Below are 144,179 nucleotides of genomic sequence, written 5' to 3' on the forward strand. Positions count from 1 at the left end.
CCTTAATAAAAGGCCATTGAAGATGGTGGGAAGACTTCAATGGACTTTGCACCAGGCTCTGAACATGGTAGTCCCTGTGGCTGTCTTGCATTGTAGTCTGCAGGACAGACTTCAAGAAGATTTAGTGAATCCAACTTAGTTTGCTTCCTGGAAGCAAAATTTTTTTGTATGTTTAAAGTACACCAGCTATTTTATTCAAGGTAACTGGATGTATTTGTAAATTTAATCTGAAAAGGAATAAATCTTGGATAATCTTCAAACCCAGAGATTGTCTAAATAAGGAAAGGATTGAAAAGAAAGGAAAACATCAGGAAAGTAATGGATTGAGAGCTTCCTGGAGACAAGAAGCAGGTATAGCCAAATGCTGGAGTTGAGGATTATTTAAAATTCCTTTGACCAGTGTACTTCTTTGTGAAATGGATCAAATACTGTTTCTATTAGATGACAGGGGTTCATTTCCTTTCCTTAGATAAACACTTTAAGGTGCCAGACTCCTCTGTGAGATGATAAATGACTTCCTAGACGTCATCATAAAGGAAGTTGTTCCTTATAACTGTTCTAAATCTGTTACATATCAAATTTCCTGTGCATGGCTGCCACTCTGTAATGCTTTCCAAACCGTATTTCACAAATTCTCGGTGTGTCTTGTAACATCAAGACACTCACTTTGCAGCTCCGTCTTTGGCACTGTTCTCAAAACACAGGAGGTCATGGATTGGATTTGTAAGTTAGCATCACACATCCTGCCTACCTTGAATTACAAAAAATACACAGTTTGGATTGGTGATTTATGAATTTATAATTTCAGACGGGACTGTTCTATTTCGGTTCAGCCTGGTGAAGCTGAGAACAGCTGAAATCTGCTTATTTCAGTGATAGGAAATTCAAGAAGAGGGTTATTGCCTCCTTTGTTTTGGAAAATTTGGATTGTGGTTTATATGTCATACTGGAAATAACGATAGAATCTGGCATTCTGCTTGTACTCATGTACTTTCAGATTGACTGACAGGCCAGTAAATATCATGCCAAGCCTTTTGGGTCTTCATCCATTTCCTTTGCAAATACATTGTTAAAATAAGGCGCTCTCTCTTTTTATGGCACTTGACATTTGAGAAATGTTTATTGCCAAGAGCATTGGTTGCAGTCTCATTAGTCAGCATGTTATCAAATTCATTTCTTCACTGTCACAAAAGAAAGTTTCAGAGTCATAGAAAAGGAGACAGATTTTTGCAAGATCACAGACTTCTTCCTTGTGTGGCAATTGCATAAGCACAAGGCAAAATGCCTGATGTCTCTGTGTTTTTTCATCACCACATATTCTTTATGTTGAGATTTGAGGCATGTGCCTCTGAGAACAGCTATGTTTAATTCAATATTTTTTATTAATTCCAAGTCTTGAGACACAGGAGAGACTCTTAGGTCCTTTGAGCCCTCACTTGGTCTTTCCTGTCACTGAAGCTGTGTATCTGACATTGTTCTTTGATGTTCCTTGAGTTTCAGGTGGGCTCCACCAGTCTTAAATTTCCTTCATCAAAAGTCCTTTAAGAAGAACACATTAATCAAATATTCCCATGTGGCCTTTTCTTTAATCTAGCAAATTATTCCAGTTTTCGTACAGTTCTACTCTTGGTCTGATTCTGTAATACAACCATTAACCAATGCACACTTTTAGAGCAGCTTTCTCGATTGACATGTTTACATGCAATTAATTCAAATCACTAAGAGATAAGCACGTAGTAACCTGAGGCACAGGAGCAACTCCCATCAAAGGCAGAACCACTAATTACATGATCTGTGTAAATGGTGGGAGAATGTTACAGAGGAGCATGGCTGGAACAGAAAGAAATGTGAGTGGGATGGATAAGGGAATGGGAAAAACACACAAGTCCTTGACATGCATGTTTGTATTACTTTCAGTTTAGCTTAAAAGCTGTTTGGGACCTGGTCACTCAACTGCTTTGCCTTACGGAGACAAATTTGAAGTCTTAGAAAATAATAGTTTAAGTCATTCCAGGCTGGTGTTTGTTAAGCAACCTTTCAAACACTAAATACATTAAAGCCCAAGCTGGTTTGGCCAAGAAAAATTGAGCAAAGTAAAATGTGAGTTAGCACCAGAAAATATCAAGCAGTAATGTGATCTCCCCAGGCTATTACAAAGTCATTAAACAGGAGGGCTGAAAACCACCACTCTGGATTAAAATAGTACCATTAAAGCACTTGTTTTTGCACTGTAGAGGTCATATTATTTTAATGTAAAGGATATCTACTTTGGATATATGCAGGTATTCATTGTAGCTATGTTTAGATTCTGCAGCATTTAAAAGTGCACAAAGAAGCTGCTCCTCTAATTCTAGAGCAACTGGCCTCATTTCCAAAGGCGATTAATAGAGAAGTCATAAGAAAAGCCACATTTAAGTCTCTTGTATTGCTGTACCTCGTAGCACTTGGAGTTGAGTTGTGTTTCTTTCTTTTACTTTCTTTAACTTGAGACTGCACTCCCAAATTTTAAATACTAATGAGTATATGAATGCAACCTTTATGCCAATATTATTGTTCTGATGTTGAGCACGGTGCTGGGCATTTTGATAACTGGATGTTTGATCTGAATGGGGTTTGTGTGGTCACAGCTACTGCTTGTAAGATACACACAGAAGTGCCCAGCCCAGCAATGTCAGCATGGAGGTACCAGCCCCTACTTTATCTCTAGCCCAATACAGAAGAAACCAGCTCCAGCACTTTCACATATCTCCCATGTGAAGAAGATACGTTTATTAATATTTTCTGCATACATTACTTCACTGGAGGCAATGCCAAAGAGGAAAAGACAAATGCATTATTCATATTCTAAAGAGTGTTATCAACATTTTCCTCTACTCCTGAACTTGTTTTGAGAAGTAAATTGCAAGGAGATCCTATATAAATGCTAACCTGTCTATTAGAACAGGCTCCTTAGTTGTTTTGGTGACTTCACTTTCCTTAGCAGAAGAAAGATGATTGCCAAAGTTATTCCCAATTCTCATGGAAAATTAGAGGCTTCAAGACAGATTTTTTTTTTTAAAATGGGAATTCAATTCCTTGGAAAAACATCATAGACTTGGTTTGTGTGGACTGCTCGTGACACCAACTTAGCAAAGCTGTCCCTTCAAATCTATAATCTGATTAGTGAGAATGAAATACCCATGGCTCAACATCAGATGCTGTAAGTACATTCAGCATTCATTTATTTTAATCTGTCACCCTTCACTGATGTGATTAGTGTTGTTCTTGAAATCTTGTCCTCCTTTCGCTTTTACAGGTAAAAAACTCATTTTTATTCTATTTCTTCTACTGTACCTTCAATTAATCTTTCAGCATGTCCCTGATCCCACTTCCCACCCTCCAGCTCAGTGGGGCTGCCACTGACTTTGTTCTGGATACTGTAAACATCTTCAACATCAACTCATTGTCCTTATTTTTCTCATCATTTACAAAGCCTAAAAATGTCAGTGTGTCTGAGAGTTGGGATCAGGACCTGATCACAGTATCACAGTATGTTTGGGATTGGAAGGGACCTCAAAAGATCATCTAGTCCAATCCCCCTGCTGGAGCAGGAACGCCTAAGTGAGGTCGCAATAATCATTGATACTAGCCATCATTGATACTAGCCATTTATTTATCCACTTTTACACTGAATATTCAAATTTTAGTATTGTCTCTCTTCTTTTTTTAGTTGTTTTTTTTAATATATATTTAGATCACAAGCCCCCTATGAGAGGCAAACTTTCTGGACTGTGTGGCACAATGGGCTGAGGTAGGGGATTGATTTCTTACCACTGCAGCTCCCCGTACGGGAAAGCCCTGGATGAGTATCAGGTCTTACACCAGAATACGCCCAGGATTCCAAATTATTTACTTCTCTTTACATGCTTAAAACATCTGGTAGCCTCCACCAAAGATTCTTCTAATCACAAACTGTATCCCAGGGCTCTGGGTACAGAAAATGTCTTTCCACAAGAAGCTGTCAAGGAAAACTATCCCTAACGTGACCTCGCTTATGAGACTGGATGTGTTCCAGTGCAGGGGAGACCTTTGAATCTAAAATGTATATAAACAGAAGTATACAAATCCAGCAGCAATACAGATCTTAAAAAACGCCGGGACATTGTCTTTACAAGAATAGTTCAAGAGCAGGACAGTTTATCGTGGCTGTTCTGCCTAATATGGGAAGCAACGAGCGACGGCAGCGCTTGGGAGGAGGCACCACGACTTACTGGAGCCTTGGTTTGTGTGACGGAGCACCCAGATGCTGCCACCCCTGGGGATAATTGAGAAAACGCCTCTTAATGCATCCGAGCTGATAGAGCTTGTTTGCAAATATATTTAATTTGCAGTATGGGAGATACGGTCTCTTATTTATGATAGTCAAAACTCCTCTGGCATCATGAAGAAGAACCACCACGCCTGCTCTGAAAGGCATCTCAATGTCTTCAGAGGGATTAAATATAAACATCTGCTGACATGAATGATGCCATGAGACATCCAACTGGGCTTGTACCTTCTGTTCTTATGTGCCCCAGAAGAGAATCTACCTCAGCCTCAAGTAATACATCTACACAGTAACAAACTTTATTAATTGACAGATCTCGTGTACTATAAAACGTATCAAAGACTTCCCATTTGAAAAATGATGTAGATAAAGGGTGCATACTAGCACTAATTGTACCTTGTAATGTTTGGGAAAACTCAAAACTGACTAAAAGAACAGTCAAGAAAAGCTGAGAAATCACTGCCACAATTGATTTAATGATATGATAAGGAACATATAAAAAACTCTGCTTGCAACTGGAAGACACCTCTCACGGTTTTGATTTGTTGCCAAAAGGAATAAAAGACACAACAACTAAGGAAAGAAAAAAGATATGAATAATGTAATTTATCTTCTTTGCGATCATTTTCCTGAGATAAAACATCTTGTGAAATACATAAGTACCAGGTTGAAAGCTAAAAGAAACTTGTATATTGATTTGAATATTATTACATGGAGAAGAAGGAATAGGACATTATTTTTCCATACATGTTATGGTTATAAATTACATAAATTAAAATTGTTTGATTAAAATCATATAATGAAAAAAAATTTGTTACAAAATTTGAGCACTAGGGACTAAAACCTAAGAACATTAACAAAAATTGATTTACTTATTTCCCCATGGTAGAGATTAATGGCCCCTGGAATTCTAGATGTACTTCTTGCCTGTTCAGCTTCACTGCTCTCAGTGTTCATGATCAGCATTATAAAAAAACAAACCAAACCATCAAACCTCAAACTTTCTGCTTATCAAGATTGAATTGTTCTACCCAAGTTTTGTGGAGGCTTCCCTTTTGATGGAGTATTCTTTGTATTCTGTATGCTCCTTAACTTATTTCCCACAAACAGAGAAGAAATCACAGCACTCCTGGAAATAATTTTACGATATTAATTTTCTACCACATGAACAATCATGTCTAACATGTTCTTATGCATCTTCTTTTGCTTCTTTTCCCACCAGACACCGAGATCTCACAGTAGGCCTTGTCACTATGCCAGGAAAAGCATTTATAGCATTTTAAGCTCATTTTCTAGTTTATTGCCAACGTGTGGGGTTTTTTTTCCTTTATTTTCACTCCGGTTAATGCATTATTGGAACATGATTTTTTTGCATAGCTATTATTGCATGTATGTACATGCACAGCTGCTGTCCTATTCACAAACACGGGCAGAAATCTGGACTCCCACTTGTTGGCCACTTTGGCTTGACTGCTACAGTTGCCTGATGTCTACATCTGCTACTGGAATATTATATAATATAATATCAGGCTATCAGGATGGTAGACCAGCTGTCATCAGGCTTGCTTGACAATACTCCCGAAGATATTTTCCAGGTCTTCTTTCGATAAGAACAGAATTTAGAAGCATGGGTATCGGCAAATCATATTATCCTTTGCTGCAAAATGAATTCAAATTATTTTTTGAAGCCTCTGAGCTAAGCCCAGAAGAAGTGAAGAGCCTGTCAGGTATATTTTTCATGTGTAATAAGGAATAGAAGTGTGCCCAGGACTAGATTTAGTGCTGACTGAAAGGAGCTGGGCTATCAGGTCATGCTGTGCTGTAAGTGTGACAGACACTTGCCAGGGAACTGAGCCCAGACTGTGACATTTCCAGTCCCAGAAGATTTTAAAAGCCTGGGGTCCATACAAAGAAGCTCAGTGTGTGTCCATAGGAGGGAAATTTAAAGGGTTGTTTCTGTGTCATATGTGGAAAAATCTTTAGGGTACTTCTGAGTGCACCTCTGGGTACTTTAAAAGAAACTGAAGATGTGTTTTTCAGAAGCATTCGTTATTTGACTTATTCAAGTCCTTACCTAGAATTTCTATACTAAATGCATTTCTAATGTTTGAATCAAATATTACATAAGTCTGAAAGGGTATTAAATATTAATATTGGGAAAAGGCAGACTGTTCTCTCTTCTTCCTCTCCTAAAGTCCTCATTTGATTTACTGCTTTCTGTAGTCCTGAATGTAAATAGTGTCACAGCAAATAAGTGTTTAGTGTCTGTGAAGTTTATTCTATTGGTCTATTTAGGTTCTTAAGCCTGAGTTATAATGCATATAAATTAGTGGCCAGTGAGTGTTGTTTAATTATCTAGAAGCCTTGTCATTGACAAAGTGACCTGTGCTGGCTTTCTTGCCAGGAAGAATTGAAGTTGTTATGCTAAACTCTGGACAATTTGATGTAAATATTTACCCACTCAATAAAGAGGTGCTAAAACTAATTCAGCCTCAGGATGTTAACTCCTGGAGATCACACAAGTTCCTATAGGAAGCCAACTTCATGTTGTACAGGGAAACTTCAGATCTCGCTATAGTAAATGGACAGTTGCTCTAACAAGGTGATGATAAGGAGAAGTTTGGACTTGACCATAAGCAGGTCTGAGAAAAATTATACACACACCCAGAGGGATCCACCTCTCTGTCTGTGCTCCCAGATGGTGCCCATCATTGTGTGCTGGCTGACAGGGTGTTTTTTTTTTTAGTTCTGAGAGTGAAGGTCAATGCAAAGACATAGATCTTGATGCCTACAGTCAACTAGTGCTGTCTGAGATGCTCTAAAGCCTCCACCTGGAGCTTCAGGAACATCCTGCAAGCCTTCCAGCACATGAATGTATTAGCTAGGGCTGGTGTGGGTCAAATGGGATGAGACACGGGTGTGTGAGCAACTGAATAAAGCCCTTGTCCTCAGTACATCAGAGCAATAAATAACTCCAAGATCTAGAGTTTTGGTGACGGTTTCTTTCAAAATCAAGGTAGCAAATAGCTATTGACTTTTATTTTAGTAGTTTGTTTCCATATTCCTCCTGTGATGGACAAATTTTTGCCAACTGATCTAGTTGAAGGTGTCCCTGCTCATTGCAGGGGGTTAGACTAGATGAACTAGGCAACAGCTGCTGCATTTGGTTTCCATCTGCTACTTGGCCCCTCTGGTCAGTGAACTACACAGAGATGTGGCTTTAAGAGTGGGTTTTCCAAAAATGTTTTCCCACAAAGACAGTGTCAAGAATTCCTGCTTGTGCCAAGAATTCCTGCTCCACTTTGTTGCCATTGTCACCTCCAAGTGCAGGTTGCTCACGGTCCTGAACATCACATGAAGGACAAGAGGACCACAGGGCTTGCCAGGGCTAGAGTTTCTGAAGAGATGTGGTAGGAATAGCAGTACATCTCATGTGATGCTGCCTTCTAGAGTGTTTGGGAAAGCTTTAGTGCACAACCAGGTGTGGGTTGCCCAGACTGAGTGTGGAGGTGCCCTCAGAAAGGCTTCAGAGCCCCACATGGTCAGGACTGACCCTGGCTCAGTTCCCTGGGGACTCTCAGGACATCCCAGGACAGAACAGAGTCAAAGGCTTTCACCTCCATAGCTGCCACTGGGAAAAGCATAAGAGGACAGTGGAGAGGTGACCCTCAACATCATGAGTAGGGACTGCTGGTGGCGTCAACCATTTTGTAGAAGACAAAAAGGGAGCAATGACTGTATCAGCAGTTCTGAGTAGGCAGGTGTGGTGTTGTCTGTGCCACCATCGGTGCTCCCACATGGGATTATGGGCCCACAGCATAATTCTATCCAGAAGGAACCCCAGGAGACCTTCCCTCCAAGCTCCTGCTCCTGTTCAAGCTACAAGGTCTGACCTGGTTCCTCAGGGATTTATCTGGTTGAGTCTTGAAAACCTCTCTGGGCAACATGTTCATCTTCACTTCCACCCATTATCATCCCTGGTAGACAGATTAAAGCCAGCGTGGATACATCTGTCTATTCTGAACTCACGCCTTCCTTTAGAAGCACAGGCTTGTCCTGAATGCTTTCATTTTTGTCCGACAGAGAAACTGGAGAACAGGGAAATTCATTTTGCATCCAATAAATTGCAAAAAGTGTTTCTATATTTGTTGTCTGCTGCAAATCAAGAACCAACATTGTCAAGATTATCAGGGAAGGTGTATTTTCTCTTCACTTTAGGGAATAAAACCATAGAATTAAGGCAGATCTGCTGAGCTTAAATTGTTTCCAACTTTTTCTAAGAGAGGAATATCCCAGTTTGCAATTTCATCTTCCTAAAACAGTGATATTTACAGACAATTATAGCAAGCCCTTTTCTGAGGTTTTTGTTAGAAGCCAGTAGTAATCTAAAAAAGAAATGATCTGACAATGAGTATGTATACACATATTTGTAATGCCAGGAGCTGCTTTGCATATATTTAAAAACACTCAGACAAAGTGCTCACTGATTCTGTATCCCCCAGAACTGCCACTTGCTGATCACACAAAGCAGAATATCTGTTCGAATTAAAGATAAATACAACAATAAGTAAAGGCACAGGGACCAATTATTAGCCTATGTTAAGAAAATATACCAATGCTATTCTTGATTTGTTTTTCACTTGTCCTAAAGTGGAAGACGATGAAAGTACTCAATAGGAATTTGCTCTCAGGGGTTAATTTTGCTCCTTCATTCTTCATGACATAAACCGCACTTTAACGAGACATCAAAATCATAAACTGACATAACGAGAGACAAGTTAATTTATATCTCCGGAGAATCTGGCTCCACATGTCTCATATTAGAGCTGCCATTCTGCGGCTCTCTCCTCTTTCCCTTGCTGTTATCTCCTCGCTGTCTCGTCGGCTGCAGAAGGGAAACCAGTGGCTCCGACCACCCACAGCGCACACTCAGCAGCTGCAAAACGTAGGTGCCAAGAACCAAAAAATGCTTTTTCTCCAGCAGTGGCATCTCTTGTGGCTGGTCCTTTGGTTGGCATCAGGAACAGGGTTTGATGTCGGCCAGGGAAATTCTTTTTAAATGCATCAGGATAACATCCTTGCCATGTTTCCCTCAGTCTGAGTGTTTCCCCTGGGGAATTTGCTACTTGGTTATATGTACTCAAGGAGGATCTTATCAGGGGGGTATGTTTGGGGGGGTATATTCTGTGTTCAAGGCCCTGGTGACTCGGATTGAGCATTCTCAGCACTTTATGGGAAAACAACCATGGCCCACCTTGGCTATTATGGGAGCAGAAGAATGTGAATCAAAAATGAAATTCACATAACATTGTGGGTGGCCTTCTCTGCTATGCAGAATATCTTTGTGTATGCTCTTGTCTGCCATGACTTTGAGAAAAGGGCCCTTCACTTGTATAGCAACAAACTCATAAGTCAGAGTGTTTACGTTCCTAAGTACTATATCATATTTCCTGACTAAGTTAATGAAACAAATTAAGCAAAACTCCACACAGCTTCCCGTATTCACAGAAAACTTTGCAAAATTCTTACAGATCCTGCTGAGCTTTATTTTCTGTTTGCTAAAAATCACTTGCCTACACTTCCCTTTTAAATATCAAGGAATGGAGGGTTAAGTTGTAATGCTCTTTACAACTACATCCCACTTCTTTTCATTTTCCAAAAGTTACAGTTTTCAAAGTGACCTAGTGGATCAGTCAACTTCACGGGGACCTGACATATGTTTAAATTAAGAAAATGATTGATGACAGGGTACTTTGAACACGCGTTTTACTGACTTGGATCATTAAGCAAATGAATAATTAAATTAATTCAAGGAGAATGCTGTAAAAGCATAAATTTATAAATGTTTGCCGTGCTGGATGTTCCCCAAAGAGATATTGTCAGGTCTTAGAAACAATCTATTTATAGTCAGTGAGATGTGTCCAGGAGAGCCCATTCACAGTAAATGGGTCTGCGCTTCTGCTTTATTTTTCTGGTCAGTTTTGAAACACAGGAAAAACAATGAAGTGTCCATATCTGCACCTGAAGAAAAGTGTTTTCACAAAATACAAGTGGATCTTGAATTTCAAACTGGGTTTGCTACCCATTTAATGCAGCTTTAAACTGGTTACACATCCACTTTCTGTGGCAAGGCACCGTGAAAGAGATTTCAGCAAACATATGGAATAATGTTATTCAGGAGATATTTATGCATTTACCTGGTCATCCTTCTACAAAAATTGCTTTCTTCAGGAAGGGGCCTCAGGAAGTTCCTCACCTATAAAGTCCCATTGACTGCAATGGAATGGCTCATAGTAGTAACTGATCCCAGAGTGTACAGGCAGTTCAGAAAATGGCCTTTTACTATCCTACTTCTTTAGTTGTTCCTTTAAGAGTTTCATATTTAGGCAAGTTTTCTACAGTACAGCAAACTTCAAAATTAAATCTGTGCATAAATTAAGGCTACACAATAAGTTGTATCTACACACTGTGAATATCATGCTACGTTATTCTTAAATAAATACTTAAATGAGGTTTTGCATAAATTGAAATGTGAATATTTGGATAGTAAAACAAGGATTTTTCCCCTGTCATCTCAATGATGTTTTATGCCAGTTTTGTGCTGATATTTTTTTTAACATACTCATGACAAAATTCACTTAGTAAAAATGAACTTTGCCGCATTGCTGGTCTTTCTCTAACCTCTCTAATCATTTTCTACCAAAAAATTACAACACTGCTGAAAAATGATTGAAAACACTGACTAATATAGAATGACAGGAAATATCATGTCTCTTAAAAATATTCCTCCAAATTCACCCTGCGTCTAACATAAAAAGAAACAATTGGATTCTAAACTATGCATAGTTTTAAGGGCTCACTCTTAGCATCCATTTTTAGAAATACAGAACAATTCCTCCAGCTTTTTTAAATAGCTGAGACTTAATGTGCCATAAAAACATACTGTAAATATTTCTGTTGCTGCAATGGTGTCTCAGTTACCACAAAGAGTTGCTAGGATATTATCTGTGTGTCAGGAAGTTTGTTGTGCCTTCATAAAGGAAAACCAACAGTCATTTTGATACATTATGCAAATAATATCCTGTTTTCTCAACAAATTCCTTTGGAGCAATCAAAAAAACTCCCAGACTCTGTGCAGTGTTCATCTAGATTCCTGTATTTTGCTGTTAGTCACCGTGCAAGCAATACTTTCATTTTTTGGTGCAGTGATTCCAGTCATAAATAAACCTGTGGTTCGTTGAATTCAGTACTAGAGGTCACATTGCAAACATATATATCGAAAGCATTTTCCAATTTAGAAACAGGAAAAAACATTTAGAGTGTTATGAATAAATCATATTTGTCATCCAAATAATGTTTAGAAAAGAGGCTATTTAAGTGACAGCTCTGTTTAACGGATGGTTATCAAGTGTGATGTATTTCATAGAGATGAGCACATGCAGTAAAGTGCTGAAGTTAATAACTGCAAAAGAGAAACAGTCAAAAAACTTTTGCTGACCCCTATGTAGATGACATCTTAAAAGAACCTGTGATAGAATTTAATATCATTAGAGTAATTATGATAAAAGGAGGAAGTTGTTTTTCCTGTAAGACACATAATTTCCTCTTGAATTGTCTTTGAAGTTCCCAAGGTTTGTTTTTTTAATTAGATCTGCAGCAAACCTCTTCAGTCTTAGCTTAACTCTAGGTGAGCCACAACTGGGCTGCGCTGTGTTCGAGCATTGAAGTCACAACCAGAAAGTGAATTTTCTATAAACAGAACATGAAGTTCCCTGAGTTTATTGCCTTAGAATCCAAGTAGGTCATTATAGAAAGTAAAGCAAACAAACAAAATCTCCCATCAGCCAGCCAGCCAGCCAACCAACCAACCAACCAGCCAGCCAACCAACCAACCAACCAACCAACCACGAACCATTAGTGGTGAAATGTTCACCTGGCAATACTAGCAATATTGAAAGGATTATAATGCCTGTTGACATGTTCACATATATATAAGATAAAAGGTAATATTGGACTTTGCTACTTATTTAGGTGTTATTCCAAACAATCCCTTTAATTCTTCACTCATTTATTTTCATTAATTTGCTCTTTATTTGCAACTGTTTGAGTAAGGACTGAATGAAAGGCCTCCAAATTATGGTTATTTTCCCATGTTTCTGAAGTCAGCTATGTTAGTCTTTGATTAAATATATATGACATAAACCATGGCCCAAACTTTAACCAAATGTCCTTAATTTTTTGTGGAGCTCAGCAAGCCTTTACATTTGTTTGCGTTAATGGTTTGCGTTAATGGTTTTCGGTGTCGGGCAGAAGCGAAGGCTCTAAGTAGCACAAAAGAACATTTAGCACAGTGTTTCTGCCCCAGACGGGTGAGGAAATGTCAATATGACGGGAAGGTCTCATGAGACCCACAGTGTGAATTCCAGGGAAAAGTTATTTAAACAATTATGAAGTGAATGATGGTAAATCTATTTAAGTTTGACTCATTGCTAATGTGGTTTTTGATGACATTTTTTTTTTGTGTAGGATTAGAAGAATGGAAAGGATGAAAGGAAATATTTTTCTGAGATAATTACAATGGAACCTGTGGTAAATCTAGTTTTATCCAGTACTGGATTTAAGTTGGAGCAATAGCACAGTGGGCTCATTATATGTGTTCTTTTTACAAAGGGAATTATAAAGAGGAATTAGACATCTTCATAGGGTTTTAGGGGCATATGTTGTTTTTAATCATGCAGCAGTAAGCTAGGAAAAAAATAATAACCCTATAACCCAAATATATGTCCTAAATGCTTTTCAGTTTAAAGTCAGGTGTAGAAAGTCATTCCCATGCTTTGGTATTATACAACTAATATTGATTGGTGAATCAGAATTATTTGTGTTTTAAAGCCACTGCACAGGATGTTCTCCAGAAATGAAAGGAGAACATTGTAAAAGAGCTGGGATGTGCGGCCCATTCTTGAAAAAACAATTTCTCCTTGGCTTTAATAAAACCCACAGCAGGCTCTGAACAAAACAGCAACAGTCCTGATGGGCTTTTAAAACGTGATCAAACAGGGATGGAGTTTGTGTCAAGCTGGGCTGCAGACGGCATATCCAGCAGGTACAAGAGCATCTTCTCCCCATAACGCGTGTTCCTTATCTTTGGAATCTTTTCTCTGTTCATCTGCTGCTTGACTCCTTCATTGCAATATCAATTCCCCGCTGCTAAAGGGATTGATGCCACCAGCCTGGTGTCCTCCTGGGGGGCTGAGGCCAAGGCCAACTGACCTAGGAGGTGTTAATATAAAGTTAAGGATGAAAAAAACCCAAAAAATGTTAATTAGTATTTAATCAAACACAAATCACTTTAAAAGAATAATTATGCTGGGAACTTGTGAGCACCTGGAAGTGCCAGGATTTGACCTGACAAAGGCAGGAGCACTCAGAGATGTATTTTTGCAGCATTAATTCAATATGATGGTCTTCGATTCAACATAGTAGTTCAGCCTACAGAAAGCTTTGAAAAGGCCTGGTTTTCTGGCTTTTCACCTTTTAAAAGATAAGCATTTCCCTTCAATTTGCATTTTTCTGTCACAATCCATGCTCAAGGAGACATTGTGAAAGATAATTCAGAATACTTACAAATAATCACGATTACATGCTGTTTGACTTGTGATAGTGCTTAGAGACAGCCCCAATTAGAAAATAAGGTTTACAGAAATGCTGGCAACTTAGGGCAAATATTTTATGCTTAAAAGAACACTACAAATACCAGAAAGATAAGCTGGAAATATTCTTTATCAGAACTGTATTTGGTTTACTTATTTCAAGGATGAGTAACATATTACAAGCATGTATTTAGCATTCATATCGCTAGATCTATTTATAAAAAAGCTAAATATTAAGTATTTATTTTAAAGCGTGCATAGGAATGGAGATGGATCTGTGGTATACCCAAAGGTATACAAACCTATTTTTCTTCTATTCACATTGGCTAAAATAGTAGTGGGGTGATAGCAGGGTGAGATAAAATATATGTTCTGCTGTCTCTAAAGAAAAGTATTGTGTCACAGACAGGGAAATCAAGTACAATAACAGACTTTGTATTATAATTCAGATGTAGAAGCAGTGCATATTTGTAAAGGTGTTTGAATAATACATGACAACAGCGTACACTGTTGTTGTAGCGTAGTTCACACAGCAGATAACTTATTTCAGCTGAAAATATACAAAGAACTATGGTTTTCTAAGCCTAAAGGTTTTTAATAAAATAATTTAATTTGAAGAGTTTGAGAACAGAATGTATTTTGAAGGCTTAAAGTGAAGCAATGATATCATGACATTAAATATTATTTTCAGGGAGTCTAAATATTTCATCACTGTTAATTCCCACATAATATCTCCCATATCTTTTAAATAAATGATGTATTTTTTCATCCTGTAAGAAATGAAAAATAGAGAAATAACTTGGTTGGGGTTTTTTTTTCAGTCCTCCTGATCTGTAATTCAGATAAAGTTCTTTTTTCTTCCCTCTCTGTCTTTCTGTATAAATATGTGATGAAAAACAGCTCCTTCTCGGTATTGCCTAATGCATGCCCTGTTCCTTTATTTTGAGGAAAATCTCCCCATCACCTTCAATGAACTAAGATTGATGTAAATATAGGTGCATTTCAGCTGTTTACTGTTGTTCTGCTCTTAATAATTACTATATACCACCCACCAGCCCTGTTTACCAAATATTCTCCTTCTACCAAGATGTCTCATAACATTTATTTTGGTTTGAAACCTTTGAAATCTTGATCCTGCTGAAGGGGAGAGTAAAATCTTCGATTTCCCTAATGGGTTGAACAGATGTCACAGTTTCTGGTGATACAAGTTCCCATTCAAATCAAAAATGAAGCTCAGACACCTGCTGAGATACATATACTTTGCTAGATGTCCATGCACTACAGAATTTAAAATACAAGTAGGCAAGACGCAGAAAGGAAGCAAAACTATTTATTTGACAGATAGGGAATGGAAGCTCAAGGAAAAACCTGTTTAAATTCACATAGAAACCCTGTGATGGGCCTGAGAAGTGAATTCCGTTTTACTGAGTCCTGGTCCAAGGTACCTATTCATCCCCAACTCCTTTTATCTTTAATTAATAATAGTTTTATTGAAATATGGTAATTATAATGCTTGAGTATGATTAGTGTTGCTAAGAAGGTACAACCAAACAGACCGAGAATAGAAAAAAATAAAGGCACAGAGAGATACTAAATGTCATATATTACGTGAATAACAGAATCGAGGTCCTCTGAGTACTACCCTGTTCTCCTTTTTCCTGCAACTTTTGCTGTACTTTAGGATTCCTTTGAGAATAAAGAGATGGAAACTCCCATGGACTAGCACTTTGAGAGAAGCACAAGCATCTTTAGTAGTCTGTGTACAAGAAAGGCCAGGTTTCTTACAGTTTCATTCTAACTGATGGTCATATTGTAGAAATACTTCATAGAAATTCAATTACTTTAATTCAGAACTAATTACACTGTAATGCAACTTTTTCATTTGTGCTGTTTCCTGCGACCTGGGTGTTTTCAAAGCACAGCACATCTTATGTTGATCAAACTTGTGAAAACTACTAAGCAATATTTTAATGCCCCTGATTAAAGGTCTTATAATTGGTCAGCCCAGGCTATAGCTTGCATTGATTTTAGAAATGCTCCTGGACTCCCAAGAGCAACTCCTACATATCAGCTGCTGTGGATATTAATAACATGCAGAGACATCTTTGTCTATAGTGCTGCAGGAGCTCCTCACCTGGTGTGGTAGAGCTCCCTATAGTGAGGGTAAAATTCACCTACATTGGCAGCAAAGCTTCTTCGCAAGTCACTCCAGCTCCTGATGATTCCCAAAGGAGCTGGGGACCACCCTAAATGTCACGATCTTCCAAACAAAGTGCAGAAAACATGTCTTGCATGTTGATCTTTCTCTAATTTGCCTACATAGCTCTGTGTGACTTTAAATACATGTTGGTGAGCACGTGTATATATTATAAAACATATTCCACTGTCCATTCTTCTCCCACTGGGAAGAAGATGTGAGAACAAGCCCATGGCACATGTTAGTCTTGCTGCTTAAACCCTGCTGAAGGACATTCAGATAAAGGAGTAGTGAATGGTTATAAGAGTCTACGGAAAAGACATATTTCCATCCGCGAGATCAGAGCCTATGATGTGATGAATCCCAGTAGTGCCACTGACTCACACTCCCAGGCAGAAGCTCTTCAGAAGGAAAATGAGAAAGAAGAGACCTCAGAGGGAAATGTCAGGGCAGTCATTTTCTCATAGGACTCTTTTTGGCAGCTGGAGATAGTGACTCCATAATAACATGTTGAAGTTTGGAAGGGGGATTCCTCCAGAACGGAAATGTCCTTAGAAGGACCATTTCCTTAACTGAATTCAAGCCTGTGGGAAACTGTTACCCTATGACGAGTTCTTCTAAACTAGATAGGATTTATATTTATTCTTAAATTGTGCTTTATTTTCGGCAGCTCCCCCACTGTGACTTGACATCCCAGAAACAAGACCCTTCTCATTCTCAGAAGCCACAAACACTGCTAACAAAACTTACTCAGAATTGTCTTCATCACTTCTACTTACTTGATAACATTTTCTTTCCATTCAGCTATTCCTTTCTCTACTAATTCTGGAACAGCTGTTGTGTATATGAAAATTTAAGACCATCTTGCTGGAGAGTTATAATTCAAATCAAGGGAAGTAAAGAAAAGAGTTTTATCCCTAACTTGACTATATTTCTATTTCATGAGGTTTGGATTTTGCATAGTGAGACTTAGAGACAGGTGCTGAATAAATTCTGTCTTGGAAGACAGCCCCAATTTTGAGGTTTAATTCTGAGTGGATGTTGTGGGTTTTGGGGTGTCTAGAAGATTTAATTCACTCTATTAAATTCCCACTGTAATTTTTCTCAGCTCCATGACTGCAACAGCTCATATTGCATTGGGCTGACTGGTTTAGTTTTTTTGCTTCCTCTGCAGACCTTGCAATCTCAGTCTGAGATCTAAGAATGAGACTGGATTCATTCCTAATTGCACACTCTCACAAGAAACAACAGATCTGCCAGTTTGCCCAGTGCCTACCGTGCTATTTCTTAATCTCATTAACTCCTGGAACTCTATTAATGTGAAGTGTACTCATATAATAGACCATTCTGCTGATTATGTGCAATGTACGGACAGCTTCTAGATCGATATTTGACTTTTACTGGTTGTTCAGATTTGGCAGTAATGATGAATGGTAAAATCTGCTGCTAATAGCTGAAGTGTGATTCCACACACGCACAGCAAGGGGCTCACACTTTCCCAGATGTTCAAAGCAGAAGCACAATCTAATATTTTGTTCTATACTTGCCCTATAAGTCTTCCAGTTTTCACACAAGGGTGAGAATTCGGTGACTTCTGGTGTTCCATTTCCCACGAGACTTGGTTGCGTTTGTCAGCTCTTAGAAAAGCTGCTGAAAATTCAAGAGTCTTTTAACTGATGAAGTGAAATTCTCTCCCAAGCAAGAGACACACTGGGTCAGGTGCTGGTTTAAACCTCCTTTGAGGACTAAGCAGCAACAAGAGAGAGTTATTAATACTTTGCCAGCCCTCTGCCAAGGGAGAGCAAAAGCGCCAGCAAGACGCTCCGTGGATGGTGTGTTCTGATGCCAGAGACTGCCAGGGCCTTGGATTGGCAATTTGGCTTGAATCTTACAATGTAATGGGCACAAATCCTAGAGGAAAATGCTCCCACGCTTCAGATTTTGCACCTGAATTCAAACATTCCCACTGTCCGTGTTAGAAGTCAGCGGGGACGCAATGACGTCCTGTGCTACATGTCGCCACATCAAATAATTACATTTCAGTGACTTTCCATTTCAGAAACAAAGCTAAAATATCTCTCTGGCATGCAACCAAATCACTTTTTAGCACTTGCATTCAGCTCAGAGTCTAGAGTTCACATTTATGCTAATAGACAGGTAATCTGGAGGTTTATGTTATAGATACAATTTTTCATGCCTGTAAGCAGGCAAGAGCTATTAAAGCAAGTGAAAATCACTGAACTCCCTTTGTTACTATAGTTGAACTTGGAAAAAACAATGCTGAGTTTTAGATTTTCACAAAGGTAAAGAGTATCTCTGTTTCACTTTTAAGGTTGTTGCTGTTTTTCATAACAAACTTGAATTACTTGCCTGGTAGTAACACAGGCACTTGCAGAACCAGCTAATGTCAAGTATTAATAACAATCTCTTGCCAGACTTGATCCCATGGCCAAAGCAGCAAAATACCTACAAGTTTCAAGGGAAAAGACGGTCTGCACTTGGTCAGAGCCGTTCCACAATAGATATTCTCTGTATGGTTAATATTTTTTGTGATCCCAGATCATCTTGAAGGGGGAAAAAAGGGAATAAAGCTCAGATGCCAATGCCTTAGTGCTTGGGACTGATGATTGTGTATTTTCTTCTCTCACAGTGCATTTGTACAGGCAGTTTATGCTGTAAAACTCCCAGTTTATGCTGTAAAACTCCAGTAAAAACCAGGGTGGTGGGTTTTTACAGCACCTCAAACACCTTGCTTTGTATGAATCTTGGATGAGCAAAGTCATCTTGGGTAAATTTTCTCTCCTCGATCTTCCACAATCATTTCTTTTATTACACTTAGAACATCTCTGATATGTTCATAAAAACATAGTCCTACTTTTATTTGTAATTTAATGCCTCTAGAAACCAGACTTGGCAGCCAACACATGGGCAAGCATTGACATGTGTCTTGTGAGAGCAACTTCTTCCTCTTGAATAAATGTCATTAATGTGCTGGGAAGTTCTGTGGTGATTCACGTCTGAACGCTGCAGACCGGGACAGAGGTTTTAAATGCTACATCTATGTTTAGGTATAGATTGCACCAGGTAACTAACCTGGAAAATGGCATGCAGAGCAATGTGAGAATTCTGACACAGACTAGACTTCCAGTCACTGAATATTGTGTAATAATCTAAGATAAATAGAAATCTTCATTATGAAGCTTAAAAAAACCTCAGGATGGAATGTACGTTGAGCATAATCCTGTCTAATTTCTATTTCGTCAGCTGTAAAATTCATCTCCTCATTAAAAAAAAAGTCAAATAAACCAAAGTTTATGAAACGTATGTTTGCATTTAAAACTGTTTTGCTGTTCATTCTCAGATGACTCTGGAGACATGGCCTGTGTTATAATACCACTTCCATTAAACATTGGAAGCTCAACTTTTTGCACAAAAATTCACACAAACATTCTGCTCTTAATCTAAACAGAAGGGTTATGAACTGAACCTTCAAACAGAAATGTTCAATATTTGGCTTCTCAGCTCAGTAGCACCAATATGGCATGCCAACTATCATGCACTGTAATTAATAATTGTTGTAAAAAATGGTCTTTAAGGCAGAATATCCACTGCATATAGCTTGTCTGCTTTTTTAACCAAATAAGGTAATAGGGCATTTCACTGTTTATAATAGCAACATGAAATACGATGTTTCAAACTGTTAAAGAAAACACATTTAAACTTTTCCTGCCCATTTCCAAGTTTCTTCAACTTCTAAAAAGAAAATTAAACCAAACCAAATCTGGCTACGATTTTCTAGCAGATTTATAGAACCCTCCATTTTTCACTTTTCAAAACACTTTAACAAAGCTTCGGAGATGAACAACATATCACCCAAGTTCTGGCATTTGCGCAAGGATTGTACACACAGTTCAAAAAGAGTAAACATGCAAAAATCAATTCCAGAGAATGACAGAAAGCGGAACTAATTAAAGACGCCCAAGCAAAAGGGATCATTTTCTAAGACAAACACATCAGTGTTTATCACATAAATAAAGCTGGTGCTGTAGTGAATCTGATGGTATTTATAAATATAAATCTGGCACAATAACATCTTGGTAATCATAAAATGAATGCTAATAAAATATATATAGAAACTTAAGCCCTACACTAGATGACTCTCAAACGACCGCTTTAGCCTCTTATCGAAACTTAAACATTATCTCGTCTCCCATCATCCTAAAGTTTTTTTAACGATCAAACATTTGTTGCTGTTCCCACTTACCACTGTAACTTTATTGACTTCACCAGAGTTGCTTTTAATTACACCAGCGAGATTCAGACCATATAGTCCTCATTAAACATTTCTTTTCTTACGTTTTTGTTGCCCTGCAAGTCCAGTAGCTATTTCACAGATGCCAGGTCAGGTTTTTTGCATCAGCTGAGTGTTTGATATTCAACAAGAGCAAATCTACATGACCTTAGAATGCTGAAACTATCACCAGCACCCCCCTTTTTCACAGCCAGATTCTTTCAAGGCAAGGCACACGTGTTTATTAGTACTTTGCTTTGTTTCTAGCATGGTGTGCCACTGAAATAAAGCCACATGAAGGCAGCAACTATCAGCTACACAGAGGGTAGAAAAGGGTGAGGAGGGGTGAATGTATGAGTTTTATGAGCTCTGTGTGCTTCTGGATTCAGGTTAATTGTCTTTTTCTGATTCCCTGGTGTATTTCGTTATCTAGTACATCTGAGATTTCTGACTGCTTTTGAGTTTTACACATATCAAATGCATTTAGGAAACATGGGTTCCTTTTAAGCTACAGCTCCAGAGCTCATGAATGAAATTCAGCTGTGCAGAGCAAAGTTCCTTCTGTCATCAATACAAATTCAATATGCAAAACAAAGGGGAAACCTGCAGCAAACCTACACAGCACAGGTAACAAAGAGAGCTGTGCCTGGAAAGATTTACATTTGAGTGTGAGGTTTTGGGTTTGGAAGGGTTAAGGTGCTTTGCTTTGGTAGCATTGTCTCTAGCACGCCAAGAGTGTCTTTTTATTTTTTAAATTGTCTTGAGTGGAAATTTAAATGCAACAGCAAGAAAACCAGGTTGTATCCATCATTTGACTTTATTTCTGCTTGGCTGGTTAGTAAGAGAATTTCCTGCCTGCAGGAAAGTTCCGTGCTTTGGAAAGAACACTTTATTTCAGGTTGATTGAAACATTATATGTTGTAGCTGACACGGCAAATGAAATAAAATTCAGGAAGTTTGCATTGCTGCCTGAAATGAAGTTTTATCGGACCTGACATCCATGATGTTAGAAGTTCAGTATTCACAATGAGGCATTTTCTAGCTTTTCTGTGATTGATTCCAGTTCAGGCTCTAGTGTCACATTTGGCACCACAGTTATTTAAGATGTTACAAGGAGCCCTTCACTCTTTCCCCTTTTCAGAGCTGCCTGCTGCTCTGGACCATCACCAGCATGGGTGCTGTCATGTTGTGAAATGGCTTGAGGAACTGATTCAACTGAAAACAAAACAAAACGTTCTTTTTCCCTTCCCCATTTGACTAAGTTGTGTGAGTAGTTTCTCCTATTCTTGCAGACACACAGTGCAAAGGAGTAAGGGCAGCAATAAAAGGCCCAGCAAGGATTAAGCCAGTGCTGCCACCAAAATGTATTCCTGTGGAACCATAATCACCGTATAATTTCATTATCATGTATGGACTACCACGCTTCCCTAAACCAATGCATCCAAATCCCCAAATACTTGTTTCATCTGTTTGAGGGAGATATATTAAGTACCATGCGTGGATGAGAAACAGATGTTTTGTGTGAATGTTAAAAATTCCAGGACAGTTTTTACAATGATAAAGATTGCTCTGGTGTCCTTGGCCACCTTCCCTGGTGGTGTCACTTGTCTGTTGTTTGGATCCACTGCAGAGATGGATGCTGCAGTCATGTTTAGTGTAAGGCATTTATCAAAGGCACCCCAGAAGTCTAGGGCACATGTGTAAAATACCTGTAGAGAAAAGAAAGAAAGAGCATAGATGAAAGGAAGGTTAAAAGGATCAAATACACTTATCTAAGGGAAAAAGAGGAGGTAAACATGAAGGCAACTGTAGAATAATGATTCGTGAGAAGTGAGCAAAACATGAGGATGTCAGGGAATGTTGATTTCTGAAGCCCTGAACAAAAGCCTGAGGTGATGATGTTCTGTTGGCAATTGTGGAACAGGAACAGTTCTGCTGGAAGTGATGCTGTGCAGTTCAGCACAAGAAAAGCTCGAGCTCTTGCAAGTACAGGAATTACCACTGTTACCAGCACACACACACAAAAATGTCTGTATCATAAACAGTTGGAGACATGTGGCATAATGCAAGAAAAACCACAAGTATTTTGGGAACTAAGTAAAAATAAAGGGGGGAAAAGTTGTCTTAGGCAGCAGTCGGACACTCCTAAATCAACCTGCTCTTCTCAACTCCGTTCCACCAACCATTTAGGTGACTGAGGAAAAAGCCCCTCTCATACACCTACAAACTTCATAAAGCCAGAGACTTTTCTGGTTTCAAGGGCTGGGAAGTGCAGCTGAAAGCCACTGTTGCTGAGGTTGGAAAAGCCAGGCTTTAGTCTCAGGTTTGCAGGAGGGATGGTCTTTTTTTTCGTAGTAACTGTGCCTGTTGTCAGTGATGTACAAGGTAAACATTTAGACATGAGAACTAAAGCACAGACAAGTTAGCTGACTCATATTCACAAGCAAGGTAGTTAATGGTGTGAAAAGGATTCACATCTCTTGACTCCCTCTTCTGTGTTTTATCCACAAAACCGTTGTTAAGTCACAGGATACTTCTGAGTTTATGGTGAATTTAAAGAATACATTACGTCTTCAACACATATAAATTTACAAAGGCAAAAGTGTTTTCTCAGTCTGGAAACAATTAGTTAATTAGCAGTTCTACCTACATGAAATAGGTTAGAAATAAGAAACAATATTTTAATGGCTACAAGCAATTGTATTTTCATGTCTACAAACTGGAGGGTATCTAAGCAAAGAAATTTAACAGCTGTGATTACAAAGCAGTCAAGTTTATATTTGAATGCAATTAATGCAGAGGGATTTCTAATCCAGCAGAGACCTGCTGCTGCTCTCCCCAACCTTCCCAGAGACCTTCTGCCTTTTTTTCTACACAACTGCCTCTATCTTTGTTCTGGGACAGACAAACTGAGAGTAGAGGTGGCCCTTCTGCAGGTTTCATGATGTGAAATCCACTAATAAATCCTTCTTAAATGTGGCAGACAGACGAACACAAGAGCAAACGGGCCATTCATAACCTACGTGAACACAGAGGATGGGAAAGGCAATTCTGTGCAGGTCCAAACAGGGCAAATTATCAGGAAAATCTTAACAGTGAGATCTGTGTCATTGTAGAATCATTTTCCCAAGCAGAATAATAGAAGCTTGAAACTTTCATACTTGGATCATCATCATATGAATGGTATAATAATCCTGTGTATGGCATGACTACATGGCTAAGCCATTTTAACTCTATATGGGCTCGTGCAGGGCTCAGCTGTGATTTTAAATGAGTGAATGTAGTTCAGCACTTGCAAAAAATACATTTCCTCCTTGTGATAGTTATCTGCTGACTTAGGGTCCTACCCAAACGAGCTCTCAGTTAGGGGAGTCTGGTTTGCGACCTCAGGTTCACCTGGAAAGTGTTAATTCCTTTGAAAACTAGTTCTACCAGTGTTTGTTTAGGCTGGGAAGAGGGAAAGGCTGGATGGATAATTACCTTGAGAATTAGAAGAACATAAAAAATCCAGGAAAAAGGAGCGCGAACCTCAGAAAGCAGGAAAAACCCGGGGAGGAAACCCAAAGAGCCTGAAATCAAAGACGAGAAAAATAGCCAAGTTAGAAAGAGAAGTATTCTGTCAAAACCATTCACTGAAGTCCCCAGAGTGACTCGTTTTCATTCATTGCACGAGAACACTGTGTTCCTTTGAATTCGGTTATCTTTTATGAGCAGCAGCGGGAAAATGAATAACAACAGGTCTTTCACATACGTAACCTTACAACCTGACCCGGGATCTTGCAAGGGGGGTAGAGAAGCACAGCAGAAAGTCAGCAGATAGGAAGGTGAGCAGTTGGAGCTCAATATATAATAAAACATTGTCCTTCCACCACAGCTCTGCTCTCGGGATTTACAGGGTGCTGGTTCCCATGCTCACCCTCTGCACGGGGGCAAATCCCACTTGTTCGTATGTGCAGATGCCCATATTGCAATAGATGGGATTGTGCTGCATGAAGAACTTTTAGATCTTAATTTATATTTCAAGACTTCCTTTTTAGTCCGCTTCACTAGGGAAGTGCAAAGAAATCGAAAAGGGACTGGAAATTTGAGTAACACAAACATCGGTTAATGGTCCTTTAGCTCAACTTTGCATTTTGGGGGGTCTTTACTTAAAAGCTGGGTTGCTCTTTACAAAGGCAATGAAACAGAATTCCACCTTCCAAGAGAACCATCTGTGGTCAGAAATAATTCAAATTCTAGCTAGTAAAAGAAATGAGGCAGCATAATATGCACATGCCAGGGATTACTTTCCCAGTCATTTCAGATGAAGGAATGATAAAGCATTGCATTGTTTCCCTTCCTTTTCAAAATCCATCTCAGTTGAGAAGACTATCAAGACTTGGAACAGATTTGTTTCTGATTTGCTGTATGTGAACAGTTTCTTGCTCCACTAGCTTGTTGGTGCCCCCTTGTGTTTAGAAGAATATGATAAAGATCAATTGCGCCTATGACTGTTTTAAGACACCAGGTTCACGGAGAAGAACTTAAATAACCACATTTGAGAAAGGTATGAAAATTAGGGCAGAGGAAACAAATATTTTAAAAAGCTTTTTGAAGAATTGAAACCAGATTTTTAGCTTGTAATTTTTCAGAATTGTCTTTACATAATACTCCCAAATGTTACTACGACCACTGATAAATTAAAGGTATTTACAAGTTTATAGTAAGTGTATTTTTAAAAGTATTTAAACAAATATTCAAAGAGAATATTGAGATTTATTCTCTTAATTCTGTTCAGGTTTATTGTTCCCATGCATATTATCAATAATCGAATATTATCGTAGATATCCGAGGACTTGTTTTCAGGTACCATTATTTCAGGTGTATGTGTTGTTGTGTGCAGTTTATAGAAGTGCAAAGGGAGCTGGAGCAGAATTAGTCCCTGGAAATTCTCTTACTGTGTCACCGATTCCCATTCAGACCTTGTGCTTGTCTTCAAGTGTATGTGTTGGCACCTTCCCATATAAACTCAACCTGCTGTTAAGATAAAAGAACTGTGTATATGTACCTAGGTTTTAATTTCTTATTGGAATAACTGATAAAATAGGTCAAATTTTAAAAGTTACACATATGGTACCAACGACCAGATCTCCCCCTTACTCTTGCACAGCAAGACAGAATAGGGAAAAAATCTCATGCTTTTCAGTCCCAGAATGAACACAGAAGGATTTGGGTCAGTGAACATGTTGCCAAACACATATTTTACTGTGGTCCTGCTTAATGGCAGAAAATTGAATCCATCACTTCTGTTGTGACTTAGGAGCACAGGATGAAGCGTGTCAGTTGAAAAAGAACTACCAGACTATGGCATCAAGTGTGAGAAGAGCGAGGACCAGACGTGGGTTGGGTGGGTGGCAACCATCCCAGCACAATGCAAGAATCCAGCAAGGGAACATGCAAGAGCTGATTTTGTGAAGAATCACCAGAAATTTGTGTGAAAGGATCTATTTCCCACTTCGATCAAACTAAACAATACACACAAACCTTCTCAAAACCCCTCAAATTCAGTTTTCATCTGTGGCCAGCAAGAGGCTGCTGTGAATTGCATTCTCCATCTGGTACCTCTTGGATCGCAGTCCTGCCAAAAGTAGCAGTGAAACACCCTTTCTTCTGTTCTTGCAGAGGTGTCTCTTTGACAGCCCCAAGGTGAGCTACAAAAAACTCTCAAATGACAGATTGACACCCAAGTGGTGCAATTAAACAGATTTATTAAGATTAGGTGGAGAAGGTGACATTGAAGCTGAATAAATGGTCTGGATGTCACACCTACCCTGGCATGCGGCAACATCTAATTGGAGAAGTTCTACCTTGGTTTAGTCACAGTGAATAAGATGCCATGAGTTTACATTTTGAGGTTTTGTACAAATATTTTGATCCCTTCTTGTCCAGCCCTCTCCTCTTGTCACTCAGCCTGGCCCACCATTTTTTGGCCTTTCCATACCTTGGTTTTGTCATCCCTTCCTGCTTTGCTTGACTTCCCACCCTGATTTGCACTGGTGATGCTTTCAAGAAAGCAGAGACCTGGGATACGAGAACACACTGGTCCCAGCATCAGCCATTTGCTTTTAAAACATCAGCATTATTTTAGTGCGTTCGTGTACAATACCAACAGACATGGTTTGTTGCTCTTAATTACCCGGCTGAATATAGACAAGCTAGCTGTATTTACAGATATATTGCTGGCAGGTATGCGGTGTTCAATCTGACCAGGAAACAATCACGGCTGCATTATTTTATTTGTATAGATTCAAAGCACAATGTAGAAATGTCTATATTCTTTCTTGCACCCATTCGATATCCAAAAATATGAGCATGAGGCAGTTCTCCAGGATCAATTGAAATTCATATCAGCAATATAGACAACCAGGTCTGAGCACCAAGACCAGCACTTATCGATTGCAGGTGATGCTCTGTCTTCCTAAGATCCTGCAAACCCTGTCCCAGATGGATGATTGCACATTAAATCATTCTTTTTCAATATCTTCTGTATTTCTTTCTTTCTTTCAATACCTGTCCTGCAGAAACTCAGAGGTTTGAGGCTGGAAAAGTGAAGACAACCGGTTCTTTAACCAGCCCATCATCCTCAGAGTTTCTCATGCAGGTCCTTGGATACTGGTGCTTTGGAAAATACTGGTGAATCGCTCTGAACTTGCTCCTGACTCACAGCCCTGGGCCGGATTCTCAGCTCATTGTTCCCTTGTTTCCAGGAGTCTTTACATAGATCCTGACTGAATTCATGATTCACGTGTTTAAACCACAAACACCTTGGAGATAAACTGTGGATATTAAAATAGGTAATGTAACCAGTTTAAAACAAATAAAAACGAAAACCATACGACAAAAAAAACTAGCAAATACCTGTTACCAGCACTTGTAACTGAGTATATGAAAGCAGAGAATTTAAACCTATAATTCAGTGACAGTCATATGTCTAATTTCACTGCTAACACCCAATGTCCATGGAAAGACCTTGTAATATTCCTGTGTTACCTTGGAAATTATTGCTGGATGTAGACCATTGAGACTTGCACTATCATAATTAAACTCAAAAAAAGAAGATGATGATTGTGTATAATATAACCCAAATACTAGTGCAACAGGTTATCTGATGTTATACTACAATCTGGTGCAGTTATAACTTCAGGTCTTCACTTATTTATGCAAGTCCTAACTTACTACGTTCAAACCTCTTTACTACTATCGAATCTCTGAGCTTTGCAGAACTTAATCTCTGGTGAATATCAAATCTTGAGCTGTTTTAGTGGCATATCTGCCTATAACTACTGAGGATATGAGAGTATTTGGGTCCTGGCATGTGAAAACCATTGCTGCTCATGGCAGAACTCCCATTCCTGTTGATGCAGTGTTTAAAAACTTGTCTCTTAGTGGGCTGCTGGTCCATGAAAGATGCTATTTCTGCTGTCTCTCTGCCCTGTAGCTGTCTTGTAGATGACTGTAGCATATGGGTAACAGCCTTCCAGTAACCAAACCACTTAAAGGGTATTAGTGGGAGTCATTGCTAGTTTGTGTCTTACAATAAAAGGCTTTGCTGCTTCCTTTATAAATGGTGCAACAGTCGCAGGTTCAAAAAAGAAGTTACAGTGAACACCTGGACTAAATGTCTGTGCAGAGAGATGGCGGCTTCTATAATGCAAAGGGTGGCAAGTTGAATCACAGGTAAATACTTCGTCCTTTTTTCCTCTGTATGATTCAAATGGTGGTAAAGCTATAAGAGTCACTTCTAGTAAGCAATTTTCTTTTTTTAAACTTCATTGCTTAAGACCCAAGCTGCAGAGGCAGGTCAGAGCGTGCACATGGAAACACTGTGGGCTGATTTTTGCTTTGGACCATATGAAATTAAAAAGAAAAGCAAAGATGCATGAAAACTGTTCTTATTTTTCTGATCCTGGTTACCTGAAACTTCAGTTCAATAAAATAATTAACAGCTGCCACTGTTAGCCACATAGATCAAAGAGAAGGGAACATACGCTTTCACGTCTATGTCTGTGGACTAGCAGACTTGCCCTATAGCAAGAAGAGATTGAGATTAGGAAAAGCTTCTTTATAAGTGCAAGGATAACTGTAAGCACAGGACCAGACTAGTACAGGAGTTAAACTGATGATGGAGATCTCATAAGAATAAGTCAGGAAAACAGATCAGCAGTAGCCTGGGTCAAATTGAATCTGATAGATCTGTCTGTGATAGAGAAGGATACAGGATCCAAAGACAGAGGGTTAAAAAAACCCTGAAGTGGGCTCAGTTTCAGTCCCCCACCCCTCTGGCCAGTGCAGCTGGGCTGTCATAATTTCCTTCCATGAGAAGCAAGGGGAGAATCAGAGACCAACTGTGACTCACATGGTCTGAGTCAAACCTTCTCTCTTGGCTTTTCCTGTCGAGAGTTTACAGCATCTTCTAATTTAATTTCAAAGTCCTGGCTGGGCTGTTGGGTGGTGTTACTTCCAACTGTAAATCGCCGAGGGAAGAAGTGGGAGGTGCCTCTAACTTTTGTAAAATGACACTTGGAAACTTCAGCAGCATTAATGGGAACCCCCTGTGCATTTACATAGTGGCTGATCATAACTAGAGAAAGCATTTCATGGGCACATGAGAAAGGGAATAGTCTTCACACAAGCAGAAGTAGGGGGGGGGTTGTCTGCTGATTTTTTCTGCTCTTATGCAAAACTTCATTTTTCACTTCTCTTACGTTGTCTAAACTTGTGGAAAATAAGTCATCCTAAATATTTATTCTTAATTTAGGGAACGTGTGGTGACCCCCAGTCTGCTTCTGCCATTGGCACAGGCAAAGACCTGCAAAGTAGTGGATGTTTTTCACCATAGACATTGTTTGATTCGGTCCCTAAACTGCCTGCAGCTTTGAGTATATATTTGGCATACTAGACATTACTATTTACAAACAGTAACATTTTTCTAACTCAACTTTGGCAAAATGTTAAATCATAAAGAAAAAAAAAGACTGTTCAGAGAAGTAATATTGAATATAAGTATGAAGAGAAGCACTTTCAAGATTGGAGCACTGATAAAATGATGTTTTTAGCATTATCTGCTTAATAATTCCAACCCAGAGCGAGGCTTGACCTGAATGTACATAACAAACAAAATATTCTGTGCTTTAGCATTTATGTAGAGCTCCTGTAACTAAGTTTATGCAGCCAAAAGTCTTGCCATACATCTGAGGTCCATCTAGCCCAGGACCCAGTGTCTGTCAGGGCTAAGCAGCAAGAAAAAGAGATAAGAAGCAGAACATCCTTCCCCACAAATGCCTTTCCAACAACCAGAGGCTTAAGAGCTTACTGAGCTGAAAATTATAGCCAGACTACTTTGTGCAGTAGACACCATTGGACCCATTTTTCATAAATGTTTCCCAAGCTTTTTTAAAATAAAGCTGCGCTTCTGGCTTCACTTGTATTGCGTGAAAACGCAATGATGCTCTGTATCTATAGTTCTGTTATATTTACTATTATATATTAATCTATGTAATAATCTTGTGGTTTCAGCGTATATGTAGAAAAAATATCTCTCCCTGGTTATATTAATCCTGCCACCTGCTAATTTCTCTGGCTATGCCTTATTTTTTATATTGTGACATATTCTCTGATTATCTTTCCCGCGCTGCCTGTGATTTTAGGGCTCTGTGGAACCCAATTCTCCACCTCGTACACAACATATCCATTAACTTATTTATGCTGGTGTGTCAGTGACAGGCCAGGGGGCAGGGGGACCGCCACTGTCACAGCCACGGCCAGGCTTTGTTTCACCATCATGTGATTGCGTTCATGCCATTTCGGGTGCCTGCCAGGGATACGGGCTCTTATCTCCGGATGCCCCAGCTGAAAGTGTTTCCCTGGCTTCACTGCACGCCCCTCAAAAGTGTAACAGAGTTCACAAAAGTAGTTCAGAGGCAACCACAAGGCAGAGAGGTGGTCGGTGGGTTTGTTTTGCCATTTGGGATGGTAGGGTTGGGTTTATCCACAGAGCATGAGCACCCTGAACACCCTGAGCCTCCGCTCGGCTCCAAATCACAGGAGCTGAGGACTGCATTATTATTGTTATAAAGGTACACAATCCATTTTGCAGGAGCAGACTGTAAATATTTCCAGCAAGTGCACTTACTATAGGCGTGGATGCCAAGCAGCACTGTCTCCTTCCTAACTGTTAAGAAAGCATTTTTGTTTTATTGCACAGACAGTAGGTTCTCCATCCCTTTACCATTCTTCTCACAAGTATGTGTTGAGATGGCACACTGGGTTTATCACACTCTAAGCAAGAAAAGTGTAGCTGGAGTCTCTGTTTCCTATCAGCTCAACTGCCTATTTTAGCTCATGGAGCTCTTGAAAAGACAAACCATTTTTCTCCTACTCTCGTGTGCAGTTTGGAGTCCGAGCGGTCCCGCTGCTCTGTTCTGTCCCTTCAGGTGCAGGAGTGGTCCAGCCCTTGTAAGTATAGTTGCAAAGTCTGTATGCCCACACAGGGAGGAGCCCAGGGAATAGCAACAGGTAAATGAAATCATATTTGGAAGCAGCACAGAGTGATGGAGATTGGGCAGACTGTCCAAACGCATGATTTTCCCGTTATCTTTGTAGCAGGTTCCAACAATGGGTTTCACCAAAGCAGACAAGGGATCTGCTGGAGCTCATTTAAGGGAGTGAGAAGGATATCGTCGTGCCTCAGTACTACCAGGTGGAGCACAGCCTGAGTAGCACACTGAGATTTTTCCATTTCCACTCAAATCCAGACCACGTCAACCCAGGACCTTTTACAATAATACTAAGCAATTAATGTATTTTAAATTTCAGGATACTTTAAAAATAAGTGATTGCCCATTACCACTTAAACACCTGGAATGAGGCAGTGACGTTGGCTTTATTTTTATTTTTTCCACGTGTGGCACTGGAATACAAGTTTGGTTTCTTAAACCCTGCTTGTCAGACTAAAACTTCCTAAAGCTTGTCACAAAATCATGTCATTGATCAGCTGGCCTGCCTCTGGCTAGGCTCTCAGTACAGAATCACCAGCAGAAAAGGTGGCCCTTTGATGCTGAGTGTGTCTGGGCTGGGTTCCTGCTCCAGCTGCGCTCAGCAGTTGCTCACGGAGCTTGTGGTCATTACGAGATAGGACATAAGAATGCGTCATTATTTCCAGACTTCTTTGTGTTTCACATTTGTAAAACAAATATATATCTGTTGGTCTCGTGCCAATGTTTGGTTCCGTTGCAAGCCTCCGTCCAAAATAAATTAATTCTAGGCAAAGGAAAAAGACCACGCTCCCAAGTGCCTTTGATCGCTGGTTAAGCAGGCTGGTAAGTGAGGCTTCAGTTCAACACGATCTACTTGCCTGCTCTTCTGCTAATATAAACTAATGTGCATTTCCAAAATAGTCAAAACGTACTGTCTTTAAAAAGCACAAAAGATAAAAAGGAACAAAAAGATACATAATGTGGCCTAAAAGCATCCCAACTCAGTTTCAAAGCCTCTGTGGGCTTATATTGAAGCCCATATGTGTAAATTCCCCTTTTTGTATCTTTACCTCAATGTGTTTTCTATCCCTTGTGTCCAACCTCCAACTAATCCATGAAAGATGCTTTTACAATTTCAAAAATACAATCCCACAGAGGCAGCTGAGCCATAACCTGCTGTCTTTTCAGTAACATAAGAGAGTTGGGAGTGGAATTAGGACCGTGATCTAAGCAAGAGCTGGGTTTGCTTGCTGTCATGCAGTGGGGAGCCATGTGCCCCCTGCTGCCCCTCAGGACTAGAAGGGTCTGGGTACAGCTTAGCGATTAGGGGCTGCGTGCTGAGCCTGCGGAGCCTGTTTCCTTCAGGCAGAGCCCTTGCACACTCCTGTCTTTACATTTCTGAGGGTTAAGTGCTTGTCTGTGATTAAAAAAAAAAGAGATAGCAGTCAGAGAACGGTGCCGATAAATCTGTGTCAGTTTTGCCAGAGTGGGTTTCTGCAGCTCTGGATCAGGCAGCAGGTTTGGAGAAGCCCAGGGAATCCCTGTGGGGTACTGAAGAGGGGTTTAAGTCCAGGGAGATGAATAAGCCTGGAATCATACTCTGCTCCTGTACAAATATTGTAACCATCCAGATGGAGGTGTAAAATGCAAGTCGCAGCTATTTTACACCTCTTTTCTTTAGAAAAGTTATAAAAGGTAACTTGGTGGTATTCCGAGAGGGCACAAGTTTGTTGGTGTGTACTGTGATATTCAAAGCATCACTCCTGGGCCAGACCTGGGGAGGGGCAGCAGCCCGGGGCAGGCACAGCCTCCTTGGGAAATTAGAGAATCATTTTGATTGGAAGAGACCCTTAAGATAATAGAGTCCAAACATAACCTAAATCTAGCACTAAACCATGTCCCTAAGAGCCTCATCTAAATGGGGCCCTGGCTGCTGCTGTGTCAGTGTGGGTGGCGGTAAACGCTGTCCCAGGTGGGGCAGTGGGAAAAACAGGGTGGGGGCTGAGCTGGGGGAAGGCCCAGCCAGTGCCTGGATGAGGGGAGAGTTGTCACTGCAGCCACAACTGGTGGCTTCACTTTGAGAGCAGACCAAGATGTGGTGTGTGTTTGATTTTTTTGTTTGTTTGTTGGGGGGGGGGGGGGGGGGGGAATGGTGATGTTCGTTTTTTGGTTGGTTGGTTGGTTTTGTTATTATTGTTATTATTATTATTATTATTATTATTATTATTATTATTATTTTTATTTTGTTGTTGTTTTATTTTTGTTAAACCAAAAGGTGTGGGATCTTTTACACCCATTAATTAAACAAACAAACAAAAAAAAGAAAACAAAAAAGGAGCGAGGAAATGGTTAAACCCGCTTCATTTCGGGGACTGCCGGAGCGCGCAGGGGGCTCAGCCCCAGCGAACCTCGCTGCCGCTTTCCCCGCCCGCGGGCGCGCAGGGCGCGCTGACCTTTAAGCGGGCGCGCTGCCCCCGCCCGGCAGCTGCCGCCGTCGCTCCGGTGCCCGTCGCTCCAGTGCCCGCCGCCCCGCGCCCAAGGTCAGCGCTGCCGCCGCCACCGCAGGTAGGCGCGGAGCTGCGCGCAGCGTGCGCGGGGGCGGAGGGGGCGCGCTCGGAGCTGCCGGGCGGGCGGGGAGTGAGCGGGAGCGGCGTCACGGGGAGGGCCGGCTCCCCCCGCAGGGCCGCGCTCCCGGCGGGCCGGGCCGCCGCCCGCCGCCCTTATTTAAAGTCTGGCCGGGGGGCGGCGGGGCGCTGCGCGGTGCCGCTCGCTGGGTGAACGCGCCCTCCCCGAAAAAAAGCCGAGGGAGGTGGAGTGGGGGGGGGGGTGGGAGGAGGAGGAAGAGGAGGAGGGATCCTGGCAAGTTCAGTTTGGTACCAAGTGGCTGCGGGGCGCGGGCAGGCGATGGATACGGATGAGATCCACCTGCGCAGGCTGCCGGGACCGCGTAAGTTGTGCCGCGGCGGGGGAAGGTGCGGGGATGGGGAGCGCTCCGGGGTGCGCTCCGGTCCGGCTGGGAAAGGGGCTCTGGGGACGGCCGCTCGCCTCGGCCCCCAGTGCCTCGATAAGGGGGTTATTATTAGCATTTCATCGCCTGTTTTTAAAAATCCAGGAGTAATCTCCGCAAAGTACCAGTGAAATGAAATAGCTGGCTCCCGTCTCCCTCCTCCCTTCCGTCCTCCTCTTCTCCCCCCTCAATGCAAACCACGTTAAAGTCCTTTTTACCTACGTTAATGTAGTAATTAAAAGCTCGTTTAACCCCGGGAAGCCAATCTAATTATGAAAAATTGCTGGAGTACAAAGTCTACGGGATAAATCCTTGAGTTGATGATTGCTGTTAATTCACACTGTGCCATGGAAAAAGAGGGGAGGAAAAAAAAAAGTATTACAAAATGAAATGGGTCTGTCTCAGATTGTCAGTAATGTTTTTACAGAACTGGCTAAATCATGTATCTCTGTATCATTAACTAATGTGTGCCGCAAAATAAATTATATATATTGGAAGGGGAAAATACATTCCTTGGCTGAGAAGTTACAGAATGTTTAGAGCCAAAGAGCAGATCGTTTAAATGGTAGGGGGTGGGAATTTCCTTGGCTTCCCTCTAGAAATAAATCACGGCTCAGTGTCTGTGTGCATGCATGTGCACCCACATATGCATATATATAAAATCTTCACGCACACACACTGTGTATATAAAACCTTCACGCACACACATTGGAACACAAATTTTACAAGCACTATTTACTAAACGCATTTTTGTACCAGTTTAGAGACAATAAAACTAGAACTGAGATGCTAACCAGGAACATGCTGGAACCCATCTGATTATCCAGCTAAATTGTATACAAATGAAGTAAATTTAGCATGGCACCATTTATAAATTCCACGCTTTACAATCAAAATTCCAAATCTAACTGTTTGCAGCTAAGAATAGCACGGGGAGCCCTTTTCTTTACTCCCTCTTTTTGGATTCCCACGAAACCCGTTATCCTGGAGTCCACTCATTAAATGGCCAAATATTCCACTGGAGTTCAGCCCATTTTGGAAAGAAATGCTGTATGCTCATCAAACTGTAGGCTAGCCAGAGTGCTCAGAATGAAAAGAAAACTATTTCTTTAAATTCTGACACAAACCAGCTGGGCTTTATATCTAAATTACGGGGAATGGGGTCTCTCTGTGCCACTGATTGTCCCACGTTAACTTATTTATTACAATAAGAAGGAGCTCAAACTTTTCAAAGCTGGAATGGAAGGCAAGTAAAGTATGAGAAGCTCAGGTGTTATCGCGGTACATGAACAGATATCAGTAAGAGGACTAAATGATAAAATGACACTGACCATTACTCATGGGGCAGGTGGCAATTTATCATGAGGTAATCACAGGGATAGGGTGAGAATCCTGAGAAATTGCTGGAGTGGCTTCTTTATCTTTGAGAAACTTTACATCATATTTTACAGTGACATTCTCTGTTTAATTTACTGAATCAGCCATTAGCAGCACAAACGCTGTGTACCAGCTTCATTAATGAGTTCAAGGAGCAGTTTTGTTCTCGGAAGTGGATGTTTGTATTTCTATTGATAACCTATCCAAAAGAGCTTGTTTGTAAAAGCTGTTGATAAGATGAAAACTCATGTCTAATTACCTAGTGGATCAATGCATTACAGTACAAATCCTATTCAGTTCTCTGGTAACTTGCATTATTGCTGGAGAGACATGGGGAGACCCATCCTTGATGCTTTCACATGGTCTTTATACTCAAAAAAACCCTGTGTAGACAGCTAAAGAAACTTGCTTGTTACAAGGAGTTTGGGAAAATTGGGGTCTGTGGGAGGATGATAGGCAGAAAAATGAAGGAGAGTCCGTGCTCTCCTTAGTACTGTCACTTACCTACACCCAAAGTACTGTTTTACTTTTCTCCAGCAAGGAGTTGGTCAAAGTGACCTCAGTGCATTATATTTGGCTCTTGTGGTGGCATGAAAGGACAGGTGTCCTCGGGTACATCTGTGCCCTGACGACCCAGATGTGGCAGCTGATGCCTGCCAGCTTATTTTATGCTGATTCCTTCCTCATGTTCTGGGGTAACGAGGTCATCTAGTGAGGATGGGGAGAAGGTCAGAACTGGGGTGGGCTCTGGAAGAAGGTCCTAGTATGTTGAAAGGACTGAGGTGATACCCTGGCACTTCAAAGAAAGGATTTGAGACACTGGAACAAGTGCTCAGGACTCAGGACAGGATTAGGAGCCAAGTCTTCACCTCCTAGATTTCAGCAATCAAAAATACCCTGAGCAAACATCTGATCCCTTTGAAAACCGTGAGGGTTTTTTGTCACCAACTTTAATGTCATCAGACTATTACCCCAGAAAATAAATGTTTTCCCCTTTTTCTCTGGAAGATGCTGTGCAATCCGGAGCTGAGACTTACAGCACAGCTCCATAGGTTTCTCATATGTATCACCCTGCTTCCCATGGTAGCACTGCAGCTATTTCCATTAACAGTGAAAATGATGAAGCATATTAAGCTAATAATTAATCAGAGATGACAAGAGGCTAATAACTGTATTGATTTAATTAGGACTTCTTTCCCAGCTCTGCAACTTGCAGTCGTGCACATCATTAACTTAATATTTTAATTTCTAGTAATAACTTATTAATTTCTGGGGATGAGCACATACGCAGCCGCAGGTCTGACTTTGTGCTGGACTGCAGGCTTGTACCTCTGTCCACCAAGTAGCTGCGGGAAGCTGTTCTCTATGAGACCAAGAGCAAGCAGGGCAGTTTGTCTGTCCCTGAGAGCTCTTATAGAGTGTTGAGATGGTGGGAAATGGGACATTGTGGAGCCAGATGTGGCGGGTGCGCCGGTTCGGTGCATGTAGCTCCGTGGCTGCGCGCTGCGGTCATATGGGTGCGACATGAAATATGGGGTGAAAGTAGCGTGCCAAAACAGAAGGCAGGAGAGTAACCCTGGGAAGCAGCAGTATTTATTGCCATCAGGGAGGGAAAAAAATGTCCCTGTTGGCTTTAATTACACCCTTTGGGTTCTGGCGATTTTGAGAAAAGGAAATGCTTGGGGACGTGCTGTGGTTGGAAAATGAGGCTTGCTTTAATTTAGGATCACTTTGGGGAAAAGGAAGAAAGGAAGAGACTGTAGTGGGCATGACAAACTTGAGGACTTTACTGTGTGAAAGGCTGATGAAGGCTGAGTTTGCTCATCTCCCTCCCATTTTAGCGGGGATACGTAGCACTCCCTGGGGTGTGCTTGGCATCTGGCACAACTGAGTCTTCAGCATCCACCCTCCGATACCCAGAGACTTCTCTAGGAGGCAAAGGAGGGAGAAGCTGCTCTCGCTGAGAGCACAGCACTGAATACATGGCTGCATTTCACTGTACAGCAAATTTGTGCCTTCTCGGGAGGGGGATTCCGTTAACCTCTGCACAGAGCTCAGCATCCTGCTCTGGATTATCGAGGTGCTTGTAAATCTTTGCACTGTACCGTCAAAAGGCTGAATCCTCTGCTATATCTTAATTTGCTGCAGAGGGCGATCAGCAGAGGAAGGAGATGTGTGCAAGCCAAAGCCTTGAGCATCTTTCAGAGGAGGGTCTGTCTGAGGTCCTTGGTGTTGTCCTTCAGCAAGACGATGAGGAGTTTGACATACTTAAGTTATCATATAAAACATTCATTTCATATAGAGTTGCTGGGTCACCGTATAGGTGAACCGTTAGGCTGATGAGCTCCGTGAACAGGAACCAGTATTTCTTGCAAGCGTTTTCAGGGATTCTGAAACAAGTACTTCTGTGCACATCCTCATATACAAGGCAAGTTAGCGATAGCGGCATGAAATAGTTCTGCTTGCTTTCAGAGATGCAAAAGCAGTTTAACTGGGGACAGCGTGTGCCAGGATGGGAATATTCACCTTCCTGACCTTACTCGTGTTCGCTGCCAAACTTGAGATGATGGCAGGACTCGCGGTTCTGTTGTAGGTACAAACCCCAAGAGGGTTTTTGACAAATGACAAATTTTCAGGAGTTGGCAGCCCCTGTGCCTTGCTGGGACCCTATCACGGTGTTATTTTCCGTGGTGCCAAGTCATCTTGTGCCAGCTAGTAGATCTACGTAATGTAATGGAGTAATGTGAGTAACAATGCACAACTTTTTTCCGGTACTTTGAAGAGCAAAAAGGTAGCGGTGTCTGTCTCCATTGTCATTGCAGGGTAATTTATGGTAAATAAAGGCTTTTTAGAAACAACCGCAATGTCTCCTTGCTCAGGAGGCTGTGAACTTGCAGGAAGCGAAGCTCCTCGTGCCGGGCTGCATTAGTCACCGCCGCCGCTTCATAGACGAGCCCACGTGCCCTCGAGGGACAGAGATTTTTATTTATTTGGTTTAGCCTTTGATTTGTATCCCTCTATTTCTGAAAGCCGTACTACATCCTGGTGGGAGGGCCAGCCCTTCTCCCTGCCCCCTAACCTCCCCGCATCCTTCAGCCTTTCTCTGCAGACAGCTGACCCGCGTCCTTGCCGACATCCTCGCTTCTCCTTTCTTCTCTCTCTTTGTGCCGCGCTCCGTGTTCCGTCGTTTCAGCTTCTTTAGCTCTTTCCAGTGCCTTGTCCCTGCGGCTGGCCCACATGCCAGTGTTTTCTCTTCTCTCTTCTTCAAACCCCCACAGTTCACATCTTTGAACCTCCTGCTGGCAGTCTGTCCTTCCAGCCCTTACGGAAACTATTTCCAGATTTGAACTGATAAAAAGACAGTAGTAACGCTAGATCCAGTCCCATTCCTCTTTAGTATCCTTGTCTGCTTACCTTATCTGCATATCTGGATTTATTCTTGGCAGCTCTGTATCTGTGCTAGGACCTGGATGTACATTCTTATTCCTCTGAGTGGTGTGTTAATAATATAATCACTGAATAATAATATAATAATATAATCACTGAAATGTCCTTTCAGGCTGCAGCTCTGAAAAACAGCCTCTTTTTTAAAAAAGAACAAACTGACATACCTATGACCTTTTGCACATGACTGTAAGTGCTCCAAGAGAGTTTTAAAACCTGGAGTCTGTTATTAAAAGGCTAAGTGGTTTGCAGGCATTAACCGCTCTTTTTACATCTTATAAATTATTTAACTTACATCATGACATCAGTGATTACAAGTTATGTGTTGCTGGCTCCCACTCCTGCTGTCTTACCTCTCCCCCTATTTGTATCCTGTGTAGGGAGAAACTTGATGAGTGTGTACTAAAATGAGAAAAAGCTTTGTTTTCTAAACACATTGCAAATATTTGTTGTCTCTTGTACATCGTCATTGACGTCAGCTGATGTCCTGCTTGCAGAACAAATTTGGAATACGCAATAGGGGTCTGTGTGTTGATAAGTAAGGTTGACAAAGAAAAATTTTGTCCAGAGAGGGAGAAACAAATTCCACAGCACTCAGTAAAAAGGGCAAATGTGGCAAATAAGTTGCATTCAAGTGCAGATTCAGGACACATATTAAAGAACTTAATAGGAAGAATGAACAGGTACCGACTTCAGTGACATCGTAGAGGTAAAAATAATGAACACAGAGCCCTCTGAATGCATTTTGAAACTCTTCTATTTACCATGATGTTGCGGGCATTTTGCAGTTGTCCTTAAGAAAAAGAACAAGAGCCAAAATGGAAGTTTCAGGCTAAGCATCACTCAAAGTTTTAGGTTTTTTACTGCTTTGAAATAAAGAAAAAGGCAGAAATGTGTCCAGTGCAGCGTTAACAGTCAACGAAAACCCTATTCTGTATTTATATCTGATCATTTGTACTATAGCATCTTGGCTGACGACATGTACCACAAGATGTGTCACTGAACGTGCTTTGCGATTCTTCCCGGATTTTGGCAGGCAAAGATTCAAAATATGGTGTGACTTTATGCTTGCGGTATGATTGCCCAGAAGAAATCGACTGCAGACTGCGAAAGATGGAAGCTTTTATGCAAATACCATTAAATTCATCTCGACGTCTTGCGGCACTGTTGTCCTGACAAGGTTTTCTCCTGATGAATGCTCGCTATTTTGGCAAGAGGAGGAAAAAGAAGGGGTGTGTGGGCGTACTGCATGTACCGCTTTGTTTTTGGGAGCTGAGCGTCCAGCTCTGTGTTAAATTACCTGGTTTTTGGTTAGTATTGACATGGTATATTTATATAGAGAACCTGATCTGGACCTTGAGACCTTTTCACTTGCGTGTAACCTGGTATGGACACTTGATGGAAGGTGTGTAATGGTCTGGGATGTACCGGCTGGTGCCGCGGTGTCTCCAAAGGGAGGTATCAGCTGTAGGACCACCGAAAGGGTAAGACCAAGCAGACCATGCCAAAGCAGCTGTGGTATGTGTGGTGAAAACACCCTTTCCAAGACTCACTAGTGGAAAGTACTACATTAGCGTCTGTGTCCTGTGCTCCTGGCACGGGATATAAGGCTGGCCTAAAGAATGAAAATGGTTCTCTGTGTGTAGCCTGAAAGTTGGTATGTGGTCAGCAAACCTCATCCAGATGCTTGTATCTTGCTGCGTACTTTCAAATGTTCTTTTTCTTGATGAATGGCAAGAGCGGGTTTCTAAAAATAAATTAATGGTTTTCCCTTTTTACTTCCTGTGACTTAATACACTTTATTTATCTATATAGCTACTAGTCATTGTCATTCTTCGGCTCACAAGAGTATAAACAGAAATGAGGCTGAGTCACGGAGTACGGGTGTGGAGCTGGGGTTTTTCCAGGTTTTTAGGCAGGTATTGGAGTTGCAGCCCAGGGATGGTGGAAGGAAAGTAAAGGGCTGGACTGGGGTTGTGCCTAAGGGGTTTCGCACATGAAATAGGCAGCACAGAGGAGAAAAGCTCCCTGCTGTCACTTTTTGCACCTTCTTCCAAGGTGGTAAGACCTTGCAGCTCTGTGCAAAGGGTTAAAAATAAATAAAGAGTGCATTTTTAAGGTGAGTTTATCACTAAAATAGTAAAACCCGAGTGAGATTCCAGGTAATGATTCCTCTTGCACTACCCCAACGTTGATTAGAGCAATATCTAAACCAACAGTTAGTTTAATTTAATCAGCTCAAGCAACATACTTGCAACAAATTTAGTCTCCTAAGTTACCCTGTTTCCCCAAAAATAAGACCTACCCCAAAAATGAGCCCTAGCATGATTTTTCAGGATTTTTTAGGGTACTCAAAATATAAGCCTTAGCTACAGTTCATTTAAAAAGTTAATTTAAATAGTGTATAGGCATCTGTACATGCAAAAAAGTAAGCATCTTTTGGAGCAAAAATCGTATAAGACCCTGTCTTATTTTTGGCGAAACAGGGTATGTAGTCAATTCGCCATGCTACTACTAGTGTGCCCCAAATCAATCATCAGCTTGAATTAGACAGATCTGAAAATAAATTAGTGTTATTGGGGTTTTTAGGAAATTACCTTCTTTTTGTGGTGATTGTCTACTCAAACGTAAGGCTGCTTTGTACAATGGTAGCAGAATGTGCTATAATCTTGTTTATTCATTAGAAATGTGAAGTATCTGACCTGAAACACGCTAGGCATCGTTCTCATTCCCAGAACATGTTTTGGGAGTACCTCTCCTTGTTGCTAAGCAGCACATCTGTATGTTATAATGTATGTGAAATAGGAAGGACGCCTTATGAGGTGTATTGGGCAGTATGGATTTGTGCTGCCTGGAACTCTGTGTGCACACATAGGTGTGTATTCAGGTCTGGCTAACAGGACAGACTTTGTGTCCCGTGGGAGAAGCGGACTTGCTAACAAACAGAATAAAGCAGAGTGAAGGGCAACATATTCCAGGTTTTTTTATCAGCGTGCCTGATTGTATAGACAGTGTTAATTGAGTAATCCTTACCTTCCATTTCATATGATTAAATGCGTTCAGTTCAGCTCTACTAAAAGTCTGTGCACAATATTGGGATGTATCATTTGACCTCCTGTGTAGTAGAAGATAACATAAGTTTTCCCCACGTATACGCTATCCACATATCTTTTCTGATTTTGCCAATACATACATTTTTCACATTTTTGTGTGCACCATGTCTGTTTTGCTTCTTATGGAAAGCTTTGCTTCCTCGCCTTTTTTCTCTTCTCAAACATGCTTGTTTAGCTTCATCCTCAGCTATTCCTGCTGTCAGATTGCCTGATGAAAGCAGCTGCTTCTCTGAGAACTGCCGTATAGGGTATTGCAAATATTGTCTGTGCTTCGCTCCTAACTGTAGAATTAATTAAAAAGAACCAAAGCTTCAAACCACAATAACCTTCCCCCCTAGATCCATGTTTGTGGTTCCTTTGAGTTAAATGAAAGTGTTCTATAAGTGGACAGGGATAGCATTTAGTCCAGAATAGGGTGTTGCTTGGTCACAGGTTTTGGGGGACATGGGTGTTGACACAGTGCTAGTGGGGTTGTGCTTGCAGGCTCCATCAGTTTGTCCAGGAACAGTCTTCTGGGGTTTAGTGTTGATATCGACAGGGACATAGATTTAAAATGCTACTTCATCTTCACAATCGCTGTCAATAATCCATTTGCCAGACAGCGGAGACCAGCTATAAAGCAGGAGAGGACAGCCTAAGGTATGCTGTGAGGACATACTTCGGGCAACAGAGACAACTGTTTCTGTGCTGCAGATTTGTAGTTCAAATTCAGTCACTTTGTAGGAACATTTTACTCCCTGTGCCCTGAGATGTTAAGTGATGTTTGGGCTCTCGGAATAGAAGCAGATTCTGTTTCTGAGCGGTTGTACTCGGGGACATGCAGGAGATTCTCCTTTAGCACCCCTGGTAGGAGTCCAGGTTGAGAGGCTGAACACCGAATTCATGTCTCAGCCCTTTTATATGTGCCTGAGAAGTAAAAAGTATTTCTTTATGCACTGATCTTAAAGGACTTCATAAACTTCAGCGAGACACTGGGAGAGCACATCAACTCCATTTACATCACATTCATTTGCTGTCGCAGAACTTCTGTTATATGGCAGCAGTGAATACATTGTATTTATGGGTTTGATCTGCAACAGAAAACAATTGAAACGGATTCAGCTGAGAGAAGATAATACTTGTCCAGGACACAACTGTGTGTGTTATGTAGGTGAGAGTGGAAGAAACAGAAGAGAATGTATCCGCCACAAATTAAACAGGGTAAAATTGTTCTAGGTGCTCCTTGGTTCAGAATTGGAGTTTAGACTATTGGGCTCTGCTGTTTACTTTGCAGGGGACTGCAGAGTGTCACCACACTGGAAAATTTGGCCTAAATGAAATACCTTATTTTTTAGAATTGCAGCTGATCATTTTCCTTGGAGAATGAACCTGGTCTCTCAGACGGGCTAAAAGTAATGACAGGTTATTGATGGCAAGAGAAATGGTGCTCGCTGCTGCCATTCTTACACTGCTGCGATGGCTTGTCTTTCGTGCATTGCAATAAAGTATTTTTAATTAATCTTAATCATCTAAGTCCATCTGGCAATATAACTGAATAGTTGGAGAATAGAAACCAAAGACCGTATGCTAATTATCGATGGAAGAGCAGAGACGGTCTTGGTTTAGATTTCTAACGTTACATACCAGAGGCATAGAAATTAAATCACGCTGCACATATTTCACCAAACATGACCAATATTTCACAATACAGTCTTAATCCTTTATTCATACATCTATTTAAGGGGTTTTAAGAACTATTTAGTTGAAGTGGAGGACCTTTGCATTTCAGGTAGCTTCTCATGAGCTCTGCTGTGGAATTCAGCGGCAATTTTGCCATCTGTCTTCATTTTGGAAGCAAAGCACATGTCTAATGGTACTTGAGGAGTTCAGCATCTCACCAGTCGTTGCATTAAATCTTTACAGTAAAATCCAGTCAAAGCATTTCCTGGGAGGCTGCAATTGATTTCTAGTCCAGCAATTACTCTGTATTGACTGACACGAGCGCATTGTCCATCAATAGCAGGAGTTGCCTGCAGAGACTCACTTGTGGGAAAGCTTTCATGTTCTGCAGGTCGCAAATAAAATCAAGGACTCTAGCAAACATAGTTCAAGCTTAATGTGAACAACCTGATGCTTAAAAAGAAAAAATTAAACCTCATGTACTGCATGAAAGGTGTATATGTGCTGTTGGTTAATAATGTAAGTAGGAAAATAAAGATTTCTCACAACCAGGTTACTACAGGGGAATGTCCGTCCTCTGTAGTTTGGTGTTGCTGTCAGAACAAAACAAGGAGCTAATTTCAGCTTTTACCCTTTTTCCAAGTTTGATACCATTGCTCTTTCTGTTTCTTTGCATTGCGTCCTTTTTGCAGCTGCTTTCATTTTTCACTCTATTTTTAAGATTCAAAAAGGAGGCGAGAAGGGGATATTACAGAAACAGAGACCGAGCTGGGTAGGGAAAGTGCTTCAGCTCTCCACAGGCAGGAAATTTGAGCTTCTCTGGAACCTGAATGAGTCCTGGAGCAGTCTTGTTATTTTTATATATATTTATTTCCCTGTTTGGCTGCCCTGTCTGCTTTTCCCACGTTATCATCAAAGTGGCCCCAGAAGGGACAGTTGTGAAACAAGAAACTGTCTGTGAGCAGAGGAACAAAACCAGAGCTTTTGTTAAGCTACAGATGCCTCCGTTTTAGCAAAAACAAACAACTTTAATTGCCGTTAAGCATCTGCTCTCCTCTAAATGTCTTTTACTATTGGGGAAGGGGGGGGAAATGGGGAAACTGAAGAAGAGGTGGCAGTGGCAGCCTCATCCCTTTGAAATTTGGGTTTAGCTGGTGTATCCATGGTGGGTTCTTTCTCTTCCTACTCCCTGCCCTGGTCTGGATGCAGGATGGTTTGCAGCAGTGAAACTAAAGGAAAAAATAGTTTCTTCCCCTGGTTCACATGAACTGCTTTGAACTGGAACAGATGTGGATGTACAGAACTATCTACTTATGGCAACTGTTCCATTTATAACCGCAGATTTTCTATTCAGGTCGCTTTTATCATTTTAACTTATTTTCTGTTTCCATGTCCTTTTCCACAATAAAATATTCTGAACTAAATGGGTTTTTCAGCTCAGATCCAAAATGTTTGCAAGGACTATTCCTTGCATGAGCTTACAATGGCAGCGTTATTGTTCAGGAACTTTTTGCTGATAATGATGTCCAGTAGAGGCAAGGTCAGGTTTGGGTTTGCATTATTTTTAAGATGGGGTTCAGCATATCGGTTTATTACCAAATTAGGGCAGAATCCGGAGTCTGATGTAATGGTGATAAAACCTCACAAAAGGCGTTCGTAATATCTAACTTCCAAATGCCATTTCTATGAATTTTCTGCTTTGTTTAACTGTATTCAACTTTGGTGTACAAGATAAGTTTGTGTGCAACCCAGACCAAAATTGCTTCAGTGAGTACAGATAAGAGATTCAAAATTCAACCACAAAAATTCACATGACGGTGTTGTTTTTGCTTTGTGTTTTTCATGAGCTCTTACTTCAGAGTAAAGTTCAATCACTGTGTGGTTTAAGTGCTCAATAATTAATTGCACAAATGTTCTGCTAGGTAAGAAGGTGATCCCTGCAGTTCCCGTTGACTGACACCCAAGGATGTGTCCTGAGATGGAGAAAACATGCACATAGTAGTGGTGTTTCATTAAAACTCATCAGTTCTGGCTTCTCCAGTTCTGTGCTCACTGGAGCAAACCATGTGTCCTTTATTACAAAATTAGGAATTCATTTTTTTAGAGTTACTTCAGTTTCTCTGTTCTCTAATTTTATATGGAAACACTCAGTTGTTTGTATATTGGAGACCGCACGTGTTGAGTTCTTTGTTTTAGTTCATTGCTTTCAGCCTTGACACAGAAACCAAAAATTTCATCGAAGTTGTGGAGACAGATAGGGTTTTAATCTAAACCATATTAAAATAGAAACCCTCCATGACTATGGAGTTTCTTAGGGTTCAGCCATGAACTACCTCGTGCACTTTCTTTGAGAAAGCCAGAGATTTTTCTTCATAATCTGAAGGTGCATTTCTCTTCTGGTTGACTCAATACCCACTCTCAAACTGGATGATGGAGTCCTGTGAAGCAGTGTTGGGTTGGTGTTGGGATGCTCCAAGGAACAGTCTAGCAAGATAGCCTGGTTCCCCAGGCTATGGATTTGGTCACAGCATTGGGTAAGAAATGCTTTGCTCTTGTTACCTTCACGTTGCTCAAGTTGCATTAAGTTAAATGAAAACAGGAGTACATATTTGCAGTATGGAAAAGAGAGTTTCAAAGATTCCTCAACAATAAATAGATGAAGAAACAAAAGGGAATTTTGTGCTTAATTTGCTTTTACGGAGGTTAGATGGATAAGATCTCTCCACCTGTCAGGCTGATGTGGTGTAGACAAGTTTCTGACAGACAATTTGCACTCACTTAAACTCTGGTGTAATTGCGCCCCCGGGGTGAACCTTCCAATGTGGAGTGTTTTTCCTTCCCGTTATCCATAGGCTTTCTATTTCAATAGCTGTAGCTTGCTTTATTTGCTTTGGTTTATTTTTGTTTAAAGTTTCTTCGAAGAAAAAAATACCAACATTCAACTGCAAATATTTTTCTTTAAATCTCTTTGAATGTTTGTGATTATACTGGATGTTGCCACCACATGGAAAACCCTTTCGCATCACCCCCACGACAAAGCTTTTCTCCTGAACCCTCTTAGCGTCCTTGCGCTACCTTCTGCAGCTTTAATAAGAATTAGAAATTCGTGGGAATGTACCCGCTCTGTAACCACATCAAAGCTGTGGTTGAAGTCCAGTTTTCAAACAAGCCCCAAAGTTGGCCGAATGTGGTTTTTCGGTTTTGATTTGATATGTTATATACAGACCCTACTGGCAACATTCAGCGGGGGCTGGAGGGCAGACCAGCTTCCCAAAAGCTAATCGCCATCTGAGCTGAGGCAACATCTCATTTATTCATTCCTGTAACTTGTCCACATGAGTTGTTTTATCCTCTCTTTCACCGAAGCACCACGTAATTTGTCTGGTTTTAATATTGACCAGTAGTAATTTCTTAATGTGAAGAATATGCAGTGAAGGAAAATCTGTTTACAGTCCTTTGATAGATCACTTCCATCTTTGTTCGCATTTGCCAGTTTTATTGACTTCATTTTTAAAGAAAAATAATTACACGGAGTCTGGTTTTAGTCGAGGACTTTTCTGTTTTATGTGAAGCACGGACAGAGACCTGTCGCATCAGGAGAGTAAAATTAGGTGGGAAAAAATGTTCTTTCCCTTCAACAAATAAATCAAGTGCTTCCACGGTACAAGAATATGCAGCAATGTAACATGTCTGGGTACTAAGGATAAGCAGACACATCAACAGAGGGAAATCTCCAACAAATTTTAGGTATGTCACTTGGACATGGGATGTATCTTAGTAGACATTCTGTCACTTTTATTCCCTAATAACTTTTGACAAGAGACAGATAATACCGCAAAGTTTATTTTAAGGTAGATTGTTTAGTTTTGCGTCTGTTCTTTCTTCCTTCCTTTTTTTTTTCTGGATACATTCTTGTACCAACAACAAAAAAAAAATAGCACCCCAGCTATTTGTGGAGTTTGGGGATTTGGGGTAAGGAGCTTGGTTATATTTGGGAAGGAAGCGCTGGATGCTGTGGGGTGTCAGTTCCTCAGCTGGGGGAGTTGTGCCCCCCATTCCCATCCCTCTGCCACGTGCTGTATCCCTGGAGCTGGGAGGGAGTTTGGGGGCTACCAGGTCTCTGTCTGCAGGAACGAGACCAGAGAATCATATATAGAATCATAGAGTCATTTTGGTTGGAAGAGACCCTCGATATCATCGAGTCCAACCATAACCTAGCTCTGGCACTAACCCATGTCCCTAAGAACCTAGTCTATATGTCTTCTAAACACCTCCCCCTAACTGTCCCCAAGGTTTATCTGGAAGAATACAGCTTTTTTCCTTGTTTTCTTTTCCTTTCTGGATGCATGTTGTTCTTTGGTCAGGTGAACACTTGGGAGTATTTTGAGTCCTCCTGTGTGGGTGGAGGTTGGTCCCAGCCCTCAGGTCCCTGCAAGCCCCAGGCTTTCCCTGGCATGACCGAGCAGGCTCCCAAGCCATGTGCTTGCCCAAAGGCACATCAGATGTCTAAAAACACAAGATTATCTGAACAGTATTTGTGACCAAAAGGATATTTAAACATTGAGGGCTCCAAAAGGGAAAGGGTTTGTTTGTCAACAGGTGCCTGAGCATGCTTGGTGCACGCAGCTGGTGCTTTGCTGTCTCTTTGCTCTCACGGCACCGAATGCACCCTGAGAGGTGCTTAGCACCCCAGAAGGTGCGGGTTGCCCTTGTGTCCCACTGCTTCCCATGGTTTGGAGGAGCAGGGATGCAGAGACAGAGCTTGGCAGCCGTGTGCTGCCTTCTGGGGCTGGAGGATTGAGGACCAGAAGAAATGTCAGAATCCTCTTGGGACCAATGTGGGAGCAGAAGGGCCGTCCAGAGAGGCTGCACCTGGGAGGAAGGGGATATATCTTTTAGTTTTTATTTTTCTAGCTTCCCATCGTACACAGACTGATTTGTTAGACATCTGTGGGATGATCGATAGATAAGGCATTGAAATATTTACTCACCAAGTTTAAAGGGCACAGAAATTCGCTGTGAGAAACCAGCTGGAGTTCCCTGAGCCCCAATCTGCCTCCAGACATGTCCCACAGCCTCCTCCAAGAAGGGGGCAAGAAGTATCAACCCAAACAGAGCGAGGATAATTTGCCCCTGAAGAATTTTCTTTCAGGTTCAAGACATTTGAGTTGCAGGCTGCTTAAGTGTTGTTTGAAAGGCTGTTTTTGTAAAACACCTATCAAAGCCCTTCTTGAATCCAATAAGCTCTGCATCGTTTGGTGTTTGGAGTTTGTTGGAGTTTGCCAAAGTTTGCATGAACAATTGTTACACTTGGTGTTTTCTGTGTTTTGGTGATGTTTTACCAAGTGGGAGAGTGCAGCACAGGATCAAGGAGCTCTTTGTTAAAAAAGAGGAAAAGATCTGTCTTGCCTCACTGAATTTGTACAGTAAAATTATGAACTGGGACCATGAGGTTGTAACTGCAGCATTTCTGAGCCGCCGCACCAATAGTGTTTTGCTTTCCATCGGCTGTGGTTTTAGAAGCAGGGATCTTACAGCAATACCAGCTTTAGCTCATGAGATTTCGCTACTTTCTCACCATTCCCTTGCTTGAACACTCAATCAATCATTTATGAGTGTGCTACATGCAGCCTTCACCTTTCCTTGGACTTGGTTGCATTACTTCTTTCCAGCCCAACTTATGCAATAATCATACAGCTTAAAATGACGATCCTGTTCTTCCTTACTCGACATATGTAAAACTTAAAGCCAAAACAAAAGTCCAAATAAAAGTGAACAGATGGGTGTGTGCATGGATGTCTAAAACCTGCTACTACACTAAACCTTTCTGAGAGCACTGAAGAGAAGCTTATCCTTCAAACTTTATGAAGGAATAACTTGTAGACTGTTAACTTTTATTTTTCTAGGGGGTGGGGGCAACCATCAAGTAAAAATCTGTCTGGAGTAAGTGAAACTGATAGTCTCTAAAGTATGTGTTACACTTTGGAAATGTCTGCGAGAGGCTGTCGCTGAGAACGGGCCAAAAAGGGAGCCTGAAAGAAAAATTAGAAGGGGCATGGAATGTTATTAAAGCTATAATTATAAACACAAGAGGCACTCTGATATTATTGCTTTTCTTTAAAATTGCTGTGCGAGTGGGAATTGCTGTCTGGGAGTTGACAGCACGGGATGCAGGAACCCTTTGTTAGGGGAGGAGAGAAGATGCATGGTGTCTCACCAGATTTGTGTTCAAATAATGAATTTGGACCGTAAGAGTTATGAACTGTAGGATTTCTAAGCCCTAATAGGAGTGTTTTCCCACTCGCTGTAACTCAGCTCCAGTAGGCAGGTAATTGATTGAAAGAAATAACTTGTTGCCCCTTCCCTGGAAAATGTTTGACTCCTGACCAGTTCTGAAATGCAAAACCCCTGGTCTGCTCCCAGCGTCACGTAGTGTGTGAACATGGTCCATCATCCAGCATGTAGATGCAAATGTTTTGGAAAGGGCTTTAGAAAAGTATTTCCACCCTTGTTTTCCTTGGTACCAGCTGCTATTGCACCCTGAAAATAAAATGAGAGCTGATTCCTTTGCCTCTTAAGGAAAGGGCATGTTAAAGCGATGTTCATAGTGGTGTGTTCAGATTTCATACCGTGCTTGTTTGGGTGCTTTCAGAGATGTTCTATGGGATGGTGGGCACCAAAGCTTCACCAAGGTCAAGGGATGGGCTGCAGCAGTAAATGAGTGATGTTGGTGCCGGGCAGGACCCACCGTGCAGGTCACCACCGTGGTCTGTGTCCTGGCACCTGGGGCGAGAAGGTGCCCATGTCGGTGGCCACGCTGCCAGCTCCGGGCACGGGCAGGAGCAGCGGTGGCTTTGCAACGCTTACTCCATGTAATTAAACACTTGGGCAGCACCAGTGTGCAGCAACTGTTTTGAAAATAACACGATGGAAACGTGTCAGGACGCTTTGGTGGCAGTAAGCCCGTGCATACTTGCAACTGAGAGCGCCCTGTGTCCCCTTTGATGCCCCACTCCGTGCCTTCGTTTCAAATGACTTTAAGGTTGGCTGTGTTAATGAGAGCTGCTGGTTAATTTGCTTAACTTTGAAAAGCTGTAGTGCACGGAGCATGTATGTGATTTAGGGCCCAGGAGTAGCCCCATTCAATAGACTGGATCTGCTCATGTGTTATGCTTGTCCTTGGAGCCGTTAGTCGCTGTTCAGCAATGTAATTAAAACCACTCTTGGTGATGGGGGGGCAAGACGGGCTCTTCTCCACGCTCTGAAGTGTTTAAATTTAATGGTGAATTTAATAAGCAGTCCAACAGGCACTGGCACAGGTTTTTCCTGAAGGGCAATCCTGCCAGCATGTGCCGTTTTATAGTCTATATAGGGAGTGTCTTAAAAATTTAACTTCATGTTAATTCTTTGCGGAGCTCGTGGATGTGTTCCAGTTGTGCTCTCAGTGCCCCCAGCTGAGACTTTCGCAGGAGTTTTGGACTTAAGAATATACAAAATGTAGATGGGAAATGCAGGGAGAAGTTATTTTCTATTGTTAATACCATCTTCAGAATTTGCATGGGATGTTGAAGATTATTATATGATTTTTTTTTTTGGCGACACCTGAAGGCATCGAAGTCACGTCATGATAGTGAGAAATGCCCCTTTCTGGCTTGGCTGCAAAGTGAAAATGAAATGTATCACATGGATGTTATTTGTTATATAAATGGAGGGATTGATTGATGGCTGTTGCTTTTGGATGTTGTTTTTCTCCCTGTGATGGCTTTTGTGTTCACTTCTTCCGTTCTCTTGTGGTCTTAAAAAATCCTAAGATGTCTTTTTAGTTTTGTCTCATGTGACTTTCCAGTGAAGGGTGTTATAGAAGAATATTTTAGTGTTAGGTGGGAGTATAAGAGAAATGATATGTTTAGAGAAGCATGAATGGCTCCAAATTTCTGTCTTCTTGATTTGTGTTGTTATTCCTCATCCTTGTCACTACTGGAACACCAATGCTTTTGGAAATACCTTTTCAATTTTGTCCTTCAAGTCAGTCCATAATGAACCAGACCCATCTAGCCTGAGAGATCTTCACTTGGCATCCGCAAGACGAATGGCCTGCTTAAACATGCACAGGTTTGTGTTTTCCTTGGGCAGGATGGATGTGCTTTGCCCTTAGTTGTACTTAACTTATTTTGAGTTTCTTTATAAAGAAAACCTTGTAGCCAAGTGGTCAGGGCAGGAGGCAGCAGTCTGACTCGGGCTGTACCCGTGACTCAAATTGCACTGACTCAACAGGCACCTTGGCCAATCCAGGCTGCAAACTGAATTATTAAGAATGACTTCAGTAAAATTTTGCATTTGGATTTAGCTCACATGAAGAAGTGATTTTAAAACTGTTTGCACAGGGGAGTTTTAACTGGAGAAGGTTGATTTTATTTTAATTTTTTTTTAAGTTTTTTTCTTTAAATCTATGTTTGCGTTCTCCTCCACCATGTATTTATTTTAAAATCTAGTTGTGCATCAACACATTCTCAATCTGAAATGTAGATCTTGGACTGAGATGGTTCAAATGTTTGAACTGGATCCAGTTTTAAAGTACCACAGTTATCTAAGAAGTACATCAAAGTTTCCTTCAGTGTTCATTTCTCATTATTATCTGTTCTGGAGCACTGATTGTTTTTCAGTATAATGAGTGTATGTGTTACCATAAGTTCTCTTTCTGATCTTATATCTGATGTTTACAGACAAGAATCTCATCCAGTATCTATGAAACTAAGTTTTACTACCTCAAAAAGAAACTTTTACCCTGATCCCACAATTCTAGATATTCAATCTGTGTACTATAAAGTTGTAAAAAAGTACTGGTTTGATTTTTCTTTGAATATGGGCACATATGGTTTGGATTTCTATCAAATTCCTCAGGGCACCCAAATGAGTTAATGGTATCTCCGTTCCCCTATGGCAGGTTTAGGTTGGCTGTGACAGAACAGTCGATCATAGATCTAAAATAAATCCTGTTGATGCCAAACTGCCCCACCAAAAATTCCTTGAAACCTGAACCAATCAAGTGAGTGTATTTACCCTTCAGCATTTGATGTTGATTTTGCATGTGGTACTAGCAGCTTTAAATCTTACCGTTGTTAAACCAAACTTGTTGCTGCTTTCTGCTTGGAAAAGGATGTGCTCCCATGGCTTGGGATGAGAAACAGACAAGTGCAAAAGAGTCCATCTGGGCAGGAACAATTAGCTGGTTAAACAGCAGTTCCTCAGAAAAGGGTCTAGGAGTCATAAACTAAGCATAAATCCGCAATATGTTTTGTTCTAGGGAGCATGTTGGCACCTGCAATGGATCATGTGGTAATAGATCATGTACTAATTCTGTTCAGGGCTAGAAAAGCACGACCTGGAGTACTTTACCCAGTTTCCAGTGTTGTTTTGCAAGTGTGTATCATACAGCCTAAAGCCAAGAGGAGGGCAACAAAAATGAAAAGAAATCCAAGAAAATACATCTTAGAAGAAAGCAGTGGAAGAGAGACATTTGGCCAACATGGTTTGCAAACTTCCATTTGGGTTTCTAGGTAGAATTGTTGTTTGGGGGCTATATTGATTATCCTTTTCCTTTCTGAGGTGCCCTGTGTTAAGGCTGAAAATCGCTTGTAACTCAGAGGGAAAAGTCCACGTTACAGGAGGGGAAGGGGAATAGTGGGAAACCCTGGGTGCGTGCGTGGCCTCTGTGCCAGCTGCTTTCAGGAACTCCTGGGTCATCATGTCCAAATCTTTGCTATTTTGGGCAACCACATCACAGAATCCCATTCATAAATTTCTCAAGCACCGTTATAAAAATAGTTTATTTATTTATTTATTTATTTATTTATTTTCATCTTTTGCTCCGGTACGAACCTCATGCCTCCAATGTGGAGCCTCCCCTCTAATGATCATCTTTGAGCATATTAAACATTGATGTAGTCACATGTGCGCATTTTTTGTTCTTCGTTGACCTTTGGTGTCTTGACCACCTGACTCAGAGGGTGGGATAATGGGTAATGAAGGAGCAGTTTTCTAACTTAAAACGCCCAAGTTCTTTTGTTATTGTCTTCTAGAGAGATAAGCTACTTTCTCTCCATCACTGCCACCATCCCCTTGGTCATTTTGCATGTTTAAATCTGAGTTTGTTTCTGAAATAGGGAGTGATGAATCCGGCAGGCAACGTCCCAGAGAAACGCTGCTGTTGCTGTTTCGTCTTTACTGGAAGTACTTTGCTTGATATATCCTAAATTGTCATTTGCCTTTTTCTGAGCTACACCCCTTAGAGAGATGGCTGTACTGTGATAAGTGAAACATAAGGAAGGAGTCCTGAAGTGTCAGCTAGACAGAGCTAGCATGTGATACCCCTGGAGAAGATTAGGAACAGCCTGTGTTTGAGAAGAAACCACGTTCCCCTGTGCTCAGAGCCCTGATGGGCTCATAAAGGAATTACAGTCATAGGAAAGATATTTTTGTGGGTGTTCCTTGAAATCGAGAAGTCTCATTGCTTTTGGGCACAGGGTGGACAGGCAGTGTGTGTACAGTTTGATCAGAAGGTGTTATCTGTGAGTTGGTGTGACACTATTTTCTGCTATTCCCCTCTGAGATCACCTCTGCTACCAGCAGAGACTAGAAGTTCTCAACAGAAAACGCGTCCCAAGAACAAGATGCAGGTGCCCAGTGAAGTGTTGCATTAACAGGTTCTTACACCATCATGGGGGCGCTCAGGCAATCCAGCAACTTGAAGTTGTTACCTACAGTAAAACAAACATCTGATTGATCTGCAAGAAAAAAAGAGATTCACGAAGTTGTCCCTTAACTGACATGGAAGAGAGGAGCTGATGAGATTTTCTAGGGGTTGAACAAGAAAAATCTCAGCTGTTTTTTGAAGGGGAGGGTCCTGAGGCAGTAGTATAAAGACTCAGAAGATTCCCGGCCAACCACCCTTCAGCTCTTTCAGTAGAGAGAATTTCACATCCTCGTTGTGTACAACTAATGCAGTTTCGGAGGGGTGCTTTGTGAAGGAGTTTAGGCAAGAGATCAGCTTTAGAAAACTGAAGAAATGTTTGGTTGGGTGTGGCTTACCATATTGTAAGAATATTTCACGCATTCTGAAAGGTTCAAGGAATTTATTATCATCAGGAGGACCTGAGCAGAAACAGTCTTGTCTTTGGTACCTACAAAGTAAGGAGAAGGCAGAACTGTCAGTAAATGGTAAAACCAGTAAGTGTCCTTCCACAAACCAGAAGAGACTCCAGCTCAAGGGCAGGACAGACCTCATGCCAGCAGTGGGGATCTTGATGTGTTTTTGGACTGCGGGAGCTTGGGGTCCCAGCTTAACCTGCCAGCCATGAGCTCTGTGACCCACGAGGATGCGACCAGCGTCCCTCGTTGGGTTCCTGATGATGAAGCAACAAGGCTCCATTCAGAAGGGCAGAGTTTTAAAAGGTCGTTGCTGGGTGGAAGTTTTTATCTGCTGAACTGAATCAACATTTTGCAATTTATAAGTCTTACAACCATGTGGTGTGCCCCGGTGATCTGGTTGGATTAATGAAAGATAAATGGGTGTCTGCACAAGAGCATCCCCTTTTTGCCCCCCCCCCCCCTTTTTTTTTCATAACACATAGGTTTCCTAAGGCATAGCATAAGTTTCCTAAGGCATAGTAGCAGCACAACCATTCACTTTGGTGCGGGTGCTACTTAGCGTTTCCATATTTAAACAGTACTCCAGAATGTTTATTGAAGTGGGTAAGTGATACGCCATCCAAACCTCTGAGAATCGCACCATAAATTTCCCAAATAAATAGGCATAAGGAGAGAAGCCAAACAGGATACAAGCACTAAAATGCCTCGAGATGCGTCCTTTTCTGTCAAACCAGCAAGCAACTGTTTTACTATGAAATATGGCATTTCAGTAACAGTTTTTCCTACAACTGGCTGATTTTTGGTGCTTGGCTTCTTAAATCTTGTTTAAAAGGTCACAGGCTGAGTCCCTTCTAAGAGCCTGAGGGTTGATGAGCAAGCTGAAAGATTAGCAGGGAATGTAGTTGATATTTTCTTGTCCAGGGAGATCCCCACAGAGCGCTGCAGGAATTGTTACACTGGCTGGAGTAGGTACGATAAGGCATTTTTTAGTTTTGCCGGAACATCACGTTCAGGGGTGACAGAGCTGGTCTGTAGATATTTTCTCCTGTGAGAACTGATGCTCCAAAAGCTTTGACCTTGGTCAAGTTGTACCTATGCTTTTACTTGCTCTGAATTTGAGTAGCATTAGAGCATCCAGCCTTCCCCAAAGTACAATTATGTGATGTACTATTGCAGGACATTAATCAAGAAGACTTTTTGAAGTTATCTTGAAGCATCTTGTTGGACTGCTTTGTCTGGAGATGTGCCATGGTGGCATTCACTGTCCTTCCTCTGGTCACAAGGGCTTTGTGGCCAAGAACCAGCCCGCAGGTGGGCAAGGAAGGCATAAGGAATACGAACTGTTGATCTGAGTTATAAATGCTTCATGAAGGAGTATAGGAATACAGAATCATAGAATCATTGAATCTTTTTGGTTGGGAAAGATGCTCAAGATCAACAAGTCCAACCATTAGCCGAACACTGTCACTAAACCATGTCCCCAAGAGTGTCATCTACATGGTTTAGATAGAGACAAAAGTTATCAGGAAAGAAATCGTAGTTTCATATAAAGAAAAATCATCCTCGTTAAAATTAGGTAAAGCAAATAAAAAGATTCAGAAACATAACATGTTTGTAATGTTGCAGTATTTCTTCATGTAAGTGTGCAGTTATTGATAGGGGTGCAGTTATTATCCACTGTTTGGGGACACAAATATCCTTTATGTATGTATTAGTGGTATACAAAATACTTATACTCCATCCTGCTCTCTTCATGGCTGCTGGAGGAGCTGTGTAGACAGAAGCTGTTCCCCGGGGAGAAGATCTGGCACACTGCACACACACAAACACACAGAGTAGATGGCTTCTTACAGGCTATGAAGCCCGGGAAATCAACTGCATGCACATTTTATCCCAAGCATACCTGCTCCTGTATTGCCAAAAAACAAATTTACATCACTTGGAAGGCCATTTTCTTTTTCTCAAGGTTTTATCATGTGAAACAGGACCACACACAGGCATTGGCTCGGGGGCTGGCTATGGGTGATGCTCTGGTGAGGTCCTGTACATCTTCACCTAGCAGCTGGTGAAATGAAGGGGCCCTTGGTCTGGCCTTGGGCTGGAGAGTGACAGTGTGAACATCAAAATGTGCACCCCCTAGGAAGTTTATTTCAACCGCTGCGACTCGTTCAAATATTTTAAATATCGTATGCTTCTCAAATTAATGCTTTGTGCAACAGCTGATCCAGGGTTACGACACCTGTTCTGCCGTAACCACTGTTGCTCTATCACATCACTTCACAGAATATCTCCAACACATAGACATAAAAAAATAGCAACAGCTATGGGTTCCAGACATCCCAAAGGTTAGAAAAGCAGACAGTTCAAGGACGTTACTCACGAGCTATCTCCATTAGATTTGAAATCAGTCCCAATTGCACCACCTTCATTTATATTTACCTACTTGCCCCCTATTCCTTTAAATACCAGTAATTACATAGTTACTGTGGTCGGGAAGAATAACTTTTTTTTCTTTTAATCAGCAATAAATTAATTGCAGGTTTACAAGTAATCACTTCAAGATAATATGTGAAAAGCTTGAATACTTCTTTTTTTAAATGAAAAAGATAGAGACTATTCCTAAGATAGAAACCTGGCTGGCAACAATGTATCATTATGTGTTTTGTAAACTAGTTGAACTAACTAACCAACATAGAGTATGTGTTATTAAAAAGCAATCAAGTTTGCAAATAGCAGTGTACCATATATTTTCACAAAGTTTGTGGAATAACAGATGTACTAAAGGACATTATCTAAAGGAATCCCTTTTCTAAATATTTTGGTAAGCCAAGATTGTTTTTAATGCAGAGTATTGTTTTTCTAAATGTTTCAATGCTTGAAGATAAGCAATATATTGAAGTTGAATTCCATTTTTGTAGGATTCCATTCCATTGTTTAGGATTTTTTTTCACTGACTTGATAAACATTTACTAGAGAAATGAGCAGAACATTTTCCTTTTTATTTTTAATTTTAAAAAAGACAGCAAGTGCAATATTATTCTGCTAACCCAAATGGAAAAAAAACCTACAATAAAACATAGTTTTTAGCTTAGAATCTTAATCACAGTCTAGAGGAAAATAAAGTCCTCTCTTAAATTGCAGAATGAAACCTTGGCCCTCTATAAATAACGCAGTGACAACATCTTCTGTGTCTTTCTCAGGAAATATGAAAACAAATAATGTTTTCTCTCTTTTTCTCTGTCTGCATCGATGTTCTTGCTTTTGGCAGGAGTTGCCGGTTCCTTTCTTACCCAGCATATCTCCATCACCAAACACATGGGCGTGATGCATTTTTATCCGCTTCATGGTTACATTTTGCTCAAGTCTCCTCACTCTGATGGTTAAAATACCTTTTGTCCATTAATTATGTGGGTGACTCCTTGTTCTCTGATGAGGAGCAGTAAGTTTTCTGTGCAATGTAAACATTGCTTGAACGTTATGTCAGAACTGTAGATATAATTAAAAAAAGATAGAACATTTCTTGGTGGAGCCTTATATTGTGCAGTCCAGGAGCAACCGATGGACCATAATGGAATGGACACAATGCAGGAATTAAAAGAATATTTGGCTACGAAAGAGTTGTACTGTTTGAAACTATATAACTTTTAGATTTTTGGTTTGGTGAATCATAAGTTTATGGTGCTCTGAGTTGTTTTCCCAAAGGAGGAGTATTTGTGCCTTTGGATAATCCTGGCTTTGTAGTCAGTCTCTCCCCTGTTACAAAACCTACCGGGCAGCCGTTTACACTTAGGGTGGGTCTTGTCTGCTCGTTCGATATAAAGATGTACTAGATAGTAAAGACTGTCAAAAGGTCTTTAAGGAAGAGACTTGGTGAGCCTGGGCTTGGCGCTGCTGTCGTCATAACCTTCCCTACCGAGGGCAAAACTGCAAAGAATGCAAATCTCTGCTCAAACATTTCAAGTGTGCCTTTCATCTGGGGTGCTCGAAATGCTGGATCAAAGCATTGGCCCGGTCCTTCCTCTTGCCGGCACTGGTTTCGCTGATGGATTGGTTTTCTGCTCCAAGAATTTTGCCACCCAAGATGGGACCACCAGGAATCCCACAGAGGAGTATCTTATTTTCCTGTAGGATGTGTTTCTGCATCCTCTGGCACAGGGCAGGCTCGCTGGCCGGGACGTGGCACCTTCCCAGAGCATCAGCTTCTTTGTGGCACTCAGATCTCAACTCTTTCTTAAAAACAAGTAGGACCATCTGGTTGCATAGTCACTTCTTAGGTCTTCTCCCTCTGGTATCCCTCAGTTTAGTTCGTGAAGACTGGGGAACACAGGAAATGGTGTTCTCATGGATAGACAAGAGTTATTAGAGCTTTTCACCCCCATCAATTTGTGTTCACTTGCTCAGGGAAATATTGTTCCAATTGCCAGTGCAACTTAGCAGTTAATTGTCGTGCAGCAATGTTGCTCTGCATCCAAGTTAAAACTGCAGGGGTAGGAAGAAAACTTGCTAGAACCAAGTTTTTGCTCAGTGCAGGGTTTGGTTTTATTTTGTAGAATCACAGAATCATTTTGGTTGGAAGAGACCCTCGAGATCGTGCAGTCCAACCATTAACCTAACACTGTCACTAACCCATGTCCCTAAGAACCTCATCTCCTTGTCTTTTAAACCCCTCCAGGGATGGTGACTTGACCACTTCCCTTGGGCAGCCAGTTCCAATGCCCAACAACCCTTTCCAGGAAGAAATTTTTCATAATGTACAACCTAAACCTCCATGGTGCAACTTGAGGCCATTTCCTCTTGTCCTGTTGCGTGTTACTTGGGAGAAGAGACCATCACCCTCTGTGCTCCAACCTCCTTTCAGGAGACAAGAAGGTCTCCCCTCAGCTCCTGTTCTCCAGGCTGAACCCCACAGGTCCCTCAGCCGCTCCCATCGCACTTGTTCTCCAGAACCCTTACCAGCTCCATTCCCTTCTCTGAACCCGCTCCACCACCTCAAGACCTTTCTTGGCGTGATGGACCTAAAACTCCACAAAGTATTTCCGGTGCAGCCTCGAATAGCACAGAACTGGAGGCTGCACTGGGACCTCGGATGAGTATCACCTACCACCATCTCGCTATCAAATCGGCTCCACCTGCTTTGGCACACCCAGATAACATATATAAGGTGGCACTCTGCCATACGGAACCCAACCCCACCCAGAATGACTGGCTCTTTCAGCGCGGACATAAAGAGCTGCGGTTACTGAACGTGGTGACTGTAGTCAAAACATGTTTATCAGGTTAGCAAAACCTTCTGAGACATCCCTGCCTAAGCCTATGCGGTCTCAGTGGCCTCATGAATTTGATGTGTGGAAATTTAAACACGAGTGCAAATGTTACAAGATTAGGACTTTAAATGGGAAAACTCTTAGATCAAGAGCACCTTTGCCAGTCACTTTATTCTGTGGCCCCAGCTGCAGGTTGCAGTCTATGACAGGTATTTTAACGCTAAAACTCATAATCTTTGGATCCTCATTTTCGTATGGTTGGTATAAGGAGCTGTTTGTAAAAGCCTGATAAAGGAACATATACTTAATATTTTAAACATATTTGGAGGTCTTTCAAAGCTGCTGTGCAAGTTTAGATATACATTGGCCGAATACACACCAATATTCTACCCCAGTCTCTTTTTTCCTTTCATTTTTCTGTTCTCATCGGTAAAAACTGCCTTTCCTTGGAACACACAAACAAATATAATTGCTATTGCAACCCTCCAAAACGTAACTAACAGGATTTCTTGAGCACAGGTTCAGTGTGTCTTCCATATCCAGTCCATCCTCTTGCTCCCATCATACATATAATTTAGGATATGGCGTTGCAGAATATGCTCAAGAAAGTCATCAGTATGTGTTTTGGAAGTCAGCAGTAACTCATGAGAAAAAGGATTATGGCCTTTTGTCCTGATGCATTTCAGTGGATCACACCAGTGTTTCTGCTCTCATTCAAATATAAAATGCAAAAAAAAATATTGCGAGAATAATTCTGTGCACGTATCAAAGTAACTAGGAGCAGAATTTTGCTCATTTTGTCTATTTTGCTCTGAAGTGCTGTCAAAGTACAGAAATCATTTATAAAACTGGAGTTGCAGTTTGCAAAGAATAGTCTGCATTGGACTTCATGACTTTAATGCTTTCTGTGGAATAGCAACAGGAGGAAATCTGAGATATTCTTCCAGTGTCTGGAATACGGGCACTTGATTTAAGTATTTTAGAAACATACCTGAAAACAGACTTAATTAAGTGTTAAATAGCTGTTGGTAGTTGGGGCACAAAAGTGCAGTTTATCTTGAGTGGGGAAGGCTTTGTCTGTTTTTTATAAAATATGGGATTTTCCAGGGCCTAAATAAATGGGCAGTATGAGTCTTGTTGTGGTGCAATTTATATTTGCTGGTCCTTTCTGTGCTGTTGAAAGTGCAATTTCAACCTAAACGTTCATTTTACTATCATTATGGTTTTTTTGGTAATTTGCTCTTGGTTTTTAGATTCCACATCTCACAAGGGTTGTGTCAGATCAGATGTGTTCAAGCCTAGGGCTACCTACTGCAAACAGGGTAAATCAATCTTTAAAAACAAAAATAGAAGGGCAGAAATAGAAATGATGTCATAGTTGTCTGTCCTTCTAACCTTCTTTTAACATGTTGCTGATAATAATAGATCAATAACTTTAAAGCTGTAGACAGCCTTCCAGGAAAGCTGCAGCCCTACTCCAGAGACCCACCATTGTTAAGTCAGTACTGAGAAATATAACTAAGCAATTCCATGTTTCAAATAATCCTGCCGGGAGCTGAATTTTTTCCAGCTATGTGACAGGAGTTGGTTTTCAGGCTCGTAAATACTGGACATAAAGTCTCTGAATGGGCCATTCAGCCTAACACTAAGTGCTAACAAAGTTGTCAGTGCCCGCTATATTAAGGTTCTCCGCTTTAAAAGTATTTCTACTCTGTCTAGATAGCTGTCCTTGGAATCCAATTTTTATTTCACTGCTCTTTTTTGTGTGGTTTTTTTTTTAATGGATTGGATCACAATCTCCTGTGTGGTTCATTAAGGTAATACCCTGTACAGTCCTAGGCTAGAGCCAAGTTTTAAAATAAATGCAAAAGCAAAGATGGGCGAGTTCCAGGGTGTCCTGCTTGGTGCTACAGGAGATTAAAGGGGCAGAGAGTCGTCTCTGAGGGTGGGTGGACAGAAGATGTTGACATCTCCGAAAGCATTAATCTTGCCCAGGGGTAGATCCATTAATCTTGCCCAGGGGTAGATCCATTAATCTCGCCCAGGGGTAGATCCATTAATCTTGCCCAGGGGTAGGTCCGTTGCCTTTTACAACCACCCTTTGCCCGTTCAAAAGCATTAGCGCAACCTCCTGCATTTACAGCAGTGCGGCTAAAGGCAACATCTGGCTGTTTGCAACTGGAGAGGTGAGGGCAAATTTAAATCCAGCGGTCACAGATGTGGATCTAATCAGTGTTTAACTTCTGGACATGGAGCGGAACAAAAGTTCAGGACATGTCCGAGCGCTCCTTGGAGAGTAACTGCGGTTCCTGACCCGGCTCTTGGGCTCAGGCCAGCGCCTCGTAAACAGGTGTCAGTGTCCCAAAAAAAGAAGTCCCCACGTTGCCAGCGGTGGGTATCCTCGCTGACGTGCCCGCGGGAGAGCTCCACGGGCCAGGAGGAATGACCCATAGGTCAGTGATGAGACATGCTGATGGGGTGGCATCTGAGGCTTCCTTGACATTTGCCTTGCCTTATTTTTCCCGAGGATGAAGCAGGGATTTGGGGCTCCAAATCTGACAAGCTTTTCGTATATCAGGGAGTGAAAAAAAGAAAGAAAAGGCCAAAAAAAAAAGCAGCAGCGATAGATGAGTCACTTGTGAGAACTCTTTTTTTGCTGGTTTGGGGTTTTTTGTCTTCTTAGCCTGAGGATTAACCTGTAGCTTTGAATTTGGAAGATACAGAAAGTAAAGAAATGGGTAAGAATGTGCTGAGGGAGGATTCTGCTGCTAGGGGGCAATATATAGTAAGCAAAAACACACTAAGGCATTTTCTCTTAGTATCTACCAAGTTTTTTTTAAAAAAAGAACGCAAAGTCAAAAAAACCTGATGTATTGTATTGGCTAGCATCTCTTCTGCAGAAAGAGTATAGTATAAATGAAACATGCAACCTATATTTATATGTGTGTGCGTTGGATGTTTTTACGTATATATCTGTATTTGTGTGTGACTTTCTCAATGTTTCCTCCTAGTCATTACCAGCTCTGGGACCTGTGCACAGACCTTTTACTTGATAATTCATATGAAATAAATGTTTTCAGTTTAAGGACTCTAAATCCCATCCGCTACTATTTCAGAAGCTTTTGTGAAGAACTAGTGTCATGGCTCCTTTAAAACTATTTGCTCAGACAACTTATGCTGCACGATTCTTAATTTTTCATCCTAAATTCTATTACAATTTATATAATGCAAAAAGATAACAATGCAGACATTGGAAAGTCTTAAATCACATGGTCTTGTAACGATCCCTCTGCATCTTTGAAAACAACTAGGATAGCTCACTTGAATGTCTTTATGGCTTGTTTGTTCTGGCCACTTTCTTAAACATACTCCCTAAAAAAGAGAACAAGGGGAGATAAGAGGAGCCAGTTGTTGATTTCAGGTTAAGCAGTGAAATGTTTGTTTATTTATTCATATATACTTATGCTGACTTGGTGATGCTCATTTTAGAATTAGTGCAGGATGTTTCTTTAGGAACTGCATTGTGTGAAAGTAATTTTCCGTTTATTTTAAAGAGAAAATAATTTTTGCCTGAAAATATTCAGTGTTTATACATGATTATGACTATAATAAGTTAGTTGATCAAGTCTGAAAGTAATAGCAGAGAAAATACACCCATTTCTAGAGCACGTTTTCTCTTCTGGTTCACCTGGTTGCCGAAGTCCAATAAGAAGCATTGTCTAAATGAGTTAAGGTGCCAAATTCCTGTGATGGAAAATCTATTGTTGATTAATTTGTGTTAATTTTTGCAAGAGAGCTGGAGGACTTCTACAACTGCAACCAAAGGCTGAACAAAGGAGCAGATGTTTGCAAGTTTGAGGGCGTTTTAAATTAATTTATCAGCGTACAGAGAAATAATTTCAGACTGGCCAGGATATCTCTAACTTTACTGCGGTTTGCAAGGTCATGGTAGCATCTCTGTGCTCTGAATTGCAGCTGGTGGCTCAGTGTAGATCCAGAACATCCCAAGATCTCTGGGAAAGCTCCCCCAGAGAGCACAAAGGTAGATTGAGAGTTGCTGCAAACATCTGTTTCTATGTCTTCATTTTCTTGCTCTCCCATGTTATCTTGCTCCTAACAAAAAAAAATAAAGGACAGGTGTTAAAAAATATATATGGCCACATACTCTACGTAACTGTTCCTAAACACAAGTGCTGTCTAACTGCTTGTTCTTCTATACCACCTATGAAAAAATAAAATTATTATTAACAGCAAATATGAGAATTACCTGGGAGTGCCTGTGCTAAGGAAGGTGGGAGTTCTGTATGTGTCTGATGTTCACTAAACCATTTCTCAAGCCTGGTCTGTGGTTGGGATTGAAATCAGTATCAAACACTTTTCAGCATTCTACAGTGTTGCAGAATGTGTGTGTTTTGAGACAAGGAATGTGTTAAAGGATTTCATGATATATTGTATACTTGGCAAGGTGTTCTGTGATTCATAGCAAATACTGGGAAATGACAAAGCAATACATAATAAAGTATAGAAGTATTGAGTTGGGTCGAGGAATATTAGGAACCTTTTCTGTCTCAAAATCCATGAGTTCCTGACCAACATCAGCTGTGGATATGGAAGAGAAAGGGCTGATAGGTTATATGAAATACTTTGTGCACCTCTTTGAGGCTTTCTTGTAGTGTTTTCTGATTAGTAAATAGAAGAGAGTGGGTTAACTAATGTCAGAAGGCAGCAAAGCTGCCAACTTTCACAATGCTCTCCTCTTTCAGCTCTTAAGGAAGACGTTAAGATGTAACTCTAGCTGAGTTAGCACATTAAGGTGCTTTGTGCTGTTCATATTATGTCTGTCTTAAATAAATATCATAAATAGTTCTGAACATGAATTTATTTTGAGGTTAAATTATTGTCCTTGTTTAATATGATGAGTGCAAAACAGAGATTCATGTTTTTAAGTCTTTATAATACTCTGTTCCATATCAAAAGATATTTTGTGTTCCACAACAGAATGCTTTGACCTTTGCCAAATCAGCATAAGTGAACTAGTGCATTTGTAATTACCAAAGTGGTTTGGATGGCTTTACTTAGTATTAAATCCTGACATCATTTTTAAGTACAGAAATCAAACTTGTTGCAATTAAGATTGTATCAATAAAGTTCTCGCGTTTCATCTCTTTTCCAGTAGCCATAATAAACCAAAATGGTGTGATTCATTGCCTACCTTCAGTATTTGTTCTTTCCGATATTGCCAGGCTACCGATGTGTAAACAAATGTAAATATATGCTTGCGGATGGGTGATTGTTTGGACTTGCACAATAGGACTGAATCACTTGAGCAGGTCTCCTTGCTCTGTGCTGTGGACTTAACAAACGCTGCTCGGAAATGCAGCCCCAGAGCACAGGGAGCTCCTTTGGACTCAGTGAAGCTTGTGATTTTCTGCTCTAAACATACTCCTGATTGGAATTTTTAACCTAGCACTGTTCAGTTCACAGCTCCATTATGAGATATACAAAATATTCAGAGTCAGCAAAAGGTGCTTCTCTTCTAATATCCTCTGTTACCTGCTGAAGTAACTGGGCTTTATTTAGTAAAAGGAAAAAGGACAGGGGACTCCTACAGAATTTAAGCTATTGTTTTTAGAAAGTTATTTTGGGCATTCTTCCAAATAAAAACACAGGTTGCTATGCTTACAAAGTTCTAAAACTTGCTTTATTATTATGTATTTTACAGCTATAGAATAAGATATTGAATACATAGGATTCTGTAGCTGATTGCATGTGTATCTCTTCCCATGTGTTCAGGGATTGTGTATTTAAATGCATGTGTATGTTGGGGAAAAGAGAACGTACCCGCGTAGCAAACATGCTTGTTGCTTCCACAAGAGAGCTCATTTTCGGCTGCATCTGTATATTACCCCATAAAAAGCTTCTTTAACTTATTACAAATCATTATTCAAGTGATTTACTGGGTTTGAGGATGCTGTCCCAAGGCTGCAAGTGTGGCGTCTTTTCTGAGAAGACTGACTATTTTAAAGAAAAGCCCAAACCTGCAGCACAGATGTGCAGAGTTTTGGGTGTACATGCTGCGGGCATCAAATATGTAAGGAGAATTGCCGCCCAGATTTTATGCAAAGGTGATGGTGTTAATGAGCGCTGCAGTTCCTAGGAAAGCAGGCAGCTTTAGACAGATTTCCCAGATACAGAGGCTGAAATTGGGATGCACAAATTTATGGTGTTGATGAGTTCCAGAGAAGCATGACTATTAATTTCAGAGAAGTGTGGCTTTCATAAGAATAATGTTATCTTAATCTGATAAGCCTGAGAAATGTGACAAAGCCTTGGCCTCACCTTCCTCCTCTGCTGCTGCGGGTTGTTGTCCAAGCTCACTCACCCATGTCGCCGTGAAGAACCTGGACTTCAGGTTTGTGCGGTGCCCTCCCAGCATTAAAGTTGGGTCAAGTTGCTTGGCGGCGTGTGCAGTCAAGCTCCCACCACTTCCAGGCCTTGATGAAGATCTGCAGCTTTGTTGGGCCCTTTCTCCATCGTGTGACCCCTGTCATTAAAGAACGAAGTTGTTCTGTGTTGGGTTTTTTGTGGTATTTTTTGTTTGTTTTCTTGTTCGGGGTTTTTTTTTATGTCTAGTGATAATTTCCCTGGTTGCAGCTTGTGTCTGTAGCCTCCCATCCTTTTGCTGTGCACCTGTGAGAAGAATATCTAGCTCTATGTCTGTACCGACTCAGTAGGTAGTTGAAGGCAGGAATGGGACCCCATCATTTGCCTTCTTGTCTTTGGGCTGCATAAGCATGGATCTCAGCTTCTCCTCATGCACTCAAGCCCCCTGACCGTCTTCATGGCCAAACTTGCTCCAGTTTGGCAACGTCCTCCTTGTGCTGGGCAGCCAAAACTGGTCGCAGCACTCTAGCTGTGCTCTGGAAAGTGTAAATAGAGGAGAAAATCACTTCCCCAGACCTGCTGTCTTTGCTTTCTTACTAACAGAGTCCAGTACGCAGCTATCCTTCACCACTCAAGATGATCATGCACTTTGAACCTGCCCACCAGGACTCTCAGGTCCTTTCCTGCAGAGCTACCTTCTATCTGGTCCATGCCCAGTTTGTTCTTGTGCTTGAGACTGCTCTGTCCAAGCACAGGACTTTGTATCTTTCAAGTTTTCCAGCCAGTTGAGACCCCTCAAAGTGGCAGCCTTACCCTCCAGCTTATCAACCGTGCTCCTCAGTTTCACAGCATCTGCCGACTTGTTGGGGAATGAGGTTTTTCTCTGTCTCTTCCTTCCACATCATCCCTGAAGTTCAACCAAATTCCAATGGGTAGTTTTCGTGAAGAGGAGTAACCTGCTCTCAGGCTAAGACATAGCTAATTAAAATGTGATATCTGTCCTCACCCCATCATAAGCTTGGTGGCAGCTCTGGGTAGGAGGGAAGTATTTTTCCTAATGGGCTCATTCCATTCAAGTTGTGCTGCTGTCTGCTCCAGAAGCAGTGTTGAACTAGTTGCAGCAACAGGCTGTTGTAATATAGCTGCTATTAGAGCGTGTTCCTCTGGATGTTTTTGTTGTTTGTCTTTTTTTGGGAGTTAATTTCATATCCTTTCGAGATTAAACTCTAAAATCCTTGCTTTATTCTTTAGACGAGCAAATTGTGTGCCTGTTTGGATTAAAAAAACCAAAACAAAACATAATGCTGGAATATTTTACTTCAATGTTAAAATGAATCAAATCTTGGAAAACTTTGCCTTCTATTGCTTGCAGAAATTCACACATGCAAACACTAGTTTGCATTTTATCAGTTATCTGGTTGCTGTTTGTAGTGAAATGTTTACGTTAAATCCTTTAGCCCATCTGTTTACTCAATAAGTGGAAACAGTGCGGGTGTCTGACAGGCTGAGAGAGAGAAAACCTCAGATTTTCAAGACTTAAATAAGAACAAAGAGGCTGCAGGAGAGCGGGAAAGGGCTGGGAGCTCTGCCCAAGGGCTCCTTGGCAGAAGGTGGCAGGAACAGGACAGGTTGCAGCTGGGGGTGGCTCTGGGAGGAGCAAGCGTTGGTATTCAAAGCCTCTTGGTGAAATTGTTCCTTTTGTTTTCAGACACAGACAGTGAGTTTCATGGGGTGGATTTTCTGCCAGAAGATCTCAACGAGGCGCCAGAGGAGACAGGAATGAGGGTGAACAAGAAATACTCCTGTCTACCTGCTGAGGAGAAGGGGATCCACATTATCAACATCCGAGCTATTGAGGATATAGGATACGACCAGCACGAGAGTACGGTGAGTAGAGGACTTGCCAGATGTATCATAACCCCTGAGCTTATTTCTCATTCCTTCCATTCCCAGGATGCTCTAAAATCCTCTCCCTCTTTTTTTGGAAGTGCTGAGGACACAGTCACAGGACATGCAAATTTAGTGGGGTTTGTTCTTTGATGGGAAGAAGGGAATCAAGGTATCCTTGTTTAACCTGTAGCCTGAAAAGGGGTTGGCTATTCTCAATCTGGCAATAAGGCTGTGGCAACCTTTAAATCTCTTTGCCCATATAGATGCCCCAAAATACCTGAAATTTCTTGCAAAAGCTATTGTTAACATAGGTAACGTTCAACTAATAGTCTGTAGCACACAACAGATGTTAGATTTCCAGTGTCATTAATTGTGCCTTGCTTAAATTCTTTAAAACTGATTTTAAAAGAAGTTAGTAACATGAATACCTAACAGAATTCAGAGTTGGTTATATCATAAACACATAAAAATGAGTTTATTTGTATGAAAGAATTGGGGTGGAGTGGGCTATATAACACATCTCACTGGGGAAAGATATAAAGCAACACTTCATACATTGTGCTTGTGCTTAATTAGGAGGAATAATTCTGTCAGAGTGTAAACATCCCTCCTGCTGTGATAAAACTGAAACGTCTTTTCTGTGTCTCATTTGCAACTGATGGGACATGAGTCTTCCATGGTCTAAGTCAGCACAACTCCCTCTGTATTTCAATGTAGCAGCACTGTAAGAAAGGATGTGGCCTGTGGGTGCTTTCAGCAGTTATACCACATCCTTGAAAGATAACCAAGGCTGGTCTTGCATCAGGAAGGGAATCTGAGAGGAGCAGCAGCCTACAGGAGCAGGCTGTCCTCATGGGTCAAAGCCCAGCTACAACTGAGCCTTGCTGCTGCTGCTAAAAGGCAACAAGAAAAGCTTGCCGTAAAGAAAAGCAATGATGTTCTGAATTCAGAGGTGCATGCCATTAAACATGAAGCAATCAGAAGGTAACAGTTATTAATGGTCTTATATGTTGTAGTTATGCTTAAGAACTAAATAGGAATATCTAGATGGGGCACGAACATGAGCAGCCTGTGCCCTGGAGAATGTGTTATTGTCATGGCTGAATAAGACAGACGCGGAGCAGGGAATAAGACAAGGAGTCAGCTCCACGGTGCCGGCAAATGGCTGTATTATTTTATTATATACTTATGTATTTGAAGCAAAAGTTTTAGGTGAAATAGAAAAGAGAGACAGGATCCTGAAGGAAAAGGAGAGACAAAGAGATAGCAAAGGTATGGAGCAAAACCGTGAGGCACTGAGGAGGTGGGGACCTGCAGCCACGCTGTGCATTATTGCTACACGCTCATCTCATTACACGTGTCTAGTTATTTCTCCAGTGTGCTTTCCCCTCCCTCCACACCCAGGAAAATGGGGTTTGCTGCTTGGATTTGTTGTCCGAGTAAAAAATCTCCGCAAGGCAAAAAGGGAGGAACAGACTGTCTCTTAAAGGCATTGATTTATAGCTATGGGAGCTGGGACCTGCCCTCTCCAAAGCAATGTTCAGAGAAGTATGCAAATTTCTGCAACACTGCGTGGATTTCAATGGAATTTGGCTATATTGGCTGTGATATACTGCACAGTAAGCTCAGAGGTTGCTCTTTTCATCTGGGCTTTAAAAATCGGACTGTCTTAGAAACAGGTGTTTGCAAATAACTTGGAAGGTGTACGCATCCCAAATGAGTTTTCACCGATACTATTTGCAACCGATGGCCAATTGATATTATTTGGAGCAGGAGTCCTTACGCCTACTTGAAGGCTTAAAATTCATCTGTAAAATTAAAAGCCAGAAAGCGTCCTTGGTCCCTACAAAGCCACTCCTGTGATATTGTTTGTAAAAACAAATCCAAGTCACTAGTAAATTTTTTTTAATGGTCTGTGCATCTCCAAGAGTAAAATTGTGAATTATGCATGAGAAGTGCTATTGAAAGTAGAAATTAATAGTTGTTATTACTTTCTCTGTTTCTGTGGTTGCCCTGTGGAGTTTGCAGATAAATGCTTGGAAATGGAATTGTGTTTTAAGTCTTAGCATTTCTTGCATCTTGCAACACTTACGCAGCGTTAATTCAAGATGGGAATAAAGCCTTTGCCACCATCAGATTGCAAAGTGATACTGGTTTTATAAGTGGAGGCGGGGGGAAAACAGTGATGAACTCAGTAAGCAACAAACCCACTTCCCTGGCAATGGTCCATGTGCATTTTTGGCCGCGCGTCCCAACCAGCTGGCTCCCTTCAGTCTGTATCTCAGATGATCTCTTTCTCAAATGATACGAACTCGCAAGGATAGATAAGTGAGAAATGTTTGCACATGGTATTAATCTATTTGTCAGAATTGAAAGGCAGATGTCTTGGGTGGAAAAGGACAGATGATCTTAGTGGTGATTAACCCCCAAAGGAGAAAACCAAATCCACAAAGTAGCCGACTTATGAACTAGTGTGCTGGTAATTAGATTAAATCCCAGTCATTTTATCTATTTATTTCTGACCAGTGAAATCCCAGCTGGCTCTCAGTAAAATTGCAAGTGTTAACTTGCAAAATTGTTCTGAGTAAACAGTATGGGGGGGTTTGTCCTGTATGTTTGCTGTTTGAAGATAGGTCATTGTGTGCTCCAGGCAAGAAGGAGTCCTTGACACAAGGATATGGTCTATCTCTTGTCCGTGTTGGCACGTTTACTCATTATTCTTCTCCTCTCTCCTTCTCTCCATGCCCCAATTCCCTGCTCCCAGTTATTAAATTCCCTATCCAAAAATCCAGATGCTGACTGCAAATATGGACTCTACTTCAGAGATGGCAAGAGGAAAGTAGACTACATCCTGGTTTATCATTACAAGAGGTCCTCGGCGGGGAGGACACTGGCCAGGAGAGTTCATCACAATGATTCAAGCACCCGGAACACCAAGCAGGACCAGCCGCTTCCTGGGAAGGGAGTGCAACTGGAAATGGGGGAAGGCGAACCTCACGTGGATTGCCATGAAGACGACAAGAGGTTTCGCAGGGAGGAGTACGAAGGGAACCTCGTGGAGGCTGGTCTGGAACTGGAACACGATGAGGATGTAAGGAGCCATTTCAAACAGTTAAAGAGGAGGAGAATAACTGGTGGTTGAATCCTGGGAGATGCTAAGCCAGTCCTGTGAACCTGGCTCTGATCGAAGTTACACAAGCTCAGTTCTTTCAGAATTTGATTTCAGTTCTGGCAGCGTCATCCTCACCCACCGTTTTCATTTGCCTCACAGGGATGACCTGCGGTGTTATTAATGCCCTGATGAGCTGAAGTTTCTTACTTTCCTTGGCCAGGACTCGTGGCACATCCACTATTGCAACACAGCTTGTTGGTGTGTTGTGTATCTAGAAGTGAGGCTTAAATTGCGCTCAACACTAATCCCAGTTTGGTGGGTTTATGGTATGCTGTAGTTTGGATCCACTGGTAATTCCAGTTCTGATGAGAAATACCTGATACAGGCAGTGACATTTCACACCTCAGGATAGACTTCAGGAGAATTAAATTTGTTCAAGGGGTTCTGGTACATGCTCTAGCTTGAACACGTGGGTCTGTATTACAGTCAGCTCTTTCCATTCTTAGATGTGAACAGTACAGCTTGTAACGCCTTCCACCCGTACCCTGAAAACAGTATATTCTATTAAAAGATCATTAGACTATATAAAAAATGATGTGTGTGAAGTACTGCCAGTGTGTGATTAGTAGAAATAGCCACAGCCATATTAATTTCAAAGAAAGCGATTACAATTAACTGATCCAACCAATATGCCTGCAATTCCCGTGAGAGAAAACATTTATGCTGGTTTTATTTACAGGATCTAAAAGTTGAGATTAAACATCTAGACCTGTGATCAGAGTGTCTTTAAAAAAATAAAAATCTGCCATCCATCATTCACAAATTATAGGCATGTATATAACAGTGTGTGTGTGTATATATATATCTATATAAAGAATATATTTTGCATGGTATAATGCAAAAAACCCTTTCAGTTCTCTGTCACCCAGGTGAAAATAGGAATTGCTTTCTATGCAACTTGCAAGTTGTTATAGTAAATGGGAAGCCTCCCTGTGCCAAGGCATAGATATTGAAATCCTTTGCAGAATACAGGTCCCCACCTGTGACATGTAACACGATTTCAGATGATGCAGAAGAGCTCAGGACACCATAAAAGAGAGAGAGAGAACCCTGTCCTTTCGGTACAAGATACCAAACCAAATCAGTGGTGTATAGAGATGAAAGCAAGATGCATGGATTTATTAATATGTCATCTTCCATATCCAGCACATCAGCGTAGGGGGAAAAACCTGCCATTTTTTGTTGAATTCTTTCTATCAGTTTTCCTTATTAAAATGCATAATGTCTTAATGCAAATTTTCACCTGTGTATCTGAGGCTGCTTCTTTCTTACTACAGTTCTGGTCCTTAGTGATCCCGAGCAGCTCTTAAGAGGCAGCCAGGACTCTCTCAGCTTCATTAATTACAACACACTGAGGAAATCACACCATTTGGCTGGATGCCTATGATTCAAATTTAACTGGCTTAGTCTGTATTTGTGTCCACAGTCATCAGCTTTTATTTCCCAAACAATTTTTATCTGTTTAACCTTGCGGTAATTGTTCTGGAAGACAATAGTAGTTTTGAGTCACGTTTTATAGCAGCTCAGCACAGAGAGGTGTTCAGTGATTGTCCTGTTGTTAGAAACTGGCTATCTCAAACAAATGGGATTTATCGTGTTGGCGTTAATAGATTGTTCCTTAAATATGTACAAAACACAAGAGGAAAAATATCTAATTCGCCCTCATCAGTAACCTTTTCTCTTGCTTTTTTTTTTTAAAGACTAAAATCCATGGGGTTGGATTTGTGAAAATACACGCACCGTGGAATGTATTGTGCCGAGAGGCAGAATTTCTTAAGCTCAAGATGCCCACAAAAAAGGTGAGTCCTGATTTTCTTTCTTTTTCCCTCTGGAAGGTATATTTTAAACGTACACTTATCTCTGAGTACCTTGCAAATGTAGGCTTTTGTTCCCACAAGCATTTTAAAAACGGTTGACTAATCTGTACACAAAATGAGTCACAAACTCGCTTGGGACAGCAGAAAGAATAACTGGAAGGAAGAATGGAGATGGGGAATTCCCATCCGCCACTTCTATCTGTACACCATGCGAATGATTTCATATACTGCCTTATCCTCTCAGTGTGTTTTAAAAGAGGTGTTTCAACTGATGAGGAAACTGATGTGTGTTTTGGAGGGTTTTCTCACCCAAAAAGCTACATTGCTAAAAATGAATGTTAGAGTAACAGTTTGTAGCCTCACTGCGTTTAGTGACTATTCATATACAGCGTTAGTCATGTTTGCAGGAGTTGGGACTACTCTAGCACAAAATAAATGACCTTTCAGAATATTGGAAATATCATTAAAGAAAAGACAGTATATTTTCATCATGAGCTTAATTCTAAATCATCCATGATAGATAGCTACCTGTTCAGTGAGCACAGCCTAGAGATGGATTAATATTTAAACACGGACTAAGTGCACATCCCTGACTGCAGAGGAAAGTCTATAATGGAGCAAGAGCCAGTCTGAAAGCCCAGCATCATTTATTACACCATTAAAAACACACTTTTGGTTTGGATTTCGTATTAATCTCCATTATTGTCTCACTTATCACCAATTTTAATCAGACGCAGAATTAGACCCCCAAAGCCTTACTTCCATCCGAGCATCTACCTGCAGTGGTAGCCCTGCCCTGGATCTGTGTGTAGTTTTTGTGGCTCAGAGAAGGAAGCCTCTAACCCGCTTTTGTGACCTGCTAACACAATTCCTGCATTCAGTGCTACAGAACTGCAATAAATGATTCAAGATATTTTGGCTTCTTTATACAGAACAGGGAAAAACCCTGAAACCTGCACAATATTCCCAGGAAATCCCCCTGAGAGAGGAGAGAGTGTGTGTGTTGTTTTTCCACAGGGGCTCCGTAGCTCCTTCATTTCTTTGTCCCATTGCACCAAGAAAATAGTAAATGCCAGAGGAGTGGGTGTCTCAGGAGCCAGAGTTGAGTTTATCTCCACTGAACCCCCCACCCTAATTATTTGGAATCAAATACAGATCATATTTTGGCTCAGAGGAAATGCAATAGGCTTCCTCTGCTTGCCTTGGTTTGATTTTTCCCATCCATCCATGTGTTTCTGACTATTTCCAAGGTAAGCTATACTCCTCAATAGTTTATTCCGATGTATTTAATTAATTGATGATTTACTCCTTACAGTTCACTCTCTCTTATGGATAACCAAAAAGCAATAAGCTTTTACTGGTTTCATTTTTCTCTTTGCCCACTTAGATGTATCAGATCAATCAGACCCATGGCCTTCTGAAAAAGATTAATACAGTAATTCAAAAAATAACAGAGCCCATCCAGCCAAAAGTAGCAGAACACAAACCTCAGACGATGAAGCGCCTGTCCTACCCCTTCTCCAGAGAAAAACAGCACCTGTAAGTGAAAAATTTCTATAAGTGTTCGTATCAACAGGTTCCAGCCTTCCTGAGAGCAGCTAAGGCACCAAGAGGTGAAAGGGAAAATGAATGCAAACACCTTGTTAGGGATTACTGTAAAGAATATTTCAATTTTGCAGTAAATCTAGTTTTTTTAATTAATTTTTTTTGGCTCTCTTGAGGAATGAGGGTTAGTAGAACCCCTCTGTGAAATCGCTGTGTATTTTAGCAGCTGTTGTGGCATATAATACACATCTATATAATTATACACATAAACTATTAGACCACCAAACAAAATTTATGATGTGGTTTACAATAGTCTCTTTTTTATTCCATGTAAAATAAAATACTCGGTCAAATTTGTAGCCAACGATACGAGTTGATCGATTTCAGAATTATTTGATTCATCTGGTTTGGGCAGCTCACACATGTTCTGCCAACCAGGCCTTAACTTTGGCAATGCTGTGAAGTCGGTGGCAGCTTTGCCATCGATTTCTTATCTGTAAGAATAGCTTTAAATGTGGGTGTAGGAAAAAAAACCCATAAGGTGAGGCCCGGCCAAAGTTTTGCCTGCCCTGGATTGCTTTGCTGCTGCTCCTCCTTGGCCAGCATCCCAGAGGAGCAGCTTTGAAGGCTGTTTATGTACGTGCCAGCTGGAACCAATAACAGTCCTGGGGCAGGATTTCTTCACTGTACGTACAGATTTCTTTCAGTTTTTTAATGAAGGGGTGCAGAACACTGATAGAGTTGTGTATTAGATTCGCAAACATGTTGACTGGGCCAGTTGATGGATGTGACATTTGACATGTTCTTGCCTGAAACGACTTTCTGTGTTTATTGCATGGAGGATGTTCCTACAGCAAAGGAGGCTGGTGGCTCAGAAAAAGCCCAAAAGATGCTCCTTAGCTTAGGTTTGGAAGTGCCTTACACTCTTTGCAGTGATGGCTTTTTTTGGTGAGACCACCTATGTCTTTGCTGAATAAGGGGGACAAGAGTGACCATACAGCGCTTAAGGTACAGACAAAACTATAAAGATTATTAGGAGAAATTCAAGGATAGTGGTGATCAGTAATTCAACTTAAATCAGCACCAACGGTCTTTTTTTTTGTGCAGAAAAAAAACTCCTACAAATATATAAACCCAGTGAAACATATAAGCAGCTTCTTTAAAATATGAGAGTTGGGATGGACTTTCTTTATAATGAGGTTTCTACAAGCTATTCTTTAATGTTAGCTATGAGAGAGCCCCTGGAGGAATGAAAATATTGAAGGGGTCAACAAGAGCAGGAAATTACTGGTGCCTTTTTTTTTCTAACCTAATGGGCTTCCTTCTAATCTTTTAACAGATTTGATTTGTCTGACAGAGATTCCTTCTTTGACAGCAAAACGAGAAGCACTATAGTAAGTACTGTAAATAAATAATGTATGGTGGATAGTGCCTTAGTCACGGTGTTAATAGCCCTTTTACCAGCTTTAGTACAAAGCCTGTTGCAAGTTTGACTTAATCAAATTCCAGGCATGGCCCCTGACATCAGTTTTGAAGTTATAAATAAAGCATTTCCACCTTTAGCTCATAGTGTTTGATGCTAACAGGTTGTTCCCTTTTTGAAAATAATTTGGATCTTCTTTCCAGTTCACAGTTAATCTGGGACACAGTTTATTAGTGGACATATCACCAGAAAGGAATAGATATACATTCTACCACTAGTTCTGCCGCCAGCTGCCTGCACCCCTGTGCCTCATTTATGTTTTCATAACTATGACATTGTTATAACAATTTTTATAAAATGCTGTAGAATCTCCCAAAACAAATTTCAATGAAAGAGCCAAGTATTTACAGAGAATAATTATAGGGGCTTGGGGGGCAATTCTCTAGAATGGCATTAAAAGTGTCGAGCTTTATGGGGTTTATTTAACATTATTTATGATCTGTATTTAACATTAAAGTTTACTTGAAGCAAATGCATCAAGGAGAGAAAATTGCATCTTGCTCTGGTTGTTTTGCATCTATTCACCTGTTACATTAGTGAGTGTGATGTACGTGTACGCAACACTGGGATGGCTGAGCCGTTCCTGCCTCCGTGCTAGAGGGACTTTTCCTCTCGTAATTAAACTTCTGCAGTTCCTTTACAGAAATAAAGCCTAATACTAGGAATATGATATCACAAAATATATTTGAATACTTCTTTGTGACTCACAGAAAATAAAACAGAGTGAGGGAGAAGTTGTAGCCTCGTTTGTAGCCACTGAGGGGGAATTGAGAGGAGAAGCTCACTTGGTATCCCAGGCAGTTGGAAGGGACTGTGCCAAGCAGCACTTGCTACAGCATTTTTCAAAGTATAATGTGGACTTGCCCCACTCCACTGCTGCTCATTGGTGCGTTGGAATGTGACTGTGAGCAGGCTTTTATCTTATATTTAACATTTGGATGCTAAGTGGCTTCAAAAAGAGGTTGTATCGCAATTATAGCTCGCTTTTATTGCTACGACGATAAGAGGTGTAAGATATTTAACTTCCCTTTCCTGCTTGGAAATTCCAGTCTGGGGACTCCCTGATGTAGCTCCCCTGTATTGTGAAGTGCACTGATTTGGTGTGAGCGCAGGTTTATCAGGTTTGGGTGAGTTTGACCAGGGAAGGCAGATGCAGCAGCACAAAAATGGAAAAGAAAAAGACAAACATTGAATTGGTTTATTTGCGATAAAACATTTCATTTGAGATTGGAAAAAATAATATCAGATTTTGTTTGTAGATTTTCCCTTATGTGTCTAAAAAAGCCCAACTTGTAAGTAAAGGAAACCTAAGGGAGCAAATTGACTTAAAATTTATGACAACAAGCTGTCTGAGGAATGTAGCAAGACTAAAATGACACCGTAGGACAAGAGGGTGAGCAAGACGAACTGAAAATGGACTGAAACTAAAGGAACTCATAGCAGAGGCTGGAAGGAATGAGAGAGTTGCGTGATTGTTTCTTTTTAAACCACTCAAGCAACACTGGGCATATAACAGTAATGCTGGAAGCATGTTGCTTTGTTTGAAATCCCTATAAATCACCTGGTAATAAAAGACATAGAATGTTTCCCAGCATCATTTTATCCTGCGTGCATTTCTCTTTGTATTCTTGTTTCTTAAAGTTCTCTCCTGCGTTTCTCCTATGCCTTTTTAAACCACAGCACAAATATTGACCCTTCTACTTAGTGCAAAGTGAACAGGAATCTGGTCACTCCCTCTGAGTCTTTGACGAATAGAAACTAAGCCAAAGACCTTTGAAAAAAAAATATGTTACATAACTGGAAATCACTATATGACAGCCCTTGAAATCCCTGGACTTACAAGATGACAGGTAGATGGGTTTTTGCTTGAGATTTTGCTTTGCTGTCCAAGAACATCGCTGCACCGGAGCAGCGCAGGGCAAGAGCTTGACCGCTTGGGCTGAGATGTGCAAAGGTTATTTGACACTAAATGCAATGCATCGTAAAAATAAATACATCTGTTCTGCCACCGAGGTCAGGCAAGCTCAGAAATTTTAAGGTCAGCTTGTGTTAGTCCATTTTTTAAATAAATGGCTGTGTGCACATTATGAAGCCCTGCTGAAGTCCTTGGGTTGAAGCCAACTTGATCTGGCAGAGGCAAGGGAAGAGCTGGTCCAGGTACAAGAGGGTTTTCTGATCTCCAATCAATGTCTAACAGGAGCGAAAATGGCGTTTCTGTTATGTGAATGGTTAAATGTAACTCTCCTTCCCCTGGTTATCTTGGTAGCTGGCTATTTGGTTAAGCATTTCTCTCTTGTATAGATAACTCAGTGTGGAAGCCTTCAAGACCTGCTCTCCTAAATACCATGACTTCTATTAAAGAATGCTGACTTCATCAGCATCTTGGTTTTGCCAATATTTGAGCTGTACACGAAAAGAAGATTGTGCTTTTCAGTGGCAGTATCTGAAATAACCCTTTCTTTTATTTTCCTTCTATAGGTTTATGAAATATTGAAAAGAACGACATGTACCAAAGCAAAATATAGCATGGGTAAGGAACTTTATTCAGCTTTAAGATCAATGTAGTTTTCAGATATTGAAAATAATTGCAAGTTGTAAGTGGCTGCAGAGTTTAGGTTTTCCCCTGCTCTCTAAATTGATGTATGTGGATATAATTGTTTTATTTGGAAATTTAATTTAATTAATGTAGCTGTTTGGAGGTTTTTTTCATATGTGAATTTATAGATTTGACTCTGAATTAAATGGGAAGCGAGCGTATACCCCCTGCAGATGATTGCTAGGTTCTTTGGAGGCCTAAATGGTGATATAAACCAGTGGATAACACTGCATTGGTTTAGTTTTACACACAGTGAAGTGGATGAAGGTATTGCTGTGAATTTAATAACTACAGTGAAAGCCTGTGGATTGGCCCATTCCTTTTAAGCAGGAACCTCATCTTTTTATCATGGGCTGGCTTTTCAGTGACTTGAATGAAATGAACTTAATTGGTGACTGCCCGAGACGCTGTCCTAAGTGGAACTGAGATTAAGCTGGTGGAATGGCCGAGGACTACGCCGTGCACTGAAAACTGGCCCATCTCTTAGCCCTCAAAATGGTTTTTGCAAGTCAGTTGATATGAAATTTGTATGGCCATAGGCCGTCGTTTAGGATTTCAGCCTTAGGGCTTGTTGCTCAATGAGCTAAATTCATAATACACATAAATGTGAACTGCAAATCAGGTCACCTTAAAGATTTGTTGGCAGCTTTTCTTGTTCAGCTGTTATATATTTTATACATATCATGAGATATAGATATACGGGGTGTTTAAAAAAGATGGACCCAATTTGAAATCACTGCTGCTCTGCAACCAATGAATTTGACTATCACAGAATCACAGAATGTTAGGGATTGGACTATTGTCTTAATGTTGTCCATACAGGAGGTGGAAGAAGCATTTATTAAAAGATTACCGAAACTTGATAACTCATTAAACAGTTTGTAAATTTTGGTGTAATTGTAACATGTTTCCATCGTAAAGTATGCTGCTTTGAAATTGGGTCCATCATTTGGAAACAACCTGTATGTGCACCAAAGTTAACAAATAGTTAATGGTAAACCAAATTATATAAGGCGGAAGGCTAAATTCCCTCATATCCAAGTTTCTTAACAGACAACCAATAGAAACAAATTTAGATGAGAAAATTGCATGAACATGGGAGACAACGTTTGATAACTGTTGGATCTGTTATAGCATTTATGTGCTTACAAGCAGTTAAATAAAACAATGGGAACTTGAATTACAGGTAGTTCTGTTCAATGTTGACCCATCAGCTGCTTAGAAATACATCAAATAATAGAAGAATAATTATGCCAGAAATTATTTCCATGCTTTGACTTTTCTGTTGAAGTAACAACATACAATGTACACTTGTTGAGTCCTTATATACACTAAATTTTGGTGTTCAGCCAGTATTAACAGAAGCACTCTTTCCCTGTAGCATGGGAAATTCAAATTACTCTGTGACTTTCAGGACCTTTTTCAAGTCTGGTGCTGGATCATGTTCATTGGAAATTACGTATTTGCACTCTTGAAAGGGGAAGGTCATACAGCTCAGTTTGAATTCTTGCCTTGGAGTTGGTTATTCACCTGATTTTTTTTTTTTTCCTTTTTTTTTTTGGTACAGAAATGCGAAACACATTAGAAATCAGTTGAATAGGGCAGAGACTAAAGGAAAGTGTTGGGATTCCTGGATCATTTTTATTCCAGAATGTGGCACAGTCACGCATTATATTAATACCTAATAAAAATGTCATTAGGACAGCCCATCCATGGGTGTGCTCAGCATAATTCAATTGAGTCCTTTGTGTTCCAGCGCCAAAACGCTGGGTTACAACCCAGCAAAGGTTGCAAACACATTTGAGCAAACACAGATAATGCTGCAACATTTCTGCCCAGCAGGAAAAAGGCAGCCGCCCGGTGAACACTGCTGTCTTTGTTATTTATTTTGCAAATTTGTGAAAATGTGATCCTGTCTTCATTGTTAAATACCACGTAGAAGTGTACTGTGTAGCTCTTTGGTTGGTCGCGCAGCCCTAGAGAAATAATTTATCTACTCACTAGTTATTTCTGCCAGAAGTATGGAAACATTTGCAGAAAATTCATAGCACTGTATAATAAGGCTTTGAAAATTAATGATACTGCAGGATAGTGAGCACTCCTGAAGTAGTTCCTCCAGCAGGTGATTAGTATCTAGAAAATGTTAATGAACTTGAAAAATTCTCATTTCAAGAACAATCAAAAAATGTCGTGGTGAACCTACAATGAGCTATTTGCTGGTTCATATTCGCTGTTCCTTCAAATCCAGTCCCCCTCGTTTGTTAGCAATGAACTGATGGGCAACACGGAGCACGCTGTAGCACATTATTTTTCTTTTATTTTTCTGAGTCCTTTTAAATTCTCCATAATGCCAGTGGCCAGATGGTTTTTATTGTTCTTATTATTGGCATTAATCGGCTCAGTCCTGCACAAAGACAAGTACTTGAGTTAGCTCTGATCCAGCACACAAGACAGGTTCCTTGAATCCCCATATCTTCACGAATAACATGAATAACACAACACAACACCTTCCAACATGGGTAGTAGTCCATAATTGGAAGTAGTTTTATTAATGCCAGCAGCTGCAGCAAGAACATTAGTGAAGTGAATGTGCTACAGTCCTCAAAGGTCTGGGTCAAGCCAAGTGATTTTGGGGAATTCAAAGAGCCCTTTGCCATTGTGCTCCTCCAAACTTACACATTAACTACTCCCAACCCACCTGTAATCTGGCCCCAAATTATGGAGTGATACCACACTGGGGAAGGCAGGATTCCTCCAAGTCCTTTATGCCACATACCTGATATAGATGAAGCACTAATTGCTTTCAGCCTCATGCATGTCACTAATAAACGGATGTGTAAACAGGGAAAGGAGAGGGAAGAAAGAAGGAAACTGCCCTTTTAAATAAAAGACGAAAATGTGGTAAATATGGTAAGTATTACGCCAAGGTCTTCGCAAAGGCTTTCCCTACAATTTCTCTAACCAATCTGAAATCTGAATTCAAAACCTTGTGTGGATGATGCGTGTGTATGTGTGTTCCCGTATGCCATCAATTCCAGCCATATTCTTCTTGTGATCGAGCCTTCTGCTGCACACTTTCAAATCTGCGGGCTTGCCCTTAAATCAAACTGACTTTTCAGAAAATGTGATTTATTTTAATGGCTAATTTCAAGTTATTGGCTTCTAATTCTTGATTCTCAAATATATATGACTTCCTCTTGCTCTCTGCAGTTTTCTATTTCATAAAAGGAATCACATTTAATAACCTATATGATTAAAAATGAAACTACATGGAAAGGAATGAGATGGCAGAAAAATCTTTATCTGACCAAATGACTGTTATTTTGAGGGAAATCTCCAGGAAGAATGATAAACTGAGACTGCCTGATCTCAAAATTGTAAATAACTATTACGTCTTTATTTTTCAAGGGATCACCAGTCTGCTTGCCAATGGAGTTTACACTGCTGCGTATCCTTTGCATGATGTAAGTGATCTCAGAATATATTTTACATGTCTACTATCTGACACCAAGAAATCCTTAATGTGTTATGTATCAATGGCATCACCCCAAACACGAGTGTTTCGGGTCCTGACTTTCTGCTGACTTGTATCGCAACTGCAGTAAATTCTGCAGGTTGTTTCCATCACTCTGCTTGCTTTTAATAAATCCCCCACCTCTGCTCTTATTTGTGATGATGATAACTGATGTTTTGAGGTAACATTAGAAGAATTGTTTTGGTGGCTTAGCAAATGAAATGCTTCTGTTATTTTCTGACCTTCTGCTCCCGAGGTCCCTGGCATCAGTGCTAGGAAACATATTTATTCTGGGGTGCCAAGTGGCTGGTTCCTTCATCCACATCTCCCTGGTGTTCCCCGTGCAAACACAGAGATGTCAGTGACCATGTGGCCGTGGGATCAGTCACCACTGGAGGAAACACCATATGGAAGTACTTGAAATGACATATTCCATGGGCCTCGATGTAACTGCAGATCATCTTACTGATGAAATCTGCTTTTGAGCAGTTTGGTAAGAGGTCAGGGTGCAGTCAGCTCTAGCGTTCATAGAGAGGATGAGAGAGAGGTGGGGAATTTTGGTGGCACTCATACCCAACCTGGCTGTCCCCATCCTGCCAGAGCAGAGCGGGAGGTGCACAGCAGTTGGATGCTGATGACATTTTTACTCAGATGTTCATGGCATGACTAGAAATGACAAACACCCTTAGTCTGACCCTTACAGACAGATCTGACAGATGTCAAGGGGACGTGGCGGTCGTGCTGCTCATGATGAGTGTGCAAGGGCCATCGAGCCTGGTGCCGGTTTTCCGGCGTGGGATGTGAAGATGAAGGGTGTCTTAACAGTTTTCTGCTCCCCTCACTCGTGCTGGTTTTACACGGGACCACGAGTATTTTATCTTGATGTAACTGAGACCAGAACAGCCTCTTTATCTGCCTGATGTTTATCATAAATGTCAGGCACTCCTAAACGACAGCAATATCGCTTAGATATCCAGAAGGGTTAAATAAACTTCTTTGAATGTATTTGTCTCACATCTTTAGACAGCTACTGATAGTCTTGCATATAAGTTCTTTATTGTCTTAGTTTACTCCTTTATCGTATTTAAAAATAGCTCCAAATTCAAACCTCAAATCTAATCAGCCCTGAGTGTTTGGAGAGTCTGGATAGGGATCAGCTCTCTCAGCTGGTCTCTTCTCTTTCAAGTGGACTGAGCTGAACCCCAAATACCATGGCAATACCGCATCCTTTCCCTTGACATTTTTAGGCCACCTTTATCACTTATTCATTCCTTTTTCCCCAGTGACAGACATTATTACTCTTCCTTAATGTGCCTGATGACAGAAGACAAAGTGTGCGATGACAAATGACCTCCTAAAATACAGCATTATTTTACAGATTGCTTTTTCTGGTTTTGATGCATTAAGTGAGTGGGATACATGGGTATGCAAGATGCATAGCAGCTCTGGGCACAACTCACTGAATGACGCAGATTTTCTTTCTTTTTTTTTTTTTAAAGGGTGACTATGAAGGTGAAAATGTTGAACCTAATGACAGAAAAGTAAGTTGATATAAAGGGTGTTTAACATATTCACAAGAGTCCACTGTTGAGCTCTGGACGTTTGCTAAGATTTCACAGAAAATACCACAAAAAGGCACTAAATGCCAAGCAGTAGAAGTACAGAAGTACTTTCCAGTGTTGAAATTTGCCCCGATATGGAATGCAGTATGGATATGTATAAATTACCAAGCTTGATAATGATTTATTTCTTGCCATGCTGGTAAGAGTATTGACAGTATTCACATATTAAGTCCTGCCAAAGTTCAGATGATGTGTTTTCAGGCCAGCTTATTTATATTCTGGTATCCATATCTGAAGCAAATTCTGCTTCACTGGAGTGTGAGGATCACAACTGGGTGGAGGGGAGGAGGGAGGCGGTAGAAAACATACATTGGGAAAGGTAAAAATTGAATATTTATAGAAATGAGACATTCTCAGTGAAGCTGTAATGGGTGCTGTTCAGGCAGAGACTGCCCTGTGAATGTATTACTGATGCATTCCATCAATTCTTGCGTAAGTATGTGGTTTAAACTGAAAGACATATGTTTAATGTAGTAAAATGAGTAGGAATTATTCTAAGGAAATGCTCTCATAAGAAAAAGCAAATTTTTCACCCTTTGCAGAAACGTTGATTTCTCAGATTCAACGTGCTGTTACTACATCCTTCCGATCATGCTTCTATGGAGAAGATAAGCCTTTTTTCCATGTATCAGACAAAAACTGAAGTAGAGAGGGTGCAACCACTTCATTCAAAAGGAGCTATTAAATTGGGGTGCCATATGTGTTGGGTTTTCAGACTGAAAACTTTTTGCCTTTCCGGAGAAGTGCTGTGGACCAGCGTGGACTCAGGTCGTAGGAAAAGCCAGATCTAAAGCCCTCCAAGTTGGTCACATCAAAATGAGTACCCAAAATTAAAGGCATGCTGGGTCTTAAGGTGCAAATAGCTCATGAAAAGACAGCAAATGTTATTCCCCCTCTATTGATTTGTGTTAAAAATACCACATACCTGTCATTTCATTATTAAGCAACACATTGCTCAACCAAAAGCAGGGTGAAAGTCCATGTTTTCTCAAAGCATCTGGATTATCATCTGTTACTAACTTTTCAAACCTCACAAATTCACCCATGTGTTTGGAAATGTTTACCTTGGCTTTTGACTTCCAGTTCCTTCAAATAATCTTTTGGTGTGTTTTGGCACATCCCTTCTGGTTCCTTGAAGCTTTCTTTAATCTAAACCAGTGCTAGGCCAGGCTTGTGCCTTTTTTTAACAACAAAATTAAAGATTTGAGGCATGGAAATGAAGTAAATATTGAGGGCTAGTGCTCTGGTCTCCTCTAATCATGTCTTTGAAGCTGTGCTTTGAATATCAGGCTGATAAATGTCAGGATAAATGAGGTAATTCATTTGTACTTTAACCACAAATTTGGTTTGAAGTGCTGTACAAAACTGAAACATGGCACTGGTGCAAAATCTTTTTAGCTCAGTATTTTCTTGATGTGCCTGACCAGCTTAGATCCCAGAAAAGGGATCTGATTTCCAGCACAAATAATGAAAGGAAGAGTCTTATTTAGTGTACATGGATCATTAATTGTCAATTAATTAATGAAATTAATTAAACAGTCATTAATTGTTTCCCAGGCATAGGCAGCTGGCCTTGAACGTTTGGAAAACGTGGTTGAAAGAAACCTGAAACAGAATAAAATAAAATTTGCAAGAATGTTGGGCTTTAATAAAGCTTTGCTTTTAGGTTTCAGTTTCAGCTCTTACTATTGTAAGGAAACTAATAAAGATTAACTATTTTGGGTTGCAAAGGGGAAAATCCACAGCCCACTTATATTTTTGATGTCGTATTTCTAGAAAAGCAAAAAAGTTGTATATTTTTAATTACCCGAACCGTTTATGTGAGAAGTACAGCAGTTCAGCATGGAAAGTTTGTGTTAATGCTTTGGCAAGAGAACTGCAGAATGGCTCTAGAAAGGCTGTTCTCTGCATGAATTCTGTGTGATAAAATGTGGGAATAGGCAGGGGCCAGTCTGCCCGTCCTTGCTTTGCTGCATTTCGCTGGAGAAATGTAGGAGGCTGACACATGTCAAGTTTCTCATGATAAAATAACCTACTGATTTCAGCAATAACATCCTGTTTGGTCTGTTCTTCCATGAACAAGATGAATAATGTTGCCCTCCCTGTAATGATAACTGGTTTAAGGTCTTTGCTCCCCATTGCAGTTTCTTCTATAGCTGAGCTGGTTGTGCAGCCCCCACCCACCCATGGTGGTTTGTGAAACCGAGCTCTGAATTTTTCTGCCTTTTTTTTTTCCTTTTTTACCCAATATTCAGTTAAAAATAATATCTCAGCAGTGATCAGTTCATGCTTTTACATTTGAGAAAGCAATACAAGAGGAAAAGGGAAAAAGATGAGGTTGTTGCCAGATGAATTAATGAAAACAAAAGTGACCATCAAAGCATCTCCATGAAATATCAGTAGTCGGTCCAGGAACATCCTGCTACCAAGGTCACGTCACTGGGTCAAAGCGAGGAGAGAAGCAGAAAAGGGAGACACAACTTCACAAGCAGATGTGAAGCTTCTCTTCCCCTTGTCCCATAGAGGAGGTGGTGGCTGGGTGGCCAGTGACCCCACTTCATCTTCTCCAGTATTTTTTGTACATACACTGTTTTCTTGTTCACTCTGTTACCTAATCTGAATTAAGAAAAAAAATAAAAAAATCAGATCTGAGAAGTGCTATTTATGTATTTTATGAAGTAAAGGATAAGTTGAAGGTCCTGGAGGAACTTACTTTTGTGAGGGATTCAATTTCATAAATCACTAATGGGGATAATTTCTTTCCTTGGCCCATATCCTCACCAAAAGGAGGAGTGGAAATCATTGTGTTCTTGTAGTTAAAAGCTGAAAAGCTCTTAAAATGCAGCCTTGGAGGCACCTTTGCACGAATCCTGAATATTAGTACAGTGAAAACAAACTAGTTTATTCTAGTTTTTGCGTTCTTGTAACTCAAAGCATATTTGTCTTTTACATCCATTCTTCTAGATATTTCCTACAGATCGTAAAAGCAGGATCTCTCCCCATCCGTGCTATAGTTTATCCATTGGTCCTGTTGCTGAAGAGCATTTTAACGTTCTAGAATTTATCACTGTATCGTAGCATGCCAAACCAGCAAATTTCTTTTAAATACTGAACGCAGACTGTGTGTATTAGCAGATGACATGTTGAAACCACAAAGTGGTGAGACCAGATCTGCCGCACGAGCTCTGCAGTTTGCTGGGACCAAAGGAGAAAACGCTTCAGCTTTCGCCTTCCCTTTCTGTTTTACAGCTCCTGTGCGAGGAGTGGGCGAGCTATGGGGTCTTCTACAAATACCAACCCATCGACCTGGTGAGGTGAGAGCTCAGCCCTTCACGTCGTGTTTCCATGGGGCAGCACTGGAGCTGTGCACAAGGATGCTCATGGACTCCGGAGAATGAGAAGTTCACTGGAGGAAAAGGAGTTTTCCATGTGTTTAGAAACACGGCGATGTGTCCCACCTAGTGTGATAGCTTGCAGGAACATATTTTTAATGATTTTTGTTTGCTTGTGGCAAGAGCTGTGACTCTTTGGAAAAAACGTGGTCCTTTTTAAAGAGGATTAGCTCACGAGAGATCCAAAGATACAAATTTAGGCAGCAAAAACACCGGGGAAAAAAGTGACTAGTTGGACTGATTCACTTTCATGGTGCCTCTATCTCTGGATTAACTCCAAGCATCATGAGAGAGTCCTCTGAGAAGAAAAAAATTCCCACAGGTCACCAGATCTTACTTTCTGCATGCTTAATCCAGCTGTGATTCGTAATTTTAGCCATGTTATATTTTAAGAAATAGGAAACATTTCTCTCTCTCACTTCTTTTTTTTAATGTATTTCAGAAAATACTTTGGAGAGAAGATTGGACTATATTTTGCCTGGCTGGGAGTTTATACACAAATGCTCATTCCAGCTTCAATAGTAGGGATTATCGTTTTCCTATATGGCTGCGCCACTGTGGATGAGAACATACCAAGGTAAAATATATCAATAAATAGATTCTATTATTGGAGGCTACTAGAACCTCAAAGTAAAATTTACCTTTCTCTACAAATGTTTTGTCACTAGTATCTAGGGTGAGCACAGCTGGGTCTGTGTCTCCCAGTTTTTAGGGCCTGTCCTGTGCCAACCAAAGGGTTGGGTTTTTGTTTCCTAACTCAGGTCATTATGTTGAAACAAAGCAACAAAATCCTGCTTATGATAGGTTTTAGTGCTTCCCAATGCTGAGGAGGTCATTGTGTGACATAAGGATGAATCAAGAATATATGTGGCTAAAATAAGCAACTGCGGTCAAATTAACCAAATCTTGATGTCCTACTATTTTCAATTTTTTAATGAGTTTCATATTATAATATTTTGAAGCCCTATGATTTTGCGTTATTTACCCTGCATGCATCACCATCATCTGTAGATGAAAATTACATCGTTTGTACAAGCATAAGCACTGAGTAACAAAGCAGATAATGGATATCAAAAAACAGATATCTTCTTTTTGTTCATTAAGATTGCTTTGTACTGCTTCCAACAGCTGAAGAAAGTCAAAGGGAGGGTCACTGTTGTTATTTCGCAGATGGAGTGCAGAGAAAATAAATTGAACTCCAGTCTCTTGATGCTCAGCGCTTCCCTTGTATCTTATCTATTGCTGTAGTTAGTATTTCAAAACAAGAATGATGGTTTTTTACCACCCTCAGCAATGAGGGTAGTATCTGATGGTTCTTCAGACCAGAAACAGATGCTGAGCAGAGGAGAAAAGATCATTGAAGCATGGAAGATGGAGCTGTACTGACCGTGCTTTCTCCATATCTTGTTGCTTCCTTGCAGTATGGAAATGTGTGACGAGAGAAACAACATCACCATGTGTCCCTTATGTGACAGAACGTGCAGCTACTGGAAGATGAGCTCGGCTTGTGCGACTGCTCGCGCAAGTCATCTCTTTGATAACCCTGCAACTGTCTTCTTCTCAGTCTTCATGGCTCTCTGGGGTAAGAAGATGTATGCCTTCATGTTAAGTTTTTAATTATTTAAAATACAACAGGAAGAAACAGAAGAGATAAAGCAGTGTATTTATACTCAGGAAGTTAATTATATAAAGAACATCTTCTTTTCTTTCCCATGAAACTGCCACCCCAAAATTTATATTCTGGACTGAAGGCTAAAATTCAAAAAGTTCCTCAAGATGAATATCGAATGAAATTGTTAAGCATTTGTCATAAAACTGCTGCGTGGTATGTCCAAATTTCATTAACGGGATTGCACAGCTTGCCAAAAAAAAAATCATCTATTTGCAGAGCCAGCTTCCACTTTAGAACATTACAGAAGAAATGTATTAATGTACTCTGGGGTTGAGGGGAGGGCTCCGCAGGGAAGTGTAATGGCCTTTGGCGTCTCAGGACAAACCGAGATTGATTCTTGAGTGTGCTCCGAGATGCAATTAAGTTTATCGGCAAGCACACATCATGCATGTAGACCACGAAGAGGGAGCTGAGGCATTATAGGTATTTTTTTCTGATGCTGACTGCTCCTGTACTTTCTTGGCATGTCTGGAGAAGTTGGTCACAAATATTAACTCTCCCATGACACCTTTGTGGCAGTGTCTGCAGGAATGGTTCTAGAGGGGTTTTCTCCTCCATGTTAGGATAGGGACCTCCTTGCTCAGGCACCCCAGCACCAGGTGTGGGGTCCCTATTGTCCTCCTTGCTCAGGCACCCCAGCACCAGGCGTGGGGTCCCTATTGTCCTCACTGCAGGCCAAGAAGGCCTCATCAGGATAAACTGATGGGGTCCAAAGTGTTTGTGACTTGGAGTCTGATACAGAACAGGGAAATGTGCATTATTCCCCCCAACTTTGACGTTTGATAGCCACATACTCCCAGCATCAGTGACCAAAGCACAAGATGATGTTTGCCTCTCCTGTGCACCTTATTGTGAGTTAGCAAACAACCTGTTTTGGATTTTATTTAATCCTAAAAACCTAGTGCAAGTTTTTATTCTACTATGTAGGGAAGCATTTTTACATTATAATTCATCTGAACTGACTTTAGTTCAAATCAACATCATTTAATTCAGAGCAATGCCTTTTCGACTGAGGTCTCCGTTTGAGGCGACTGTTTTAGGTGAAGTGCTAAGAGCTTGTTATCAAGCACCATAAGGAAAAGGATGAGAATGGTCCTGCCAAGGGAATTTGGGAACACTGGGAAGTCAGGAGTGCTGCAGGTTCAAATGGGAAATTTGGGAAGTGTGGGGAGGTTGAACTCGACCGGCTTCATAGCAGAGCACAGGGATCGCTGTCTTACAGCTCATCTTGCTGTGTAGGATAGAGAAATGTGATATACCCCCAAGCGGAATGTAGTGTCAGAGACTTTAAATAGTCCGATTCTCTCACATGGCAAGTCAAGTATCAGTTTCAGTCTCCCTTATTTACCATTATTCTGAACCTCACGTGGATCGCAGCACATAATGCTCTGTAGTCCGAAAAGTAACGCTGTTTGCCCCGTGTTCCTTAGCAAACAACTCTGGGTCCCTCCATCCATTTTTTACATTTTGGGGCAAAATAAGGTAGATTGGCAAAAGCCAGTTTCTGCACTCTCACAAAATCAGGCTTAATATCTGAGATAGTTTTGGAGTGGGACGTGAAATTCCTCAAGTTCTTTGGGGTCAACAGAAATTTTTTTTGGTGGTACAAATAAATGTTGTTTCAAAATGGTCTTCTTGAATTGAGAAAATCAGAACTTTTTTTACCTAGTTTTGAATTCACATTTTGCAAATTTCATTTCTAAAGGATTTGTCTGGTTTTTGTTTTTTGGTTTGTTTTTTTTTAATGAAATGAGCACTGTAGTTTGTAAGGAATCTGTTATCAACAAAAATTGTCTCTCTCCAAATGTAAGCACACATACAGCCTCCAGTGCCATTTGTGAGCACCTCTGTGTGTGATGTGAAGTTTTCTTTGGTGACCCAGGGCATCCTTAGCATAGCAAGAAAATTAGCCCAAGTTGAGGGGTATTATTGTGAGCAATCATTTGGCCAAGCTTTCTCTGAATGGGGATGGGATGGTAACACCCTGGAAACTCCACTCACTTGAGCATTAAAAGAGCTATAGCACCAAACTGAGCTCCAGATAGAAGTTCAGCATTGAACATGGACTGTGGCCCAGTGCTGTTTGGTATCAAATAGCATTATAAATGTCAGAGAATCCAGGTAAGATCATCTGGATGGTAACCTTTTGGAATTTTTAAGCTCTGCTTATGCTTATGGGCGCAGATGTAATATGGAAACGCAGGTATGCTCAGCAAAGTGTTGGTGCGTCACCGCCTGGCCAAGGGCTTTTGCAATGAGCTGGCTGTGTTTCAGACAGCCTGTTCGTTTTGCGCTGTTGTCAGTGCCACGGAAGGATTTCTAGTAGCGCTAAGAAACAACATCTCATTCATTTTCCGTATGTCTCGCTGTACGTGGGAGCTGCCGAGTCCAGTGCAAGAGCTGTGGCAGTGGGGAGAGGGGAGGCGATTCCAGGACCATGACACAGACCCTCTTAAGATACAGCTACAGATTTACAGGAAGCCTATGGCTTGTAAAGGGGGTCAGCTATGAGTTTTGCACATGAGATTTTCATTTGGAAGGTGAATGAATGTCGCGACCGCCGCCTGATTCCAGTCATGAGGGTGCCCTTTCCCCCCCCATTCAACTTTCTTACCCTCTCCCTGCCTCCGTTTTTTCTGGATACGGATGTTTCTGAGCACATCTGTTAATACTCACGATGGGGAAACTCCCCTGGGAACACCATTTCTTGGTAGACTTGCCTCTTTCATAATCACTTATTTATTATACAGCACTGGTGTATTCCCAGCATCTAAATATGTCCTCTGAGAACTTGCTCGGTCTCAGAGACAGACTGATACAGACTTAGATCATTTGTTAAGACTCAAGAATTGCAGTCATGAGGTTTCCTTTCTATAAGTCTTCTCCATCAAAAAGAAAACACTAGTGTTTCTAATGAGAAAAGCCCTTAAAGGTTTTGTCTTTAACAGCCTGGTCCCCTGCAGCTTTCACACTGGCAAGAGTATTTGGGTTTGGGTGTGACAATCATAGCTAACCATACTGTTACAACCACTGGATGGATGTAATTATAACAATATAAAAATGCTTTATCTTGATATATTTGAGGGAATAATTATCCCACCAGTACAAGGCTAGTTAAATCAGTCATATTTTATGTAGATAAAACACAGGTTTGTTTGGAATTATATGCAAATGAAGATGAACAATATCATTAGTCACCTGTAAAAATATTTAAATAAATCTGGGCATCTGACTTTCTGAAACCCGTTAAAAATTGTAGGCATCTTTCTACATGAAGCTGTGGATATAGCAAACACCCTTTCTTTTAGCTTCCCTAGATAACAAGGTTGACTCCCAGCATATCAGCATTTCCCAGATAGACGTTACTGTTGAAAAAAAGAGTAACAAAAATGAAGTTAACCTGGCTCGGTATATGACAGGACATTGCACTTGCTGAGACCTTTTGGAGACGAGAACCTGCAGGCGATGCAGAGTGTGGCCAATGTGCCTCCTAAGACAAATCCCAGAGGCTGATGCGATTCTTTTGGAAAAATGTCAAAATAATTGTTAAACTGTTGTTTCAGCTGCCACTTTTATGGAACACTGGAAGAGAAAACAGATGCGTCTCAACTACAGGTGGGACCTGACTGGGTTTGAAGAGGAGGAGGTTTGTCCCTTCAGTTCTGACTCTTTGATTTCCACTGTGGCATTACCGATAGACGTTGCCTCATGGGGAACTGCTCTTGGGGTGGTTCCATCATTTAGAAGAAAGGAAAATCTCTGTACATGAACTATTAGAGGGTTTTATAGCAAGGGTATGACTAGTCTGTCTTGTTGCCATAGAAATGTAATTGTATAGCCACCAAATTGAATTTTTTTAATGTGTGTAGTCAGGTCACACCTAGCAGCGTAGGCATGGAATATACAGCTCAGAGCTTACTCCTGGGCTGATGTCAGGGTGCTAACAACCGAGGTCTTAATTCATCTCCCACTGCTGTAAATCAGAAATGAATGTATTGAAGCTGATAAAAGTTACAGCATTATGAAAAAGCAGTGAAAAATGCCTATTAACTTTTAACAATGCAGGATCAAGCCCTGACTTGGAAAATGCAAAGAAAATATTGCCAGACATGTGGGCTTAGGGCATTGGGAGGGACACAAATGTGGAGGTGTATTTTTTTATTATTTGCTAAAAAAAACCACCAAATATCACTAGCCAGATTTATACTAAATGTGCTGAACAGCGTGAAGGGGAAAAGGGCCAAATCTGTATGAAATGAAGGTCTTAAAAATCGATGGAATTTTAGAAGGAGAGAAAATCCTCAGCCAGCTGAGAAGCTATATCCTTTGTTGTTGTTGTTTTTAATTTTATTTATTTACAAAAAAGAAAACCACCTTCCTAGATCATAATGCAGTCCTGGTACTGAATCCCGAGGCGATGGGGTGTGCAGGTCCCTTTCATTTTCCCATCCTATGTCACGAGTCGTGATATGAAAACCCCGCTGCGGGATCTGAGCTGGGACCCGTGGGTTGTACAGGCGTTCACCGCTTTGTTTGCCGGCCAGCTGGCTTTATTCTTTCCTGTTGTTATTATTAAAAGAAGCACGACCACCCTCGTGGTATCTCTAGATGTTCTAAATAGATACACAACAAATATTGCTCACGTGAAAGCAAAACCTCACCAGCCCTGGGTTTAACGCTGTTCCCCTCGCCCCCAGAAACTTTCTGTTTGAATTATCTCCTCTTAATACGTTTTAGCTCCTCAGTAATATATTTAGACCAGCAGCCTATCTCCCTTGTGCTTTGCCAGATCGTACCTATTCTACTGGGAGAGAATATAGGGATTTATTTCCTGGATACTATACCGCTCTTTTATTTTTGGTAACTCGTTGTTAGCACACATGAAAGTAGAAAGGATTAACTGTATCTTTCCGACGTCTGTCCCCTTCATGTGTGAGTTCAGATCTCTAAGACAGCAGCTGTTAATAAAGTATATTTTATTCTTTGTTTTGTATTGTCGATTCTAGATAGATGGGTTTAGCAAAGAATTTAAGCCCCTCCTATTTCTAATTTGACACTTAAGCTAGTATCATGTTAAAGAGTCAGGTTTCAGGTGATACACTAAAACCCAAAGTCTCTCATCTTCTGGTGTTTTTAGGGACGCCTGCTTCATACAATAATTACAGTAATGTTAATAAATGTTGAAGAACATAAGAAGTCTGATTTTTCCCTGGTGATGTGTAGCCATCCACTGTACCTATGTTTATTTCAAGTAATTTTTAAAATATTAATCCAATGTGATCTGCAACAGTTCAATAATCAAATTTTTTTTGTTGTTTTCTTGTTTTTCGTGGTTTTTTTTCTGGTTTCCTGAAGGAGGCAGTCAAGGTTTGGAAATTTTTGGTCTTTTTTCAGTTGCTCCTACCTTTTTCATTACATGCCTACTGATGAATGCCATCTTTTGATCTCCACCTCTTCTTTTTCGAGCATCAGATTTTCTTTAGATCTCCCACTGATTGCTTTGCCTTTACACCCTCCCCTTCTCCACTTGGTCAGACTTTTTTCAGCTCCATTCTGTTTCCCATCCGATGCATAATCGTGAATTCTGAATCTCTTGTGAACATATAATTATTGTGAATTCTGAATCCGTGAATCTTTTGGCTGTCTCTTACTTCTGAGTGTTTCCTACACCCTCTCCTTCAATGCACATGAGTGATCAGTGGATGCTGTCCAAGAAAGGATTAGGGGAAAAAACCCCAAAGGACAATTTTCTGGGATTCCAAGGCCAATTATTTTGCATCCTGACAGCAGATAAATGTTTCCCTTCTGAGCTGAGGATCACTGAAATGACAGTTAATGACATGCAAAATCTAATATTAATCAAAAGAAGAAGCAATTAAGATTGATGGTATGAACCACGCTGTTTGCAGGTTATGTGTTAAATTTAATCTACATCTGCTGCTGTAGAACTGCAAATGATACAGGATTTAATACATTTAAAAATTACAATCGACTATCAATTGACATAAATGACATACCAAGTGAATTAGAATTCGGTTAGAAAACTTGGAAATGATCAGGAAATCGGTCCCTGCAAACAGTTCATATGTAGCTGATACAGAAAATAAGTAATTTTGGTTTTAATTAAATATGACTTATTTCACAGGATCATCCAAGGGCAGAATATGAAGCTAAAGTTTTAAAAAAATCACTGCGAAAAGAACACAAACATAAAGAGGTACGGTAAAAATATCCATTTCTTTCACTTATGAAAAGCTTTTTAAAAGGAGGTTGTTATAGCAGGCACTGACCCAAGAATAAGAAATAGGTAAAAAATAGTCACTGCACATTGTGTTTAAATTCCAGATGTCTTCAGTCCTAGAGTACATGGGACACTCAGTGTATGTCAATGCACCAGGCCTGGTTAAGTCTAGAAATGTCTTTAATTTTAATAATCAGATATAGGAGCGTGGCTTAGGGAAGCTATTTGAGCCTGACTGAAGGGGCTCTCCTGTTGGGCTAATGAGTCAAGTTTGCAAAAACTGTAACAAAACATCTTATTCTGTGCTGGTATAAGTACCTAAAACCTCTCAGGAGAGGTTCCCTGTCTCGCTAGGCATTTTTTGTAAACAAAAATATTACTAGAGCATTAATGAAGAGTACTAATGCCAATTTCCTTGCCAAATTCCAGCTTTGGCAATAACTTTCTGCCTTTTAAAAACATAACTTCCTCTTCTGTATCTGTTGCCAGTGGCACAGGAGTGTGGAACCATGCCCTAAATTGGAATTTTAGGAAAAATCTACAGGAATACAACTGCAATAACCACGTTAACATTAAATACGCTTTAAGAAACAGCATACATATAGATTGGACAGGGGTTAAACTGAATGTGTCTGATTTTGTCACCTGCTTATACTTGATTAAAGTTTGGCCCCTCTTAAAAGATGCTACAAAGCTGATGGTGGTATATTCCCATTAATCTATAGGATGCAGCATGTAATAGGTTCAGTGTCACATGCAGTTCCTTACAGCACTGCTTTAAAATCCCTTGCAGAAGAAAAGGAATTTGGGTTGCTGCTCTTTCATTGGAACACAAACTTTATCATATTCTCCTAAAAACCTGCAACTCTTCGTACTTTTGGGTGTACTGGGAATTCAGATCTTAAATGCTGAAGACTGTAGGGACAATTAATGAATGGTGGCCTGCAAATATTGGAGTATGAGAGTTGAGCAATTAAGAGAGGGGTTTTTGTGTTCGTTTTGTTTTGTTTTTCTAACAGGCTATTTATAACTTTTTGGGGTTGTGTTCAGTTTGGATGTTACTAATTTGGGAAACGTGAGAAAAGGAGTTTTTTCTGAAAGACCCGGTAATTATCTTTCCTTGGGATCTAGAGTGTTAAAGTTCAAATTCAACAGTTGTAAGACAACTTGGAAATCTTAAAGAAAAAACATCTAAAGCTAAAATTGCTCATATTTTTTTTCAAGAGAAGTCTAATTAAAACAATTTTTTTAAGGGAAAAACTTTTTTGACATTCTTTGACATAAAGAAGAACGGCACAATCCTAAATTAATAAAGGAAAATCCTTTGCAGCATCACTTGATCTACCCCAGGATTTGGGGAAAGAGTTTGTCTTTTGTTGTTGTTGTGTTTTATTAACCAAAAGCTGAAACACAAAGCCTTAAGCAAACTAATAGAGCATTCACTTGTGGCTCAACTGCTATGTACACCGAGTCCGTGGAGAGGATATAGATTAATTTAGCAGTGCTTTGTAATTCTTTATTGCCCGATCCTTTTTTTGTTTCCTTTGACTGCCATCAGAAGCATCGATATTTTCCAGAAGAGACAGCAAACAAATGGAGACAAAGAGTTAAGACAGTCATGGCTGGGGTGAAATTGGTTCTTTTTATTCAAACTTATGAAGAAACTCAAATTATGAGTAATTATGGAAGACACAAATCAATTTGGTTTTGGCTGTTGAACCTTTGTTTAATATTCACATTCAGTTCTGGGTTTCTTCCCCCTTCTCCCCTTGTTTCTTCAGCACTTTTGGGGACACTTTCTATGCATTGGGAATGGCACTGCATGGCTAATCTTAGATTTACCATCCCAGCCTGACGTTACGTTCTGCAGTGGAGCATGGGCCATGTGTTGAAAGAGTTGCTTGCACTTCCCTGAGACAACGTGCATGGAATAAAAATAGAATTTGAGTAATATTTTGATGTTGGTTATAATGCGTGCGTCATCTTCCGCAATGTTCTTTTTGTTGTTTATTTTCTGGTGTTTAGAAACAATTCCTGGCATCAAAGTTTAAGACTCTAGATGAGCGACTGTGTTCTAAATGACATTGTCATGGCCAAATTCAGGCAGTGGCTGATTGGATTTAAGGTATCCTATAAAGAATTATTATACGTGCACATCTCAACTCCTGTTGGTGTGGTCCATTGAATACCACATGGATAGTCAGGTATTATAGTCAAAAATCACTCATACTGAAGGAATTCTGAGTCTTTTCACACAGATCTTCCCTGTCAACTGTGCATTGGAGTTACTCAGTAGTATATTTAATCTATATTTCAGTGCACAGTTGTGCAACTGCCAAGCTGCAAATGTTAATTGGAGAAAGAGAGGAGAAGGAGAATTTTTCTAGGGAAAGCAAAAGAAAACATTGAACAGCAAGAGAGCTCTTCCTTCATGGTTTATGACAGGCTATTTGCGTGTTTTCTTCAAAAAGTATACAGAAAAACCTGGTTTATTTATACTTGCAGTGCAGGCGCTTGACCAATTTGAACCTCAATACGGAGTAAACAATTTGCCTGTGTGGAATTGTAACTGTAAACACTGTGTCTTTGCATCTTCTAACTGGTTGTGTATTATTTGCTAGCCTTCTTTTTCCCTCCCCCTCTCTTTTTTTTTGTCACATGCAAAAATACACACTTCGTCTTTATTACATTTACCCTTTTTCTCCCCAAATTTTAGACAGATAAAGAAAAGCTGACATGGAAGGATCGTTTTCCAGCTTATTTAACCAATTTCGTTGGCATTATCTTCATGGTAAGCATCACCCAGCAAAACTTGAAATTTATGTTACCAAGTCATTGTATAAAACAAAAGTGTTGGAAATGTTAGTGAAAGCATGACAGGTTTTATCAGATTGATGCGGTTTATAATGGCTTTTTCCCAGTGAAAAAATTCAAGCGTTTTATTGTTTTATAATGTAAAATCTTCTAAAAAGCTTAAATTTCTACTTTGCTGTCATTTTCCAGTAAAGAAATGAGAATAACTAAATAGGGTAGGGGCAAAATGAGGGCACAGAAATTGAAATTATAACCACCATTGATGGAAAAATACTTACAAAGTAGAGAGAGTCCTCTAAAAAAATAGTCAGGAAGAACAGCTTCATTTTTATACCAAACTTTTTTGAAAGAAATGATGTGGCCAATTGTAATCCTGATTACAAGGATTTTTAATAAACCAGTCAAATTTGGGGCTGTACCATATAACAGGAGGATTGCAAACAGACCACGTAATTTAGAGCAAAAAGTAACATAGTGATGAGAACAGCCTTTTTCCATTTGCTGATAAAGCATCAGCCTTTAAAACAAATTTCAAAGGAAATAATAATAATAATTCAAGACATGGAACTGATTGGCAGATGGATAAAAAGGCTTAAGCCCTTTCCAAATGTAGAATACATCAGACTAACTCAGTTCAGTTTTTGTGGGGGGGGATAAGGATTATGATTTTGGTTTGGTATTTAATACTTGTGGTTTTGGAGAACGGAAATGCAGTAAATCTAATCTTCTCGGCTGAAGAATTGGTACCTTATAAGAATCACATTTTAAAATTATTCCTCTATTTAAGCAATGAAAAGTTGAATAAAATTTTGTGTGCCTTTATGTTGCCTTCAAGTGCGTGGATTTAATCAGATTTAATTCCATTTTGGAATTATGACACCATAGTGAGCCTGAGTAGGGTATTTGAAGGCTTGTGTGCACATTTAAGCTGAAATACTCCCCTCTGCTTCAGCCCTGGCTTTCTTTTATAATAAAGTAAATACCATGTATATATGCTGTTGCTGTTAGGGCTGAAAGGAAGCCCACTGATATTTTTTAAATAAGCAAGTAATTTACATTTAGGTGCCTTTAAAAAAAGCCCTTTGCAGGTGATAGTGGTGTCATTATAACTATTTTTTCACGTGATGATCTAATTACTAGTAAAAGAGGATCTTTTCCCACGGTTCATCAAAGTAATCGGGAGCCTTAATGCAGACTGGGGTTGACTTGGGATGTGGCCCAGAGATCCCGTTTTTAAGGTCATTTCAAAGTCCCCAAGGAAAGTATTTAAGGTTAAATGTTTCCTAAGAGGCTGTGCTGTTCTTCCTGGCAGGTCGGGCTGACGTTCGCCATCGTGTTCGGAGTCATCATCTACAGGATCTCGACCGCGGCAGCGCTGGCAATCAGTTCGACCCCCTCGGGCCGCTCCAGCGTCAGGGTCACCGTCACGGCCACCGCCGTCATTATCAATTTGGTCGTCATCATCATCCTGGACGAAGTGTACGGCTGCATCGCAAGGTGGTTAACCCAGATCGGTAGGTTTAAATCCTCTTATTTGCTATAGAGCAATTTTAAATGGGAGGAACCAAATGACTGGCTTTGGTGTTCAACTTCAAACTGGAGAGCAAACCCAGGAAGGTCAAACGTGTAGCTAAGGGTCTAACCAGCTACTTAAAAATATCAAAGCACATGTGGATTCAGCTTTATTTTTACAGTTTTTCTTTCAGCAGTGGGTAATACTAATCACTAATCCAGTTGTGGACAACAGGAGTACAATAGAATGTCCTACACCTAATCTTGAACTTCACTCTTCTATATCACAAAATCACAATTTTAATTTTCCGCCATTTTTTATTTGTCATAAAACATGTCAAAAAATACAAAATGGCTGAGTAGAAAAAGAATTTTTTTGAGTCATTTCCAAAAAGCATCAGTGACAAAGGCTCCAGAAATCTTTTCAGATAAGTTCTTGTCCATCTGCAATTGATTGTCATGGAGGTCAGCCAGATATAGAATGAAATTGGAATTATTATTTTAACACATCCGAACAATGGGATGCTCAGCAGAGTGACCAGTGACCTCAGTGTGGTCATATTGATATATATATATCTATATCTATCTTTGTTTAGAGTATAGCTGATGCTTTCCAAAGTGCACATTTATACAAGATCTTAAAATGCTGCAGGTAGGAGAATTCCTTAATGTTTCTTATCCATTCCACATTGGTTCCAGAGGTGCCAAAAACTGACAAGAATTTCGAAGAGCGGCTGATTTTTAAGGCTTTCCTGCTGAAATTTGTCAATGCCTACACACCCATTTTCTACGTCGCTTTCTTCAAAGGCCGGTGAGTGATGCGAAAGGGTTTCAGCTTGTTGCTTGTGAGAGCTGTTGCTGAGCTAAGGCCATAGTTGGATGATAAAGTAAATGGTTTAAAAACTCAGTATTAACCCAAAAACTCTGTGGCCTCATGGGATAGAGCAGGGACCTGACACTTTGCTGTTTCAAATTAATTAAAGCCATTTTTTTAAGATGACTTTGTATGGTCAGATACAATCCCCCATTAGGCTATTTACTGTTGTCTATTAATCACTCTCAATTTTATATCACAGCAAGTATCATTTCTCTTCTTGCAACCAGCATGAAAGCACAAAGCTAAAATAAATACTCTGTGGGGCACATTCTGACTATTGCAACAGAAATGAGGATTATTCTAGAGAATTTCTGCCAAGATGTGCCTGTAATATTGTGGGACACACGACTTGCAGTTTTACTGGGTTGTTTACTCATTATATAGGACTTTTTAAAACCAAACCAAAGATAATTCTTTCCTTTTTCAGGACTAACATTAGGTGGTTCCACTCATGAATGTCTGGTATAAATGACTTTAGGAATTAAATGTTAAAATTATAAAATACATATGAAGTTTATAATTCTACCCATTGTGCCCTAGATTTGTTGGACGTCCAGGAGACTATGTCTACATTTTCCATTCTTTCCGAATGGAAGAGGTAATTGCATTTTTACCCTCTGATCACCACCTGCCACAGAGATGCAGCCGATTCTGACTGATGTTTCCTCTGTCCACCCCAGTGTGCTCCAGGCGGTTGCCTAATGGAATTGTGTATTCAGCTCAGTATTATCATGTTGGGCAAGCAGCTGATTCAGAACAATTTATTTGAGATTGGCATCCCGTGAGTAGCGACTTCTTTCTTTTTTTAATATGTGATTTTTACAATCTGTGCCATACACTGTGTATCTACTGCCCTTTGACGTGTGTGTAGTTCATAGGCTACCTGCAAGATTTATGCACTTAAAACCATGTGTGCTCTATTGCAAATACAACTGCATCCCGCAATGCTGATATATTTGGAAATCATTGAGCAATCTATTGCTTTCCTAGTGGTCAGCAGGAGCTGCAATACTGACTGTGCAATTCAATTATAACCATGTTTCAGTACCTGTATATGCCGATCCCTGATACTTTTAGCATATTGTGGCTCTTGCAAAGTTTTTATGAAAATAGGTATGGAGCTTCTTGTGTCTGTTAATGTCAAATAACTGAAAAATGGAGATGCTAACGGAATCATTTCCATTTCCCCTAGGAAGATGAAGAAATTTATACGATACATGAAATTAAAGCGTCGGCGTTCATTAGACCATGAAGAGCACATGAAAAAAAAGCAGCGTTATGAAGTGGACTATAACCTGGAGCCTTTTGCTGGACTCACCCCTGAATATATGGAAATGAGTGAGTGAGGTGGAAAGAAGGCATTTTAAACCATAAATATTCTGACTAATTGGGATGGAGAGCTGAGATTTTTGAACTGTAGGTTCAGTGGACAGTGGAGATGAGGCATAACTTAGTAATTAAAGTGTATAGTCTTGGACTGTAGCATATTTGAGCCAACCACTGGCTCCTTCAGGGATGAATTGTGCTCTCTGCTGTTCACAAGCCCTCACTTGACTATTATATTTTAGATATTTTCTTTCAAGCCCATGTGACATGTCACTGTCAGGTTTCAAATGCAAATGATTAATTCAGATGTTACAATATCCATTGTGTGTTCTCGCACCAGATTGGTTTTTTTCCTGAAATGCAGACTAGATCTTCTTATAGATACATATGCTTGTAGACCAGGTTGGACTTGACAGATCACATTTTGTTTTGTTTTGTTTTTAAGGAATGTATTATGTTGAGTTATATGGAATTTAGGCACTGGGTATCAGCTCTCCATTGCTGCAGCTGTACAGCTGCATTTCTTTTACTTTCAATATTGGAAAGGCTGAGGACTGTTCTACATAGTATCAGTCATTCCTGAAGGATCCGTCTTTAAAAAAGCAACTCTATTTAGTATTTAGAGGAAAGACTAGGTAAAAATGGTTAATAATGTATACTAATACCAAAAATTAGTGTGTGCAGTAAATGCAGAAGCGAATTAGAATATCTGATGGCCTTGATGTTCAGAGTAGTTGAAACAGATTGACATTTAATGGTACAAACTACAAGGTCATGCTGTCAGTTCCTAAAAATAAGAAAAGGTGCCGTTCCTGAGATCAGCATCTGGAAGTTACAGATGAAAAGGAAGATGAGGCTCTAACAGGAGCATGATGAGTATCACATCGATGTGATGTCCTCACCAAACAAAAGCAAATCTGATCCCTGGTTGTAGGTAACAAGTTATTCACGTTAAAGGCGGAGAATCAGTCCTGTTGTTTTTGAAGCCTCTAAGTTTTATACTTCAGAAGAGAAAGCTTCCAGGGGGATTAGTGAGGGCTAAAATCCTGCTGTGTGGAGCATGGTGAGTTTATGTAGAACTAACACTGTTGCTGCTGTAATCCTCCTTCCGATCGCTCCTGTGCCAGCCTTGCCCATGGCAAAATTGGTTTAGGAGCTTCCCCATCCTTCCAGTGACTTTGCTTTGCCTTTTGCAAGAGGGGCAACTGGCCCTTTGATGCACAAATGGAGCAGCAGTCAGGCAAACCATTCCTGACACAGAAAATGAGATTTAGTCTCCCAGCACATATTAGAATTCTTGATAGAATTTGGGGGGATGGCACTGATGTGATGCTGCATTGTGTTCAATAAATACTGCCCACAGCTATTGAATTTCTTTTTTTTTTTTCTTTTCAGTTATTCAGTTTGGGTTTGTAACTTTGTTTGTTGCATCCTTCCCGCTGGCACCTCTGTTTGCGTTGTTGAACAACATCATTGAAATCCGTCTAGATGCAAAAAAATTTGTTACTGAGCTGAGGAGACCGGTAGCAGTCAGAGCAAAGGATATAGGTAAGTGCGCATTGCTATTGTTATCCTTGTTTGTTTATTCCCGAATTGATGGCAGGATATTATTATGCTGAGTTAGCTTCATTAACAGGAAGACATTTATAGGAAAATTCAAAACATTAGACTGTGGCTTAACTGTGAACTGTCATACCTTATCGAGGCTTTACTTTAAAATAGAAAGATTAGATTAATATTTTATCAAGTAAACAATATCACTTTTCAAACCAAAATGATCAATATAATAGTGAAATATTTCACGTGGTTCTGCACATCAATAGTCCTTCCTAGCAATGCAGTTTTCTTGTGGAAACTGGGCTGGAGAAATACACTTGGGAATGCGAGGAGACTCCAAAGCCTGTGGGTAAATGTGTCACTTCATCCCTACTCAGCATGAATGTCAAAAGGGTGAAGCTTGAAAGCTGCTGGGACTGGACTCTGCGGTTCTACGGTGACAGCAGAGCAGTGGGGGTTTGTAATGAAGAAGCTGCTTCTCCCAGATGTTGGTTACTTATGAGTAAAAAGGTCGTTAAAATAATTGTTTGTATTATAGCACCAGTCAGCAAGAGCGGAGAAGTTTCCAATCCGTTCCCAAGCTCAGTGTTCCTTCTAGTATTGTGCAAGCGGAGTTTTCCTTAGGCTCATCCTTGTGCCCCAGGATCATCCTGGAGTTGAAGGACACATTGTGTTGTGTCACGCTGTTGCCTTTCCCGCGACATTGCTTTTGGGGTGGTTTGTGGCTGGTTCATTTGATGCCGTGGACTAAGGTTGCTGGTAGAGATGTTGATGGGGGAGGTGGTGGTGTTTTTTTAGTTTTTAGACGCTGTTAATTGCAATTTATTGCAATTCAACCCCACTGTCGGTGAGTGAAAGAACCCCACTTCTTTCAAAGACACCCTGAAGGCAGAGACTGTGAGATGGTCACAATGCGGACAAGTTTTTAGGGCAGGTGCCAGCACAATCAGTGAAGGGAGAAGGTCCCAGCTGCCAAGGGCAGTGGGTAACCACTGGCACCAAGCAGAGCTCTGTCTCTGCTTCCATGGGTGCTGTAACATCTTCTCCTGAAGGTCAGTTCAGTGTATGCTGTGCCAGAAGACCAAAGCCATTTGAAGGATGAGTTAGTTGGCAAGCAAAGCATTTGGCTAGGCTGCAGGATTCTTCCAGGCATGTCATCCTGTGTAAAGCCTCCTACATCTTCCTTCCTCTTCATACCCAGACTAGGAGAGGGGCTCCTCAGGGCTGTAACTATACGGATCTGGTAGCAGACCTGGATTTTACCATCAAGACTGAATCTTGCGGTTTGAGTACTTCAAACAAGGAGAAATCACTTTGTGTAGACTTCAGAGAAGCCCTTCCCTGGGGAATGGGATGTGGAGACGTGGAAGGGGCAGAGCTGTGGGACTTGGTGCATCATCCTCAGCCTAAATCCAGAGGGGTTGAACCCAAATCAGTACAGGGTTCATTTGCATTACATTTTATATGCACGGAGTCCGCACTGAGGAAACCCCCATCTATATGGTTTCCAGACACAAATGGAAAAGTCCCATCGAGTGGCTCCACTGGAGCTTTGCTTTCTTGAAACTGAGATGGGATAAATAGTGATGAGAAGGTGTAGAAACAGATTCAGGTAGATCCTTCAAGCTGGTAGGCCAGTGTGTTCTGCACCGTGTGTGTGGAGGTTCCAGCACCTTATCTGTAGCTTATTCTCTTCAAGCATTTGAGAAATTTCAATGAAATTTCATGATGTTGTTCTTTTCTACCTATACCAGCATTCCTCTGTCTCACATTTGCCTTCCTCTTCCTCAAATAAGCTTTTAGTTTAAACAAAACAAAACAAAAAAGGTGCCTAAACATAGCTTTGGAAGACAGAATTGGGTGCTCTTTGCTTACAGGTCATTAAATTAATCTCTTATAATTCATTCTTTTTTATTTAAAATACAAATCTAGTTTAGCACAGTCATAAGTGATCCTAACACTGTTAAATAAAAATGTAATTTATCTAATTTTAATGACTGAAACAGCATTTACATGGTTGTCTCCCTCCTTAGGAATCTGGTATAATATCCTCAGAGGCATTGGAAAGCTTGCTGTCATAATAAATGTAAGTAATTCAGCATAAATAATATTTTAATTCAGTAGGCTGGCTTTCCCATTCTGCTCCATTAGTTTTATTTCAGCATAAATCCCTTAATCAAGTGAAAGTGTATGATTTAGAAATTTTCTGAAATACTAGAGAGTCGGACACAGAGTTTATTTTAAAGTTGTAGTAGTAGCAAGAATATAAAATATTAAGGAGCTATTGCAGTTTTTTATCAGAATGTTTTCATAAAGCGGTTTTGGCCTTCAAACAAATAAGACCATAGCTGCTTATTTTTGCTCTTTTGCAATACTATAACTAAGATGATTGATCTTTTAATTTCAGTGCTAAAACCTATTTAGGGTCTTTTAGTCAACTGGGTATGAATTAGTTCAACTCATCGGAGCACAGTGTCCCTCCATTGAAAATCTGGTCTCTCTGAACTGCATTGCTCTGAAAATCTATGGAAATATTTTTGCTTGCTTCAACAGTGAACATCCCAGCCCTTAGCACACCTGAATAATATATTCATTTCTGTACTTATATTCTACATGAATAGAAATCCACAATGATCATCTTCATTGCACCCCGCCTGGGGAAAGATGAAAAGAAAAAGCTGAAAACATGTTTGCAATGCAAAATATTGGCTGTGCAGGACTCACAGCCACATGTCCATGGACCTTTCATTTTCTCACTATTGTCCAGCCTGGAACCCCCTTTGCTTTGCCCACAGGTGTTTATTGTGCTAAGGCCAAACCATTCTTTTGGTTATTTGCTATGCTGCCTTAATTTGTCTTTACCATTTCTCCTCTTTTCCTTTGGAAATAATTTCTCTGTTTTTTTTCTCTTCCACGTAGTCTCTCTCTTCATCATTACCCAGTGTTATTTTCCCATCTTTGATCTATGTACTGCCCCTCTTTGTCATAAAATAAGTAAAACATGTTGTACTGTGTTTGTTCCACATGTACATGAGCTTTATGCCAGTGAGAATGTTTCATAATAATGATAAATGAGAAAGGCTATAGTTGTGAAGAACGCAGCCGAATTGGCTGTCTTGCATTTTCTGTCTGGTATTTTTAGAAAACCTTTTTAAATAGCAAAATAAAATGCGACTTTTCTGACCATAAAAATAAAACTTGGCTCGGTCTGCTCGTCCTGTTATCTTGATGGAGTTAAAAACCACACACAATTAATGGCCTTCTGCAATGCCATGAGAATGTAAGGAGTCAATTCGCTGTCACTGGGTTGCAGAACAAAAGTACTTGGAAATCCATCAACTGGACCTTATACAATGCACCAGGGACAAGATGTGACCGGGGGACGGGGAAATGGCGCCGCGGTTTCCGTTCCTCTGGCGCTGGGGGCTACGGCTGCTTCATCCTCTGGGAATTTCAAGTCATTGCCCATGTAGAAATCTCAGCGTGGAACTACTCCGTCCGAGAACCTGCAACTCGGGGGAGTAAGCAGTAAATACCACCTTGTTGCAGCAGTGAGGGAAGCGGTTGGGTCACCATCCCTGGAGGGGTTTAAATGATGCGTAGAAGTGGCGCTTGGGGACGTGGTTTAGTGGTGGACTTTGCAGCGTTGGGTTAATGGTTGGACTCGATGAACTTAAAGGTCTTTTCCAACCAATTCTATGATTTTTAGGGCTCCGTCCCTTATTTTCTGAAGCAGTCCCTGAGCTGTGCGAGTTGTTTGGGCAAGACGTACTCGAGCATATGATTAACTGCAGCCCTGCCTGAATATTGTGCTCACTCTTTACTCTTGTGGCTTAGGCATTTGTGATCTCATTCACATCCGACTTCATTCCACGCCTCGTGTACCTGTATATGTACAGTGAGAATGGCACCATGCATGGCTTCGTCAACCATACACTATCCTCTTTTAATGTCAGCGATTTTCAAGCAGGAACAGCTCCAAACGACCCCATGGATCTCGGCTACGAGGTTCAGATATGCAGGTACTCTCTTGAATGATAACTTATTTTAAGTATTTTCACAGCTTGACTAAAAATGGGATGGTTTTTTACATTCCTGGGGAAGGTCCTTTGTATTTTCAGTACCTTTTTAACACCTTGGTAACCTTTTATATCAGATGGATCCATTACCTTGAATGTTTTGGCTTACATATTAAACAACCACAACACCTGAGTATGCACTACTGCTTATTTGGGGAAACAGAGATACCCTGTTTCCCTGAAAATAAGACAGGGTCTTATATTAATTTCTGCTCCAAAAGATGCATTAGGGCTTATTTTCAGGGGATGTCTTATTTTTCCATGAACAAAAATTATGTTTATTCTTGAACAAAAAATCAACATTTATTCATATCTAGTAATGTCATCACATTCTGGAACAACATCATAACCTTCCAAACCCTGAATTCCATCATGAATTTCTTATGACTCTGTTTCCTTTTTCCATGTATGACAATCCACTTTTATTGATATTCATGAATAAAATTCAACATTTATTCAAATACATTCTATTGTGAACTAATTTTACTTCTTTACACATATAGATGCCTGGACATTATTTAAATTGACTTTTTTTTTTTATGAACTGTAAATAGAGCTTATTTTTGAAATAGGGTTTCTATTTTGAGCATCCTCAAAAATCCTGAAAAATCAAGCTAGGGCTTATTTTCAGGGTAGGTCTTATTTTTGGAGAAACAGGGTAAGCATTGCTAAATTCAGTGTTTGTGCGTGTAAAGATTTTTCTTTTTATGTATTCCCTTTTTCAGGTAAGTAGGTAAATAATGATAAACAGCACAATGATGCTTTAAGGGAACAAAATGATGTTACTTTGATGTCATGTTGTTGTACCACATGTTATTGCTATAATGACCAAGACTTCAGAGTACACCTCTCTTTTTTTGGTCCAGTTTCTATAGCAATTCCTGATGAGAGTAACAGCATCCTTATCTGCCCTGGATCTTAAGACTGTATTCAGGGGATTTTTAAAACATTTGAAAATATGGAGCCCTAATTCTTTCAAAATGTTGACAGGATGCTGTGATTTTAAATTTAATGTGTTTTTCTTTCTTTATTGTTGATTAGTTCATAGCTTTTCTGTAAACCACAGCTAAGGCAAAATTCTCTCCTATTTTTATGGCAAAATTTAGCTGTGATCTTTATGAACAAGGAGAATGTCACGTAGTATAACACACTCTATAGATCTGAGATTAGTATTTTTGTCTGTAAAATTACTCTGAAAAATATATAATTTTTTTGTTAGTCTTAAAGTAATTTATCTGAGCTGTGTAGCTTACTCTTTTTGTGCAGAATTGATATTTGTACTAATCGGAGGCTATTAAGATTGAAGACCTTTAATTTTGAGTGAAACCTGAAGGCTGTGGGAAGTCTTGTGTCTTGTTTCTGAGAGGTTAAGACAGCATCACACTGTACTACTGAACTTGCTTTTAGATGGTTTGACTTATTGTTCAACCCTTTGATATTAATTCCGCGTTGTGCTAAAATATCTGAATGACATTGCTGATTTACGGAGTCTTGTTTTGCAGATACAAAGATTATCGAGAACCCCCCTGGTCCGAAAATAAGTATGACATTTCAAAGGATTTCTGGGCTGTCCTAGCAGCAAGATTAGCGTTTGTGATAGTTTTCCAGGTAGGTTATACTGCTGGCACTTTTTATAGGAAATAGAAAATATCTTCTTTCTCATTTTTTTCCATGGAGAAGCAAATAAAATTTCCCATCCTCATTCATCCTCTTCCTCCCAGCAGCCAGGAGCAGAAATATCCCCAGTGGAAAAATTCAGCCCCAGGGATTCCCTGAATGGGTTTGATGCAGAAGCAACTAAATGACCTTAGTGAGCAGCAAAGCACAAGGCTGCTGCTAAATAGGTCCCACCAATTTCTCCAGTAGGACATAAATGCAAGAAAGCAGCATAAATTTAATCCAAAATCATTTCTAGACGGAGCCAAGAAAGGAAATTTCCAAAATTTTCCCAGTTGAATTCGCATCTGAACAAGAAGGCAAAAATCTTGCGATTTTTCACTAAATGACATTATTTGATCACAAGAGTGATTCTGGTGATGTGACACGAGTGTTTTCAGTCTGCCTTATCTGAACAACTTGTTTCAAGACTCTTATTCCTTTTTCTTTTCCCTTTGGTCAAAATGTGTACCTTTCTGTGAAAGTCTTCCCTTTCATTGAATCAAGGTTTTTCAGTCGGAATGTATTTCACCAACTTTCTTCATTTTACATCTTGCTATTTGCTTTTGTCTTTCTGATATAAAGCTCTTAAACCGTGTACCAATGGCAGTATTTCCTTTCGATTTCTACATGTCTGTGACAATATTTGTACATAAATCATAAATCATAAAACATAAATCATCTGTGCCTGACATCTTTCTCTACTTCAAGCATGAAGTTGCAGTAGGTTTGGTTCAGTATCAGGCTGGCAACACATGCTTGAGCCCAACAATATTGTCCTTTCTTCATTCTTCTTTCCCAAGTACACCAAAAATGGCCCCTTCTCCTAAGGTCATTCTCTCATTTGACCTTGCTGACATTTTCTCACCATTTCATTTTCAGAACTTGGTCATGTTTATGAGTGAATTTGTTGACTGGATTATCCCAGACATTCCCAAGGACATTAGTCAACAGATTCATAAGGAGAAGGTTCTCATGGTGGAGGTCTTCATGAGAGAAGAGCAAGGGAAGCAGCAGATGCTAGAAACCTGGAAAGAGAAGGGCAATAAAAAAGGTGAAAACTGTAACAATCACAGCCCCAGACTCTCCAGGAGCCACAGCGGGAGCTTGTCCTCTTGCCACTCGTATCCTCTCGACATATAGAAGAGGAAGGCGTTGCGTATGTCGGGGCATTCCACTGATACACAAGCCATCGCGTCAAGGGCAGGACTCGATTCATGGACAACCTGGTGCATGTTGAAGGATGTCGCTGCCGTTCTGCTCCCATCTTTGTAAGAAATGCTCTTCTTACAAACATGGAGGACCACGTTCTATTTCTGATAATGTTGTTTCTTCTTTTGCACAAGCAGTAATGCAGGGAATTTTTATATTTTGTTGACAGATAACACTATTGACGTTGGTGTGCATTAATAAATGCAGGTACTTAGTACACCTTGATAGAGATATTCTCTGAGAATTTGACCTTTAGCCTGTTAATTAACTAACTAAATAAAGGTAAATTTTAAGTAATAATAATACTACTAATTTAAAATATATTTGAAACCCCAGGTTTGAAGGTCCATGGGGTACGTAGATAACATATATGCAAAATCAGCTTTAGACTGTGCCCCAGGATTCCTTTTGGCAGGAGAGAAGCCACGTAAAGCCCACCAGGCTGCCTTGCTTTCCAAGACAGGCTTTAGCTCTGCTGGCAGATCCATGTTTGAACCTGCAGGTCTAAAACGAGCTCCTGCTCAGCTCTGGCATCATACATGTCAGTGGGGCACTGGTGGCATCCACAACTGATGTGGATGAAGCTACCTCAGTGCCCCAAGCTGCATTTGAGCGTTTGAGTTGGATCCCAGCGTCTCAAACACTCGCGGCCACGCAGCAGCAGCACAATTTTTGGAGATCCTCCCTGCAGGTCGACGATCCCGGAGCGTTTTGTTAAATGCCCTGAGTTACCGAGCACACGTAGAGCTGCCGTGACTCGCACCGCCCTGCCTAGAGCTCAGACACGGTTGTTGCTGAGGAAATTCCCTTTATTCCCCCCCATTGTTTTAGTGCATCCCTTTCTTAACCAATTTTCTCTCTGTAGCCCTCGATCCCTGCAGGAGATGGGGATCTGCGCCCGTTTTGCACAGCCAGAGAACGGCATCGCCCAGAGGTTGTGCCGGAGGAGTAAATCAAAAAGTCCCACTTACTGTCTTCAATAGAAATGTTGCCTGCACTGGGGCTACAGGACCAGACCCTCAGTTAGTTACAGGACTTTCGTCTTAAAATCCTCTATATTTTGAGCTTCCTTAAAGTAATAAGTCTCCAATCCTTCCTTACGATGCTTAGCGAAATCCTGATCAGTTCAACTCTTTTTGAGCATAGTACATTTTAGTTTTGCTTTGTCAAACGATAAACTGCACTTCCAAATAATATTGGTGCAATTAACCTCATTTCTTTTCTTGCTTTGTCTCGTCCATGGCACTTGCATTACGAATATAAAACTGAAAATAAAATAAAAGAAAAAGGAAAGATTTCTTTAAAGTCTAACTACTGTATGGTTTGTTACAAAACCAAACGTCAAAAGACTATTTTCAAGAGAAGTTAGTTATTTCTTTTTTCCTTTTCTTATTTTCTTTGCCAAACTAATTTAAAGATTAATGCTAGAACTTTAAAGAAAAATGCGATATTTAGCTTTTGATATATTTATTTGTTTTAAAGTATGTGATAAACTTGATATTTTTCTGGAGTCTGTCCAAAGAAGGTACCAGAAAAGAAATTATGTGGGAGAAGGAAAATGGTATTAACCAAATATTCTTGAAGCTTATTTAAAGTATTGATTCAACCAAAGATTTTTATTAATAAAGGGCTTATATTTTGTTAACTCTTGTTTCTGTTGTATTTTGACTTGCAGGAATGTCACTATTTTTTAAATTTGTAACTTATGATAGCTTATTACTGCAGGGCCAAATTCTGCCTGGTTTATTCATGCAAGAAGCATCATCCCTGGTCGTGTTTACCAGCTCAGGCCCACTGAGTGGGAATAAATCAAGCAGAATTCTGCTCATACATCTTGTTGAAAAAGCTTCTTCCTCTCATTCCTCGGTAGCCCAAAAGATCCAGAAGAAAGCCAAGCATCAACTACCTATGCTGAAGAGAAATCTTCCTCGAAGGCAATTTCAGCTGTAAATACTTATCCAAAAGTATTCCCAACTTAATACTGACATTCCTGTAAATGGTAGAACTATATCCTGAACACATACTTATCAGAATTTTTCATTATTTGCTGAAATCATTAAATAGTAACAGTTGCTTATACTTTCTTTTGTACAGTAAATTGTTTGAAATGGAATTTTGTATATAAAAAAGCTGTATTACTACTTAGATAAGTATAAAACTTTCATGGAATCATTTTTTAAGAAAAGCAAATATATACTAAATCTGGTTTAGTTCCTTGGGGTTTTTTGGTGTTGTTTTATTTTTTTTCTTTGAACACTTATTTGAAATAAATGTAAATATGCAAGAGTTTCTCCTGTGGGACAGGTTCTGTTCCCAACCCTTCTTGTGCTCTGAGTGTGCAACCTCGAGTACTGTCGGATTTGAGAAATAAGAGTAATTTGTGTTACAGTTGGCTTAAAACTGGACCCATGATGCCCCTTCCAGTGTTCCTTGTGTGCCCAGAGGCCAGAACAGAGATCCACTCGCAGGTCTTGGTGGCTTCATTTATAGTTGTCTTCCCAACAGCGCTGAAGGTAAATCTTGTGTTCTAACTGCTTTAGACACCCACTTTGGGATTAAATCCCACCTAAGATGTGTCTGTCACCGGGACAAGTGGGACCTGTTGCCTTGCGGGACCTGTACAAGCACAACCTGATGTGCTTGTACAACCTGATGTACAACCTATACAAGCACAACCTGATGTGCCATTTCCAGTTTTTCTCCTGCTCCCATTTAACTTTTCTGTGAGAAGCTTCCTATCGATTCCCCTTTTCTAACCAGAAAATGTTAATGTTCTAATTAATGAAATTCAGATAAAAGGCGGGAATTCTGTTCCAACATAATGGATATGAAAACCAGAAGCAGGTAAATCACTGCCTAGTCTGTAACTTGTTTTTTTCAGTTCTTAAAGACAAAATAGTCATACGAGCTCACTCGATATAAGATAATGCCTTCCAAAAAGACATTTGCACTGTGCTTGTACTTTTGATGAAAGGGATTTTTTCGTATTTGTGGTGCAAGTAGAAACAAGTTTTGTTTTTACCAATAGCAAATCTGAGGCAGGAACATGCTAATAAGGATTCACTGGAAAAGGGGGTTAAGAGTGGGGGGAAGTTAACACAGAGAGGCAGGGATCTGGATGTGACCAAGAAATAACTGAAGGATAGCTCAATGGGACCCTATGGGCCAGGTGTGATGGATGGAAAACAGCAATAGTTGTATTTGTACAATTACACCTGGATTCTGTATTGATTTGACAGTATCTCCACAATGTGCATTCGACCCCATTTCCCAGCCCCGCTCTGATCAAAGAGGGAAAAAAAAAAGCCCAAACCTAATGTATCAATGCATTAAACAGGAAAATCATTACACTGGCTTAACTTAGTCCAAGAACAAATGCAGGCAGTAGGAAAGCTCACAGCTGGCAGTGGCTGCACAGACCATTTTTGAACCATTGCTAAAATACACTATTTGCTTTTTGCTACCCAAAGTTTGTGGCAAAGACCCAACTTGAGTTGGTGCATCTGAGGAGGAAATGATACCCGCCCTATTGCCTTGCCAGTACAAATCTGAATCTTCTGGATTTCCATGTCACTGTGTTTCTAAGATACTGTCTTACAAATATTTTGTGGTCTTAAATAGCTAAAGGATGAATAAGTCTCAAGTCAAGGCACAGATACGTTTCTATTTTTAAACCCTCGGTGCTCTCTGGTCCTGAGCTGTTAATGATCTTTTTGGCTGTTGTGATTTCCGATCAGCAATAATAAAACAATTTACTTTTCATCTTGTTACCTCAGGAGACTGAACTCTCCCAAAGTTTCATAGATCACTTGACTCCATTTATATTTTCCTATGAAGTTTTCAGAGTAAACAACTCTTTCCTTTTGGCCCTGAAGAAACCATGTCTTAAAATTTATATGGATTCCATTCAAACTCTGGTTCAATTCTTTTCACATTTGAGCACTATTTATTCCATGACCAAACAAAACATGCCATTTTTAGTACAGCAGAGAAAAAACAAAGTTCTTTTTTTAACCTCCTTTTTTTTTTTTTAGCCCAACAAAGCTTTCTGAAGAAGCAACTAATTATTAATGTGGCTTCTTTTTAATTTTAAGCTCTTTTCTTAGTTTTTAATACTGTGCATGCCGCCTGATTGACCATGAGCCAGCACTGTGATGACCATGAGCCAGCACTGTGCCCTTGTGGCCAGGAAGGCCAATGGTACCTGGGGTGTATTAGAAGGGGGGTGGTCAGTAGGTCAGAAAGGTTCTTCTGCCCCTCTGCTCTGCCCTGGGGAGACCACACCTGGAATATTGTGTCCAGTTGTGGCCCCTCAGTTCCAGCAGGACAGGGAACTGCTGCAGAGAGTCCAGCGCAGGGCAACAAAGATGCTGAAGGGAGTGGAGCATCTCCCGTGTGAGGAAAGGCTGAGGGAGCTGGGGCTCTGGAGCTGGACAAGAGGAGACTGAGGGGTGACCTCATTCATGTTTACAGATATATAAAGGGTGAGTGAGTGTCAGGAGGATGGAGCCAGGCTCTTCTCAGTGACAACCAATGATAGGACAAGGGGTAATGGGTTCAAACTGGAACACAAAAGGTTCCACTTAAGTTTGAGAAGAAACTTGTTCTCAGTGAGGGTGGCAGAGCCTGGCCCAGGCTGCCCAGGGGGGTTGTGGAGTCTCCTTCTCTGCAGACATTCCAACCCGCCTGGACACCTTCCTGCGTAACCTCATCTGGGTGTTCCTGCTCCATGGGGGGATTGCACTGGATGAGCTTTCCAGGGCCCTTCCAACCCCTGACATTCTGGGATTCTGTGATTCAAGGCCACCTGAAGCCAAGGAAAGTATTTCCTTTGATTTTCTTTGACCACAGCACACTTTGGCATGTCACAAAGTGTTGCTTATTGAACGATCGGTTCCACTTATAATAAAGATTTGTGACACATATTCCATGGTACTTTTATAACCCAGAGCATCAGCTAAAGCTAAAATATGTTGCTACAGGTGACCTTTGTGAGCAGGAATAGTTGTGCTTGCTGTCGTGGTAGTTTCCACAACATAAAGGCTCAGAAAATCAAAGGCATAACAGGGTCATGTGAAGTTGGTTACACAAGTTTGGAGGTTTTGAGGTCATAGCTTTCATCTCACTTAGCACCACCTGCGAGAGAAAATTCATGGAAAAAGGGAAATGTGTCCGTCACAACGCTCGTGAGAAAAACAGTCAAAAATTATTTGGGAGAGTGCTTGTGATGAACAAACTTAAAAGTGTAACAAAGTCTGGTTTTTAGAGCAAGAGTTAAAGGCAGGTAGTTAGGCAATCTTTCTTAGAGCAGAAGAAAAGGTTATTCCCTATTTTTACTTCTAAATGAAGAAAGAGTGGCCACCTCAAGCTGAAATAAAAGAGACAGAGGCAAAGGAAAAGGTGCAAATAGGGAAAGTGGAAGAAAAGACTTTTGACTGATGTTCTCAGATCCATGTTAGCTGGCAGATCAGCCACCAAAGTTGTTTTTTGGGAAAGGGAATTGCTCCCGAAGCCAACGCCACCTTGTAGGCAGGTTATCAGGGAGCCTTTGCCAATGTTTTTGTAGCGATGTGCAACCTCATCCTGCCAAGTGGTGCAATACCACTGGTCTTGCCTTCGGATGGAAGCTGAAAGGTTTTGGTCCTTTGGAAAGAAATGGATTAAAAAGGAGTAAGAAAGGGCATCCATACACCTTCCAGCTTCAATGACGGTGAAATACTGACTCAGATGGAAAATAATGTATTGGCGCATCAGTGAGGCCTTGGTGACTGTGTCTTCACTGATGTCCGGAACTGCCAATAATTCCATGATCCCCAGAAATAAAAAATAGACAGTTTCTCTAGAACACACTTATTTTTAACGTGGGTCAGAACAATTTATAAACTCTCATGCAGCTTCCAACACTGGTCAGTACAAGCCCTTTGGCTCTGTAGTAGGTGAGTCTCCAAAGCCCCAAAGGCGACATGTATTGTGTCATCACAGCGTGGTGATCCCAAGCATGGAATTCCCATGTAATTAACTGAGCAGCTCCCATTTCTTAACTTATTACTCTTCAATATCCATCTGCAGGAAAAGAAGGGAGGTAATTACAAGTAATTAACCATGGAGTGGGAAAGTAATAAATCTGAGTAGGCTGGACTGCTCCAGGTTTGCTGCAAGAGCTCTCAGGTCAGCGGGAGATGGTGTGTGTAGCAACTGGATCTGCAATCTGGTGGATTCTGAGCCAAGCTCCTGGAATTATTCAGGTATTTTACTCTACTTGGGCACTGTCGGGAGCAGGAGGGAGTTGGGAGCAGGGAAGGAACAAAGTCCTGAGAATAATTTAATGTGAACTTAAGCTACATCTTCCTGGCTTCCAAGAGCAGAAGTAGTAAAACCGAGAGTCAGTTCTGAAATTCTACTAAACCTCTTCGCTTTTGTCTTTTTGAATTTTACTTCCAAAACCAAACTTTTCCATGTCTTTACAATGCTTATCTTGGAGTTCCGACCAAAGCAAGCTCTGGAGGTAAGCGGGTGGTCATCTCTGGGTCTTCTAGTGGGTAAGAAACGACAGGTAATCACTTCCAAGTTGCACTCGGCAAAGGTGCAATACAGGATAATTCTGCTTTAAAAAGCCTTACTCACTCCAAAATTGGTGGATAACAGCAAACATGTAGGTTTATATGTAGACCTGAAAGACAAAAGACAATAAGCTTGTGTCTCATCTTATGTTGAAAGTCATTTAGGGTTGATTGAACAGGAGCTTCTTGAGAAAAAATGGAAGTTCAGTATGTGAATTTTTTGAGGGTAGGCAAAGCTGTGGTGTGTGTAACCTCCTTATTGCTTCTAATGTATACAGACTATAAGGAAAAAAATATATAAATGCTGTATATTGTATTACATTAATCCATTCTGCTCTCAGTAAGTCACGCTCCTCCATAGACTTTTCAGTTCTGTGAACACATGCAACAAGTTTCCATTATATTGGTGTATGAAATTGAATTCCAAGTTGTGGCTTAAGACTAATTGGTATCTGGTTCAGACTACAACACTGCAGACTCGCTCAAATTAAAGCATTTATTTAGAGAGGAGAAAAAAATATTTCCTCCCCTCCTAAGAATCAAGGGAGGGGCACGATGAAACCAGATTTGCTTTCTTATTTATTATATCCTAATCCCTATGCGTAAGTAACCGAGTCATATCCTGTGTCACTTAATGCTTCCATAGAACTACTCGGGTTTTAAAAGGAAACAAGCGCTGGGATAATAACTGTACTGTGTTGGAGCAGACAAGGCGCTCCCGCTCTAATCTGATTTGAAAAGATCCTTACACCTTCCAGCTTCAATGACGGTGAAATGACTCAGATAGAAAACAATGTACTGGCACGTTCTTGAAGGGAAGAAGAAAAATCCACTGACCTTTCCTCTAATGGGGAATTCTATTGCCAATCTCAGATACCTAATTAATACTTGTATTTAGGAAATGTGTCCCCCCCACCTCTTGGTTTGTTATTATCTCCAGGCACTGTACTGAGCTCCCACCACCTGAGTTCAGCTCAGAAATGAAGCAAATGCGGCCAGGCTCATTCATCTATATTTATTACAGTGAAATTTTAGTAACTCCGGGAGACATTTATAGGTCGAGATATTTTCTGGTCTGTGAAGGGGCCGTTCTGGAGGCTGGATGCAGAGAAAGGTCACATTTTTCACACCACTTTCATGACAATGGCCAGGTCCAAAGCAGAGGCTGTTAACGCAGAAGAGATTAGAGCTGGAGTATTCACAGAGCATTCCTGCTGCTACTTTTTTAACTGCAATGAGATATAGAAAAGATGTACAATAAGGAAAGGGGGAAAAACCCTTTCTTTAGGTGGGAGGATGAAGTCCTGTGGTTCAGGACTATTTGCATTCTTGTAAGAAACTGCAAACTAGTATTGATCCATTTTCTGCAGAAGAATTAATTTTAAGTTATCTTAACCTTTTTTAATAGCTGCTCTGAATATTGTATTTTCCAATGAAAAGAAGGAGGCTGAAGAAAAACACCTCCATTTATTTTCTATCCAAGAAAATACCCTTCTATCCAAGAAAATAAATCTTAATGTGGTAAGTGTTTACCTTTTCATGTTTTTATTGGGCTTGGGAATTGGCAATAGAGCAGCTAAGGAAAATAAAGGACAAATTTATATACTCTTCAGAAATTAATTAGCATTAGCTTTCAGCAACCAGAACCACTGGATTATTGCCCTGGACAAGTAGCAGCTTCCAGTTCATATCTTAATTTTATTTGCTTCATTCTCAACCAATGGTCCCAATATGGGCTTGAGAGTCAATGGGTTGGAGCCAGTGTTGGACTCACAAATCCCTTAAGTCCAGAAGTTCTTCACCACTCTAAGGGAGATATTTTGCTTTTCAGCCCCACGCTGGAATCTCTGTGCGGCACTGCTGCCCCAAAAGAGATCTAATGATCTTTCACAGCTCTTTTGGGAGGTTTTTTTATGTCTTCCCTGGCTTATTTCACAATGACATTCCTGTGCAGACAACCCTCGTTTTCTGTTTTCTCTGTTCTTCTGGTTTTTTCAAGGGCAAAATGGATGTTGCAGAGCTTAAGTAATAAATATGGTTTAGAGGAATGAAATGTGCTGGGCTAATATATACACAGAGCTTTATTGACATGTGAAATGTTTGTCTGAATGATTTCATACTTACATGGTATGATGAAAATTCACTGCAAAAATAGGTAAAAAGTCAAGTCAGAGGTTTTTAGCTGGAGAAAATAAACAAAAGTCTACAATTTACCCTTCCCCTAAAGTTAAACTAACTTCTCCTGCCAACAATAACACAACAGAACTATATCAACAGAACTATATCAACACTTCTTCTGTTTCAATATTAAGTTCAAGCATCTGTTAACAACTTATTGCTTGTTGTTGTTGTTACTTGGCCAGATCTTTTATCTGTATACAACTAATTCATGCCAGAGTTCACTCGCTTTTCAATACTTATTTGCTTTTCCCACACTCTGCTTCTCATTTTCTCTCTTTCAGCCCACAACAATTTAACTTTTCTTATAGCCTCTTTTGTCATGGACAGTTTTTTCTTAGGATTCTAAGTCTCTTCACAAATAGTTTCTTTACTGGAGCATGTCTTTCTGCGCTAGATATTATAGCAACAGAGGTAATATCTGACAAAAGAAACATGGACGGATCAATCCATACACAAAAGAAAAGGCAGAAACTGCCATTTCTTTGCCAAAAACGTGCATTTTAGGATTTTACAAGCAATGGATGAGAGGCATTGAATAAGTATAGTAAGGAATTTTATGGAAACCAGTTTATTCACCATGGGAGTAAAAAAGTAAGTGAACAGAAAACCTGTTACCACCCAATTCCACCAGTAGGGAGGAGGTTGCATTTTTTTAATACAGCTCTTATATTGAAGCCAACAAAGAAAACCCAAGATGCTCCTAATTCCCTTGAGAGAGAATGGCAGTAATAATATAAGAAGTGTGCAATTGACTGAACCTCAAAAGAGAGAGAATTTCTCAGCACGGAGACAGGATTCATTATCTGGTCTATGTCCAGAAGTTTGTCCAGCCTGTGTAATCTCAGAACTATCAGGGATGAGAATTTTAGATTTGCGCTGGGTTATTTGCTATTGAATTGTGTGATAGGTTAGAAATCAAAGCTGCTTCATTTGAAAACGCTGTAGTGCCTAAATACTCCAGTTTCTATGGACTCAAGCAACTAGAAACTGCAACCCATCGTGTTTCTTCTTCCTCGCTCAAAAAGGGGGAGAGTTCTCCCCTCTCTGGCTGCAGGGCTTTTGGAAGCACCACGCTGTGCATCAGAGTACAGATTTCACTTATCTGACAGAATGCTTTGAATTTTGACACCACCTCCAGTGTATGGATATCCCCCTTTTTGCTTCCCCTTGCTAAAAAAAGAGGAAACAAATAACCTTCTGACAATTCTACCTTCCCCTTGACAATCAGCCAGTCTAATACGGACCATATAGATTGTCAAGAGCCAAGCTTTTCTTGATGCCAGTTTCTGCCTTTGAAGATACCCATTGACTATCTCTTCATCCTGCATATTATTGAAAGCAACTACCCCATCAAGTCTGTGAAGATATAGTCCTGATTCATTGAGAGAAGGTCCCACAGAAGCCCATCCTCTGCACTGTACAAGCATGGGGGCAGAACTTTAGCCTCATCCAACAACACTGAACGAACAGCAGTGATTTATGCTTTACACACACCAAAGGTAAGTAAAGTACATACAAAGCAGCAGGTATGTAGCTCAGAACGAAAGCAAAGACAAAAAATACATGTATTAACACTGGAAACTACCGGTGTGTGCAGCCCTCGCTGTGGGCCTTGGAAAGGAGAGAGATTTCTTTGAATATCAGCGTTATTATCGCTGATTTGAACACGCCAGGTACCCGGCTGAATTAGCCACGTTACAGCCAGCATCTGAAATACATTAGAAGTAGTTCTGGTGTGTCAGCAGCCAGCTGCAAGCACATCGCTCGGTAGGGAAGAGGAGCAGGCTGAAAAGAGAAGGCAGGCTGTTAATATTTAGAGCAGGCAATTTGTCATCTCAAGAGTAAATTGCTGGAGAGTAATAGAGAAAAGAGTCATCGCAGGTGGACTGAGACGTGTTAATGAGCACTAAAAGCAAATCAGGTTACATCAGAGGGGTTGCAGCTCCTGCACAAACTGTCTGACGTTTCCACAACCCCAGAGCAGATCACAGGACGATGCCAGAGCTAAGACGAGGGGCCAGCCAGAAATTTAAGTCGCCTTGGCTAGAAAATACAAAGCATCTTCCAAAGTTTCCACGCAAACTCATCCCAGTCACCTGCGGTTCAGTACAGCCACATACATTTTACCAAAACGTTTACTATTCATGGCACGCAGATTAATATACTGCTTTTAAAAGCAGCTGTTAATATTTATAAAACCCTCCCAAGGAACCTTTCAGCCACCCCACGTTTATTCAGATCCCACCAAGGGCAGCTGCGCGTTTCGCTGTTTTGTGTCCAGTCTCTAACTGGGTGTTTGTTGCCTGAATGTCCTGGTGACCGTCACCTCAAAAAGCCTCCAGAAATGCATCTTTTGTTTGCTCTCTTTGCCCTGCTCCTCCAGCAAAGACCATGAAGTCGAAAGGATCAGTGTGAGATTCTCCCAAGCTTCGAGCTCCCTCTGCAGCATTTTGCAAGGAATCGTCTTGCCTCAAGAAACCACTCAATTATTTGGTGAGGAAGCGGATCAGTCATGGCACTCCCGTTTCTGGGAAACTTCCACTGAAATCTGAGCTGCTCTAATAAATCATTTCAAGTACGTTTTATTCCGATGTGGAGCGGTTATGATCTGTTGACCTTGGCAAATGCTTTCTTTGCCAAAGCCCCAGGAATTGCTTTCAATGGAAATAACTGGAGGACAGCGAGTTGCTCGGGTGTTTTCATCTGTGAACGTGTCAAAGTAGAGTTAACAGGTCAGATTCAGACATAATAAAAGCAACTACTAAATCACTATGCCAGGCATTAGGAGTGAGTTTAAAAGCATTTAAGTAATGATTTATATCTTAATTAAGTGATGATTTGTATCTCTTAGTTCCACATTCGTTACTAATTCAAACTCCCTTAGAATTACAGTGATGTGTGGAATCACTTTCGCGTCTCCTCGTCCATCAGTGCTGAATCTGGCCACTGAGTTCCTGGGAACACATTAAAATCTCAGTTGCTATTTGCTTTCAATTGCATGTCAGGGGATAGAGAATGAAGGTATAAATTACGCAGATTTAGACTTTCTTCGCATCGACCTGTCTCTGAATTCAGCCAGCTGCCATCACCAGGCACAACCTACACACAATGTGATTTTGTTCCTCTTGTTTCACAGAGTCATCTCCCTTCCCTTGGCAAAATTAAAAAGAGATTTTATTTAACTGGATTTTATACTTGTCACTGGGGTTTGCATCTGCTTTCTAAATTAATCCACATTTTGTAAATACATTTCTCCTTGGCATCATACCATCCTTTGCCCTTTGTGTTAATGTTATTTCCTTTGGTTTTTAGTCTATTTAGGGCTGCAGCAAGAAAATCCATCTCTCAACCCAGGTGCATCTCATCGCAGCTCAAATTCTTTGTGCCAGTTCCTCTCGCTGTTTACTTTACCCTGAGACCCTGCCACAGGCTAATTCCCAATTTGCAGCATTTAGGGACTACACAAAAATCTCTCTTTTAGACAGGTTTAATATTTTTATCTGAGAGACTGGGAATAATATGCTCGTTAGCTGCTTTTCAAGGTGGGCATGATGAGATGACGTGTCATCTTTCCTGGATGAGGTGTACAAAGGTGGGGAAAATAAAAGGAGGCTGACGGAAGTCCCAAATTTATTTATTCATATAACCTGATAGGATTTTATGGGAAACAAATCTTGTATTCAGTGTGAAATACGCTGCAGATGCACAGATGGGCTTCATGTGTGCAGCTAGTTCCATGTATCACCTTTCCTGATCATGTGTGAGACGAGCTCTGTGCAACAGACTGAAACAGGATGCTGAAAACCTCAGAGTTTTATCTCAGGAGGGTTTGTGCCCGTGGGAGTTTCAGGAATGTTTTGGAGTAGTTGTTGCTCACGCTGGAATGTGAGACTGGAGATGTGGAAAACGAGAATGCTCAACTTGTGTATCTGAGATAGCAATCTTTTTATGACAAGGACTGTCGGTCTGTGTGTCGCAACAATAATAAATTAAGGGAACAATTTAGTCATGGGGTAACTTGGGGAATCAACGTGCTGGCAACTTGGGGAATCAACATGCTGGCGTTCACAGAAGGAATGAGGAAAATCCAGAACCACCTACACGTGCTGTGCAGAGACACCATCACGGTTTGTCTGAGCTCCAGGGACCTACAAAACGACGGGATGAACTTGAACTCTCATTTAAGGGAAGTTCACCACCTTTCACCTTGTATAAAAATTGCCTTCAAAACACAGGTACTTTCTACTTGCCCTATTTCTTCACTTTTAAAGGTCAGAAGATGCTTCATGTCACAACTAATCTGGGTGGGGAGCAGCTACTGGAGCCGCAGGAGAAATCTCAGTGTCTCTTTGGGGCCATAACAGGAATCTCAGTGTCTCTTTGGGGCCGGGCTCTGCTGTGGCCTCTTGCTCTCCATCCAGCGAGTCCTCTCATCCTTGTACTTAAAGGGAGAAATAAACTTAACAGCAGAGTCAATTCTATTGTTAGGCGGCGTTCTTTATTTTATCAGCACTGGGGAACACTAGGGATCATCCTTCATAAGTGCTCCAACAACTGGATGCTCTTGCTTTGCTTATATTCACATGATTTTTACATATGCATTACATCTTTTGAAAATTTTGACATACATCTATACTAAGAAATAATGGATGTTATAATCTCTTACTTATATCTGTTAATTACTAGTTAAATATAAACACTATGCTTCTAAATTTATTTCTTACTTAATCCTCTGTCTCCCTCTTGTCATGCAGAAGAGTCTAAAACTTGACAAAAATCCCCTCATTTTGCAGGTGGTCAAATGTATCATTTATCATGTAACTTGGTTAATGATGGGTACGTCTTTTGTGACTTAATCACAGTGTACATTAATTTGGCTGTTTCTCTTTAGTGCTTCCTTTCAAAAAAAATGAAGAAAATACTAAAAAAACACACTCACACACAAACACACAAAAAAACCCCACAAAACAAACACCAACCACCCCCCCCCAAAAAAAAAACCACAAAAGAACACCAAAAAAACCACAAACAAAACAAACAAAACAAACAAAACAAACAAACAAACCAAACCAAACCAAAACAAACAAACAAAACAAAACAAAACAAAACAAAACAAAACAAACAAACCAACGTTCCTGCTCCATGGGGGGACTGGACTAGATGATCTTTTGAGGTCCCTTCCAATCCCTAATATTCTTTAATTCTATGGAAAAACAAACAAACAAAACCAGAACCCCCCCAAAAAATAAACAAACAAAGCCACACACACCAAAAAAAAAAAAACCAACCAAAACAAACAAACAAAAAAACGAGTCTAAGCACCAGTGTGTATAGATCCTTATACTGACAGGTCCGTCGCCGCCATCTTTCTAGCGGGCGGTGAGAGGGCGGAAGTCGCCGCTCTCACGTGACTTCCGGGTGAGGCCACTGCGGGCAGCGGTTCCCGCTTCCCCATCGCGGCGGCGCCGGGGTCGCGCTGGGCCTGATCCGCTCCGCTCCCCCCGGGTCTCCCCGCGTTCTCCGGGGCCATGGATCCCTTCCTGAGCCTGCTGCATTCCTTCTCCTCGAGCCTGCTGGAGCCCGAGCTGGCGTCCCTCAAGTTCCTTTGCCGGGAGAAGATCGGGAAGAGGAAGCTGGAGTCGGTGCAGAGCGGCCTGGAGCTGTTCGGCATCCTGATGGAGCAGCAGCTCGTCGCCAAGGACCGCCTGGCCTTCCTGGAAGGTTTGCTGCGGGACATCAAACGACAGGATTTGATCTCGCAGCTGAAGCAATTCGTTGAGGACGGGGAGGTCACTGACCCTGCTGACCAGCCAGATGTGCATGAACGACGTGGGTGGCTTATTTCTTCTTAATTCCACACCGATTTTAATTCCCCCAGTGTGTCTGAGCAAACTCAGCCCGGCTGCCCTCAGTTCCCTGCTGCAAACAGTGTTTCTACTATGAAACGCTGCGTGGAACTGTGTCGTGGCCTGGAAATGTAGCGTGAGGGCAGCATATGAGGTTTAGATGGGATATTAGGAAAAAAATCTTCACAGAAAAGGTTGTCAGGTGTTGGAACAGGATGCCCAGGGCAGTGGTGGCGTCACCGCCCCTGGAAGGGCTTAAAAGGCGTTTAAATGAGGTTCTCAGGGTCATGTTTTAATACCAGAGTTGGGTTATGGTTGGACTCGATGATCCTGAGGGTCTCTTCCAGTCAAAATGATTCTATATACTGCAAACAGCATTCTGGGGTGGAAATGTCTTCCCTTTCTTTATGGAATGGTCATTTGGAAGTCCTGCTATGCACACAGAATTTTGAGTATATCCAGCGGCTTTTCAGGCATGGTGAGACCTTTTGGTGTGTGTGATGCAGCAAGAGTAGTAGCATTTTGCTAAGAAAAAAACCCAAGACTGTAATATTTCTTAATAAATCCATCGCTAACTTGATATATTTCTGCTATTTTAGGTCTGCAGAAGGCAGCTATTGAGATCATATGTGAGCACGTTGGGAAAAACTGGAGAATGCTGGTGCGGAAACTCGGCGTTTCTGAAGTGAAGATGGAGAGGATAATAGCAGCTTATCCATGTGACTTGCGCGAACAGCTGTTTCAGTCGCTTCGGGAGTGGCAGAAGTGGAAGGGAAAAGACGCCAAGGTGACTGACTTGATAAAAGCCCTTCGGGGCTGTCACATGAATTTGGTGGCCGACAAAATTGAAGAGGCGATCTTGGCACTGAACACCGGAGCCAGCTGAAATCCACCTAAAAACTAAAAGTGCCTTCTACTTCTTTGAGCCAAAATGAGTATCGTTGGTTCTGTTATTAATTTATGTGCTGCCATTAATTTATGTGCCTTAATAGCTTGATTTGTGGTCAGCTGAGGAGTAACATAAGAACACATTCCTTTTAGGTATCGCTGTGTAATTCAATGCTTCCTTTAAAAGATTTTAACTTTCAGAATGCCTAAACTCCATTGTTACAGAAATACTCACACTTTTGTTCTACAACCCACCTGAAAACAAGATTTGCTTTACTACACCCGCTTTTCAGATAAATCTTCTCTGGAAATACATCCACAGGACACTTCTGAGGGAACTGTAACTTAAAATTTCACAGGGAGGTTGGATTTTTTGGGGTGTTTCTGGCCTGTACATAACTATAGTGTAAAAGGGGGAGGAGTTAGACTGCTTAGCTGTCCACTGGGTTTTGGTTTTGAGTATTATAAGATGATATCTTCCATAATTTGTCAAATACATTTGCTCTCTATAAAAGGGTGCTAAGATCTCAGGCCCCAAGACAGCAGTGCAAGATCGTGGTGGCTTTTTCTTGAAAGAAAATGTGCCTAGGTTAAAAATTAACTGGTTGAAATCAAGTGGCTGTATCAAGTGCCTTCATCATCCTGAAGGAAATGTTCTGAAATTATCAAAGACATTGTGTGTGTGTCACAGATGTTTACAGCAGCCTCTTTTTACTGCCGTGAAGGTTTTAAGACTCTTTACTCAGAATCTTTTCATAGTCCATATCACAGAGTCTGGTCCTGTCTGCTGAAAGCTGCAGTTGCCTGTGCTCTTGGTAACAAACGTACTCTAACAAAACCAAGAGAGCAAATTGGTTTCTTTTTAGTGAAGGGGTGTCAAAGCCTCCTGAGAGCAAATATATAGCACTGACTTTCCTCTAGTGATGCCCTGTGAGAATCAGCCACCTCTTGGCCAGAAAGCACTTTGTTCTCTTCAAAGGTTGCTCCAGATCCAATAGCTCTTCCAAGCCCTCTGCAGTTTTTGAAACCATGTTTTTGAAAGTGATTGTAAGCAGCTTGTAGAGGAAAGAGGATTTATGAAAGAGACCAGATTCAGTTTCCAGCTTTAATTTGGAACTAATTTGCATCTAACCTAAGACTGGAAAACTTGCAATAGCGTCAAGACATGCAGGGCTGTAGAGGCCCCTGGGGACTATCCCCTGTGCAAGGGAGGAGAGTTCTCCAAAATCATTGTTGTTTGAATGAGCAGGATTGTTTGTCCCTGCAGACATCCTTCTCGCTACATCAATAGATGCTTGAAGAGGAGAGGCTTCTTTTTTGCTACTGTGTGACTTTTAGCTCCTTTCAGGTTCTTCCCACATGGTGCCATTACTGTGGAGGTCGCCTATCAGCGTGTGACAATCACTATTCTGCATAAATGCTGTGACATCCATAATTGTCGAGTTTTGTTGCAGTTGGTGCTCCTCCTTTAGACAATGACGCTTGAATACTTGATCATAGTTAAAGGAAACTGCTGTAATGTGAACTTACCTTTTAATTAAGGTTTTTCCTTAGGTGATTCTCACAAGTATCTTTCCAATTGTAGTGTATTGAGTATCAGTGATTGTGTAGAAGCAGAGAGCGGTGGGTAATACAGAAGTTTCCACGTGGGCAGGTGCAGTTCTCTATGTACTTGCTCCAATATTTGTCAGTGTCAGTTGTCCATTCCAGACTTCGAATAGGAGATACTGAGCTGCACTTTGGTTAAATCACTAGCTCAAACGTTCTGGAGGTTTTTGTTTAGTAGATATAGTCTTCATTCTACAGTATTTAAAGAAAACTGTGGCTTCAGGCTTTTCTCCTTCGTGCCTCTAAGCAACCTTGGTGAGCAAAGCAAAGTGGAGTTACCAAGATGAATTATGTGGTGAAACAGCTCTGCAACACTTCCAAGTTCAATCTGTCCAGTAACATGTTTTTCTAATCCACTTGAAATAAGTCTTCTGGTTCACAGAAAATACATTTATCTGGAATATGAGAAGTAGTTTACTGCCTACTGCATATAATCAGGATATTTTAAGAATCAGCAAGAATAACTTATTTGTCGTAGCCGAGTGCTCGTTGGCTGCAAGAAATATTCTGCCTCAGAAAATGAAAAACTCTTTGTTTCTTTAAGGGTTTGTACATAGTGGATGTTTTACTGCATATAAAAGTAACGACCTAGTCTGCATCAATCTGTTCATTACCTCAGGGCCAATAAAAAACTGGTTTTATTAGAGATTTAAAAGTTGATTGTGAGAGAACAAAACCAAATGGAACAAAGGGAACAAAAACTTTTTATTGGGAGGGAGGGGTAAGGGAAAGGGCTGCGATTTGTAAGGAAATGTGTTGCCATCTAGTTAGCAATCTTGTATTTTCAATTAAAATTTGAATATTTTTATGACTTGAATTAAAGTTTTCTATTGTATAATTTTGTGCACCTTTCATTAAAAAATACTTCCTTAAAAACAAAAGAAATTGATTTTTTTAATTTTTTATATTATTATGGGATTGTTGTCTACGATGAGATCTCTAATAGGGAGAAGATGAATGTTAAGGACACAAGGAAGTGTAAGAAAAAATTCTTAGCCAACCCTTGGGAGCCTGAAATTGAGTCCCAGCGAGAGGCCTTGGGTGAGTAAGTTTGTTTGTCATGCTCTGGTAAGGATGTTGTATTTGGTTTATGATTAATTAAAAGCACAGCTTATAGCTTATTCTAAACCTCTCCAAGCTTCCCAGAAGTTCCATTGATAAAGGTGCCGGTGTTCTGTGAAGGATGTACCGACACTGAAGTGTTAGTGAGCACGAAGACAATTTAATTACTCATTTTATCAAATGATACTCAGCAAGAGTATCTGCCTGTGAGGAATTACTGAAACCTCTTCCTTGTGGTCTCCTGAGATTTGTTTCATTACAGCCTTGAGAAAACACATCAAACCATAAGAGTATAAATGTCACCTCGGGAGAATTCTCATTTTGGAGGATTGTTATTCCATGTCACTTCACTGTCCCTTTCAGTACCTGCTGCCATTTCCTATGAAGATATCAATTATATATTGCATATTAAGTTTTGGGTTTGAATTGCGTTATTTTAATTACTGAGTTACAAGACGTTTTCTAGACTTTTAATTAAAATTCCTCTCATACAAATTCATTGTCATGAATATTTCAAAGGCAACGCTTTGTTTTCCGTTTTCTCCATTCCCCACGCACAAGCAGCTGTATTTCCTCCAGCCTTTGTTTCAGTCCTAAAATAATTGTCTGCTCTCTGAAATCTAATTGCTTCATTTAATTGTCTGACGCAGAAAGCTCAGTAACACATGCTGTATCTCTGAGCCCTCTCTGCCACTCAGCACGTTCTTAATTCACGTTCTTTGGTTGCGTATTTTTCAATTTAAATTTATTTCTAATTTGCCTTTGTTTCTTTCACAATTCAAAAAAGGTGGTTTATGCTGTTCTTCCCATTCCCTGCATGAACCACCGATGTCCTTCAAATGTGTTCCAGCATGGCAAATATTTTTTGAAGCTGTTTTCCCTCGTTGATTTATTGCTTCTTTTCCCTGCCAGTGTTTTTATTGGAAGGATGTGCCGGTAGAATTACAGAAACTAATTCACTGTTTAAACCGTATACTATAGAAATAGCAATTGTGGGGGTGAGATGAGCGAGTTTCGAGTAAGAGTTCAAGAACTTTTGAAGGCTCTGAGCAAAAATGTTCATAGCTGAGGGTTACTTAACATGAAGAGAATGTGTTGCAATGAGTTTTGGGAATGGTAAGTTTAGAGAAAAGGAAGCACAGATTTACCCAGCAGCCGGGAAAACACACATTAATGCAGGCGTCTGCGTGGGAGTCTCCAAGGAATAAACTTACAGGCCCTCTTAATGATTCAATAGGGAGAAATTCCATCCGTGGAACTATTCCTGCTACCGTTTCATTCTTGAGAGCATTATGCATTCATTTCTTAGGGTAAAAATAAAACAACACGGGTCGGTTCTTGTGAAATGTGACGTAATACACATTACTCAAATATCTTCAGTTGGTAGCAGTGATTGAATTTCAGTTCAGTGATTCCTGTGATTTGATCGGTGCTAGAAGTCAAACACTTCTTCATTGTTTCCCAAATATATAGTGTGTGTGGTTCTTCTTGTGTGGATGGTAACGCAGCTCTCCTTGCTTGCTGATTGGCGTTTAGTTGGTCAAAGGGTAAATCTGTGTTTCTGGCAGGTCACAGGACTACATAGTAATAGCTACATAGGAACCAGCTATTGTAGCAAAGTTTAGGTTTTTGTATGTGTTGTCTCAGACTCTGAAGAGATTCATGTATAAACTATATATATATATATAACTATATATATATATAAAAGAGGTTTTGGGATTACATCTCCAATACCATGTAGAAAGTGCCTTTGCTAAGGAAAGCAGCTTAATGTCAACTTTGTATGTCTAATGTTTCAAAAAGTTATCAAACTGGCATTTTTATTTACTTCCTAGTGTTCCAGCTCTTGTGCGGTGTGACGTTACACAGAGATAAAATTGGACCATTATCATCAAAGATGTAAAAAACCGTCCAACTGGGGTTTTCTGTGCTAGGCATTTTATTTACAGGTGAGACGGCTTTTATATTTAATTTTATATTTGATAAGTCAGCATGTTTTGTTGTGGTCTGACTTTTTAATGGGTTTTAGCAGCTATTCTGTAAGTGCACACACTACCTGTGGCAAAGATTTGTCCAAAAGGATGTATGAAGACTCTGTACAAAAGTTGGTAAGTGATTTTTGTATAAAAACTTGGTAGCAGATTTTATATACAGTGAGTATATAAACCATGAGAAAGGTTTGGTATAAAAATCAATCTACTCAACTTCTCTTGTCACTGATGTCTTAAGAGTTGGGGTATTACACCTGGAGTGTTGTGTTCAGTTCTGGGCCCCTCAGGTCAGGAAAGAGATTGAAGTGCTGGAGCAGGTCCGGAGAAGAGCAACAAGACTGGGGAAGGGACTTGAACACAAGCCCTATGGGCAGAGACTGAGGGAGCTGGGGTTGTTTAGTCTGGAGAAGAGGAGGCTTAGAGGTGAGCTCAGCACTCTCTAGAACTACCTGAAGGGCAGTTCTAACCAGGTGGGGATTGGTCTCTTCTCCCAGGCATCAGCAATAGGACAAGGGGCCATGGGCTTCAACTCTGCCAGGGGAGATTTAGGCTGGAGATTAGAAAGCAATTCTGTGCAGAGAGAGTGGTCAGGCATTGGAATGGCTGCCCAGGGAGGTGCTGGACTCGCCGGCCCTGAAGGTTTTTAAACTGAGATTGGACATGGCACTTAGTGCCATGATCTAGTCAATGGACTGGAGTTGGACCAAGGGTTGGACTTGATGAGCTCTGAGGTCTTTTCCAGCCCAGTCGATTCTGTGATTTACAGTCTTTTCACTTTAAAGTTCTACTCAAAATTAGCTCATCTTTTTCCCATTCTTTTTCAGAATTTGTAATATTTATTTTAAAAATGTTTTTAAGGAATAAGTTCACACATTTGTTAAATTAAAAAGAAATATAGTGAAAAAATGAGGTAAATGCTTATCTCTTTTTCCAGCCTGTGGTGTCCCTGCGAGGTGCCTCCTGTCGCTTTGAGGCGTATTGCCAAATTCTGATGAAAAAGTTGCAGAGAAAATGAGAATGTAAAGGGCGCAGCACCTGGCAGGTCTAGGCCCATGGTTTCTGGGATCTAAATCCTTTTTATTCTTTCTTTTTGTGTGTGTGTTTGCTGAATTTAGTCACAGGTTCCTGGCTGTAAAGTCCCTAATGTGGGAAACCCTGGCCAGCCTGGATTCCCCTCAAAGCCATTATTCCCATTATTCCCATGGCAACCACCGCACAGGGCATGTGGCTGCAGCTCGGTACCTCCTGGCTCTCCCAACCAGCTGAATAATGTTTGGAAGCTGTTCCTAATGTTGAGATTTTTACTGCATTCTCCGGTCAGTGACCGTGTCAAAAATCCAAGCTCCAAGTGCAGGAAAAGAAAATGAAAGCTCTTGGCTGGATTGTCTCCATTCGGTTCTACCGCCCCATTGGGACAGGGCATGCGGGAGAACACAAGGCTAAAAATTAAGTCATTTACTTGCAATGGTTTTCTAACCACCAGCTTAGCACTTGGTGTTCCCATTCCCGTATCCAGCTTGAACAGTAAAATTCAAGCTTGTGTGTCTAACTGCGTGTTTGCACATGAAGTAGCTAATATGTATGCAGATGAATTAAAACTAATTAGAGCTAAAAACAACAGTGTTCCTTTCTAGCTAACGGCTACTCGCAGCTCTGTTATATACCATCTAAATAAGTTACTCGCTCTGGACCTGCTCATATAATTTTCTGTAAAACTTATTCTACTTTCTTTTTTTTATATAGAACTTTGATGCTAAAGAACGTCATGTCTCCATATGGTCCGTGTGATTCTTTAAATTGAAATGTCGAATAGCACATCTGGTCTGTGAATTTTAGGGGATATTAAATGTTATGGAATATGTTAGATGGCTGTATGCACAAGGCCCTTCACTCCATGCACTGTTTTTTCCTTTTGTTCCCAGCCCTGACTCACTTCAAACCTTTATTCGTGTGATTGAATGAGTGAATAGGAATTTAAACCCCTTAGTTTCATATTAGATTAACAAAATAAAACAGTAGCATGAGTAAGGACCTTACCATGAGCAAGAGGCACCCACAAACTCTGAGTTTTGGTTGCAAGAGGAGCTCTGTGGATGGGACCCTCGTTTTCCATCGTTTTCCATCGTTTTCCATCGTTTTCCATCGTTTTCCATCGTTTTCCATCGTTTTCCATCGTGACCTCAGTCCATGAATAAAGTGCAGGGGAAGGAAGGTGTCCAAGCACCAACCAGGATCCCAAACCAGCCTTGAGCTCCTTGGCAGACGTAACTGATGCTTGTGCCCCCAACTAAAAGCGGCTGGAGCATGGTGTAGGATACTCCAGGAATGATTTCTCCCTGGGAATATCCCCTCACGACGCTCAAAGTGGGAACAGATGAGCGAATCATCATCAAAGCGTGAAATCCTCAACCCTAGAAATTCGTGATACTCCAGCAATTATTTCTACTGGATCAGCTACCGGGTGGTGTGAAAGGACCTTTTGCACTTTGCAGTTGAAAGCCAAAGGCAGATTTCACCTGTTGTTACTTCTGTGAATTCAGGTTTGCAGAAGCGTCTCGACCAGGGGCGTCAAACTCATTTTCACCTGTGGCCACATCAGCCTCGCGGTTGCCTTCAAAGGGCCGAATGTAATTTTAGGACTGGATAAATGCAACTACTCCTACAGTCCTTAAAATTATACAGATTAACAGCCTCCGAGCAGATACCATTGCCCAAACAGCTGAGTACTCAACTGATTTTAATATGCATCGACACCTTTGAAAATCCTGAATTTACTTTTGCGCATGTCATGTCGTTTATGCATTTCCTAGGTTAGTATTCTTGCTGGTTTGTAGAGTATTATTAGTAGGGATACTTGCATTTTGGTTGAACTGATTTTTTTTTTACAGGCGACTTTAAGAAATTTGTGATTCATATAGGGTTGTACAATGTCTTCTGTCACAAGAGGCCCCGCCAGCAAAGTCCAATGCCTCTTGCTCAGGTCTGTGTTCTGGGGAGCTCAATTTGTTTTGTGAGGTCTGAGAAGTTCCCACAGGCTAATTCAGAGGAATTAGAGGGAGAATTGTGAAGAAATTAGATCATGGTTTCTTTTATTTGAACGCTACATGAAGTGTCCCATAGGCTTGTCCCATTTTCTCTTTTAAAAGGTTACTTTCATCCCTTATCTCCCTCCCACAAACTCATCCCCTCCGCACATCATTCAATGTTGAATAATTGTAACACAGAAGCCTGAGGGAGGACAAACATTATTTTTCTTGGTGGTTTGAAGAGGACTTTGACATTTCTTGAGTCATTTCCAGTTGTTCAGACAGCCCGTCCCAGTGGGTTTTAATGTATTTGAATAGGATACGACAACATCAATGAGGGAAAAATGGGCACAGATGGAATTGCCACAGTTCTGCGAGCCTGTCAGGGAATATCCTGGTTTTGAGACGTCATCGTATGTCAATGTTACAGCAGCAATGGCTGGATATCTATGGGGACATGGCAGGTAAATGCTGAATACTGATTCTGTGAACTTTACTGTTTGTACACAGCTTGCAGATACATTGCAATCAAACCTGTGCCATGCTATTTTGGTGAAAGGTAACTGGACAGTTTATTATGGGAGACAAAGAAAGCATTAGACACAAAAATGATGTGAATTCCAAATCCTGATGTGGTTGTATATGTGCATAGACACATACATCTCCCTATGGGTGTGTATATACTGCTTGTATACATACGGATACATACACACACCCTTAAGTGAAGTTATTTAATGTAATCTGGGATACAAGACTTTCCTGACAGGGCTGTTTCTCAATAATGCTTCTCAGACTTACATCTGTCACTTATAAACTGTATATGGTCTCTGTAAAGAAATAAATCCCTATGACGATCTCCAGGAACAGCCCTAGTTTTTTCTAGCAACAACTGTGTTTTATTTCTGGGCCAAAACTGAATATTAAGCACAAACTCAGGGCCAGCTGCTGCATCTTCAAGAGGCCGAGCAAAAGTGATTTTAAGCTATTGTTTTAATGTTGCAGATTTAAATGCACGAATTGGCTTAATTCCCACTCTACATTAGAGCAGTCATGAGTTACTATAATTTTCAATATTTTCCTTCAATCTAATGTTTTGGGTCAATACAAAACCTGTGATGCTGACATTGACCCTCTGTTCTCTTCCCTTTTACTTTTGCTCTTGCCAGCAGCAGCTGTAGACACCAAAGAAATTATTTAATAGGTACAATGTGGTTCAGAAATCACAAACCAGACCCAAATAAATGGAAGAATCCTTTCTTCTCATTCTGCAGGCACTTTCATGGTGCTCTTAAATGATTATGGCAGAAAATAGGTGAGTCACAGGTAAAAAGTACAAAGAACGTGCTAGTGCCAAGTTCCTCGATGGCTTTTGTAGACTGAAACTGCCAAATTAAACTCACCTTGGCTAGACTTATTATAATATTTCATATGTGTATGAAGAAATGTTAATGATTCCTGGAAGTTTTAGGCATCACCATTTAAATTGTGTAAGGGACAAAGGGAAGTTATAAGTTTATTTGGATTAGTGAGAGGATCTGGCCTGATTTGGAGTTCTGATTGATTGATTGTATGTAACACACAAAAGGAAAAAGTGACCAATATTTCTCCAGCAATTTGCGCAAAAGCTTAAGAGTATTGTGGCAGCTTAACTTCCAGGCTTAAGCCAGAACCTATTCGCGAGTCAATATTTATATTGACTCTTTTAAATGTGAATTACAATGCAAGCAGATGGTGTGGTCAAAGGGTCTTTAATACGAATTGTGTTCAGGAGAACAAGGAATTTGGCTTTGAAATACATTATTTGCTCTGCTTCTTATGGCACAGATGAAGAGCATCAGGTCTGCTGGTTTTTCTGTTACGAGTTATTCCATTTTATATCTTACATGTGGTTTTCAGACATTTCCTCAATGTTTTTTTGTTATTCTCACTTCGTTTAAGGATTAACTTAAGACAACGACAAGGCTTTTCCAGCTTTTGTCCACCTTCTTAGAAATAATGATTTCTTAACCAGGAGCAGGGAGGGGACCACCTTTCACAGCTTTTTCTCTTGCAAACTAAACACTATGCAATCTTATTTTCAGTAGCTAGATTGTAAACGACTTTTTATTTAATAACTGCCAGCATTAATTAATTGTAATTTGACAAAGGCTATGTAAACGCCTCCATATAAAGGAACAAGGCATTCAGGGCAAACAGAAAAAGGCAAAAGGAAAACTCAAGTGACTATTATCCGGCACAACGTAGGGACAAATATTATGTTGGTAGCTATGATGAGTCAACAGAGTACACATGAAGATCTCAACGGCAGCTGAGGACACGCTGGATCAAACCTCAGGTGAAAGTAAATACATGATACTTAAAGGGGTGAGCCACGGGGTCAAGGAGCACAACCTTCTTTCTATTATATATATTTATATTATATACAGTCTAGATTCAGAGCTGGCAATATGAACTGTGGTGTTCGTGCTTGTAAATGTCCGTTTTCACCATTATCCCTGCAGAATGCTGCTGTGCGTGCGTCCCTGTCCACCCCACTGTTCTGTGGGTACCACCAAGCCAAGCATCACCTGGGACCTGGCACTTGTGTCTTCGGGACAGACAGTAAGATGTATGATACCAATATCAAACAGCAGGTTAATATAATTAATTACAGCAGCATTAACCCCAGTTTCCAATGTAAGCGGTGCTCAGTAATAGCTATGCAAAGCTGCAAATATCTTGTTCTGTTCTTAACAGCAGATATACTTTTTCTAGAAGGGGGTGCAGAAATTTCCCTGAAACAGATTTGCAGGGACGAGTAAGCTAAAAAATTCAGTCCACTCTTTATTTCTGTGAAGTATTCCTGGCTAATATTGGAAGCCTAATTTGCTGCTTCAACTAAGTTTCAGTTGTGTGATTGAGAAATTGCTATTGAAGTCAAGAGAATTAGGTATTCTTTCTAGAAGACATAAGTATTGTATATGACAATAATGTTGATGGAGGAGATTTTACTGAAGTACGCTGCCTGTATAGCTGAGAGAATTACTGGTATTTAGAATCTATATACATACACGTTACTGGTATTTAAACTCTATATGCATATATATACATACTGATTGCATCTTAAACATCTAATTCCAAGGGCTGCAGAAGGCATTCCTTAGTTTTTAAATCCTTCACATACTCCTTAAGTTGAGGAGAAGAGATTCCTGTGCAGGGGGAAGGTGGAATTGGCCGGGCTAATACCAGCCCTGCTGCCCCCAAGAAGGGACATGAAGCCTCATTATGGTTTTATTCATTGTTAAAGAAGATGCTTCGACAAGGACTTAGGCATCCTTAACACATACACCTCAATGCCAGGGTATCTTAGCAGCACTAAAGTGATAATTTCAGATAGGAGCCCTGAAACTGCCTTTCTTTAAGGGAAATATGAATCTAGTCGTGGGGATAACCCACGCGAGCAGGGTGCTGCAGAACCACTTACTATATTTCCATTATTTATCTTAATATTTGTTTCAAGTTGACTTGAGCGCTGTTCCCAAAGGTCTTGATTTTTTCTTCTGGCAAAAACAGAGCTGCTTTTTCTAAAGGATTGCCTGGTTTCCCTGAAGGTCCTCTTCTGACTCCAATTGCTTTCAAATGTCACTCTGCTGCTTCAGGCTACTAGTAGGTGGCCAGAGCTGAGTGTTTACTATTATATGTCTTATACCTAAACTTATTTTCTATGTCAGATCCTGACCTAGTAACCTTCTACTTCTCAAAATGCTGAAGGTGAAATTTAGTTTTAAATGACTTGCTTGCCTAGGCAGAATTGGTGTTAATCGGAACAAGAAAATAATATTGGGAAATGAACTTTCTTTGGTAGCAGTTGAATGCGCTATACCTGTTGGGAGAGGATTTCGTCTAAGCCGTAGGTTCACCTTCAAATTGGGGATGGTTTTTGGCAAAACCCTTTGCTGTCGTTGTGATTTTCCATGGTTTTTAGAATTTTTATCTGTTGCGGTTTTCTTTGTGACTTCATTTTGGTTTTCAGTCACCATCCCAGGCAATTCATTTCAGCAAATGAATGTTTTTAGTAAATGCTGTGAAGGCAGTGGAGAGTTCTAAAATGGTGAAAATAAACATTAAACTCATGTACATAAACCAGTGACTCACTGAAAGCGCTATTTACATTTTCATTTGCCTATAAGCTGAAGCTGGTTGCAGAGAAAAATCATTTTGCCTTGTTTACACACATACATTTAGGGACTAATACCAACGTTACCATCTACACGTACACAGGTTAATATTTCAATTCAGTACACATCTGAATAATGGAGATGATGATTGCTGCATACAACTGCATGCAGGCAATGTGCAGGTAATGAAAGGTGTGTTATCACTTGAAATCTAGTCAGTCGAGGATGAAAAATAGGCTTAAGTGCTGTATGAGATCTCTTTATTTTTTAAATGCTTTTATCTGTTTTACTACAGTATAAAGGACCAATAATAGAGCATCCTGAGTACATAGAAATCATGGTCTTAGTTTGCTTAGTGCTACTCCAAAGCCACTTGGAACAGTAGGAGCCTTTGCATAGCAGACAAAGTGTAAAGAAGCTTCAAACTCTGATTTAAAGGAACAGAAGGATGAATTCACATGCAAATACTTTTTTTAAAATTTATAAAGCTCATTGCATATATTATTAAAATAATACAGTTTAAAAAAAAATCTCTTGACAGGTCTCCAAACATTCTGAAAGCTGAAGCCTCAGTTTTGAAATGATCTGCATAGAAACCAACTCCCGTTGTCTCTCAGGGTCTTGTGAAATAAACAGGTGAAAGGCTCAATGGAACTCACTTTAGGATCAGTGCATGGGTATACAGGATGTTCTGGAATTAAGATAATTCTTTTTCTTTGCTAATTGATTCTTTACATATCCTGAGACTGCTGTGGCTCTGAAGCTCCACGTCCAGCCTTGCAAGTACACTAATTTAATTCCAAACCTGTTAAAATTAACCAGGCAGACAAACCTTGGGCTGCTAAATCCAAAGCAACGAAACCGATAACAGCACCGCTTGTTTCTGTGGGCGTTCACATCCATTTTACTCGCTTTCCTACCAACACGCTGTGCTGTTTCTTGCACGTATCCAGCATCTCACGCCTGTTTAACCATCTCACCGCGGCTCCCAGCTGCCCCAGGCTCCCTCTGTAGTCCATGGGAAGAGAAAAGCATCTCGAGTGAGTGATTCATGGGCCACACCAAAGATCTGAATCACTCCCGTGGAGCGGCTCTCTTGCTCCACCGATTACAGAGGCAGCCGAGGGTAAATGGGTTCATGATGTAGGTGGTCAGCCCAGCAGAATGTATCCAAACCTGTTCTAGTTAGTCAGGAGCTGCATTATCACAGCTGCTGCTTGACTCCAGACGGTTTCTTCTTCTGATATTATTCACAATGATGTCACATGAATCTGGCCTTTCCTAAAAGTATAGCTAAATAATATACAACCCTGAACTAATAACTGAATGCACTTTTAGGTAGACAATCCTTCACCATAATTCCAAAAACCTATTTGAAGATGCGCTGAAACCAGTACATTCACTTAGTGTAAATTATGTTTGCATTAGGTATTAGGGGCATATTTTACTCCAGATTGAAATAAATGATACTTCGCTTTGGTAATTCTTTCTAGCTCAAGGGGATTTCTTCCACTGTAAATCCATATGAAAAGACAACAGCTACAATAATTCTGAGCTGCAAATTGCACAACTGAAGCTAAATTGAAAACCTTTTTGAGTTCAGGGGGTTTGTACTCAAGTGGGCATATGTGGTTTTGGTTGCAGGAACAGCAGCTACTTTTGGAAAATATTTATGGTCTTTGACATAGTAATGATTCTATTTAAAATAAATAGTGTAAGTTCATCTGGATTCTTAATAGTTTTCTGCATGTCTCCACTTTCTTGTGTGTTTTGTGATGTTGTTGCAGTGAGTCCGACTCAAAGCCCGCTGAAATTTCAGAGCAGCCAATTCTGATGTGGTTTACACCTGCCTAAATCCAACATAGACCCGTGTAGAACTACACTAGGTGAATAAAATGTTAACGTAAATAAGAACTGTGTCAAGCCACAGTTTCTACAAGTCACGGCTTCTGTTGCTGAAGGGCTGACACATTTACTAGTGCACTTATCTGTATATAGGGGCATAACCATTAATTACCTCCATCCTCTTCTCTATAGGCCACCTTCCAGCCTCTTCCCCTCTTGTTCGTTCTCCCTCAGGCAAGGAGTCTCTTCTGTCTAGAAACCTCTGGAGACATTTGTTACGGTAACAGAATAGTTCAGGTCACGTCTATCCACTGACAAAAGAATAATCAACGCTGTTGGCAAAAATCCCGTTCTTCCATGTATTCATTTCAGCATGAAATGCCTGAAATGCGCTCAAAATGCATTTTGCTGATAAGTCATTAAGTCATCTATAAAGGACAAGGAGTAAATAAGGTCGGAGTAAATAAGTCAGCTCGACTCAGAAGGGGAAAAAAAAAGCGTAGGCGATGTTGGACTATTTTCAGCAGAGGTTTTATGCAAGCGTAGGGTGGCTTTGAGGCTCAGAAAGGAAATTTCGGTACAAATGACCCATAAAGCGCTTTGTGGGCAGAGAAAGCAGTGGATGCAACCCCGTGCAGCAAACACAGGAGGGTTTTGCTCCTTTGCTTTCTGGTATGAAGCTTTTCCTTGCGATGAGCGGGTGGCAGGAGGTGTTTGTCCCCAGAGACACAGGGACAGACGCCGACACCTCGCTGTGCAAAACTCGCTGGCAGGAAGAGGTGGCTGTTTTGCAGAGCTTGGATAAACATTAGGATCTAATTTATCACGTGGCAGGAAAGGAAAGTTATATTTTTTTTCCTCCCGCTTGTTTTTAACAGCTTTTGTTTGCATTTCATCACGTGGTTTTGAGGTGGAAAGCATGGAGAGATATTTAACCTGGGTCTGAACTGATGACTTTGTTGTCAGCTGATTTAGAGGATGGTTCTTCCCGGACATGTCTCCAAGTGTTATGTCTCACGAAATAACACGGACAGGGAGCCAGACCTCTTGCTGAACTTTATAAAAGACACATCACACTCATTTAGTTAAAAAGATCCGAGCTGCTGGTGCTCTTCATGTCGCACAATATGTATATCTTGGGTTACATGCCCAGGAGGAAGAAGAAAGGAAATTGTTTTCCTTGTACTGCAAAGTAAACAGGAATGTTGAGAAATATTTTGCTGCAAATACCTGGGAGTTCTCTTGACTTCATGATTTCGTGTGTATTCCAGAGCATTATGCAAAGGTCTGATTATTTGGTTTTGTTTGTGTCATTTGACTCATCCACGCTGGGCTATGATGGACTGAACACAGGGGTAGCAATGCGGCTTCCAAATCATGTTTTATCAGATATTTTTGAGTCAGCTCTGAAATTCTGCTGTATCCATGGGCTGGGCTTTGAGTGGAGCATTCACAGAGCGAGGTGTTTAACAAAGGTATTTGCAGAACATCATGTGGAAGGTGAATTCCTTAACTAGGATATTCTGGATTCAAGTTCTCTCCTGGACTAAGCCATTCTTTTGGGCATGATTAAATACCTCCCTGGTTATACACAAGGAGACAGTGTCTCCCTTTTATAAAGCAGACATTTATATGCCATGGGAACTCTGTTCCCACCTGAGGCTGAAACCCATTTCTCAGGAAAATGCCTAACAATGACATTTCCATCTCACCTCTGAAAATTGCATATGGAGCGATACGTGATTTGAAGGTGACAAAGATAAAGGTGACAGTTCCTTGAGGCTGAGGAGGATCTACAGCCAAAGCGTCTTAGATGGAAATTCCAACCAGAGATGAGGAGCTGGGAAAGCTGAATATGAGAGTGTCTGGGCCTCGTTAACAAACTGCTTGAAATGGAGATTAATATATGGAGTTCATTCATATTTATTCTCCATTTCAGGATTGTGGGGAATGTTCGTTGCTTTCATAATGGAGCGTGATTGTAGTTGGTAGAGTTGGTAGTTTAGTTTTGGTTTTAACTGTTTAAGGACAAAACAAAACTTAGTTTCAAGAGAAAAAAACAACCACATTCCAAGGAATCCCAAGCTGAGAAAACATGTAATGACATCTTTTAGGATCCAGGTTAATACTAAGGTTTACTTACGAATTTAATTTACAAAACCTGGCCCTGAGATCAGTTAATCTGACGGGATATATTGAAGTGTCCGATTTGATAGAGATTATCAGTTCTGTGCCTGTTACGGTTTTTCACCTTTTGCCTTTATGTTCACAAAGTCTCCCTTTGACTCATGTGTTAAATGAACATAAAATCAGGCCAGATTATTTTTACTAATGCTATTAAATTTCTTTTTTGATGTGTGATGAGTTGAAGTGAAATTAACTTTATTCATGCAGCTGTAAATTCCACTTTATTTTTCAGCCTTGTTTTGGTTTTGTTGAACACGTTGTTTTGAAGCTCCTCAGACTGAAGTCCTCTTCATTCGTAGGAGTGGTACAGCAAAAATAATCAAGATGAAAGGTGAGAATTTTTGCATTTCTTGACATGCATTGTCCACCTGAATTCTGATCTGGAAGGACTTTCCTCAACTTGCAACACTGGTTGAGCAGAGCCGGGTCAGAGAGTTTCAGCCCATTTGAACTCTGACTCCCAAAGGACGAGGACAAAATAATGAGCGGTGTCTTATCAGTGAAGGTATCTTGTGACTCCACCGCCCTCACCACCACCACTGATGCACCTAGGAAACATGTTTGCAGGTGAAGAAAAATCCAGATCTCAGCTTAGGATGGGGCAAAGCACAACCTGTAAGTCTGCAGCGAGGATTTAGTGCTCGGCAGTGACACTGTCACAGGAAAGCTCAGTGTTGGGAACCAGCTGCCTGTTCAGTTCTCTGCCGCTGTGCTGGAACTGTTCATGGCTTATCAACTACCGGCAACAAGATAATTCCCTTAAATTCTTGAAAATATTTTGAAATGTGTCGTTTTTGCAATTTTTTTCAATTTCTTTTCCAAAATAGTTATGGTCCCCATCCTACAAATTGTTCCCTTCTGGATAAAACTCTGAATTAAATTTCTGAATTCATTGGAGCGACTGCAATGTGGAAACTTTGGCTGGGATGAAATTCCACGCTCTTTGTTGTCAGTGGAAAAATGTTGCTTTTCTGGTAATAAAGAAGCTAAAGTAATACCTGATCGCAATCAGTTGATGGTAGCTGATCTTAGCATGCTTTAATTGTTATGCCTGCACATTTTGTTTAAAATTTCATCTTGCAATAGTTTAGGCTCCATAGTTCAGCTGCAGGTCTCCATTTGGAGAACGATACAAAAATGAGAATTTCTTAATACACCTTTACCAGTTTGTCTGTAAAACATGTTTTTCCTACTCTCAGAATTAACATGTAAATCCCTTCTTTGCTTCAAAAATATTTCTTTGTTCAAGTGTAAACACGAAATCTAGAAACTGTGTAAACTGGACCTAGAGTTGATCAGGGGATGTGATGTCCGATATGGCTCTTCTGCCACTACAAGTAGAAAGACTATTTTGCCTTCAGGGTGCTATTTGAAGAGCTGGTGCCTAGACTATCGTTCATAAACGATTTCACAATGAAATCACTGATTTTCAATGTTGAGGGCTTTCTGCTAAAAATGAAGCAGGCTCTTACTTTTATATTAGACTTGCAGTATAAGTGACAACAAATTGAAGATAGCCAAGGAAAAAAACTTTAATCTTATAAAAGATTACTGTCACTTTTCTTTTTTTTAATCATGAGCAAGAGGAATTGATTTCATTTTTTAATACACTTTTCAGTTTTTCAAGTCCCACTTAACTAGACTGCTACCAATTTGACTTATTTCTATTTTTCTATCACCCTCCTGAATATTGCATTACAGAGGAAGGAAACAATTATCTGCAATCCTAGTCTACAAGGTAAGGAAATAGCATCTCTCCTCTTCTGCCAATGCATTTTCATCCTATGTATTTGTGACCATGCTTAGAAAACCAGATTTGTTTTTCACTTGCATACGAAAAGCTGAAGTATTTTTACTAGTGGATTGCTTGACTTTCCAACGGGTGGGTCAGGCTGGAAGAGAATGATGAATGATGCCTTCCTTCCTCCCTTCCCATAATCATTTTAAGTAGCTTATAAGTTCCTAAATATATATATATATATAAAATATATAATATATATATATATATCAAATATATATATATCAAAGCTTATAAATAACAGCACTGAGCTACACTGGTGTGATATGACAACACAGGTTGATTCAAAACATTTTGAGGTTTACTCAGGAAGAGCAAAATTGATAGTAGAATTTTTTTTCCTTCTCTTTATAATGAAATATCAGGTCTCAGTATTTAATACAATCACACTTGAATGGTGTATCACTCAGCATTAAATCTGCGCTAACTAGTATTTGGCAGAACTCCTGATCTGCACATTCCTCGTAATATTTGGCTTTTTCCTTAAAGTTCCACCTCTCAGAGTCATGTGGTTACATCAGAAATTTCAGGAGGAAGAAAAAATATCTAGACCTCATGGCTGCAGAGGAAAAGCTTAAAAATGTGACCTGAATTCACCCAAAAAAGCTCAAATAGCAAAAGGAAAGAGCACAACATAGTAAATTTGTAATTGTAAAGATTTTCATATTTGGGGAAAGGAAGAGTAACTCATTAATGATC

General features: G+C 40.5%; 2 protein-coding genes across 2 annotated transcripts; both read left to right on the forward strand.

Moving 5' to 3' along the window:
• Nucleotides 1-33,862: 33,862 nt before the first annotated feature.
• ANO1 (anoctamin 1) lies at nt 33,863-110,262 on the forward strand (the record flags this gene model as incomplete). The annotated part of the gene is made up of 27 exons (XM_080345297.1): nt 33,863-33,905; nt 68,063-68,241; nt 71,009-71,335; nt 73,117-73,215; nt 74,621-74,772; nt 76,118-76,172; nt 78,740-78,791; nt 81,702-81,767; nt 82,266-82,321; nt 83,871-83,912; nt 87,243-87,307; nt 87,828-87,962; nt 88,807-88,967; nt 92,621-92,703; nt 95,203-95,274; nt 96,857-96,904; nt 98,015-98,089; nt 99,425-99,626; nt 100,324-100,435; nt 101,042-101,099; nt 101,182-101,282; nt 101,694-101,839; nt 103,223-103,375; nt 105,418-105,470; nt 107,222-107,406; nt 108,966-109,071; nt 110,002-110,262. The coding sequence occupies 27 exons, from the start codon at nt 33,863-33,865 to the stop codon at nt 110,260-110,262; spliced, it is 3,087 nt and encodes a 1,028-aa protein (XP_080201423.1).
• A 13,503-nt stretch (nt 110,263-123,765) lies between these two features.
• Nucleotides 123,766-128,104, forward strand: FADD (Fas associated via death domain). The gene is made up of 2 exons (XM_080345691.1): nt 123,766-124,901; nt 125,518-128,104. The coding sequence occupies exons 1-2, from the start codon at nt 124,601-124,603 to the stop codon at nt 125,802-125,804; spliced, it is 588 nt and encodes a 195-aa protein (XP_080201817.1). The 5' UTR covers nt 123,766-124,600; the 3' UTR covers nt 125,805-128,104.
• Nucleotides 128,105-144,179: the final 16,075 nt, after the last annotated feature.

The sequence above is a fragment of the Nesoenas mayeri genome, assembly GCF_963082525.1.
Source record: "Nesoenas mayeri genome assembly, chromosome: 5".
NCBI lineage: Eukaryota > Metazoa > Chordata > Aves > Columbiformes > Columbidae > Nesoenas > Nesoenas mayeri.

Bases quoted from the DNA above. Each gene is read 5' to 3' on its own strand.
- FADD (XM_080345691.1), top strand. From the start codon at position 124,601: ATGGATCCCTTCCTGAGCCTGCTGCATTCCTTCTCCTCGAGCCTGCTG. The intron at 124,902-125,517 runs GTGGGTGGCTTA...CTGCTATTTTAG, and splicing joins GCCAGATGTGCATGAACGAC to GTCTGCAGAAGGCAGCTATT.